Here is a 144,179-nt window from a genome sequence, read left to right as displayed (position 1 = left end):
ACAGCTTCCTTTCCATTCAAAAAAAAATGTTTCCTGTGTATTTTAATACTTTTTAGGTATTTAAGAGTCTGCTTCATAACCCTATCCAGCTCTCTCTTTACAGATTCTGAGTCACGAGATGCCAGTGAGCAGGTTGTGGCTCTGGCCCTGCATCTGCACCCATTCAGGCTACTTTGGGGATGGAGGAGAAGGAGCAGCATGGCAGCCTTTTGCAGCAGAGTCCGGGCTCCATGCAGGCTCTCAGGAAATTTCAGCAGGGATGTGCAGCCCCAAAATTTTTTTGTTTTGTTTTGTTTTTCATTTCAGGGAGGGGTTTTTTTTTTTGATTGTTTTAATTCAGTTTAATTTTTTTTGGTTGGTTGGTTGCCAACCCCCCCCCCCCCCAAAAAAAAATAAATTAAAACAAAAAAACTGAACTGATTAAAGGCCTTCCTGACACCAAGGCCTATCCCCAGGTCTGGCGGCCTTCCTGCTTTGTAACTGTCAGAGCTGGGTGAGCTCCCCCATTCCAGCCCCCACTTATTGCCCTCCTGCATCCAGTCCAAATGGATAGGAGAGAAGCCCAGTCACTTCTGCCCAGGACCTGGCACTTTAAAAATGGCACCATCCCCCTGGAGGACGGCACCGAAGTAACATCACATTAGGGAGAGCGCTGGTCTTCTAAACCAGGGGTCATGTGTTCCATTCTCATCAGCGCCTCCAACTGTCCATATGCAAGTCCAAAAAAAAAAAAAAAGACAGCTGGTTGTCTTCCTAATGTTCTCTCTGCTTCCACAGCAAGGGTTAAGGGAAATTGGATTCAAACAGCATTCGAGGGCCCTGACTTTTATGGTCTGGGAAACTGAGAAGCATGGGGGGTGACCTGCACAGTGCAGCAGATACTGGCAATAAGCATAAGCTTGCTGGGCAGATCATTTGGTCCTTTTCTGCCATCGTTTCTATGGTGCCATTTTGTTGTGCAGCCACAGAAGTGTACGAACCTGCTGCTCCCGATGCTGTCTTAGGATCCTGCAAAGCGTTGGATAGCAGAGTCTCCATCAGTTTTCCTTTCACCAAGGTAAGGCTAACCAGCCTGTAGTTTCCAAGCTCATCACAGTTACTGCTTTTGTGAAGAGGGATCACAGCCACCCTTCTCCTATCTCCAAGGCTGTATTGAACAGGCCCTTTACAAACTCTCAGAGCTTCCTTAGTTTTCTGGGATGTACCTCATGCAGCTCTAATTCTGTTTGCATCTGATTTCACAGTGTTTGCTCCCATTTGTATTCTCCTTATTGTTTACAAGATTATATGCCTTCCTGCTAACCTGAAAACTAGAGGACCTTCTTCACATGCATGCACACTCCCTGCCCCCCTCAAAATGTACCAAGAGGAGCAATTTCACTTTGTAAAAAACAAAACAAAAAAAAAAAAAAAACGACAACAGAAAGACTTACATATTTCCAGCCTAGCGTGGTTTTGCAATTTTCACAGTAAATGTCCGCAACTGCATGAAGCCCCGTTAGTAATACGCGCTCTTCTGCCGGACCACAGCCCACGTTCACACTGCAAGAGGAGGAGGAGAAGTGGAAGGGTTAGGCACACATTACGCGGGATGGGTGGCTCTTGTGCCGAGATGGAGCAGCAGAGCTCGCACTACTACGGGGGGGGGGGGGGGGGGAGCTCGCTTAGGCAAGCGCCGGTTCTGGGGAGGCGGCATTCTGGTATCTGCCGTTCTGCTTTTCCCCCGACTCCAGGTGGGGGACAGAGGAGGGAATAAGCAGAACCACAATCCCAGAATGCAACACATATGAAGAGGATGAAAGCAGATTCCCGATTGACCTCTCTTGTCCTGAAGCTATGAGTACCGCCATTCAGGAGTTGTTGACGTACAAACTAGGAATACTAAGCCACAAACTGAATACTGGGTCTAAACGTACGTACTCATGAAGCCAAAATAAGATGAATGGAATTAGATGTACATTCCTAGTAATGAATCTTGATCTCTCTCTATAAAAATGGCGAAGAAAGCAAGATACTGTTCTAATACATCAAAGCCACCCTCTTACGATACAATACGAGTAACAGGAAGCAACCAAATTTTAAGACAGGTACTTTTTTCTTTTTAAAGCATATAATGGATTGCTTTTCTATCATGTAACTACTTTGCCATGAAATATACCTTCGGTTACTTTTCGGGTAGGCACAAAACAAAAAATTCCTTTGCGACATTGTGCCTTCACTATTTGTAGAAACAAAGACACTCTTTTTTTTTTTTTTTTTTACAAGTTAGTATTTGCACTTTTTAAGCACCATTTTAAAATCCACAAAGTGTTTGTAAATGAAACTTTCACTATTTTCATACATTTATTTTAATGTATTTGTGCAGTTCTGTAGCACTCTTGATCAAAGTGGTGTTTCTACAATCCTCAAAGTATCAACATAAAAAGCTCATTCAGGGAAAGGTAACAAGGACCCAGGGGACGGCGGCTACACGGATCTCTCTCATTTGCAGTGTCCAAAACAAATAATTTTTTTCCTTTATATTTATACCTAGGATAAAAACAACACTGATGGCTTCACATGTGCTAAACAGATCATGGCTTGGCTAATCGATTTCTTTGCTTTTGGGATACATTTTGTGAAAATAACTAGATCTAGTAACCAGTTAGTTGTATGAAGTAACTACCATAATCCAAAAGGCCCCATTAATACCTCTTAAACTCTTGCATCACTGAATTATTGTTGGCAAACACTAGTTCAGGGGTGACCAACTGTAAACCACACTGTGCAACAGGATAAACATCTTAAATTAAAAATCTCTCCGCATAGGGCACCTTTTGGGAAAAGGACAAGAACCAAGGCAATAATTTCACAGTGTTCACTTAAAAGCTACCTCCACATTTAATCCAGCTACTGTCTGGAATGAAATGTTGGTGCTTTCTACTGTTGATCAAGTAGTAGCCAAGCTCTGTGCTCCACTCTCCCTGCTGTCTGCATGCAGCAGGACATTTGGAGGGGGGGGGGGGGGGGACCAGGCACGAGATATCACTTAGATTGTAAGCTCTTTGGGGGGAGGGGGACTTATTCTACTTTAAAAATAAAAAAAATGTTGTAAGCCACCTTGAGCTAAAATTGGAAAAAGTGGTCTAATAAAAGAAACTTAAATAACTTCTCATACAGCGTACAAATTAGTTTTTTGAGCTGTCATCTCTATCAAACAAACATTCCTACCAGCTGTAAGCCCGGTCCATGCCAGAGAATGGAACATGCAACAGAGGGGAAAAAATTGCCCTTTTCCTCCCCAGAGGTGAAGCTATGAGACGCATGTATGGAAAAACCGAAAAAGGGCCAAAAGCCTACTCTATTATTGTATTCAGCAAGAGCATGCTTTCATGCCAGAGACGGAAAATAAAAGTTCACTGGTATTTTGGAAGAAACACTCACACTGAATTGAAGAGGTATGCTCGTCCTTGGCTTCCTTGAAAGGACTGTAAGGCAAGAAAACAAATCAATGGATTGATACAAAACTAACCTGCTGATAATTATGACATGAGGGACCCGATTCATCAAGGTCTTTTCCTGTAGACACAAACAAGATGGAAGAAAAGCCTTAGTGAGTTAGGCCCCAAATATCAAATCAGAAATCCCTTATTTCAGAGCTACTCCAAAAGCAATTCAACTCTCCAGGAAACAAAATTTGCACAATACTCTTAATAGCAAAGGGCAGTGCCAGATGAAGTCTCCTGTTCAACAAATGGAACAGCCTGAAGGCTCTTTATAAGTTATTGCTGTGTAGGTCAATGACATACAAACAACAACTTACAAGAATTCAGCTTGAGAGATGTTTTTTTGTTTTTTTTTGGAGGATCTGTGCCAGAAAAATGCTCCATGGGGCCCAGCTGGCTGTCCATTTCAGCTGTATTCCTCTTCTTTCTCTGGTATTATTAGCAGGGGATGGCTGAACCGTAACACAGCACTACAAAAAGATGCAGGGTGCAAGCCTTCTGGTGTTTAAACAATGCCACCTACATTTTTAATGTTCTTTCACAACTACCTGCTGAATTAAACATCCTGAAGGTCTAAACAGAAGTGAGGTTCAGTACTCCTGAGAGCTATGAAAATCAGTTATGTGCTTTCTGAAAAACCACGTAAGAGGTTGGATGGAGTCAGTGCGCAGGTATAATCATACAAAAATTATAGATTTTAAAGTGCACCGGGGGCATTCTATTGGCTCCCCCATTCCCCCTGCCCTCCCCAGATTCAGAAATGAAACTGGTCATATTGGTGGCTTCAGGACTGGTGTGTGGGATTTTCCTCAGTCAAGAAAATCTATTTCTTTGCATAATGAGACAGCTGGAAGATGGATTCCTTCCTTCTAGTAATTTATCTATCTGTGGAAACAAGCAGTGTTTCAGGGTTTGGGAGCGGTACTATTTGGGTTATATTTCTGCAGGTCTCAAAGGGTTCCACAACCAGGACTCATAGTTCTTTGGAGAACCTGGATACAGAGTAATGGGTGCTGCAGACTGGAAGAAAACGGGCTGGCACTATGAGGAATGCTCATTTGACTGCAGTTTTAAAAGCCCACCAAGGGAAGCCAGCAGTGAGCTGAATTTCACGAGTGCAAGCCACGAGTGAAGACAAAGTGGTCCACATGATGAATGACTAGAAAAAAAAAAAAAAAAAGCCAGCAGCAAGCCATAAAGGAGATGAAAAGAAGCTGAAAAAAAAAAAAAAGAAAAAGAAAAAACCCTACACAGAATAGAACTGGAATTTTGGTTCACCTAAGTCAATTTTCCCACCAGTATGGATGAAAACCCAGTGGGTGTACGTATAAAAGTCCTGTTTCAGAGCACAGTCTCTAGAGAAATTCTCGCGTCAAGTAAAAATGTATGTAGTTGCACAGGGAGTACAACAAAAGCCCTTTCTGTAACTGCCATAAAGCTGCTTCTGTTCCCTACAAACATTCTTCTGAGGGAGGGGCAATGATTTGCTGCTGCTCAGCCCATCAGTTGTATTATTAATGGCTTTACTAGGCTACATACAGCACTTGAGATAATTACTGTCACAGTGTGCTGAATATAGACTACTGAAAAAAAACAAAAATAATTAGAGGGATTTATAAAAAAGAGCTATACTTGCCAGCAGGTCTCTCTGGTCTAGGACATGACTAGCTAGGCAGGTGGCAAATACGGCCAGGGAAGGAAGGGGGGGGGGGGAGGGGGCATCCTCGGTTAGGTTGGTTTAACATTAGCTGTTCCCAACCTGCTGCGCCTTTCAGAGGAAGGGAACAATGACCACTGCACAGACAGATTAAATGAGGAAGGTCTGAGATGGTGAGAGTGCGAGTGGAAAACCCAGAGGTGCTATTAGAAGGAAGGCAGAGTGCACCAGCATTAAAAAGGGGGGCTGGCCCAGTGGCAGTGCTGAGCATGGTCACGCAAAGGGACCCAACTGCGAGCCCTGCCGTGGGGCAGTGGTCGGGGACAGTGCGGAGGAAGGGGAGGGCGTCAGCCATTGTGCAAAGGCAGCACCTAGCGTGTGGCACCTCTCCCCCAACTCATCCCAGCCCAAGGACGGTCACGGCATTGACTGGGCTAGGAGAGTAGGGAGGGGGATATAAATAGGAGAGGAATCCCCAGACAGTTGTGAATGAAGGCTCCTGGTGCCACATTCTCAGCCCTGTTTCCGACTGAGCTGAAGGTCACACACACTCACACACACACACACCTCTAATGAATTAACCCTAAATATGTGCACATTATCAAAAAAAACGGGGCTATGGAATGTCATGTGCTAACTTATTTCAGCAATGCACCCTGCTGGACAAGGGCAATTAGTGAGCAAATCCTCTCTGAAGAAGGGCCTGTAACCATGGCAGTACGCAATAAACCAGCCCAGGATTCCCCAGCCTCACAAACAAGGATCAGGCGGCCTCTGGCATTACATTTTCTCATCCTGCAATTATTCTCATTAGCTGGGGGAATATTCTACCCCTTCTCATGGAGGTTTATGTCCAGGAATATATTTTTTCATACCTCAGAATTTCATGGAATAAAGGGAGGATCTGTGCCTTGGAGATTTAAATGCATTTTGCTGGGGTCGTCTCTTCATGATATAATTTTTAAAGAAGCATAAGAGAAACCTTTAGTTCCAACTACTCAGACTGGTTGAAAACCTGCTTAATATTCTACAGGCAGAATCTCAGACTTTTGGGATTCATTTTGCTTGCTTAATTTTTTGGTGCTGCTGGTTCTCTGATTTGGGCTAGCATTTTCTGACAGCAAATAAAATCAAGGATCTCATTGCTATTATGGAGCATGCTTTGTAATACAAGTTGTGACAAGATAAAGAGGGACCCTGTCAATGCACCATACAGGGGTCCAAAGTAATAAGACCTGCGGTGACATCGGTGCTAGTTGTCTGAGTATATATAAATATATATATATATATATATATATATATATATATAAATATATATATAAATATATATATTTTTTTTAGTGTACACGGCAAAGCAGGCGCCTCCGCGGGATGTAATAAAGGTCGAGGATGCAAATGAGATGCACGCAGAAAATCCACGTAGAAGTAAAACCTGCGCAAATACACGCGATCATGGCCCTATGTAATAGGCCGCACAGAAACCCGCACTAATAGGGTGACCCGCCAGAGATTCTCAGGGCAAAAGCCTTCCCCTTTCATAAAATACTGAAGTAGTCTCTGGTCCGGGAGCAGGACGGAAGGTGGGTAGAGCAATCTCTTAACTCCTTCGTCTCCGACCACGCGGCAGCTGCACCGGCAGATGCCAGCAGCACAGATTTCTACAGCCCAACCCACAAAAATGTTCCAAACGTCCAGAGAAAATGAAAGTAATCCATGATTTCCTCCAGACATGCGCTTTAACTTAACTCCTGCCCTGACCCAGACGCTAAAAAAAACCCAAAAACCCCAGGTACCAAAACCTGCACTAACTCATGCGTGGCTCCTTGTATAGGCCGTGAATAGTTGATTGCCTCCTTTGCATGCAATTTCCATTCACTCGTGCAAAAAAAAACAAACCAAAAAAACAGCCGTGGGTTTATAAGCGGTTTTATGTCCGTGTTTTTCCCGCGCTGAACACGTAAGACTAGTGCGGGGAAAAACGCGCACAATAACCCAAGCAAGTATGCGCAGAAACCCGCGGCAGCATTTTAGAACAGCCCCAAGATAATTAATCGGTCTATTGAGGCAGCAAACCAGACCAGAAGGCTACAGTGTAATATTACTGCCTCATGGAAAATTATATGTAAGTAATCTGCTAGAGTAAGCCTTGGAGGAGGGGAAAAAAAAAAAAAGTCTAGGTGTACTCCAGAGGCAATCCAAAAGCAAGCTATGAAGGAACAAGGAGGATGTGGTCGTAGGAGGAAAGAGAAAGAAACAGCAGGAGAGCAAAACATTTCACCCATTTCCGAACAGGAGTCAAAACGACAAAGCCACAGAAAAAGTCCCCGGGCAAGCCTGACAACATGCTTTTGAGAAACTATCCTTGGCCAAGAGAGAGCAGCCTCTTCATTAAAACCCAGAACCATGACATCTGGAGATGCAGGTTCCAATCCCACCATAGTAAGGGGCCCAATGAAATAAGCCTAGCACAGCTCATCACACTTTACTACTTCTGTGGGATTAAAATGACTTCCTGAAGTAATAATGGTTTACGCACACAAAGAAAACATGCACTAAACAGGAAGTGAAACGGATGAGCTAATTTTAGCATACTTTACCATGCTGATAACCTGCATATAAAATGATTTCCAGTGCAGGAAAGTGTGCTAATAATTCCTGCATTTAACTTTTCTTTTAGAACCTAAACTTTGAAACTTTACCTCAGGGACCGAAGTAAATGCATGTTAAATCAGCCACCAATAGATCTAGGCTGGCCAAGCTGGGGACCCCAGGATGCCAATTCAGAGACCCTGCACCCAGGTAGCCCCACAGTGGGACCCTCTAACCCAACCCCCACTATGCCCCTCCATCCACTAAACTCATCCACACAATCACCCCGTGAACCTATCCCCATGCCAGAGGCTGGGGTAGGGGGAGGCATTTAAGTGCAATTCACTGGTCCTGGGGTGGAATCCCTCTGCCTCAGGTTTCCCAGGTCACTCGGAACTGGACCAGAGAGCTTCCAGTTTGTTTTACTTCAACAATTAGAGGTGCGAGTTTTAAACTTGCGCCTCTAATCGATAAAGAGAAAAGAAAGAAAGTTAACTTTACATGTATTTTAACACACTTTTTTTCCCTTTACATGTCATCATTTGTTTCTTACATTGCAAGTAAACATTTACCACAGTAGTAAAAATAAATTCAGTGCTAAACCTAGCTCTGATTTTTACCATGGTCTTATAACACCAGTCCCTAAGTGAAATAAAACCAGGATTCATTTTATATTCTGTTATTTCAGCACTTCACAGTGGGATCACATTCAGGTACTATAGGTATTTCTTTTATCTCCAAAGGGTTCACAATTTAAGCCTGATTTACTAAGCCTTTTCTCTCATTCTGGGTTTATGGGGAAAATACTTAGTAAGTGAAATTCTTAAGACTGCACAGGAGGCAGTGGAGGGTGAAGTGTCTTGCCCTAGGTCACAAGGAGTGGCAGAAGGATTTGAACTCTGGTCTCCTTGATTCATTGCCCACTGCTCTAACCACTAGGCCGCTACTCCACTTCCCATAGGGTTTAACCACACCAAAGTAGTCCAAAAAAAGACTGCAATGCTATCTAAGGACACAGAGGGATACGTCCCCAACGAGGAAAAACACTTTTTAAATGAACTCTAGATCTTGTGCGTTGAGAGCTCTTTGCCCTCCATGTCTAAGTTACACCTCATCAGGATGTCGCCTGCTACAAACCTCTTCAGTCAGCTAGCTGGAAGCGTTTGTCAGCTCTCTCTTCTCCCCACTGTTAGTTCTTTAAGGCAGGGATCCTCAAACTCTGTCAGTCATCTTGGACAGAGGTATGCAGCATACTGCCAATGCTTTTGAATTTGTGAGTTTTTTGTGTTTTGTTTTTTTAAATCAACAAGCAAACCAAGAGAACCTAAGTGATGGGGGAAGGATGGTGGACAAGAAGACCACAGATCAAGCAAGACCTGTGATAGACTGGGAAAGGGCAAGTCGTCCTTCCCCCCACTACATCCCACCATTATCTGCGTATGTGTATCTTGTAGATTTTATAAAAATCGGCCTAGGGGGAGAAACAAAATATTCTGTGTACAACTGTGTCCAAGCAGGAGCCCAAACCTCCCTCCCATACACTTCTGCGGAGCTGAAAGCTAGGAATATTTTCCTAGATTGGTGTGATTAAACATGGCGGAAGGATTCTGTACTTTCTACAGAAAAAAATGTATTCATTTGGAGAACTGGAATTCTTGCAACCTGAGCTCCAAGCCAAAGTTGAAGGGAACTGGTTACTGGAGAAGGATGTATGAAGCACTCCAGAAGGCCCTGTAACAGGAGCTGCCATCCAGAAAAGTAGGTATGGGATGGGTAGGGGGTTCAGACCGGGGCAGCCAAGGGTCCTAGGAAATATGAAAGGACCAACCCCCCAGAGGAACAGTAGAGAGTCCCTAGGAACGTAGAAATAGGACAGGAAGAGAGTAGGTGGCATTATTTGGTGTGGGGTTAAGCTCACAGAAATCTTATCCACCACACCTAAAACTCAAGACCTCAGGGACTGCAGGTGGGGAGCAGAGGGGGAGGGAGTTGTCGTGGCAGCAGGCAGCACATCGCTAGCGCAAGAATGGGTGCAACTTGAAGAGTTATGTTCAGGCACCGCTGGCTAGAGGGTTGCCTAGACCTGTTCTAGCCATGGCCACTTTACCATCCATCCCAGGTTGCCGATAGAAGATGGGGGTCTGAGCAGTTATCAACGATTAGATTCTAAGCGTTTTACTCAGATCATGTAGGGGTGGTCTGGGGAAGGCTGTAAAGAGTGAGGCAGAGGCAAACCACGGAGAGGCCTTTAGCTCATGCCCTCAGAGGCAGCATTCATGGAACAGGATGCTGCTGGGCAACTGCGTTACTAGTTGAGGGATTAGTTAAGAAGATTCAAGGCGCACAGGATACGTTTCCACCCTTTTGCTGGTAGGGGTGAAGGGTTAGAGCATGTTATTATGCTCATTACGATCTGACATTTACATTTGTATTTCATGTGTGTTTGAATAAAGCTGCTGTGGCCGTTTTATCCACGAAATAAGGAAGCGCACAGGCATTAAGGAATAAAGGGGTTCATCTGACATCCTGGGCAGATGGTACTGCATGTCCAGTCAAAAGGCAATTTAGTAAGCTGCTCCCCTAGACCCTCTGTATTCTGAAATAAACAAAGCAAAAACAAGGCTCTTCTGAAAAACGTGCTTATTCGAATGCCTTAATCCCGGTTAACAGTCCAAAGCTTGGTTTGGTTAGGCTAGGCTAGGCTAGGCTAGGCTTTCCCCCCAGATCCCATACTTGGTCTTTTGTCCCGCTAGGACAAAAACGTCCTCTGTCACTGGCTACCTGGACTCAACAATGAGGCTGCTGACACTCCCTGTGACCTAGAGCAAGTAATTTCATCCTTCACTGCCTCAGGTACAAACTGAGGGGTAGATAAGGGTATAACACACAATATTTATTTGATTTATAGTCCTGCTTTTTTGGCATTTCAAACCGGATTACATTTAGACACTGTAGGGATTTCTCTGTTCCCAGAGTGCTCACAGTCTAAGGGCCAGATTCATTTTCTTCCCTTTTGTGTCTATGGGGAAACAAATCAGGTACCAAGTTTGTATCTGAGGCAACAGAGGGTGAAGTGGTTTGGCCAAGGTCATAAGGAGCAGCAGTGGGATTTGAACGCTGGTTTCTCTGATTCGTAGCCCGCTGCACTAACCACTAGGCTACTCCTCCACTCTTATATAGAGCAAGATCATGCTTTTTTTTTTTTTGCCAAAAAAATCTGCCCCTATTTAAATTAACTACTTTGCATGCATACATTTTTCAAATGCATGCAAAGCTGCTAATGCATAGCTAATCCTATGCTAATAAAACAACGCGGCTTGCCAAAAATAAGGGAAGCCACATTATTTTAATGAAAATTGAGATGTAGTAGATATTTTCCCATGGGACCATTTTCATGCAAGTGCACGTCCTGATGCTCCTGTGGTAATGTTTAAAAGGCCATGCAGCTGAAACCCACCCAAAGTGAAAAAAATAGCCCCCCCATGGGGGGGGTCTAGGAAGATCCTTGCTGCCACTAGAAGCAGCCCACAGGGGCAAAAGTAAAAAAAAAAAAAAGAGGAATTTGAAGTTGTGTAGCAATGCCCCACCCCTTCTCAAACCCTTTCTATTTCCATAAAAATCACCCCCTTCTCCACTTCCATAGAAATCCATGGTTTCTAGTGGGCACGCCCCCCCCCCTTAACCAATCCCACTGGACCTCTCCCCCACCCCTTACATTGAAAACTTCCCTGGTTCCCTCCCAGCTGGTTGACACCAATCTTTCAAAATAGCGCCAAGCGGCCTTTGCCCCCATCATGTGATTTCCTGGATTTCACCTATGGAAGTAGAGGGATTTGGGGGGGAGGGTTAGAACCAGGGAGAGGTTTGGGAAGGTGGGACAGGGCATCACCGTGTGACTTTTGTTTTTTTTAAACTGTTGCCCCTGCTGGGTTGTCTGTAGAGGTGGCGCGGGGATGAGTGGGGGAGGGAGTTTTTCACTTTGGTGGGGATGGCCCTGTAACTATGGCAGCTCCGGGTGAAGTGGGGCGCCATCGTCCGTTCCCCCCCCCCCCGTTTTGCAGGGATATTGTTTTATTGTGGGGGTTTTTCTGTGATAAAAACCAAAATCACTGGAAAAGCACTCTGTTAGTTTACAACGGGGAAGGGCGAAATGTCAGGCAAACACCCCACACCCCTGTGATGATATTTCACTTCTCTCACGGGCCCCTTAGATTGTGAGCTCTCTACAGTCGGAACCTGCCTATAGTCCCTGAATGTAATTGCTTTGAAGCGTCATGAAAGAGAGAATATAGATAAATTATTATTACAGTATACAAAAAAACCCTAAATTAAATCATCTTCACTGGCCACTAAGTATAGAACGTCTGAAGTGGGGGCAAAGTTTCAGAACAATTTGTCCTCATCCGTGAAGGAAGAGGAGGATGCTGAATAGGCTTCTTCTCTCTGCTGTAGGAGCTATGTTTTGCGCTTTGCATTCCCTTCCCCGCAAACTCTTTGGTCCTGAATTTCAGTTGAGATGCAGGGAGGAAAATGAATGCCCCCCCCCACTCCATCTCTGGTGCACCCAGGCCAGTCCACCAATCATTTCTCATGCAAAAGTTATATAAAGTTTGACAGCACCTGCAGCCACCTCTAGAGCAGACGGCCTGGCAGGAGAATTCTGGCCACCTACACCACCCTGACCAGCTTCCAAGGAGGAAGAGTGGGAGAAAGAACATTATTATTACTATTACCTAATTATAGCTCAGCAATTAGAAGCAGAACATAAAGACTGGAGAGAGCAGAAGAGCGGGCATTCAAACACTTCCTGTTCTGCAATGAGAATACCCAGCTGCACCCTGCTCTTCCTATTTTTAAAACTGTTTTTTTTGGTGCAACCAGCTTAGCCTGAGGCCCTTTCCCAGCAAAAGAGCCCTTCATATTCCCCCGCCTGTTCTGCTTAACGTTTTGGCATCCTACTTTTTACCCTATCCTGGCACCACAGTTCCCGGCCTTCATGTGAAAAGCGGTGTTTGATTTTATCACGGAGTGTGCAAAATGCTTAACTGGGCTATAGCTCTAGAAAACACCATCTCTTGTTTTCGGCAGGAAGCTGAGTTGCGAGCTGTGTAAGTGGGGCTGTATCCACCAAGTTTCACTCTTTCTGGACAAAAAGGAAGGTGAAACTTGTGAGCAATAGTGCCAATTGTCAAGGATTCTTCCCGGCCAGTTTCCTTGAGGTAGACTCCATGACCATCAGTCAATTGCCTGCGATATACGACTGTACAAATTATGTAGGAAATAAAATGAAAAAAGGGGGACACAGCTTGATCCCGTGTTGCACTCACGATGGACTTGGCACAGGTGAGTGCCTTTACCGTGCACTGTCCCATTTTTGGTATTTATTAGCCCCTGCGAGAAGCAGTGCAAGCCTCTGAAGGACTAAACAAGTTGTATTAGATGCCATTAGATAGATTGGGAAAAGCTGGCTCAGGCTGCAGAGCTATCCGTTCTCCTTTCTGATTTACAGACAGGTGTGCACACGGGCTGCACAAGTTTATAACACAGGCAGGTACAGGTAATCAGCTTTGCTTTGGGGCTGTTAATCTGTTGGTGGTGAGAGGGAAAGCACTCCGTGGAACCTGAACAGACTGGGATTATGGGGAAAGCTGAGACAAGAGGCTGGCTGTGAAGAGCTGGGCTCATTTTGTGTGGAGACTTGGGCGAGGGTTAGGGTAATTGGTTAAGCTGACACTGGTCAGCAAACCTGGCCAGGATAGCCAGCTCAGGAGGGAAAACTTTCACCTGGAGGAAACCATGAGGTTTTAAACTGGCAGACAGGGGCGGGTAAGAACCCATCCTCCAGAAAGTGCAGCTGCGGAGAACCTTGTGCCGGCAGTCTAGGAGAGGTTATTAGCGACAAACACATAGGGCAGGCTTCTCCAATGAGCAAAGCTGTTGTCTTTACATTGGCAAACCAGGTCATTTCGGAGGGCAGTGTCCTAAATGATACTTATGTTTGTTATACCATTCATTCATATATATATATATATATATATATATATATATATATATATATATATATATATATATATATACATACATACTCCAGTTCATCTTTGAGCAATGAACAGATAGCAAGACAGGTATGAAAAGCTAACAAATACTATTAAAAAGATTCACTGCCTCTGCTTTGAAGCCTGAAGGAAAACAGGTTTGGTCTTTCAGAAGGCCAAGTCTTTATGGTCTTGCATAGTGCTAACAAATTTTGAACGTTTCCTTGCAATATAGCATGGAGAACTCCGATTATATTGCAGAGGATATGAAGTGCGACTTTCCTGTGTAATTGTGACTCATTTAATGAAACAATGTCCAGACAAGAGAAAGCAGGAGGCAGCTAGAACAGAAGTGTGGCTGAGAATGCAGTGTAAAACGGGAAGTTACAGCTGAAGGCCATGAACCTAGGTCAGGAAATGATCCTAGGGCTGACTCTGAAGCAGGAAGCGTAACAGAGTGCAGTGAAACAAAAAACCTTAATGTCTCGACCAGACACAATACAAACAATACAAGGCAAATGCTTTTTATATGGTAATAAAGGCCGCAGCTTTATTATATAATTAATAACCTTGAGATGCACGAGTCTCTCATCATATCAGTATCTAACCGACAGTCCAGGGTGCCACCCGCCGTGTCTCCAAGCAAGATGGCCCCTTCCACCGGCCCCCCCTCCCCCCACCATGCTCATCCTAGCAAAGGGATCCCTTCCCCGGCCTACCAAATTTGGCCCCAACTTGTGCACCCACCACCAGCATGAGGTAGTAGCAATTGCCTCATGCCCCCCCAAAAGCTGCAGCCTTTTCAACCTAAGAATAGTTCAATGGCTTTCTGGATGGAATTGTTGAACAGATCAATGCCAATATCTGATAGGTGTATATTATCAGACCTGTATAAACCTTCGCATGTGCCTTCTGCCCATTCATGGCATATGTGTCACCCTCGCAGCCTGGTGGTCCAATGTCTAACCTGTTGGTTAACCTTTTTTCGACCTCTTTTCCACAACCTGCTATCGCGCCATTTCAGTCGCAGTATAATATCTGACCATATCATGCAGGAATTAGGAAAATTGGCAATCAATTTGCTCCAATCTTGTTTAATGCATTTTATTAATTCTATGCATGATATAGTTCCCAGGTCATTGCCGCAGAGGTGAATGACCACAGCATCTAGTTGAGCGAACCTGTCTTTACTGTGTTGCATTCTCTGGAGAAGCTGATCCCAGGTCATTCTTTTATGACCCATCCATATGATGCCCACGTTTCTTGGCACTAGACCCAAGTGAGTCCCATAAGAGCAAAACTGCACCCTCTTGGCTGCCCAGTGAACAAAGGAGTGTCCGATAATCCAGACAGACCTTTGCCATTGTGGTGTCTCTGCAAAAAAAAAAAAAAAAAAGGGTTCGCAAATGAAGTTGTGTGGTCACAGTACACTTGGCCTGATATAAGTGTAGACAGCATCCGACTTCCACCTTCCAATTTTTTGGATTATGGCAATGTTTAGCGCGGCTTGTGCGGTGCTGGTGGCCGCGCCTATCCTGAACGAGTGGGTCCCAAACTCTTTAGGGTTATGCCCTATTTGTTGGATTGCCAATCTGAGGACTGCCGCGAACTGGTATCTTGTGAGTGGGGTATGATCATTATGGATCAGCAATTGTGTACCGCCTGCTGGGTGAGCTGATAGGTATGTCTTAAGATTTTTAACGGGGTATGTGGACACATTCTCGATGGTCCTTCAATACAATTTGACTCCTCTAGCAGCTTGGTCTATTTTTGACCTCTGTATTATTATCTGGACAACGTGTTTGGTTAGTGTGATGTTCTGCAATAATATACCTCCAAGACCCACTTAACGTTTTGACATGGCCACCATCTCGCCGATTCGCATTGCTCAAAAAAGAGACACTGAAAAGGCAGTTCTAAATAATTTAACCTCGAAAAGTGATACGCATACCATTGGTAACGCCACCCACAGCTGCAAAAGCAAATCGTGAGTGATAGGCTTACGTGTATCAATGACAGGTCCTGATTTTTTAGACCATCCTGCCATTAATTTCTTAACTAGGAAATTCTTTGATGGGTTACCCCAATCTCTTGCCTTTGAGAAAAAGGCAAAGCCAGCTAGCTGACTCATCACTACACCTCTTAATATACCGCTCTGTTTTGAGGTCATAAATTTGACCATTAGATCTTGTTGAACTGGTCCTGCATTCCAACCTCTCTCTTTTAGGAATTCGGATATAGTGTCGTAGGCTCTGCTGTATGCTCTCCATGTGAAGGGGGCAACAGATCTCTTCAGGAGGTCTCTCGTGGCGTTGTCCCAATGTTCCACAATTTCTTGGGTACCGCTGTGCCTTCCTTGTTGGCTCCGGGAACCTGTTTGTGAAACAAATCCCATTTAGCTCTGGATAATGCATCAGCAACACTATTAAGGACACCCATGACAAGATGTGCTCTTATGGTCATGTTTAAAGGTAAACTGGTTAGTATCAACTCTCGAAGTGACTCAACCACTCTTGGACATTTGGCTGATTGTTTATTGAGAACTTGCACTACAGACATATTGTCACACCAAAAAATAATGTACTTATTCCGTAGTTTGTGACCCCTTATGACAAGAGCCACCAGAATGGGAAACAGCTCAAGGAAAGTGATGTTACGCTATAAACCATTCTGAACCCACTCCTACGGCCATTGCTCAGCAGCCCAGGAGCCCTGCCAGTATACTCCAAAACCCCATCCTCCGGATGCATCTGAATATATACACAGAGGTCTCTGTTTGATATAGGAGAGTCTTGCCAAATGGATGTTCCATTGAATTTGTTGAGGAAGGATGACCATAAGTACAAATCATCCTTCATCGCCTGATTGACTCTGATGTGATGTTTTGGGCATGAAACTCCGATCGTGCTTATGATTAACCTCCTCAGGAAAACTCTCCCCATTGGTATAACGTGAAATTCAAGCTGCCTATTAGTGACTGCATCTCGACCAACATCATCTTTTTGGCTGTCATCACTTGCTTCAGCCTGTTGTGAATGTCTCAGAATAACCTGAACTCCATCTTGTTGGAGTCTAATTCTATTCCCAGAAATTTGATTGAAGTGGTGGACCCTTTGGTCTTGTCATGTGCTATTGGGAATCCAAAGTCAGATGCAATTGTATAGAATGTTCTTAGCAGTCTTGAGCAGGCAGTAGTGTTTTTGGGTCCACTGAAAAGGAAATAATCAAGATAATGCACGATGTTGTTCGTTCCTGCTTGTTGCGCTGTTACCCAATGGAGGAGTGAACTGAATGCCTCGAAGGTAACACATGACACTGCGCACCCCATAGGCATACATTTGTCATAGTAATACACTCCTTTGAAGCAAAATCCGAGCAATGGGAAACTGCTGGGGTGCATCGGGAGAAGCCGGAAAGCCAATTAAATGTCCGTTTTTGCAAAGAGCGCTTCCCTCCCACATCTACATAATATATCTATGGCGTTGTCGAAGGAAGCATACTGTACTGTGCATTATTTGGCTGGTAAGTGGTCGTTAACCGAGGCACTGTGTGGATATGAAAGGTTTTGAATCAGCCTATATTTTCCTGGCTCCTTTTTTGGGATCCACAAAGCAGAACTGTAGATGGTCTAGAGTAGCCATGGATGTGAAAAAAACAAAGCAAGACCGGTGCCTTGGAAAGAGAATTTATTCAATTGATCAGAACCAGCCCGACTCTGGCCGAGTTTCGCCTTTATGGCTGCATCAGGGGCTCTTGAGATTAGATAAAATATAGGGTATATGTTCAGGCACCATATATGATTATGGGACGTATCCACTGGTTCAAATCACTTTTGGTATGAATATAGAAACGACTTTAAGATCATATCTTGGAGACTAGTCCTTCAAGTTTTGCTTAAAAGCCTGACAACGATATCCTCCAATCAATAAAAGTAAGTAGAAAGCCTTCACTGCTGCAGAAAAGGGGCAATGGCAGCGGCAAGGCAGTCCGATGACATCGTGGGCACGTCGGGTGGGGGGGGGGGCGCTCTCGTGAGAGGCCCGCACCGACCTGCCCAGGAAGACCAGCGCAGTGCCAGAGGACGCCCTAGTATTTAAAGCAAGTCCCATGCTACTGAAATAACTGCTAAAAGATTTACCAAATTCCCAATAAAGAAGAAAATACAGTACCCTACACCGATACAGAGAAAAGACCTGAGCAATTTGGCAAATCTGAAAACCTGGGGCTGATGCAATACCATGCGCTGCGGCTAGCACACAGCTTAACATGCGACTGGACGTGCATTCGGACGAGCGTCCATAACCCCTGATGCAATTTGGGGATTAGCGCATCCAAACCACTATGTAGCTAACAACGCTCATCACATAAATTCCATGTAGATGAGGCTGTTAGCTAATACCCACGCTACAAAATCATTTCCTGCGCGGCCAATGTGCCCATTGCAATACGCCAGCTTGGAGCTGGCGTAAAGGTATGCCATGCTCAAGGGATCATTGATAAAAAAAATCCTGCTTTCTGTGATTCCTCCTATTAGTATTGTTGCAATACTAATTAGAAGGAACCACAGAAAGCAGATTCCGGTCAAAAAAAAAAAATAATAATTTTGGGTACCCAATATGAACGCACGGTCCAGGCCATGTATCTTGTGCCGTTAGAGGATAAAGCAGACGCTCGTATTGAGCGTTCATTTTCCCAATCCGCACTGACTGCCACCTGTGTGTGTCCAATGCCGAGGAGGCACTAGGGATGCACAATGTTCCTTAGCGCCTCCTTTAAATATTGCATTGCGCGCCCAGGAGAGGTGGCTGGGAGTGTGTTAGGAAAACAGGCACCCAATGTTGAGCGCCTGTTTTCTACACACAAATACTGCAATGGTCCCCCCCATGTGAGGAAGCAAGCACCACAACCGATAACACCTCTGAAAACATGGAGGAGGTTTTTGAGTGTCCTGAACTGCTGTGTCCTCAGTCTCAGCAAATTGTTAGCTCGGGTTTTTCTGCAGCTCCGACTCTCAGAGGGGCCGATGCAATAAATATGCGCAGAAAGCGGGTGCTGAACAGTCAGCACCCGCTTTCTTAACGCGCCCGAGGTGCCCCCCTTGGGGGCACCATGCAATATTTAAATTAGGGGGTCACATTAGCAAGGAGGCACTAGGGTCGTTGCGTGCCCCCAGCACCTCCTTGCTAACGAGAACCTAATCGGCGTCGGCCCTCCGGCGGTTAGGAAAACTGACACCGAGTTTATCAGTGTAGGTTTTCCTAAACACCGCACAGCCAGGGGGTTCAGGAAATGGATGCTTGTCAGTTCAGCGTCTGTTTCCTGCACCCGACTGCTGGTGTTTTGTTTTGTTTTTCCTCCTACTTAATATCGCAATGATATTAAAGTAGGAGGAAATGATATTAAGTAGGAGGCAGTACAGAAAAAGCACCCGACTGCTGGTGTTTTGTTTTGTTTTTTCCTCCTACTTAATATCGCAACGATATTAAAGTAGGAGGAAATGATATTAAGTAGGAGGCAGAAAAAGCACTTTTTTTTTTTTGCATCGGGCGTGAATGCCTAATAGCCTCATTCACATGCATTTGCATATGATGAGTGCTATTAGATTCACTCCGCATTGGACGTGCATTGTAGAAGTGCTATTTCTCTTGCTGTGTAAGAGTATAAGTTAGCACCTATACAACCCGCGTCCAACAGCGGGTTATGCAGTGCGCTCGACTGAGCGCACTATATTGCATCGGCCCCAGAGTGAGCTGGAGTCTGAAAGTGATGAGGATGTCACAGATTCCCGGAGCTGTGATCTACCTGCTGGGCAGTGCCTTGAAGGGGCTGTATTCACTAAAAAGCAATAACAAATTTCTCAGTGAGACCAAGGGGAGCATGACAAGAGAACAATAAAATGACTTTCCCGGATCTGAATTTCTTTCCAATTTCTGCACATCATATTTTAAGCTAAACATCAAATGCCTGTTTTGTAAATAAGTGGTAACAGACGAAAAAAAAAAGTTAAATTTGCAAATCCTTAAAAGGTAACAATGATGGGGGGATCAATAAGCAGATAACTTTTCTATTTGCTATGAATTTTTTTTTTATGCTTTGTGCAGTAATTACTTTCATATACAATGTGTAATAAACTAACCTGTACAATCCTGAATGTTAAAAACCAAGAAAGGTGACATCAAAAAAAGACCATATGGTCTATCTAGCCTGCCCATCCACACCTACTAATTCAGCTTATAATTCCTAGCACTCTTCAGAGAGCCCTATATTGTTAATGTAGAGACAAAGACAAACCACTGGTTTGGAATATCTAGTACAAAAGAAAATTAATTTTTCTTGTTACAAGGAATGCAGACTGATGATGAATCATGGCTATAATACAGGTGCAGGGGGACACTGCAATGAGAACTTGAAACCTAACTGAATTTTACTAGATTAAGTTATTAAAAGGAAGATTACTAAAGATTCAAGCAAAATTTAGTCACAGTCATATCTGTATAATAAATATTTATTCACCTGTTTTTGTAAAGGAAAGGTTTTTTTGAGCAGTTTAATTTAAAGAAAACAAACTGCGGTTCTGACAATATTTTTATTCTTGCAGGAGATTAAATTGTACAACTGATGAAAGTAATGATAGGAATCACAGATGTATGGAGGGGCTGCAATCCAAAGATTAAACATAATACATAGTTGAGCACCAGCACCAGCCACCTATCCTTAGCAAGACTGGACAGAGTTTATATTTTAAGAAATTCAATCTAATTTATTGGCTGGCGGTCAAATTATTCCTCCTGCGTTTTCTGATCATAGTGTGGTTGTTTTTTTACGTTGCTTTACCCCCCTTACACTATCAAAGCTACTACTGACACTAATACTCATCAGTTATGAGAATTACATTTTATAGATTGCTTTACATTTTATGGGGGTATGACTAGTCAAAAACAAAAGAAACTTTTGATCTTCAAGGAAAGATCTAAATCAAATTGCTCTGTCAACAATATATAGAGCAGGTGACACTGAGCCCAAGTCAAAGCATGAAGGAAGAAACAGGTGAAATTAAAAAAATCCCTTCAAAATAAAGCACAATGTCCGGCTGTATAGGACCTGAATTGTTTAGTAGAGTCGAAAGTATATTTTTCAGAGAAAAAGGTTCCCAGATTTTTCTGCTCTTGTAGTATCACCCAGGATAGAGCAGGCAGCTATTAAACCTGCTCATTTACTAGGTTTCAAAAGAGATGTTTTAAAGTTTTCTTTTGAAATACTAGGGGAAAAAAAAAAAGTCTATGTGCTTACTGTATCAACAGCTAAGAATATCCCAGATACCATTTGAGGAGACAAGCTAAGGGCAGATGTATCTAGATAGTCTCCAGTTCGGAAACTTTTGTTGATCTCCAGTGGTGAGCCCCGCATGGACTCATCCCTGCCACCCTGTTAGTGAAGCATTTAAATGCCGAGATGTCAGACATTTACCTACCTGCCCTTTCAACTCAAACGAGGAAACTGTCTTCCACATATTCCTGCAGTATCCTAGGTTAAAATGTCTTTTTTTTTAATTTCAAGAAGAACCTTTTTTCCTTATTTGCTATCGATTTCTCTACTGCTTTTATATTTGGGATTGATTAATTGATTTCTAAAGAGAAGTTGCGCCTTGCAAACTTTCTACTGGGACAATGTAAACTGCAGAAAAAAAAAACCAACACAAAATCTTTGGCTCAGGGCTGGAGAATGCTGACACTGTTTTCCATTACTTCATGATTTCAAGAATTAAATTACAATACAAGTATTATAAAAGAATTAATGTCACCCAAATTTAAAGCAAAATGGGCTGTAATAATGTATTTTGTAAAATAGTGGACTGCAATTTTTTTTGGAATTTCTAAATATTTGTTTTAATACTTATGGAAATCTATAAGTAATATCTTTTTTTTTATTGCTTTGCTTTTGCATTGAAATAAGAGCGTTTTAAAGTTTCTCTCTCTCTCATATATATATATATAATACGAGAGAGAGAGAGTGAGAAACGTTAAAATGCTTTAGATGATAGATATATATATATTCCATGTGCTCATCTTTTCAAAGTATTCACTTCTACAGTCTACCCTGCCACACTACATCTGAGTACACAGAGATTTATTTATATTCTTCCTTTCACCACTTCAAAGTAGACTACATTTAGGTACTGTAGGTTAAGGCACTATCAAGGCCACAAGGAGAATGGTAGCATTAATAAGACTAGAACGGGGCCCATTAGATTTTACTGCTGTGCATATGGACTACTAAACTGCCCTGCCATCTGTAGACTACCAGCAGTGAAACACAGGGGTGAAATAAAAAAAAAAAAAATAGGGGGGGGGGGGGGGGGGGGGGGGGAAGAAAGAGGGGATTGAGAGCAGGGAAGAAAATACTCCCGAGACCTTGTTACTTGGCATTTTATTAAGGTGACCCTAACCCGGCCAGCTTGGTGGCTCCATGCATTCAGTTCCCAAGCCCAGTTTCTGCTCCTCTTGTCAGCTAGGAAGGGGGAGGCTACAGAGCAGACGGCAGTGTTCACAGTCACTGCTGAGGAGGGAGCTCGAGCCATTACACAACGTACCTAGCTAGACTCAGGATGCATATACACTGCAGGAAGCTGCTGGTCTCCGAAACCCTTGGCTAGGATTCTCACTATAATGGCTGAACTAGATGGGGGGGGGGGGGGGGGACCCTCAGGTAACTGTGAATAAAGACTCATTAGTGCCACAATCTAGGCTTCTTCCCAACTGAACTGGAAGCCCAAAAATAAATAAATAAATAAATAAATAAAATAGCAGGAGTAAACTGCGGGGTTCACAGTCACAAGGGAAAACAAAATGCAGCTTAGTTTCCCATAGCATCATATGAGGAAGAAAGCTGCATTAATACAAAGCAGAGCTCTCACCAACGCGCGACCGAGACATTAATGCAGGCAGGGCAAGGAAGAAGTGAGAGAACTTCCATTCCTGAAACAGATCACTCTCCATGTTAAAAACAATACACTACAATATACAAAAAGTCATATGGAACCTGTGAGGAGTCTGCGGCATAAGGGATCTGGGTTCAAATCCTCCGCCCAGAAGAGCTGGCTGGGCCTGGCTGTGCTCTAGAGTTGGCATGTTCAGGCTCATTGAGGGAATACAGCTGTGGCCTCTATAGGCTAATCTGAGATGCCAAAATTTGACCTCCAGCTCTGGAGCCAGTAAGGGAGTTAATGACCATTATGGCGAGACTGCAGAGGGAGGGGCAGCAAAAACTACCGAGGGTGCAAGGGGTTAAAACAAAAAGGCATATAGCTTGCTGGATGACAAAGCTTTTGTAGACTCCCTGATGGGGGACATCAAGGAGTATCTGGATATTAACCACACTGGGGAGGTCACCCCGGGCCCCATCTGGGACGGTTTAAAAGCAGTAGCTGGGGGTAAGATTATACAGCTAGAGTCAGTTTTCTCAAAGAAAGGAGCGCCAAGAGGATGTGCGTTTTGCAACGTATCGACAGATTAGCCCTAAGCCACAAACCCACCCTAGACCCAGGGAGGCTAGCAGAAGTAGAGACTGCGACGAGGGAACTCCAGGCATTAGATATGGCTCAGCTAGCGTTTCAATGAGATCTGTTGAAACGACGACAATTTGAATTTGGTGATAAAGCTGGTAGGATGCTCGCCAGAAGGTTGAAGGAGAGAGCTGCACAGTCCCACATTACCGAAATTAAAGATCCGTCAGGGGCATTCTTGTATGAGTCAGGGGACATCAGCACTCGTTTCTCTAGCTTCCATGAGGAGCTTTATGCATGCAGCTGATGTCACTGTGGGTGAACAGGACACCGACCTTTACAAGGTGTAGACTTACCCTCTCTACCAGATGGAGCCCGCGAGTTCCTAAAATACTGAGATCACTCAAAGTGAGGTTTGTCAAAACAATTCAGGGCCTGAAGCAGGGGAAATCTCCGTGCTTGGATGGGTTCACGGCTACGTTTTATAGAGAGTGTCCATCGGTGGCGATTCTGCCTTTGGTGGAAATGTTTAATGCCCTCAGGACTGTGGGGGGGGGGGGGGGGGGGGGGGGGGGGCGGCTCAATTTCCTCAGAGTCCAACCTGGCTGGGATAACAATACTGGCCAAGAGTGGGAGAGATCCTACGCTTTGTGGGTCCTAACGCCCCATTTCCTTGATTAATATTGATTTAAAGATTCTGGCCAAGATTTTGGCAACTAGATTGGGGAAGGTAGCTCCTCTTACTATTCATGAGGACCAGTCCGGGTTTCTTCCAGGGAGCTTGGCTTCCGATAATGTGGAGGAGAGTTTTGGAATTGATCTGAAGGGTATAGCATGATAACATCTCTTTGGCACTATTGGCGGTGGATGCCAAGAAGGCATTTGACAGGGTTCATTGGCTGTACCTGTTCAAAAGTACTAGAGAAGATGAACCTGAGCTCTGGCTTTATCGGGTGGATCCAGTGCTTATATGAGAACCCTAGGGGTTGCTTAAAAATAAATGGGAAATACACTGCACCATTCAAAGTAGAGAGAGGGGCACCAGACAGGGTTGCCCTCTATCACTCCCAAATTCTGAGGCTGCAGGTAGGTTCACATAATTATAAACTCTCCATGTTCGCGGATAATCTTTTATTTATAGGGGCCTATCCGGAATTCTCCTTCCAGGCTTTGTTGAAGGCTATGATAGCATTTGGTAAAGATTCTGGTTTTAAAAGTTAATGAGGATAAATCAGAGCTTTTGAATATCTCTGTGGCAAGTGACCACTTTGATTGCGTGAGGGCTAATCTCCCTTTTCGTGCAGCTGAGGGGTGGGTGAAAATTGGTCTGAGATGAAGGATTGGGTTGGTCTTAATCAAACCCCTTTACTAGCCAGTATACAAAAAGACTTAGACAGATGGGATGGGGGGATTTTCCTGGTTGGGGAGAACAGCGATTGTCAAGATGAACGGGTCACTCTGTTTTTGTTATTTTTTCCCCAGACTTGGCCGGCGTTGGTGCCTGACTGACATTTTGGCAGTGAAAGCTCCTCCGATTCATCTGGAAACGAAGGCCGCCTACAGTCGTTAGGTCAGTTCTCTATCAGGAAAAACTGAGGGGGGGGGGGGGGGGGGGGGGTTTGCAGGTTCTGCATTTTCCGCATTTGACGTGGTATTTTGCTGCGTTGCAACTAAGTGCGTTTATACATTGGCATGAAGAGGGGGAACTGAAGCCCTGGGCTCGCACTGCTACACAGGGTGTGGGTGACCCCCCCCCCCCTTACATATCAGGGCTTGGCAAAAAGGGGGAGCTACTCTTCCTGGTCTTTCGCCTTTCTCAAGATTGATTTTGAAGGTATGGGGGGGAAATGGAGGTTTAGGTTAGTGGGTGATGACCAGGCCTACCCCCTGACATCTTTCCTCTTTGATAGATACTTCCCCCCCAGAACCACTCCGAGGGGGACTGATCGCAGGAGGGGGAAAGCTTTGTATAAATGGGAACATTTGTGGGATGGCCTTTACCAAATTGTAACACTTATACCAGTTTCCTGACATTGACCTTTTTGCCTATAACCAGGTCCTTCATTTTTCTCCTCCTCGAGAGTTGGGGCCGGAGCTTAAAAAGCACAGATCCCTTTTTGAAAGCTATTGCGCCCAAGCCGATAAGCTTATGAAACCCATCACTAAGATTACTGCTTTGCTAAACAGAGAGCTTCAGGGGAAGATGACTTTCCAAATCGCCTGGGAGCAGGATTTAGAGAGCACATTCGAGGACGGAGAATGGCATCAATCTTTTCTTGCCATCAGAAGATGCTCCGTTTCCTCCACTATAGAAGAAAAAGGGTATAAGGTACTATATAAGTGGAATCCTACCCATTAGACTGAGTAAGATGTATAAGGGTTCAAGTGATCTTTGCTGGAAGGGATGTGGAGCTAAACGTACCTTTCTGTACTTATGGTGGCAATGTCCGAGGATCGGGAAGTTATGGGAGGCTGTGCTTGATTTTATTTGGTTATTAGGACGTATTTGAGTGCCCAATGATCCCAAGGTTTGCCTTTTATGTGTCCCACCTGCTGTGGGGTCTATGTCTTTTCAGCAGTGGGTCCAGCAAGTGGTATTAGCCGCCAAATGTGAAATTGCTTTTCGGTGGCGTAGGTCCCCTCCTTATCTGGTGTGCGATCTAGATTGGATAGAGTGTAATATTTGGGTAAATTGATGGCTATATGTAATAAACGGGTTGCCAGTTTTGAAAAACATCTGGCTTCCGTTCGTACGTTGGAAATCGAGGTGCCTTATGTGGGCATTAAGTGCGTTTGAGGTTCCTGCAGGGGAGGATAATTGGGTAACGTTACTTCAGTACTTATGTCTCTGTTGGGCAGCTTCCGAGCCTCAATCATGGCTTCTCTGTCGTACACTCTATTTGCGGATTGTCTACGTAATCTTCTGGTTCCTGCATTCTCTTTCAACGTGGTCTTTAGTGCACATATTGCTCCCTTACTCACTTATGCTGGCTTATCTAGGTCTCTGTACTTTTCACCAATTGCTAGCTCGGGAGGGGAGGCAGGGTTTAGGAGTTGGGGTATAAAATGAAAATGTTCACACAGGTCTTGCAAACCTTTTTAATGCTGAACCTTTTGGGTATGGTTACATTGCCTTGTTGCAGAGAGGCTTTTTACATTGTTGTATTTTGGTTTCTCTGTTGTGACTAATAAACTTTAAATTTAAAAAAAAAAAAAAAAAAAAAACAAGAAGGCATCAGAAATCAGGAAAAGACGACAAAATATGAAAATCAAAACAAAAAAAATAAAATTCCAATTATTATTATTATTTTTTTTGTACTATTTGTTAGCATTTATTTACTGGCTCCATTTTTTCAGAACTGCTCCATTCAGTCCTGGGTTTATCCCTAGTGCATGCAGGGGATTTGTACCTCATATTTCCCTAAGAAATTCAATCTGTACACGTGGATTAATGTAGAAGTTTCTGAAATGATTTGCGATATCTATATCCAATGACCCTGAATACAAATTTTATTTAGGGACTTAAAAGCTCTTACATTCCACATTACACAGTAAAAAAAACTTGTTCTAAGTGTATAGTTAACAAAAAAAAAAAAAGGAGGGGGGACTCAGAATACAATTCCACATATGTACTGGGAGTAAAACCAGAGCCAGCTGGCAACCCTGATGTTTGCGAAAACGATTTTTTGCATCCTCAAGCAAGAATTACGCATTTACAGTACAGAATAGGTCACGGAACCTACTCGTACTCAAAGGATGAATGACCACAGCATGGTCCTTCCACCCTGAAAAGCTGGGAAGAGCTTCCTGCAACACATGAAGCCCTTTTATTGGAAGAGGCTTAGTCCTAGAGCAGGGCTTGAGTGCTGTGACAGAGGATCCTCCTAATTTCACTACTCCAAGAAATCAAAGCTTCCAGGTTCCACTGAACTGCAAATACAGCCAGCTACTTCCAGAGGGGGATAAAAGAACGGCAGTCCACTATGTCCCTTTCTTGAGTTGTGTCAGGATTTCCATTCCACATCACTCGCTCCATCAAACGTGTCTGCACAAAAGCCAAGGATTTATTTTTACATCTGCACAAAGATATCCCAGTTCTAAATACTGCAGCGCTAAAAGCATCCCATTACCCACTTCTCCAGGCACTGGCACAAGCAGCACCATCGTACTTATTTGAGATTATTGACCGCGCACTCCAAAAGATCTGGGCAGCTTGCAGAACCTAAGAAAATACATAAAATTAGAAACTAGAAACACTAAAACAATCATAAAAAAAAAAAAAAAATCAGGCAAGGAGAACAGAGCACAAAAATAGATAAATACACCCTCACAAATACTGATCTTATTGCCAGTGTCATACATGAGAAATGAGCACATTAAACATTAATGCTAAAAGCTTTCTAAAAGTATTGGTGTTTGACATAGTTCTTAACTGTTTAGGCATCAAGTTCCAAAGTGTAGGGCCAGCGACAGAAAAAGCCACGCTCCCTGGTTTCCACTAGAAGTGCCTGATGGATAGCTGGCATGCGGCTGTAAATGCAACATTTTCAAATGAGCCTTAGAAAAAAAGATTTTCTGTGCTAGTGCTTCCAGTGAAGTGTTCCTGCAGGCTACCATGAACGTACGTGCTTGAGACAGAAGGGAAGCAGAGAAACTCAATACAAGCAGCAATGCCTTTGGGTGACCTATAGCAGAACGCTGGCTGTCTGCAACAAATCCATTGCAAACTAAAGTTCCACTTTATAAAAGTTTTACTTTTTAATGCATGGCATCATCTTAAAACGGGAGGCTCTCAAAATACCTGCCAAACTGCGATCTGTATCATTTCTTTACGGAAAAATATAATAAAAACCAGAAAAGTTACTTGTGGAGGCAGTTGCCAGAGCCCCCAGGGAGGGAGGGAAGAGGGATATCCAGCTATTGCCTGGCAGCAACCGCAGGCAACTGGCGCATGAGCACACCTGTATCACATTTTGGCATTAAAAAAAAAAACTGTAGCTTGCACCTATCGGCCAGGACGGGCGACTTCAATGGCTGGGCATGGATAAGAGGAGGAAAGGGGGACCCCGGGAGGCTGTGAATGAAGGCTGACAGCGCAGTAGCCCAAACTAGAGGTAGAGTGCAAATTAAAACGGAAGCCCAAAAGCAGCAGAAGGAAGGAAGCTACTAGATCAAACAGGTTCCCCCCCCCCCCCCCCTCCAGCTACCACAAAAAAAACAAACAAAAAAACTACTCTGACAACATTCATGTCTCTGGGTTTACAGAAACTACCCGGTCAATAAGCCTGCGCCTCTTACGCTCCTGCCATTGCTCTCCATCCCGCTCCCAGCACACACTATTGATTTTCTTTTCTTAGAATTTGTATCATCAAAAGAAAAAAAAATAATGCTGTGCTTGATTTTACAGGTTAGCATTCCCTCGCTCTCCCCTCCCCAGCCCCCACGCTGACCCCCAGGAACCCAAACTCTGAGAAGGGAGAGGTTTTGACTTCCTTTCGCACAGAGGTTTCCCCTCCCGCTCTCTGGGGCTTCCAGCTCCATCGGAACCGGCCACCGTAGGGCGAGGGTAAAGCCCCACGGCTCTTTCCCTTTTATATTTTTTCCCTTCCTCTCGTCACTGCAGCGACAGTCCTCTAACCAGGGGCTGCTCGTACCCAGGGCACCTTCTGTAACCCCTGCGATCGTGGACCCTAAACCTAGCCATCGGCGATGACTGGTCCACCCTTCACAGCATCCCCAGCCCTGCTCAGCCTGGGGAGCTTGAACACAGAGCGCTGCCACGGGAGCTGACGCTCAGAAGTTAGCTAAGAGGAGACATCCAGCCGAGTCAGGAAGAAAAACTAAAACAAAAAAAACAAAAAAAAGCAAAAACAACCAACTGTACCAAGAAAAAAGAAACTTTCCTCTTCCAAAAAAAAAATAAAAAAAAAAAAATCAGACCAAGAGATACTGGGAATCCATCCCAGTCTACACAGCAGCCAAGACTAAATGACCAATTCTGATTTCTGAATGCATCCAGATTCAAGCCTGGCTGAAGGCTACTCAGATGAGACCAGGCAAGGAAAATCAGAAGCAGGATTACTAAAATTACAGCTTTAAAATGCCTTAAAAGTTATTCTGACTGTTCACATCCCATTATGGAAAGTTATGTGCATTTTCTCCAGTCATCGGTCAAGCATTTTCCGGCAGACTATGATCAAGCGCCCCATTTATATTCTAAAAATCCAAAACATGCCATGCTGGGCTGGGTCCGAGCAGGGGGGTCCTACCGAGACCAGCATCCCATTGCCAACAGTGGCCAATCCAGGTCACTTGGACATGCCGAGGTCGCTTCCTGGAAGTAAGGAGGTGGTGATCCCTTGTCTCTGCCTGGCTAATACATATTAATGGACATTCTCTCCAGAAAACTTGTCCAAACCTCTATTAAACCCGGCTGGGCCATTAACATTGACCACATCCTCCAAATTCTGCAGCTTAATTGTGCGCCAACTGAAAAAAAATATATATATATTTTCTCAAATATATGTTTTAAATTTGCTCTTTCCTCCTAGCTTATTTTAGTTCAGTCATTGTGGTGACTGTCCTGGCCTAGGACCATGCACTAGTGTTCCTCCTGGAACCCTGCAATCGCAAGCTCTGAATCCGGCCACTAGGTGTCACCATTATGGAATGACTGGGGTGCTCCTCTGCTCTCCCCTTCCCCAAGAGGCTGTGAACAACTTGTCTGATTCGGAGTTTACAAGTTTATTTTCTGAATGCTCCTTTGGGTCTCTGAATGCCTCTGCAATAAGAAAAAGGTTCTGTGGTTTTTTGTTTTTTTTTTGGAAATAACAGGATCAGTTTTGACAAAAACAGAAAAGGACAGATCAGCTCAGTGGCCACTGGGCAGCACTTAAACATGTGCCCGGTTTCCCACGTAGAAAGTCAAACTCCTAGAAAGCTACTGCATGGAGGAATCATCTCAGCCGGGACAAGAAACAGCAACCTTTTTGGTCTGGAACCAAAGCTCTCCAATCAGCCAAAAGGAAGCCCTCCTACTGGTCAAACTGTAGCACATCCGTTATCTTTCCTCCGCTGTAGTTTTCCATTCAAATGCAATTTGATGGCAAGAGATGACTCCTTTAAGACGAGGAAGAGGTGGGGGGCAAGGAAGAGAGCGTGCAGCCTCACTGTGTCAACCACGCAAGAGGAGAACCTCAGGAACGGCTGATGCCAACGCTCCAGGGGAACATGTGCCTTTGGCACAGGTCATGCTGGTTTATACTCTAAACACTGGAGTGTCAAGGGAGGCACAGGCATGGCCAGCACTTAGGAGATGCCAACTCACCCCATTCAGCCCAAAGAGGATTAGCCAATTGTGGCCTTAGCGCACTGCATTCATGGAGAGGCTGTTCAGAGTTCTTTAAAAAAAAAAAAAAAAAGGAAAGTCCACATCCCCATGCATGCATTAGGGCGAAACCAGGAATAGATCAATCCCCCTGGTCTGAACAGGTAACCTTAGTACCAAGAGCACCCAAGGGGAGCAAAGATGTGGTCTGTGCTAGAAAGAAGCTCGAGATGGGAGGAGGAGGAGGATAAATCTGTTAGATACTGTACGTTACATTACTTTGGGTCAGGTAGGAGAGGCAAATGCTGGAGGGCGTATTTAAAAAAAAAAAAAAACAAAAAAACAAAAAAACTTTCCCCACCTTTGAAAATGTTCCCTACATTTGAGAGAAAACTTCCAGAAAATAAAATGGTTTCCCATCTTGGCTCCTCTGCTGAAAGAGGAATACCTGGTACCGCAAGGCAAGGGCCATTCCAGTTGAGATCCCGAGTGGCAGTACACATGTCAACATCTGCAACCCCAGAGAGAGATCTGGGCTGCAAGGAGACAGATGTTTTAATCCTCCAACAGATGCACTCAAGGAAGAGGAGTTCTCCGAAAGACAGGAACACCCCCCCCCCCCCCCACACACACACACACACTAATATTTGGCTAAGAAGGAGTGTACTGGAGAAAGCGAGAGATCAATGCTGTATGTCAAGTAAGTGATACTCTCTTGCTGGAAACGCCGTGCCATAAACATCAAAATTCCTCCAATTCTTTACATACTCACAGATGTTACAAACTAAATGAAGACCTAATTAGAGTTCGATTAGCATCACACTTCTATGCCTTTTCACTTAATTAATCCAGGTCTTGTTGCTGCATGCCAACATTTGAAAAAAAAAACAAACTGTTGAGCCTGCACATGCCTGGAAAGGAAAAAAAAAATGGAAATATTTTAAAGGTGGTAGATGCCAATCCTGTGACAGAACTGAAGCATGCTTGGGATAGATACAAAGGACGGTAGCAAGAAAAGGCTTGAAAAACTGTGAGCGAAAGACATTGGTAAAGGGGGGGGGGGGGGGGGGGGAGGCGGGCTCCGAGTGCTGGTTTAAGTACGGGAACTTATAAGTTACCACTGACCCAGAAAGCTAGATGGCCAAAGAAGGAAACAAAAATGGACTCTCAAAAGGAGCGATATTATCCTGCAGGTGATCAAGCTTGTATGGACGACAGCTGGGAGATATTCTGAGCTACAGCAGCAAAACTTGGTGGGGCAATTAATCTTTATATGCCATCATTTGCTATGTTACTATCTATCATATATGGCATCAGGGAAGAGAGAGAAAGCGATGCATTTTGTGGCTAAATAAGCGACACTAGCTCTAAGGATGGACAGTTAGCAATTTAAACAGAAGATATTTATTGGCAGATACACATCACAGAGCTCCCAACATGGACATAATTAACATGACAGTTCATCCCAGAGTTGCAGCTAGGAATAGCTATAGATTTCAATGACTAAATGATTAAACTCTCTATATAAACCAAGTCTTTCTGCAATCATATTATACTTAAAATCTTGAATTCCATCTTACTCTAAGTAAAGCTTTGACCTGGTAGCATCTTTCACGTTCTCTTGGGTGGCCACTACGTAAGAAGCAAGATGGTCAGACAGCACCAGATCACCCTGCCTCTGTGTAAGTGCGCTGCTTTGAGCAGCTGGTCTGTTTCCATGGCCTTAAAATCCCATGCTTCAGTTTGTTTGTTTGGTTTTTTTTTTTTTTCCTCTCTATGCTCAGTCGATTAAATCACTCCCGGTGTTGTCTGAGCTAACGAAATCTTTCTGGGATGAGTAAATCTAATGGGATATTTTACTGCCAGTACAGACATTAGAAAACATACTGCAATGCCAGCTGGGACAAGAACTGAGCACTCTCCAGCAAGACAGCCTCTGCGTCTGTCTCTCAGCAAGACCCCACTCGCTGATCTAGCAATGCTCCATCAGCAGAAGGCTGGAGCAAACATTACTGCCCCGCTACTCACTGGATTCGGTGAGGTTTTAAAAATGATGCGGTGTAACACAGAGCCACAGACACTGCATCTCGTTGCTTTACAGCCTATCACACTCCAGGTACCTTTCCCAAGTTCACTGTTTGATTGCTTCTGAGACTGCACTGCCCTTGGGCTGTACTTATGCATGTATAAGGCACACAAACTATCATGAACTTTCATAATTCAGTTACCTTAAAAACAAAAAAACCCCCACACACAAAACCACTACAAACCCCTCCAAATCCAAGATCAATCTTTCCTTCACTTGCCTCAAAATTGGTTAATAAGAGCATGACCCAAGCATGAGGCAAGTGAAGGAAAGATTGACTTTTGATAGATGTGTTTATTTTTGTGCTTTAAAAGGTAACTGAATTATGCTCCTGAGAAGGTATGAATGGACAGTAGCTTGGGTTGAAACCTTGAAGGCTGACAGTACTGCTGACAAGGGCGAGACTTGTGCTAATTCAGCCCATGTGCATAGGTACATACATTAAAAAGCAAAAAACCTTTGGCTCCTCATCACACACACAGGTAGCCTCAAAATTAGCCACTGCCTACAATATAAAAAGTGGTGGACCCAAAAAACAAATCGGTAGCCGATCCAGTGAGCTGTATAGCAGTGACGACAATAGGAATCGGATAAAACAAGCCCTTTATTGAAACGCCCGACTCTGGCCGAGTTTCGCTCTTTGCACAGAGCTGCCTCAGGGGCAATTAATAAATCCAGGACTTGGGATTGTCAATGTAGAAAGTAGCATATTAGTTGTCAGCATGGATGAATTCATGCGAAAACAATTAGATTTTTCTTATCCACATAGCGGGGCTATGAATAACAACTGTAATGTCAAACACATTCGATGTGTATAAGAGCCAAACTGACGAGCAAAGTCACGAATTGTCAAGCTTGTGGATAAGAAAAATCTAATTGTTTTCGCATGAATTCATCCATGCTGACAACTAATATGCTACTTTCTACATTGACAATCCCAAGTCCTGGATTTATTAATTGCCCCTGAGGCAGCTCTGTGCAAAGAGCGAAACTCGGCCAGAGTCGGGCGTTTCAATAAAGGGCTTGTTTTATCCGATTCCTATTGTCGTCACTGCTATACAATATAAAAAGTGCACATTTCTTAAATTTATTTATACAAAAAAAGTGAGATAGAGGAAGGAAGAGGAAATGCCTAATACCAGGACCTTCTAACCACAGAACACCACAGGGCATAGTCTCATAGCTTGCAATATAAAAGTTTCCATTTCCAAAACAACTTCATAAGACCACTGAACAAAACCTTTCACATGTGTCATGATATTAATCTCCTTCAGGCTCACCTTTCATACTATCAAAATCATCATGAAAATAAAGATAATTTATGCTATATTGCACAAATGGCAGATCAGATCTTCTTCCTCAAGGAGTCCCCCTGGCACAAGATTCCTCAGTCTATGACCCCCAAATAATCTTCTTTTCATGGCATTTTAAGCCATCATCAACCCTTTGAGTTTGGAACCGCTCACTCTATGGCCATAAAACTAAGTGAATCCACTATTACCGCTTCTATTTTTCTTTATACCGTCTTTCTAAAGCATTCCCCTGGTTTTCGTTTCTGAAGTGTTCAAAAACCGCTCAGAGGTGAGGGCCTGGACTTATGGCCGCTCTTCGGTGGTCTGGGAAGGATAGAGAGAGGCTTGACTTGGGTTGCTATCAGGCAGCGCCCCCCCCCCCCCCCCCAGACCCAGCCCACATGCTCACACACACCTTCGAAATCAGCTCGTCGTGGTTGGCGAGGTGAGCTCTGCAGTGGATACAGCTGTAGGTTCTGTGGCAGGAGGGCAGGTAAGCCTGGAAAGTCTTGGACCTCGTCATCTTCACCATCGGAGCCACCGAACGCTGCGTGAACTCGGGGGTGGCCCAGGAGGCGCTCCCACAGGAAGGGTCGCACGGGAAACAGCGGAAGACGCAGGTGAAGGCCGTGGTTCTGCAGGTGGAGTGTGTGGGAGCAGGGGCTCCACACGCTACTGGGCACGGCTGTCTTCAGAGGCAGAGCTTTTCTCTCACTCTCTTCTGCTGTGGGGGGGACTTTTTTTTACAACCTGCGTTTAAATAGGAATAAGACAAACATTAAAAAAAATATATATATATTCAAACAGAACTTCAGATTTAAACCCTATAAGTCTGACCATCATCCCAAACACACACACTGTCCCTGAGCTTCTCTAAAGCATGTCACGCCTATAGCGAGAGTCTGAGGAGCACATCGTTACTTAAGCCTCGGTTATGGGTGTCACGTGCAGCTCTTAAATATACTGTCAGAATAGCTCTTTTTACCTGAAAATCATCAATCAGAATGCAGAACACGTGTATTAAAAGAGAGGCATCAGTTCACTCAGAACATCAGCTAGATTTTTATGCTGCTTGAGCATACAGTGCTATACACCATCAGAGAGGGAAAACACAGGCAAAACGGGATAATTGAGAATAAAACAAACCTCAGATTACAAATTCTTCAGCAAACCTAGTTGTCTACATTTTCTGAAGTGCTCTGCCTTAAACAGAACAGATTAAACTCCCAGTGGGGTGACCTACTGAGCTAATGAACCAAAGCAACACGTCTCAGCAAATTCCTTCGGATTGCTTACAGATTGGGAGCGTGAGGGCAGTTTACTGTAATCTTCTACCCCCACTGGGTGGGCAGAGCAAACAACACACTCGCTCTCACGGCTCTCTGGTTTCATAAAAGAATATTTTTGGAAGACAATAAATATAAGGATCAGCTCTGATTTTTGACCAGCACCACAAGCCTCTGGGTTCTTGCACTGCACAGCTCTTCTCCCGTCTGGCATGCTGGAGATATCACAAAGGAAGGTAGATGGGAGGCTGGGGAACCTCAGGATGCAGCCAGCAGAGGAACAGTGCAGAACCAGAGAAGAGGCCCAGCAGCACTGGCCCCAAGCCAGGCAGATTAGGAAGACAATGGCCGTAGTATAGGGGAAAAGGTCCGGAGTCTAAAATGTCAAACTGGAGGAGGTAGGGGGGTGATGTACTAAGCGGTGAAGTTGCTTGCCAAAAGGAACCAACTATTGCGAGAAGATTCTTGTGCTACCAGCTCATTTAAACATTATGCAAATAGTTTGGATGCAATTTTTTTTGTGCAATGAAATCCACAAGAAATCAAGGACTCTCACAAAAAAACCCACACCCCTTAACTGCACCACACTGAGATGCAGTTAAATTTTGTGGAAAACTGACACATGGCACAATTCTTCACATGTAATTTTGCTATGCAAAAATTGCTAATGAGCTTATTTGCATGATTCTTCAGCTATTTTGCAGAATTTGAAGATTTTACAGAAAATTAAAGGCAACAAAACAGTAAATAATGTCCATAAAGCAAACGTCATCGATTACATGCATTGCTGGACACATTTGAACGCAATACTGCATTCGTGAAGGCATTTGCACCTCAGTGTCTATAAACGCTATATACAAAGGATCTTGTTTTGGCACATCTCAGCTGTAGGTTAGCTGCTCAGTGATGTGCTGCAGGGCAATCCCTGCGTGCATGCAGTCACCGAGCCTCTAGAACTGGAAAATGTCTTATCAGACCGCTGGAGGCAAATAAGGTGCTCTTTCCAAGTTTTGTCAGCGTGCAAGGATTTGTAGAGCTCCCTACTCCTTTCATGGCCTGGCCTGTTCTGCACAACCATTTCCTCAGAATTCATAACATCTTAAAAAGGAGATTTAAGAAGTTTGAAAAGGCCGTCTACCGGGAAAGACAAATGTTTTAAACAGAAAGACAACCACCAGAAAAAGAAATGCTTTTTCTCTAAATCTGGCTCCTGCATTACTTTTCAAGAGAAAGCAGAAAATATGCTATTTACAGTTGTTGAAATATCCAGCTGCCCCCCTTGACGAGCCATTTTTCTGCACTGAAAGATTTGTTATACGAGAGGTCTGGTTTCAAGGAGGTCCATATTCATTGAACCGGCGAGCGGACAAGACAGCCGGACTACTTGTGCCAGATATCTAGCAGGATAAAACATCTGCTGAATACCCTCCCCCAAAGTTATCTGGCTACCTTTAGCTGGCTACCTTTAAACCTAACCAGCCAGCTTTTGAATAGGACCCAGGAGGCATCTAGCTAGCTATTTCTTAAGATGTCCTGTTAAGCAGCACTCTCTGACTTTGATTTAAAATAAATAAATAAATAAACAAACAAACAAACTGCGAGCCTCCTGGCCCAATTCCCACCCCACAAAAGTCCAAACCCATGTGCTGGCCAGGACCTCCCCACCACCCCTGCCCAACCCCCTCCAAATGTAAAAATAAAGCAGATATCGAAGTTCTTTGGCCCTCCTCTTCACTAAAATACACACAATAAAATGTTACCTCCTCACCCCCACAGTACCTGAATTGTGGCCTCCTTTTTATACCCAGGGTCACAGTGCTCTACAATCTCGGGCATGCCCAGCGTTCCTCTAACGGTGCTGGACGCTTTTGCTGTCTGTGTAAAATATTTTATCCTGGCAGATATCCGGGCGAAACGTTTGCACGGACAGTGAACGCTTCCCGCGCTATTACTGGAATAATCCTGGAAGCACCCAGGATTGTGACACGTGTTGTGCTCCCAGGTATTAAAAAAAGGTGCCACGATTCAGGTACAGGGTAGCTGGCAGGGCAGTGATGGTGGTGGTGGGGGGGGGGGGGGGGGGGAGGGAAGGCTGACGAGGCACATCTTTTTTACATTACAGTAAGCCGATACAGTAAGGAGCGGTAGGAAGAGCTGCGTTAGTGCCGGGCGCTCCCGCGTTTGCCGCACGCACAGTCCGGCTCACCTACCGCTGCGTCCAAGAATCATCCGTGAAGCGTTAGGCCTGCGCAACCCATTTTACTGTATAGAGCGCTATACAGTATCCTGGGTGCGCTGGCCTAACGCTTCACGGACACGCTGGTATCTGTCATTTCAAATGACATTTGAAATGACAGGTACCAGGAAGTGGATGTTCTCCTACGCTCGGGATTGCCAGTCCTCTCTCGCCAAACGTCGTGACGTCACGCCTTGAGCAGCCAAATTGCACGCACAGGGGCCGCTTTCGCCCGTGCAGGCATCCTTCGCCGGCAGCTGCCTCCGGGAGGCAGGGGAGCCGCGGTCCGTCTCCGGAGGATCCGTGATCGCTGGAGACTCGTTGATTTTTTTTTTTTCGATTTTTCCGCCGGCGGGGGACTCGATTTTTTTTTTTCCCTTTTTCGGGAGGCAGGGGAGCCGCGGTCCGTCTCCGGAGGAGGGCTGCAAGAAAAGTAAGTCTCCGGAGGATCCGTGATCCCTGGAGACTCAATTTTTTTTTTCGTTTTCCGCTTTTCGTTGCTTCGGGAGGAGGGTAGAGAGGACTGGGGCTGCCCCGGAGACCGGCACCCATGGACGCGGCCAGGGCAGGTGAGCAGGGGCTGGGGGAAAGTTTGCCACCTACCCTTACCCCTGCCTCTAACGCAGGGGTAAGGGTAGGCGGTAAGTTAGCAGGTTAAACGCGCGGCAAAACAGCAGGGTAAAAAAGCGATAGTTGGGGCGCGCGTTACTGTATGGGAGGGAATAGCTAATTCAATAGTTTACATCTAATATACATGCCGCGGGCGGAAGGGGTTACCCGGTGATTTAAAGAGGAGTAAGAATGGGTTAAAGGGGATAGTGTATCGCGGGTTGGACTAACGCGGCCGAAAAGTGAGTAGAAAGCGGGTTAGGAGCAGGATAACCGCGGCCGCACTTTACTGTATTGACCTGTTAGTGGGGGGAGAGAGAGGGCCGGGCCCGGACAGTGCCGATATCTACTTTGTTGTTACATTTGGAGGGGTTGGGGAGGGGTCCTGACCACCGGGTGGGTTTAAACATTTATGGTGAAGGGGGGTGAGAAATCAAAGGGTGCTACTTAACTGGATATCTTTTGAAGATATCTGATTACCCAAACACGCATGGCCGGATAATTTAAAGGCCTCCTCTGAAGCAGGCTTAAAGCTACCCAGCTAATTTAGCTGGATATAACTGAAATTCGGCTAAGTTAGCTGAATAATATTGCAAAACTTGCCATTTGGACGGATAGCTTATGAGTTAGCCACCTAAATGGCTTTGAATATTGACCTCTTAAGCGTATATGCAAGGAAGGTTGTGTAGATTGTACTTTCTCATTCCTTTGCCAGAAATCAAGGTGACCAGAAGTTACAAATCTGTGGGAATCTGACAAGGGTCACGATGTAAGCACTTCCGCTATGGCCCTTCCCCCACCCCTGGAACTGAATTGACATCACCTCCCATTTCACACGGGGCACATTTTAAGTCCTTAGATTTGAAAGGCTCTGTGACAATTCATTTGAATTATCCAGTCCTCTGGATCCTCACTTACCCTGTAATCTTAATGGTCACTGGGGTGTTGGTTTTACCCCTGCACACCTACCCCACAGGGGAAAAAGGACCAGAAAAATGAATCCTATCAGTGTGATAGTATCAAAAATGAATAACTACCAATTCTATTGGTGGGGCATAAGCATTAATGATTGCTGTGTACTCCGATAAAAGTCAAATAAAGATATTGTGAAAAAAAAAACCCCCAAAACAAAACCCTACCACCTATGCATCATTTTGTTTTGTGGGGCTGCTTTTATTCTTTGCTGTCAGATAAACAGCAGATTCTAATCCCAAACAGCAATTGTCAACAATCCAATAGTTGAAATGCTATGCAGGAGGCTTGAGCTCGATTCCCAAACTAGATGGGACCCCGGATGGGGGCAGCCGAACTGAGCGCTGCTCTTAAAATAATCCTAAATACTCACCAGTCAAAGCCTGCAACAATAAGAGTAACTTTGAAGGGGGCCCGCCGCCTGCTTCTCTCACCACAGTAGGTTTGGCTTCAGCACTTGCCTGATACAGAGAAGCAGCCGTACCCGGGAGCCACATCCGACGGTTCAAAAAAAGTGAGGCCATGCCTGATGGCTCGCTGACAAAAGCCAGATAGAGAAAGGAGGAGGAAGATCACCTCCACCCTCAAAGGCATGTTTTTACTCCCCCCCCCCCCCAATCCTTCTGAAAACCAAGCCACAAATAAACCAGAGTGCAGACTGCCCTTGCATTTGCTCAATACATCTCCTATCCAACCTCAGTTCAAAGAGACATGAATCAAGTAACCATCCTCATCAGCAGAGTCTATAAAAATAAAGCAAGCAAGCAGGCAAGGAGCCACGGCTGATTTACCAGGTTCACGAAGTTAAATTATGCATGGAACAGAAACCACAAGCATCTATCCATTGTATAAGGAAAAAATATAGGGGGGGCTATGTGAATTGGTTTCTCCTTTACCTTACTAGCTACAATATCCTGGGCCCATGTGTTCTGTACTTGGCTGTTACCAATCTCCACCAAAAACTGGTTAATCTTCAGCAAAACCCCAGAAATCTACAGCAAAGTCTAACTCTTTTGGAACTGCACTCACCCCATGCCAACAACTCTGTTCACCCAGGTGCATGGGATGGTAAGTGGAAAACAACTCTCTTCCAGGTGGCTAAGAGCATGTCCCAGCTTCCATGGTGCATGTACTTTGCGCTAACTCAGAGACACATGCGGCAGAAGCACTTGTGCACTATTCACTACAGCAACAAGGCCCCTCCCCCCCCCCCAAGACTGACATCACAGGGTGTGTAAAATGTATCAGCAGCTCCCCTCTGCCGAGCAAAATCAAACCTCCTGCACCAAGCAGCAGCAGCCTGGCCGGTCAGTGCAATACGGTATGTGGCTGCTGTTCTCTGCATATCATCACAGCTAGTCCACTCTTCGCAGCTGTGAATGGCCTTCTGAACAGGATTACTAAAATAAGAGGCCGGCCTGCTTGTGCAGCTCCTAAGTGCTGGGTCAGGTCTTCCACATCCTGGGGCAGCCAGGGCTGGGGATGTTGCAGCGCCAGGGTTGTTGCTCAAGGGCGACACCTAGTGGTGGGATTTATGGCCCATGACTGCAGGGTTCTGGAAGGAGCCCTGGTGCATGGCCACTGGCCGAGGAGTGTCACCACAATGACTAAAATCTAATTCTAAGCTGGGATGAGGATACAAAGCAGAGAGCTGCAAACGCTCCTGGTGCCACATTCTGGCCCTGATTCTGACTGAGCTGGAACAGGATGAAACAGCCGTTTAAAAAAAAAAAAAAAAAAAATTGATTGCAAAATTTTCTGCATTATTTATTTTTCTTATGCTGAAATTTTGAAGTTGTTGGCTCACACCACACATGAACCAGTTGGCTGAGAGATTAAAAACAGTAACATCAAAATTGGGATTGCCTTCTGAATGTCAACACGCATGAGCTCTGGATATTCATATAGCCATTGCTACTCAATGCCAAGTAAATGCTCACATGGGCAACGAGGAAATAACAGACGGGGTACCCGCTATAGTCTCCCTCACAAGAGAATGCCCCCGTTAAATAATAAAAAAAAATAAATAATTGAAGATAGTTGCTCTTAAGTTCATGGGGTCGGTTCACCTACTCCTTGCATTTTCAGGAGACAGTGATGGCAGTAATATCTTCCTTCATCACAGCACTCAAGACGTTTGAGGCAGGGACTTCCAAAATCTGTTGTGTGACCTGCACTGTTGAAACACACAGTGCCACTTCTCTGCGCGGTTATATAATTTAAAATTCCACGTCTTTCAAGTATTCCTGCTTTACACCCCCTACTAGTTGTTGCCGATGAGTAGTGCTTTATCTAATGCCTCAAGACAGGGAACGGACTGCCAGTAATAAACAGGGATGACAAACTACAAGCCTCATGCAAGTGCCCTACAATGCAGAGTCAAAAATTTGATTGGCTGGTGTCCAACACCCTGCTTCCTTCAATGGTCCTTAATCTTCTGCTCAGGGCCTCAGAAGTGGAAAAAGGTTTCCATGACACTTCCGGACACAATTTAAAACATTTTCTTTAACCTTGTTTTAGGTTTAAAATGTAGAAAGGTTTAACACTAAATTATGCCCTCCAGGCTCTCATATTTCTTGTTGTAAATGCCCCTGAGCTTTCATTTTGCCATTGCCACACCTAATTTCAAGAAAGTGGCACTCATTTCCACTGCACAAACCACGTGGGAACCAACAGGTGTAAAAAGATGCATCAGGATGGGCCGGCTTGGTGTCTGTGGCCAGACTTACAGCCCATTACACAGCATTCAAGGAGGAGCTCTGGTGCTCTGCTCCCAACCTCAGGAATGTTGCTGCAATGACCAGACTAATAGCAATAGGAGGGAGGGAGGGACTGTTAGAAATAAATAGGTGGAAACCCCGCGTGGGGTGTTGTGAACGAAGGCTTCTGGCACCAACATCCTAGCACCATATGCATCAGGGAAATTAAATCACATCCCAAAAGCCTACTGAACATTCAGAGTACGTCCGATACTCACAGATGCCCAAAAGTAGGAAATGCAACTCTCATATTGATCACCTGCTGCTAAAACCCACAGAAACTGTTAACATTTTGTTCATGCTCATGAGCAGGAAAAACTGCAGAATGGCCTCTGCTCACTTTCATCAATTATATATCTATTTTATGAATTAGCAAACCTCAAATATCTAACTTAATTATCTAATAGGGACATCCATCAAAATGCGTTATGGTGTTATCACAGGCGTTAACACCATAACGCATGTGATAGTAATGGTATCGCATTGCGGGAATGCAAATATTTCATAGGGGCGGGATTAATTAAAATGAATAGCATTTTCACGCTGCGTGATAGCGCAACGCACACTCTCGCATGCTTGCATTTCAGTCATTTCTGGGCTTGGAGCGTGGGAACAAGAGCGAGAGCAAGCTTCTGGTGAGGACATCACAGTATTCAATTATCTATAACACTATAGGAGAGCCAGCTAATAACTCGAGGTGAGGTTTTGGTGGTGGCTTAGGGTTTTGGAGCCAGTTTGACATGCAGAGTGAGACGAATGAACAGCACAGTACACCTCAGTGAAGATTTGACGTCATTTGGAGTGAGGAAAGTCTCACAAAAGATGAGATTTCTACAATGTTCTCTCACCCTAGTCTAGACTATCAAGTTAGGGCAAGAGAATATTGTTGTGAAAACTTGTTGTGTACTCTGATAAAAAAGTCAAAACTTGTGAAAACTTTAACGCACCCCACGATACCATAGCACGTGTGGCGGCAATTCTAAAATGATCATAAACACGCCCCTTTTTCTTATCATGGGCGTTATCCATGTGAAATTGTAGCATTTTGATGAATCTAGGGGAAAAATTGGTTTTAGCTAGGCCACCAAAGTCCCACTTTTTTGCTATCCACCCTGTTACCAATCGGCTGCTTTTTCAAGGCTTTCAGTTGATGCATGGATAACCGACACGACGAAAACATTGCATTGAGATAAGGTAGAAAAGGCAGATAAAGAAAGCATATAAAACCTATACTGAATTGTAATCGGCTAGTATAATTTTCTGGGTTTGTCCTGGCTCGTTAGCTCATCTCTACCCCGGAGGGTAAAGCACTAGGGGTAACCTACACAAAGCCATGGTTATGACCCAAAGCTGCAGTGACATGACTCATTTAATTGAATTATTTATATTTGGCTGATCACAAATCTCAGCAGATTACAAATGAAAAACGCAAAAATTTTTACTGACAGCAATAATACATCATGAAACAGCAAATGATTACAAAACAAACAATAAAACAGAATGAGAAGAAAAACAAATATTAATTAACCAGCAGTTCTGTCAGGAAAAACTAGAGAGAAAAAAATATGTTTTTAGCTGCTTTCTGAACCAAAACAGGTCATTCTCTGCTCTGATTTCACCTGGGACACTGTTCCAAAATACAGGCCTAGCTTATACTGAAAGCCTGTTTCCGGGATATGAACAGATGAGAGAGAGGGTATTTAGACAACTGCATCAAACGTCCAAGAAGGCACTGGGGTGACCTCCCCACACTGGCAGGGACAACTAAGAGCAGTGGTACAGCTGCATTGAGGTGACCTGCTTGGAGGCAGCATGGTTAAAACAAACTCAGAGAACAAGGAGAATCTCACTAATTCTCACTGGCTGTGGGGATTACTACAAAACCTGACAATAAGAACAGAAGAGGTCCAGGTTTGCTGGATTACAAATTGGTCTTGTAATCAAAGCTGAAAAATGACAAGGCCTGAAATGGCCTCCCAGTAGAAGTGGTGAACAGCAGCACAAATTCTGGGCATGGTTGAGATGGAAATGGAGAACAGTAGTAGGCTTTACTACAGTAGCATGGCTTTACCCAGGGCAAGTCTTGCCTCACAAATCTGCTTCACTTTTTTGAAGGAGTTAATAAACATGTGGATAAAGGTGAACCGGTAGATGTAGTGTACTTGGATTTTCAGAAGGCGTTTGACAAAGTTCCTCATGAGAGGCTTCTAGGAAAAGTAAAAAGTCATGGGATAGGTGGTGATGTCCTTTTGTGGATTGCAAACTGGCTAAAAGACATGAAACAGAGAGCAGGATTAAATGGACAATTTTCTTAGTGGAAGGGAGTGGACAGTGGAGTGCCTCAGGGATCTGTATTGGGACCCTTACTTTTCAATATATTTATAAATGATCTGGAAAGAAATACGATGAGTGAGGTAATCAAATTTGCAGATGACACAAAATTGTTCAGCGTAGTTAAATCACAAGCAGATTGTGATAAATTGCAGGAAGACCTTGTAAGACTGGAAAATTGGGCATCAAAATGGCAGATGAAATTTAATGTGGATAAGTGCAAGGTGATGTATATAGGGAAAAATAACCCATGCTATAGTTACACAATGTTAGGTTCTATATTAGGTGCTACAACTCAAGAAAGAGCTCTAGGCGTCATAGTGGATAACACATTGAAATCATCGGTTCAGTTTGCTGCGGCAGTCAAAAAAGCAAACAGAATGTTGGGAATTATTAGAAAGGGAATGGTGAATAAAACGGCAAATGTCATAATGCCTCTGTATCGCTCCATGGTGAGACCGCACCTTGAATACTGTGTACAATTCTGGTCGCCGCATCTCAAAAAAGATATAATTGCGATGGAGAAGGTACAGAGAAGGGCTACCAAAATGATAAGGGGAATGGAACAGCTCCCCTATGAGGAAAAACTAAAGAGGTTAGGACTTTTCAGCTTGCTGAAGAGACGGCTGAGGGGGGATATGATAGAGATGTTTAAAATCATGAGAGGTCTAGAACGGGTAGATGTCAATCAGTTATTTACTCTTTCAGATAATAGAAAGACTAGGGGGCACTCCATGAAGTTAGCATGTGGCACATTTAAAACTAATCGGAGAAAGTTCTTTTTTACTCAACACACAATTAAACTCTGGAATTTGTTGCCAGAGGATGTGGTTAGTGCAGTTAGTATAGCTGTGTTTAAAAAAGGATTGGATAAGTTCTTGCAGAAGTCCATTACCTGCTATTAACTAAGTTGACTTAGAAAATAGCCACTGCTATTACTAGCAACGGTAACATGGAATAGAATTAGCTTTTGGGTACTTGCCAGGTTCTTATGGCTTGGATTGGCCACTATTGGAAACAGGATGCTGGGCTTGATGGACCCTTGGTCTGACCCAGTATGGCATGTTCTTATGTTCTTAAAAAGGTTGAGAGATTAGGTAAAAGACATTAGTAGGGAAGGAAGGGTGGCTATGGAGAGCTGGTGTAGGATTACATATGGGAATTAATATGCCCATCTGCCTAATTGAGAATTTTCTTCTTTGGGTAGTCAGGATAGGCCAATTTGCTCTTTATCTGCCGTCATGTTCCTGTGTAACATACACTCTAAAGCAAAATTAGAACAAAATCCTATTTTGCTTTATTGGTCACAAATATATTGTGCAGAAGCTCCTCCTGATTATTTCTGTATTTACACTGTGACTCTGTCCTTGTCCCTCATTTATCTACAAAGCAGCAGATTTTAAACTGGAATCCCAGACATGCAGACAAGTCTGCACCGCTGCTGCTGCTGCTGCTGTGTGACCCACAGGGACAGGTGTCGCCTTGCAGTTATAGGTTGCCCTCGGCTCCAGATTCCAAGGGCCACCTGCCTGGTATCAGAATCTGCGACAGAACCTCAAGCCTGGTAGCACTGAACAGCAATGCAGTTTGCATCAAGGTGAGGTGTGCTTCCAAAAAAATAAAGCGGCAATAATAAGAATTTTTAAAAAATGGTTAGAATGCAGGGTTCTGTAAACCTTGAAACGCTCCTACCTCTGCTAGAATATAAAGTTGTGCTTCAGTTTTATTGATGGTTTCATTAGTGTAAGGGTTTATTTCCCCCTCCCCCCCCAATTGCTTACTGTATTGCTTTTATCCTGGTTTATTTATATTATTTTTATATTTGTTGTATGTTGTGCTTTGCTGCAACTCACCTTGGGCAGTCATGGGAAAGGCAAGCAACAAATGGGGGAACAAATAGTGAAAGCTGGAAGAAAATGGCACCCTGCTGCTTTACAGACCATTTCAACCAAGGACCACTTTCACTTCTGGGGAAGGCCACGCCCCTCCCCCTCCTTGTGATGGAGAAGAGGTGCCTGGGTCCAAAATGCAACTTTTGAAGCAAAAGAAAAAAGATCCCTAAAGCAGAGTTCTTCCCCGGGCACCTAGCTAGTGCAAAGGCCTCAATGTATCAAAATTAAATCCTCTGGACAAATGGAAAAACAAAACAAAAAAAAAAAATGGAGATTTTTTTTTATTTTTATGTTCCCTGGGTTTCTGCTATGCTTTACTTTTCAATTCAGCTGGAGACTGGAAGGAGCTGATGAGGATGCATGGCATTTATATTCATGTGATCTCTTTTTATATTCCAGCTGTAAAATAAAGCTATTCTACAACTATCAGGGAGCTATAGGGAAACTGTTGAAAACGTGACCAGTTGGGGGAAGGACTGGAATTTAATGTCCCACTTCCAGCCCCGGGGGGATAAGGCCCTATTACACACACCAGTTTCAGCTGAATTCAAATCTTAGCCAAGTGAACAAAACAACAAAATGTTGCACAGCTTCGCCCTCTCAACCTTTCCCTCATCTTAATGCTCAATAACTCAGCAAACAGAAATATCTTTTCTTACAATTTAAAGAAACACGTTTAAGACCAAAGGAAAAAGAGAGATGGGAGGGAAGATTCTCTTTACAACGGCCATCAGAGACTGCTAGCCTAATTAGCGGCAAGTCAATCTCTCTACCATGACACACAAGTCCGGCACACTGGCATGTTCTAGTACGCTTATTTATTTAGTTACTTAGATTTGATTTTTCATCCAGAGTAAATTATAAAACACATATTTGCAAAGGATATATATATACACACACACACAAACATTATGATTTAAAATAACAAACAAATCTTCATCCTAAAGACTGAACCCAGTCCCACCCCCAGTTTGACAATTAGCCATAACCACTCAACAATTAAATCCATCAAACACCGAAAGCTTCCATACAAAGCCATAACTTCAGTTTGATCTTTGCAAGGCTGGAAAAGAAAGCTGCTCGTTGGGCTAGAGACTCAGACACATGGGATGGACAAACATATATATTTACCATTCTTTTATTTTATTTTTTTTTAACCAAACTAAGGGACTACTTCCCCTCCCCCAGAATAGGACAAAAGGCTTAGTGAATCAGGCACTAAAGCAATACATGCTGCTGCTTTTACTCTTCCCCCACCCAAACAGCTTTCAGCACACACCCTCCTAGGTCACATGTGTTCTAAATTAATTTGACCATAGTTTGCAGCAAAAATAGTATTTGTCAATATCCCTATCCTACAATCTAAACAGGAATACATATGGGGCAGGTGACCGGTGAAGGTCATGCAGTGAGTAATGAAGATGAGAACAGAGGCAAGGTTTCCCTGGTCTCAGCCTGAAGTTGTGACACAATATCAGGTTGCCCTGTGCTTCTCTCTAGTTGTCAGTCATCTTCTATAACAGAGGGTTGCATGAACCAGCTGGAGCACAGAAACATACAAGATACTGCATTTTGCAGGCAGTGATGCATTTATTGGCTCTGCACAGGAATATGCCTAAGATGTTAGGAGACCACAAGCACATGTACATCATCTTAGGATAAATCTTCATGTTGGTTCAATTCAATACAAACGGGCTCCACAACCTGCAGAGAATCCAGGAATCTCTAGGTCCAACGAGACCTGCCTGGCACACTGCACTCCTTCACACAGTGTGACTCCAAACACATTTCATTCTTTCAGTGAATTTACTCACTCAAAACTGCAAACATCAGAAGTGCCATTCTGGGTCAGATCAAAGGTCCATCAAGCCCAGCATCCTGTATCTGCTAGTGGCCTGTCCAGATCACCAAAAATCAGATGACCGATCCATTCCTTGTTGCTCACCCCCAAGGATAATCAGTGGCTCCCCCTCCCAGCTCAAATCTACCTGGCTAATCATTCTTTATGGACTTTTCTTCCAGTAACTTGTCCAAACCCCTTTGAAACCCAGCTGCGCTACAAGCCTTGACAATATCTTCCGGCAACAAATTCCTCAGCTTGAGTGTGCTCAGAGTGGGTGGGGAAGCCAACTTTTCTTCAATTTTGCTCTAAACCTGCTAGGGAGTATTCTTGTTCTCTATTTACCCGTTCCCTCCATTTGTGACTTTATAAACCTCTATCATATTTCCTCTTCTCCAGGCCGAAGAGCCTTTGCTCATAGGGAAGCCATTCCATCCTCTTTTATCAAGTTTGGTTGCCTCTCTCTGTACCTTTTCTAGTTGCGCTGTATCTTTTTTGAGATGGGGGTGACCAGAACTAAAACGCAGTAGGGGTTAGTTGCAGCATGGATCAATACAGAGTTATGATATGCTCAGGGTTTTTTTTTTCCCTCTATTCCTTTCTGAATAAGCCCTAACATGCTAGTGAGAAGTATGACTTACACAACAGACCAGATCTGCTAAGGGGTAGGCCAATTTGCTCTTTATCTGCTGTCATGTTCCTGTGTAACATACACTCTAAAGCAAAATTAGAACAAAATCCTATTTTGTCTTAATGGTTACAAATATATTGTGCAGAGGCTTCCCCTGATTATTACTGTAATTATACTGACTCCATCCTGGTCCTTGCTATTCACTGTACTTCAAAAGGCTGAGCTTGGATTGAATTCCATCACATTTGTGTATTTTGGATCAGGAGTGTTTCCTTCACAACATACCAGATCTAAGGGGTTTTCCCATTTTGTGTCTATGGGAAAAGCACTTGGCACATTTGTCCCACTGACAGTGGCTGTGCTGAAAACGGGAATGAAACCACAGTAAGCTGTCCAGTGCTGAAGGCCAGCCAGGACACTAAAACAACAAGGAAACATGAAGTCTGATTAAGACCTCAAAAGAATAAAAAAAACCCCAAAACACTTTACTTCCACCATCCCCCACTCTTCCTTTTATTCAAGTTCTTAATTTGACTTATCATTCTTTCCTACATCTTAATTTATCTTGTGTTCAGCACTCTACCCATAAAACAGAGGACATTGCCCCATTCCAGCCTTCAGGTGGAACCAGCCAGCACCTTAGAACCAGAGAACCCTTTTTTTGTGAAGGGAGTGAAACAAATATTTGTGCATTCTTTGCGTTTCCTTGACACGATTCTGCATCGGGGACCCAGCTTTGTACAGTGATTCAGCAGAGGAGAGACAGCACGGCACTGCAAGAACAGGATAAGAGACCTCCCTCCTCCCATTTCAGTCTGTTAGTAAATAAGGGCAGTCACATGGCATTTAAGGTCAGGCTAAGAGCAGGAGCCTGAATATTTCTCGATTTAGCAAGCCTGAAATAGCTCAGGTAGGGTACGGTATGGATTTCCAGGTCTCCCCTCCCCCTCCAGCTGTCTGAGCTGATATGCTGGAAATAGATTAACAAGGGTCATCTGGTTCCTCTTAGCTCCATTTTCAATTATAGCCACTCACTGTACTTCAAAAGGCAGAGCTTGGATTTCACTCCATCACATTTGTGTATTTTGGATCAGGAGTGTTTCCTTTTGCCTTACAGTAGAGCATAACTGCAGTTCTACCAAAAACACCCTACGTAGCCAAAGTCCCTCCATGCTACATAAGAGAGTCAATTTAAAAAAAAAAAAAGCCATTCCATTGCAAATACAAGCATTTCAGTTCAAATTTACTTCTAGACATTTGCGTTACCTTGAATTTGAAACAAATGCAGAGAAGGATCAACCAAGCATCTTTTTCAACAGTTATTCTGACTTAAAGAAACATTTTTACAACTGTAAAAAAAATAAATCCAAGAAGATAATGCAACGTTATAGAAGTACAGTACAGCAGAACAGCCAAACCTTGAATCCTATATCCCTGACTGGTCCAGTTCAGAATTACACGATATAATCCGGCGTGTTATCTTTATAGCAGTCACTCTGAATTAGGAGGCCACCACAAGCATTTTAACAGCCCACACAATGCAGGCGGGCAATGAATGCCCTTATAGAGCCAGCCCGTCACTTCTTGTACTCGAGCAAGACTCAAACGCCACAACACCGATTAGGAGCAGCAGCAGCTAACTTCATGCTGAGATGCTCTCTCTCTCTAGCAAAATAAAGTGCGTGGAAACTGTGCTCGAAATTACCACTCGCTCTCGGAAAACGCAGCTAGTTTGGCTTCCTAATGTACAAGCCCAGAGAAATATTCCACCGTCTGCAAAGAGATATCATAGAAACATAAACATGTTTCTGGTGCTTGCTGTTGCACTTCTCCCCGAATAAGCCCGAGCCGAAGCTTCGTCCGTGCGCAGCGGCAGAAGGGGGCGGGGCGGCCTCACCGGTGAGCCCTGGGCGGGCGCTGACAGCTCTGCGCTTAATCCGAGAGCCGCTCGCGCTTTGCTCCTTGTCGTCGCGCGACGCGATTACAATGTAGCAGCAGCGGCGGCTTCCGTCCTCGGCACGAGCCGGAGCCGCTCACGCGCAGACACGCACATCACCCACTCTCCCATCCCAAGGTTGTTGGTTTTTTTTTTCTCTCTCTCTCTCTTCTAAAGACCTTAGCCAGCTGTGCAGGACAATGCCACGCCCCCTCCCTGTGCCCGCCTTTCAATAGTCGCGCAGCCGAACCTGCTGGCGGCCGAGTGACACCTGCCCGCACCTATAACCTCTCCGATGGCGCGTAGCAACATCCACCCGGTTGGTCGCTGGCGGCCGCAGCCCAGATTTTCTTTTTTGTTTTTTTCTGACCAATCCGCGGGCTTGAAACCGCCCGGGGGAATTCCAGTCGCCTGGATTAGGTTGCGGCAGGAAGACAACAGCTGTGGAGCAGGCAGCCAATGAGAGGCGCGTTCGCGCCGCCAGCATGGGAACCGGGCTAAGCGAAAAAATAAACAGAACTGTTTCCTCTTAAAGGGGCAGCGCCATCCTAGGTGCTTAACCTTCCATGTCATAAAATACGGTTACTATCAATTACTGTTGTTCTATTCATTTAGCCGAGCACGAATTAAAATACAGTAAATGTATGGGATAGAGTGAAATCTGCCAATTATAGAAACAATAGGAGCTAAAGTAGATTCTTCAAAATATTATTTTGCCGCTTTCTTGGCCCTATTGCATCTTTTCATGCTCCCTTCCTAGATTTCCTTGCATTTCTCTTTTTTAATGACCTTGAAGCCTTTTTTTTTTTTTTAAATTAAGTTTCTTTTCAGATTCTGCTGAAAGGAAATCCTACTTTTATGGGATTCCAGTAACAATCAGCAGTTTCCTGAGCAGGTGGAGCTGTCCACTACTTTCAAACATTTACATCTCCTCAAAAGTGAAACAAAATCAGGATGCTTGTAATTATGTAATACACTGAGATCTGCGGATCAACGGACTATAAATTTGATAAATACATAAATAAATGAGAAACCGGAGCTCTTGATGAGTGCGCCTGTCTTGGCTGCAGAAATAACGGTCAACAATGAAGATGTAGGTGATAGCTGCTGCCCTAAAGTCATTTAGTAGAAATTAATGCAGCCAGGTTACAGTAGCTGCTTATGTGACTGCTTATAAATCGCTTTGTTCTACACATGTGCAATTACTGAGTTTCGGCCGGGCTGACGTCATCACAGTTGTTCTCCTGCCCTGTGGCGACACAGATCCTTAAGGGGTTTCCCCGCTGTGATTTTTCCAGGAGAAGGTTGCTGGCTCTCTGGAGTTTCGCGATAGAGCAATCTGTGAAGTGGCTGCTGCGCTATCCCCTTCACAATCAGATGTGCCCATCATTTTTCGCGTAGAGACAAGGGAGAGTAGTGCTGAAGGATTAGCTCATGGGAAATGGTCCTCGAGGCCAGTGAGAGTTTCCCGGGCTTGGATGTGCTAGACGTTGGGGGTCTTGCATGATAGGAATGCATTCAGAGAAATGCTCTGTCCTCTTTATTAACTATAGCTCTATTGCACAGAGCTAGCACCCAGGCTTCATGTGTGCTGCTAAATAATTTGGTAACTCCAGTGCTGGAGCAGCCATGTAGCTTTTCTTCACAGATGGTCTGGGGAGCAACAGATTTCACCCTGGTTACTGTAAATTAATGCTGTTTACCAATAAATGGGCAACTTTTCTATGCAAAAGTGATGTTTTTTCTATCGTCCAGGTCCAGACTGGCATTTACTGTGCCCCATCGTCTCACATGGGGGGGAATTGTGATTGTGTTTGTGTAAGATGGGGAAAATTATTCCAAATGAATAATGGGAGCTACCGAATAAAGAGGATTCCTTGCTAAAGCTGTTGTTATCAGAACTCATCAGTCATCAAACACCAAATATTTCATTACCCCATTTCTGCAGTTAGGTCAAGGCAGCTTTCCGAAGAATGGTGTTAGTCACTGGTTAAATAGGTTAGGAAATTACTAACATCATTCTTTGCCCGTGCTAATGGCACTCCGCCGGGTTTGCTATTGTGAGAGGAGCCACGGTTTTATGAAGCGTTGCAGCCCCACAGCCGCTGTTTGTCCATGACACCTATTTCTGGAATGACACCCACGCACCATTTCTGTCAGATGTTTTGTTTTGTTTTGTTTTGCTCTTGCACCATCCAGGACTCATCTAGTCCTTACACAACGGAAAGAAACAATAGATTCCAAGGGGCCTTGAATCTTTGTTTTGTTTTTGAAAATTGAAATCAGATTATTTACATTTACTATAAAATACAAGGCTAAAATAGCATATCATCATACAGTCTGTCTACTATTGTGCTAAAAGGGCATTGCTGGTCTCAGAGCTTACACGTTTCAATAATTGTTTTGATGCTGTTTTTTCTCAGAAGGAAAATATGTTTCTAAACCGGCAGAGCCGGACACACAAACACATTTCGTATTCCAGCCACCAACACAAGCGCGTGGGGCCTCTGGTGGCCAGAATACACAACTGCAAGACTGGAACCGCGATGCAAAGCAGCTAGAGAGAAACTCGTAAATTTTGCTTTGAACAAACGGGGATGCAGAAGGAAAACATTCATTGATAGGTCTCCGTTTACTGTCACCTTCCTTTGGCTTTGAGGTCATCTTCAGGCATCTTGCTTTAGCGATCCCCCTCTCCCCTGTAGACCTGCTGCCGGGGCAAGGGTGCAATCCAGAGGGGCACCCTTGCTTTCTAATTCTTCTCTGCATTGCGGGTTCTTCTAGTAAAGGAGGACCAGTGGGATCCGTAGGAAGATTTCACGAACTCTCGAAAGCAAAGAGCACTCTCGTGGCTCCCCCTGCCGGTAGATGTTTGTATTGCGGAGAGATTTCAGAAGCGCGACCTGGACGTGCCGCGTCTATTCCTCTGCTGAGAATTTACAAAACCCGTCGCCACAGAATATCTAGCAAAACAGGAACATTTCATATTTTAGAACAAAGAAAACGATTTTAATTGGGACGATCACCTGTCAAACTATTTGGAGGATATTTTAGGACCTGTGTGTGCACGGTGGGCATGGGGGAAAACCACTGAGCCAGCGCTGATGCTGTATGCCTCCATTGTATGCAACTTTAGCCTATGCATATTTATTATGGATCTCATGAAAACAAGGCCTCTTTCTTGCTCTTCAGGTCTGGAGTTGGCCAACCCCTGAGCTACTACATTCAGAGTTTGAAAAGCAGGCTAACCTGAAAGTGTGCACAGAAAAAAATGCTTAGCACATATAAAGTACAATCTATAAAACATATTCTGTGCACAGAAGTAGTGTTCTGCACATAAAACAGTACTTATAAGCACAAAATAATTTGTGGGCATAAAAAGGTGTATGCAAAGCATATTCTTTGCACATAAAACATACATTGTGTGCAGAAAACAATTTGCATACAAAGTATTTTATGCACAAAAAATCCACGTACAGGATCCCTACACCACGAACTTCAGCTTCAGCCCAATAGACAGAGGCAACTCTGGTCCTGGAGTGCCACACATAGGTCAGGTTTTCAGGATATCCACACTAAATATGCCTGAGACAAATTTGCATACACTAGTGCCTATTCATTGTGGTTATCCTGAACACCTAATTGTGGCACTCCAGGACCAGAGTTGGCTAACCCTGCTACAGACTAACATTATCCCGAATAACTTAACTCCACTTCTGACCAGATGCCAAATTTCCAGCATTAAGAAACTGTGAGTTAAGACTGTGCACCTCTCTCCATCAGGGAGTAACAGCCAATGTCTTCACTAACCTGAAATTTAAGTAGAGGAGTGCTAATTTGTGGGCACAGTCTTATGCTGATTTGTGCACAAAAGTCCTCGTTGCATTGAAAGTAAAGTCTGTCCACAAACCAGCATAAAACTGTGCTCACAGCCCTGGGGGCTTAAAAGGACAAACAAGAGAGTAAAGGCTGCAGAGAACCCACTAGTCTGGCACATCAGAAAGAGTTCTAAAGTAAGAAGGGACCAAGAAGGCTGCTGAAAACCCACTTGGAGGAAATGCTAAGCACTACTTTCATGTAACAAATAATTGTATTTTTTGTCAGTGCTACTGCTTGATTGTGGGAATTCTGCATTTCTAAGGGCTGTCATACCAGTCCTTTCCAGCAGAGTGCCACCATTTTTATGCACAAGCTCTATTGTACTACTCATAATAAAAGCCTGTCCAAGGACGAGGACTACTGTGAGGTGTAGGAGGTGTGTAATTGAGATGCATGGCAGTAGAGATTGCAAACAGAGCTCAGGTGTAATGTGATAGTAAAGACGGTATTGGACAATTCAGAGAGATAGGGGGACAGAGCTGGAGAGTACAGGAAGGGAGAGAGGAGCTCAATTTGCTTCGGGCAGGCATAAAACTTGAGTTAAAAAGTGCACCTCAGGTGCATGGGGATTTTTTGCATCGTGGGATAATAGCTAATTGCCTCATCTACATGGAATGTACATTTTATTAGCGCTATTCGCTAGACACTGATCCCCTTATTTCATCAAGGGTTGAGGCGCATCCAAGTGCTTGTTAACCTGTGCATTAGAGACAGCGCACAATATTGCATCGGCCCCAATGGTTGTGCAAAGGGAGAGAAGTTTAAAATGTTAGAGTGAGAAGTCAGTGTCAGAGAAGCACTACACTTATAGCTGGCAGGGAATTAACCCTCCCCTGGCTCTGCTAAGTCTTTTTATTCAAGCTCTGAAGTATCTGATCTTTTCATTTCTAAATGGCTTAGTATTCTGGCTTATTCTGAATTTTCCTTTTCATGTTCTAATCCTAAAGGTCATTGTGCTGAAAGATGTTGCTTCATGGAGGTGTTACTTTGCTTTACTTTGTTACCAATCTAAATTTAATCTTGTTTTTTAGCTTCTGACAGGTGGGACATAAGGCAGCAATGGGCAGCTTTGTGGGCATGGATCATCATCCAGGTGAATACGGAGTAGACCTTGGACATACAGCAGATCATTGAATAGGGAAGAGAATCTGCAAAGGTTTGAAACATAGAAATGGCAGAAAATGACTGATAGTCCAGCCAGTCTGCCAGCAAGCTTCCCATGGTAGTATTTGGCACACCATGCAGGTTACGCCCATGTATACCTCAGCATTGCTTGAAGTGCTTTGCTTTATGGACTTGGCTGTAGAAGCAGTCCTGTGTTTTTTCCTTAATGAGCATCAGTACCCCAGCCTATAAAGAAGTCATGGCTCACCTGGGTTGTTTCTGAATCCAAAACTTCTCTTTCATTTCAGCCCCCATCCCTCTCCTTCAAAGCAGAGAGCAATGTTGCAGTGGCAACTGGCACGTATTAACACCAGGGTTATCATTTTAACCCTTGCTACTGTCCGGTTACCTGCATGGTATCTCCACTATCTCACTCAAAAGGTACAATAGATGGAAGTGGAAGCAAAAGAGACAAACACTTAAAATGCTATCATCTTACTTTAAATGTCAAATCCTGCCTGCTTCTTCTGCTGCACAATTAGATTCTCTCTTTTCCCATCAGTGTCTTCCAGGAATAGCACAAAGGATGCTCTCAGGACTGGTAAAGGGAGCATCTGAAAACTTTTCAAAGCTAAGTCAAGCCCTTGGTTGCCACCTCCTGTACTTAGTTATGCTTTACCTTGGTCTTAGCTGCTCCGTCTCTAAACCTTTTTTATCCAGAACATGAAAGCCTTATGGTCACCCCATTTATGGTGGGTACATGCTGCCCCGTAGCCCCTGGCATTTGTCTACACTGCTGAGGCTGCTGCAACAGGACAGTTTTGCAAATGAAAGCCAGAGAGAGCTGGGATCATGGGGCAACCCAGCTCTACCACTGCAGCTTGTTTGTACAATAACTCTCAAAAGGAGAAAAAGCAAATGTTGCTTACCTGTAACAGGTGTTCTCACAGGACAGCAGGATGTTAGTCCTCACATATGGGTGACATCACAGGATGGAGCCCAATCACGGAAAACTTCTGTCAAAGTTTCCAGAACTTTGACTGGCACCTACTGGGCATGCCCAGCATGGCACTAACCCCGCAGCCAGCAGAGGTCCCCCTTCAGTCTTGTTTAAAAGCTTCAGGCAGTGCCGAAAAATAAAACAAGAAAACATAATGAACCCAACACCGTGGGGCGGCAGGCGGGTTTCGTGAGGACTAACATCCTGCTGTCCTGTGAGAACACCTGTTACAGGTAAGCAACATTTGCTTTCTCACAGGACAAGCAGGATGGTAGTCCTCACATATGGGCGAGTACCGAGCTGAGGATGTCCGAGAAATGCACCAAATGTATCCAGGTGTGCAAGGCACTAGGACTAGGATAAAATTTGGCCGAGGGCATCCTGAACCCTAACGGGCAGGCAGAAGGGTGTTAGTACGTCACATTGTAAACAGGTTACGAAGGACAGACTGGCCGAAGATGGAATCATGTCTTCCGGCTTTGTCCAAGCAAATGTGGGCTGCAAAGGTGTGGAGAGAACTCCAGGTGGCAGCCCTGCAAATGGCAGAAAGCGGCACCGATCGTAGGTGTGCTACTGAAGTCGCCATGGCCCTCAGAGTGTGCTTTAACACAGTCTTGAAATGGAATGCCTGCTTGCTGATAGCAGACTGCATATCCTTTTGCTAACGAGGAGGAGAGAGCCTGCTTACGCACAGGCTGCCCTAATTTGTTAGGATGGAAAGAGACAAACAATTGAATGCTTTTCCTATGGGCAGCTGTACAGTCAAGGGTATGCAGAGCCTGCTCTCCTGGGTTGGAATGGGGCCTGGGAAAAAAGGTAGGTAGTATGATGGATTGATTTAGATGAAAACCCGAAACTACCATGGGTAAAAATTTAGGGTGAGTTCGGAGTACTGCCCGGTCCTGCAGAAGTTTAGTGTAAGGCAGATAGGTAACTAGGGCCTGTAATTCACTAACTCTGCGAGCAGATGTGATTGCCAAAAGGAAAATCACTTTCCATGTGAGATATCGAAGTTCACAGGAGTGCAGAGGCTCAAATGGTGGTTTCATGAGCTGACCCAAAACCAGGTTAAGGTCCCAAGAAGGGGCCGGAGGACACAGTGGAGGCTTGAGGTGAAGCAAGGGGTTATAGTGATATAGGAACATCCCCGATACCTTTATGGAAGGCAGCTACCGCACTCACATGCATTCTGATGGAAGAAGTTTTTAGACCTGACTCTGATAAATGCCAGAGATAGTCCAAAAATTTCATGATTTGACAGGTAAAGGGGTCAAGGGACTGAGAAGAGCACCATGACGTGAACCTGTTCCATTTGTAAAAGTAAGCTTTTCACGTAGAAGGCTTCCGTGACGCAATCAAGACACGGGAAACTGGTTCAGAAAGGTTAAGTGGCTGAAGGATTAACCTTTCAACATCCATCCCGTCAGGGACAAGGTGTGAAGATTGGTATGGTGGAGGTACCCGTCGTTTTGAGTAATCAGAAGCAGGTCCTTTCCCAAGGGAATTTGCCTGCGAATGGAGAGATCCTGCAGTATTGGAAATCACACTTGCCATGGCTAGTGAGGTGCTACCAGGATCATGGTTCCCTTGTCCTGACATAACTTCACGAGAGTCTTCGAGAGAAGAGTAAGTGGAGGGAATGCATAGAGTAGACCGGTTGCCATGAGAGGGAGAATGCAGCTCTGGGCTGAGTGTTTGCTGCGAATGAGAGAGCAGAAGTTCTCTACTTTGCAGTTTTGAGGAGACGCAAAGAGGTCTATCTGAGGATATCCCCATTGTTGGAAGATGGAGTTCACTACCAAGGAGTTGAGAGACCACTCATGTGGTTGAAAGATGTGGCTCAGCTTGTCTGCTAACACATTGTCCTGGCAAGTAGGTGGCCCTGAGGTACATCAAATTAGGAGAGAGCTTCCGCCCATATCTGTGCAGCTTCCTGACACAGAAGGAAGGAGCCCATGCCTCCCTGTTTGTTGATGTACCACATGGCCACCTGGTTGTCCGTCTGGATTAAGATAACTTGATTTGAGAGGCAATCCTGAAATGCCCTGAGAGTATATCTGATTGCTTGAAGCTCCAGGAAATTTATTTGGTGTTTGGCTTCCTCTGGAGACCAAGAGCCTTGTGTCTGCAGATTGGCCACATGGGCTCCTCATCCGAGGTTGGAAGCATCAGTGGTGAGAATTAATTGAGGGTCTGGAGCCTGAAAGGGCAAGCCATGGAGGAGATTGATCTGATTTTTCCACCAGGCTAGAGACTGACGGAGTAAGTCAGTTACGTGGACAATGGTCGACAGGGGCTGAATGCTTCGAGTCCAATGAGACCGTAGAGTCCACTGCATGACTCTCATGGCCAAACGGGCCATTGGTGTGACCTGAACTGAGGACACCATGTGTTCCAGGAGGATGAGAAAGTGGCATGCAGTCACAGAGTGCTGAGACTGCAGCTGGTGTGCAAGAGGCACGAGAGTGAGGACTCGCTGTTGAGGCAGAAAAGCCTTTGCCTGCAAGGTGTCCAAGTCTGCCCCAATGTACGACAAGGTTTGAGATGGGATTAAGTAGGATTTGTCATAGTTTACAAGAAATCCTATTGAAATTAGAGTGTGTAAAGTTAGATTGAGTGATGACAGAGCAGCTTGCTGAGTGGGAGCCCTGATTAACCAGTCGTCTAGATAGGGGTAGATATGAACACCTTGGGTCCTGAGGAAGGCTGCAACTACTACGAGGCATTTTGTGAAGACTCGTGGCACAGAATCTAGGCCGAATGGAAGCACTCGGTATTGATAGTGCTTGGGGCCTACTGGAAACCTCAGGTATTTGCGATGAGATGGAGTTATCGCAATATGAGTGTATGCGTCCTGGAGGTCCAGAGAGCAGAGCCAGTTTCCTCTTTGTAGAAGAGGAAGAAGCGAGCTTAAGCATACCATCCTGAACTTCTCTTGCTGGAGGTACTTGTTGAGGGTCCGTAGGTCCAGAATAGGACGAATGCCTCCCGATTTTTTGGGGATTAGAAAGTACCGGGAATAGAATCTAGGCCATGCTGAGAGTAGGGTATGGGTTCTATTGCCTTGGACTGGAGGAGGGAGACCTCGTGATCGGATGCCCTCCATGTAGGTAGAGGTGGGGAGTCCGGTGGCACGGTGACAAAGGTCAGAGAGAAAGGTCAGATGGTAACCCTGAGCAATTATTGCCAGTACCCATTGGTCTGAGGTGATTAAGTGCCATATGTTATGGAAGTGGCACAATCAACCTCCCACTGGTATGTGAGGCATTGGAAGCTGGCTGCTGCTCTCTAGGTGGAAGTAAAAAACCTGAAGCAGGCCCTGTGCTTTTTGAAAAGGTCTCGTGGCACGGGATCTGGTTGGTGGCGGGTAGGACTTCTTCGGGCGGAAGAATGACTTTTTAGAGTCCTTTCTGAAGGGCTGTTTAGAAGAATATTTTATTTATTTATTTATTTACAGATTTTTATATACCGGGATACATAAGTAACATCACCTCGGTTTACATTCAAACAATAATTCAGCATTGCGCTTTACAATATAACATAATAACTGAACGAATACAATACCATGTATAACTTTGTATTAATAGAATATAATCAATATATGAGAGACTGTAGAAATTGTGAAGAATAGTAGAGGACTCAGATCTTTAATAGTTAGAAGGCATCAGAGAGAGCTGTCTTAGGATATCATGATGGACCTTAAGTTCCACCACCATCCTTTGAATCTGTTCACCAAACAGATTATCTCCTACACAGGGCAGGTCGGATAACCTGTCTTGTACCTCAGGGCGAAGGGCAGAAGACTTAAGCCAGGCCCACCTTCTCGCCAAAATAGCAGCTGCAGATACCCTTGTAGCAGTATCAAAGATATCATAAGATGATCTGATCTCATGCTTGCCTGCCTCAAAACCCTTGTTTACTAGGGTTTGGAGCGGATCTTGAAATTGCTGAGGCAGGGAGTCTGTTAAGTCTTGTATCTGCTTAAAAATGACCCTGTTATATTGGGTCATATAGAGCTGATAAGCAGCAATTCGGGAGATGAGCATTGATCCTTGGAAGACTCTGCGACCAATGGCATCTAGAAACTGCTGTTCCTTGCCAGGGGGAAAAGAAGTGAGGTTTTGACCTCTTTGCTCTCTTTTGTGCCGATTCTACCACTACAGATTGGTGATCCAATTGTGGTTTCTGAAAGCCCGGAGCTGACTGCACCAAATAGGTAGTGTCAGCTTTTCTGTGGACTAGAGCAATGGAGCCAGGATGTTCCCAGTTCTTCTTTAGGAGATCCAGAAGAACCTGGTGGATAGGGATGGAGGTTATTACGTTGGGGGGCATCCAGGAATTGGAGCAACTCCATCATCTGATGCCTATCATCCTGCTCAGTCTGTAATTAGAAGGGAACCAATTCAGACATTTCCTTCACAAAATTTATAAAGGAAAGGTCCTCTTCTGGAGAACGCTTTCTACTTTCAGTGGGTGAAGGCAAATCATCGGTGTGTGGTGAGGAATCATCAGTCCAGGTATCATAGGGATCAGCCCCTGCCCCTCTAGGATGTAGAGGGGGACGGGATTGTGGGATACCTGAAGGTCCTAGTCTAGGCTCCGAAGGAATGATTGGAGGTACCGATGAAGGCATAGAGGGCATCTATGGATGGCTCAGTGGCGCCGACGAGCGTTTCGGCACCGATGGTGATGGACGTATCGGCATCGATGGCTGAGGCAGAACTCCCGAAGGAGGGATGCAAAATAGTGTTTCTCCTCCCAATGATAGAGTAAGCGGGGAGGGCACCGGCGCTGGTGACCCAGGGTCCATCGGTGGAAAAGCGGCAATGAGCGCTTCCATCCTGGAGAGCAGCGGTGCCAATGCTGCTGGAATCGGGTCGGTGATCGGTACCAGTGTCGGTGCTGGAGGAACCTGAAGTCGTTACATCGCCTTGTCGATGGCCTCCTGAACCATCCGGTCCAGTTCTTCTTGGAGACCTGGAGCAAGCAGCCCCGGCTCCGGAACAGAAGAAGGAGGCAGAGGCATAGCTGGAGGGACCACCATTAAAGGCGGAGTCGCAGCTCCCGATGCCCTTTCGGGGGAGGGCTGCCTCTGTGACCGGTCGCCAAAAAGGTCGGTGCCTTTTCTGGACGAGGTTTCTTCGATGGCGGCTTTGACGATGGCGAGGTCGATGATTTTGCTCCCTCGATGGTCTGAGACTTTCTATGCCGGTGGCGGTTTATCTCTACGATCCCCTCGGTTCTGAGGGGGAGTAGAGGGTGTCGAAGGCCGAGATGTCAGTGATGCGAGGCGGTCACCGGCCGGTGCTGATGCGAAGTTGACTGTGCCGGTTCTGATGACGTCGATGCAATGGACGGAGTCGGGATTTGAGCACAGAAGAGAAGTTCCATCTTCTCCATTCTGACCTTGCGACCTTTTGGTATCATAAGGGCACATTTGGTGCAGGTCAAGACATCGTGCTCTCGTCCAAGACACATTACACAGACTTTATGGGGGTCTTTGATGGACATGGTGTGATTACAGTCCAGGCACCAACAGAACCCAGACGCCATGGAAAGAAAATTGCAGCCAGTAGGCTGTGAGGGCCAAACTCGACGGTAATCGACAGAAACACGGGTAAAAACTTACCAGAGTACTGCGGCTTGAAAAAGTTAGAGGGGGGACCCCTGTGGGGCAAATTAACTTTTAGTAATTCCGTGAGGAAAATTCCTGTCAGGAATCTCTGCAGAGCTCCTTAACCGCGAGGTTACTGCTGCGCGAAAAAAAAGAAGACTGAAGGGGAACCCCTGCTGGCTGCAGGGTTAGTGCCATGCTGGGCATGCCCAGTAGGGGCCAGTCAAAGATCTGGAAACTTTGACAGAAGTTTTCCGTGATTGGGCTCCATCCTGTGATGTCACCCATATTTATTTATTTAACAGTTTTATAAACAGACCCCTTCATAGTAAATAACCATATCGGATCGGTTTACAATTAACAAGAATAAAACTGGGGTAACTATTCAAGTAAACGAAAGATAAACAGTAGGTAGGAATGAGTCAAAGTTACAATCAACAGGGAAGAGAACTTGGAAGCTTGCAACAAGCTGGAAAGAAGATAAGGCAGGAAATAAATATGAAGCGAGGACTAACATCCTGCTTGTCCTGTGAGAAATCCAGGTGTGCCAACTTTTGGCAAGTTGATGAAACATCAATAAAATGGAGGGGTTGTTCCATAATAGTGGCACGCTGGACAATCTCTCCCCCTTTTTTTTTTTGCATTGTCCTGGAACCATAATGCAGGACAGGGCCAGCTATGCCCATTTCTTCCAATTCTTTGCTTGTGGTTTTTTTAATTTGCTGGAGTTCCAATATCTTCCCCTTTTCCCTCTAATGTTGGTGATTCTCAAATTCCAATTTTGAGCATCTTTCAAACAAAGACAAAAGCTGTAAAGAATCCATGAACCCGAGAGGCCCTTGAAGACTTTTTCTGTCTGACTAAAAGGGACAGAATTGGATTACAGCTTTTTGTGTTTCGAATTACACAAGATCAGACTTCTCAAGGGGATCAACGCCTAGTTCATCCCATGGTTAACCAGTTTTACTAGACAGCCATTTTAACTTTCAAAAAAAAAAAAAAAAAAAAGAAAAAATAAAGAAAAGGGCGTCAGGCAACAATAGCTTCTTCTCTCCCCTCTTCCCATCATGAGTTGGCATGCGTGGGATCATCAGGTGATCCTGTAAAGTGCTCATGCTGAATGAGAAATTTAAGTTCTCTGGCCCTCAACTCCACAAAAAAAAAAAAAAAGAAAATGGCATGGATAAACTGGTTCAGCGAATGCTGCAGTGAAACTTTAATAGTGTTAACACAGAATTAAATGGCACTGGGCAGCATATAACTGAAAGGAGCTTGTCACTGCAACCTGCAGAGAATTTTGTGACCCAAGCACAGGTGAAAATGTGACATTCATGGCTAGCACCTGCAGCCTGCCCGGTCACTGTAGCACAGCACTGAGCAGGACACTGGCATGCTAGTTTATACACTGCCTGCACTTTCTGGTCTCTTTCAGCACTTGCACAATACAGAGCAGAGTTAGTGGGCTGGAGAGGCTGGTGCCTTTGGCATAAATAAGCCAATATGGAGCACAGACGTGGAAATATATCACCCGGTGTAGTCTAATATTTCTGTCTGGATTGGGGTCAAGGAATTTATATTTTGGCAGGCAATAAAATTAATCATATGATCTTTCATGAAAGGTTGTAAATATTTTTCTGGAGGTAGCTATAGTGCCGTGTACGGATAGCACTGAAATAAGAGTTAGGTCCCCGGCAGTGAATACATGGACGAGGCCTTGTGCCATGCCACATGGTAATAAGTAGAGGGAAGTCTTGAATCAGGGCCAGGCCCTGTGCTCAAAGACCATCTCTAATAATGAGGCAAAGCTACTCACTGGGTATGCCAAAGGCTTGTAAACAGGCCCACTGGAGACCCCACACCTGTTGCCAGAACCACAGCCGAGTGCACTGTATAACCCACACTCCGACCTGGGTTAAATAGGCGCTAATCCACCCCCTAATGCAATAGGGGGATTAACACCTATTTAACCTGCAGACAAGGAGTGAATGAGATAACGCTCATCACATGCAAATGCATGTAAATGAGCCTATTACTCATTCACTCCACATGCAAAAAAATAAACGTGCATCTTAGATGCACATTTATCGCTCAACTATTAATGCCTGCCTGGAGCAGGCGTTAATAGCTGAGCGCAGGTAAAAAGTACAGAAAAGCAGAAAAAAAACTGCTTTTCTGTACTTTTTTTTTTAAGTAAAAAAAAGAAATAAATAAAATAACTCGGCAGACCACCGAGTTATGATGACCAACGCCGGTAAACTCAGCGTGTTTTTCATAACCGGCCATACATTTTCATTACTGGCAGACGGCCGGTTATGAAAACAGACGCTGAGTTTACCGACCCTAGCGCGAGCCCCTGAGTTGAGTATTGCATGGTGTCCCCCTTAGGGGCGCCATGTGCGCATTAGGAAAGCGGGCGCTGACTTTTCAGCGCTTTATATTGCATCGGCCTCAATGGGTACTACATGAATCTCTTTAAGAAATCTACAAGTGTAAGCACAAGTTCTCAATGGTTCACCTCAAGTTTGCCTACAGAACAGTTGCTCAGGGTAAAAGTCAACAAGATGGTGTCTGCAAATTTAATTTTCACAGTGCAGCTTAATAAAGCAAGTCCACGCAGCCATTTTAAAACATGAAAAATACTTGCACCTCAGAAGCAAAGGCATTCCCCATTAGAAGATTGCATGAACTCCATAAGTTACTTTTATCAATGACTGAAGCATTGCCTGCTAGCAGTATCCCTGAAGGAGCGCGCACACATAACTCCGACCGGATTCTGTAAGCCAGGTGGGTGCAAGTAATTTACTGAGGGAACTGCTCAAGTGTTCTCTGGCATCAAAACCATCACATCGCTGTGCAGTTTCCAAATTAGCTTTATTTGAACCTTTTTACACAGCATCATTGTATATACATTTGTCAGCCAATCTCTGAAGTTTCAAGGACTTTTTAAAGATGGCATTAAGCAGTTAAAAACAGCATAACAAGTATTCAAGATCATTCCCTAACAGTAAAATGACAGTACACTGCGATTCTTTGCATCAGGGTTAACATCCCATATTTAATTTTACAGGGAGCGTCCAAGAATGATATGTACAGCCAGAAAAGCAGACAACATCATGGAGTCGATTTAAAGGAACATTCAACCCGCCTGCCGTCACCAATGATACACAGCAGTAATTATTAAAAATCCTTTTCAATAAATACATCTAAAAAAAAAAAAAAGTTAAACTTGAGAGGTTTGTTTCCTGCCTCTGCAACACTCATTCCCCCCCTCCCTCCTTCCTTGCCGTTTAGGCTTCCAGCGTAATTGAACCTGCTAAAACCAGGAGATATGGTACCAGGAGTCTTCATTTACAGCTACCCGGGTTTTCTCCTCTCCCTTCCTCCCCCACCCAGCCCCTGCAGTGACCTTTCTCCTGCCAAGAGGCACAGACCACAGTGCAAATGCCACCCTTGAAATGCCCCCACAGCATCCCTAGTCCAAGGAATAGGAGCTGGATCCGGATCTCCCGTAGGGCAGCACAGTCTCTTGGCCATTTGCTGTTATTCTGGATCCCTCCTCAAGATGGTATAAAAATGCAGCCTAAATGAAATTAGTACCCCATTGTTTTTTTTTTTTTATTCGCAATTATTCTTTTCTATGCAAAGCGAGAAAAAAAAAAGTCCCTTTGTAGCCCCCCCCCCCCCCTACGTTTGATCAGTGAAGGGAGCCACACTAAGAGGTTTTTCTCTGTTTTGTGTCTATAAGAACAGTGCTCAGTACATGAAACCCTATGTCTGTTTAAAAAACATGTAGGACCGATATATTTACAGTTTTAATAAAACCTGGAATACTGATGGTTTGTCGCAGAGGAAGCACAGCATTTGAACACAACTCTCGGCAGAGAGATTTCATTTGAAAGATGTATTTATAGCCTAATGAGCTAGAACATGCCTCAAAGGAAATGCTTAGCTCACCGTATCTGCAGTGATGTGTCTCTCTGCACCCCTCGAATGTATTGTTTCAAACTAAATTGTGCTTTTTCCTACAGTTTAGAGCATAAGAGGTGCTATGCTGAGTCAGACCAAGGTCCATGGAGCCCAGCATCCTGTCTCCAACAGTGGCCAATCCAGGTCACAAGAACCCAGCCGATCTCAAAGTAGATCTAATTCCTGGTACTCAATCCCAGAGATAGCCAGGGCTTTCTTTAGTCTACCAGGCTAATGTATTGTAAGCATTTTTTTCTAGGAACTTGTCCAAACCTCTTAAAAACATAAGCTTCAAATTTCTTGATGCAATTGCTTCAACAGGAGGGTACAAAGCTATTTTTTTTAAACAGTTGTCTTCCCTTGTACTGCCCCCCCCCCCCCCAAAAAAAAAACAAAACAAACAAACACAATAGAAGACCTCCAGTGCAAGTCTTCAATAACCAATCATTCACCTGCCTTCTGCAAGTCTGGATTAGTTCATCTCAGTTCCAACCACAAATAACTTGCACTGATGATGAAGCAGAATTGTAGATTATTAGAAAACTCCATGCAGCAGGCACAGCACATATACCCCCTCCTCCCGTGGCTGGGAGGGTACGGGATTCCCAGCCATGGTGCAGCTCAGGGTGCAGTCTGTGGTTCTAGCGAGCGCTGTCTTTCTGAAAGCTGGGCTGGAGGAGGAGGAGGAGAGGAAGGGATCAAAGTATGGAAACCCCTTGGGTAGCTGTGCATGAAGGCTCATAGGACTGTAGTCCCAGCAGGGCACGGTTTCTACTGATCTGAAAGCCCAAAAGGAAGAGGAAGCGTGGAATTCTCTCTCTCTCTATAAATATAATCCATTTACATTTATAAACAGTTAATTATTTGTAAACGTAAACCTTGCTCTCTATTGCTGCTAATTTAAGAGACTGCACGTAGCTGTGCGAACATTGCACCAGGTAAAAACACACATTTTCACGTTAACGGTGCTTTGCCACTGATCCGAAGCAGATCTCCTAGATTAGAGAATCTGAAACTACTATATATATCAAATACCTAAACTCCAAAGCCTGCCGACCAGTGCTATCAGTGTCAGAGGAACTTTGTTTTTCAGGCTGCAGCTTGACTTTTACATATTTGAACTGTGCAGTAGAGAAAAATCTAAATTTAATGTAGTTTGCTGCATGCTGCCTGGAGAGGCGAGACTGGGTTTAACGAACATACAAGGATGGTGCATGCTATACTGTTTTCCCTTTTTGGATCTTTCTACCACAGTACTAAATCTAATTTAGTGGAAATTCCTATCTACAGGGCTATAGTCAAGTTATGCTCAACTGAAGCACAGCCATTGCGCTTTATTGTATTAGAAAGCACCGTGCTGCAGCCCGATGTACAGAAAACATGCACGCACACAGAAAAAGTCTGAATGCATTTCTTGGAGGATGATATACTGTGTGTTTCACCTCTGATGCAAGCCTAAAAGTCCATAAAACAGCTGCCAACTAATGATCTGTAATTTTAGTTAATTAGCCAAAAAAAACCCAAACAAACCCCACAATCCCATTCCACATATTATACATTTTCTGGACAAATGAAGTCATTCCTCCACACTGGGAGGCAGCAAGTCCTCGAAGGTGTAAATGCATCACTGCGATGTTACAGCCGCACACGGCACAGAGCGCCCGTCACTTAAGCTTAATCCTTCTGATGCCCCCAACTGCAGAATTTTCACGCTTCTAAAAATACAGCAGAATAAGCCCACGCCAAAATCCATACATGATAAAAATATAAAGACCACGCGTTGCGGTGGGGATATATGTTGGAACAACAAGACTCGTACAGATTCGCCCGGTTCTGAAACCTCCTGCTGGATTCTCTTTACTGCCATCGGAATCCTTTGCTGGTTGCACGGACCTGTAATACGTTCTTACACCTCCGATTCTGACAGCAGCTGCATATGCGTCTGTGGGAAAGAGGCACAGCATGACAACCTTTTGCTGCTATTCCTTTGAAACTAAAACTAGGAATCATTTGCTCTGACCAGTCTAAGGACAGGCCAAGTTTTGTCTGCAAGATGCTCACCAAAGTAACCGGGCATGCTAAAGAACTGAGCTTGGAGCATTGATAAGGGGGATTACATTTTCTCGGATGACAGTGGCATTTTAGGATAATTTTAGAAGATCTTTATATAAAATAAAAATCATACTATTATATAGCTACTCCTCCCCCATCAGCAGGTTATCCACAATGAATATACACAACACACTGGATGTCCAGGTTGTGCAAATATGCACAGGCAGACTGGTTAGGCCATTTGATTCTTTCTTGCTGTCACATTTCTACGCGTATTCATAGACACAAGACACAGGCAGTCCAGATATAAGCAACCAAATGGTGTGGGGTCTGTATCGGAAGACTTATAGGAAAGGCTGAAGGATATAAATATATATATATATATATTCCCTGAAAGAGAGACGGTGTGGGGGAGCTATGGTCAGACCCTTCAGATGCCTGAAAGGTTTTACTGATACAAAAATGTCAAACCTTTTCCATTGGAAAGGAAACTGTAGAACTAGGGGGGTTCGCATAATGAAATTCCAGGGGGAGGACAACTCAGAACCAACATCAGAAAATATTTCTTCACAGAGAGGGTGGTGGAGGCCTGGAATGCCCTTCCAGAGGAGGTGGTGAGGATGAAAACAGTAAACGAATTCAAAAGGGCAAAGGATAAACACTGTGGATCCCTAAAGGCTGGAGGTAGAAATGAAGAAAAGGATGTATGGGGGTAACTCCCCACCTTATCGCTCCCTGCCTATTACTCAATATACATCCTCACATATACCCCCCCCCCCCCCCCAGGACAGGAAAAATAAATGATGCAGCTTCTCAATTCACCTCCTGTACACACCCCTCAAAATCTCATACCTTACACAACTCCTCTTACATACACACCACCCTGTCACACAGTATCCCTACATACATCCATTAAACCCCTCCACATATACATACACAACCATAATCCCAGACAGCCCCTCCATGCACGCACAGCCCTCCCACAAATACCATACACACCTCCTTTGCTACCTATACCCAGCCATACCCCTCCTACACGCAACTCCCTACCCAAAAATATACACCCCACACATTCTGCTCTCCCAGATCCATCCTCACTACACACAGCTCTTTACTCTCTCCCCTCCCCCCCCCCCCCCCCCACACACAATACAATCCTTATGCCTCTAAAGCCACACCCACATCCCTTCTACAAATCTACATTGGAAAGCAATCACAGACAGACCTCTGCATGCTATCCCTGCTTGTTTTTAACAGCATCTTGATCATAAAAAAAAAAGTAAACAGTGTGGATGAGATAAACATCTGAGTAATTACTGACAAAAGAAAAAGGAGAAAATAGGAGAACATTAGATTCCTCAAAGCACAGGTCATAGAAACCGTACGCACAGGCCTGCAGACCTGGTGACACAGACAGAGCAGAGCAATCCCTAGCAAGCATCCATCAAACAAGCCGTAAACTGCATTATTTCTCTAGAGCAACTTCCTGCGAGCTATAGAATTTCCTATTCACAGTGCAGAACAGATACAAATGAAACATGCACCACTGTTCTCAAAGACTATTACAGGGTCCTGCTGAGCAGGGCAGACTCACATATGTTTGATGCACGCTGGGCCCAGAACCCATAAGCATAACGGAATTATGCGCCTTCAGGATACACAAAACCCTTTTTCTCCTGGCCCTGGTACCCTGTTACCAGCCACATGGCAAAGCTATAAATGCCTGCACCAGCTAGGTCAGGCTTTCAAAGGCCTCTTAAACCGTGAAGCTCAGGCACGGTGACATACTGTATAATTTAACATGTCCCATGTGAACACGAGCTCAGGGCTTAGAGGACTGAGTGGAGAAGGACATGAAAGCAGTTCAGGTGGAGCGTAACCTCTTTTGTTGCTCACCAAGGACCTGATTTCCTAAAGCTTTCCTCCCACTCTGTGTCAATGGGGAAAATGCTGAGTAAACGAGGCCCCTAAGTCTTTTCCTGCAGAAGAATTCTGAGGAGAACTTTGAGCATCAGGAGATCGTGCTACATGGTAGCACAAGATAGCTTTACTGTAGACAAACAAAAAAAAAAAAAGCTGCCTATTGCTAAATTATACCTCAAAGAATTGCTACTCTCCAGAGTCCATCATCAAATTAGGATTTTACACAGGAAAAAACCCCCAAAAAACCCAGTAGTATTACAGCCCGGCTAATGCATGAACAATGAACTTTTTTTTTTTACATTTTTCAATCTTTCATTGACCTTAAAAATGTGAACGTGCTTGGTTAGATTCAAGAGAGCACGATTTTATGCATGCACCCTAAGCTAATGGAGGAAGGAACTGTATTAGTAAGTGGAGTTTTATCATGTGCTATAGACAGCACAATTACAGGTGGCTTTCATTTTCAGAGATAAAACCAAACTTGGCTTACAGATTTAACGGGATAAAAACTACTGCTTTTATTATCTAGCTATACTGGGTTAAAGTCACATTTCTAGTTTCAGAGGAGTCTATCTGCGTGATCCCAGAAACAGGCAACTACTTCCAAAAAAAAAAAAAAAAAATGTAAAAATGGTTCCTGATCCAAGTACTACTGGGACTTTCTTACTGATTCTGTTTGTGCCTCACTGAAATGATTTACACTAATGATAATGAGAAGCAGCAGGAAAGCTAAAAATACTGCATAGGACCTGCAGTGATTCTGACCTATGTTCTGCTTGTTATCCAACAAAACTTAAACACCACGAATAGGTCCAGAATATCCAATAATTCAAGCAAGATCAAGTACTAAGAACCACTTCAACCAAAGATATCTTATTTAACAAGAGATTGCAGCCTCTCACACAACAACAGTGTGTGCACTGTGGGGCAACACGGTCATCACAGGTCTCTTGTTTCGTCATTTTTTTTTTTTTTTGCATTTTAAAAGAATAAATTTAAAAGTCCATTTTTATATTATCTTCCAAAATCGCACATATCTTATAGTCGAAGAGTGGGGGCATGTATAACCGGTCAACCCGGCACTGAACAGTGTTTCAAAAGTGCAGAATGCTTGACACTCTGCCTCCACTTAGAAAAGGGTCCTTTGGTCTGTAATGGAAACTGTGTTTAAAAACGTGTCACTGGATTAACAAAGCAATCCACCAATCAGCAGCAGCCAGGAAGCTGGTCATAGATATTCACTCTTCACCTATAAGTGCGATTTTGGAAGACAATATAAAAATGGACTTTTGAACATTTTTAAATGCAAAAGAAAAAAAAGACGACAAAAACAAGCAACCTGTGATGACAGTGTTTCCCCCCTGCACACATGCTGTTGAGGTGTAATAGTTTGACGTCTCTTGTTAAATAAGAGATATCTTTTGGTTAAAAGTGGTGGTCCTTAGTACTTAAGTCTTGCTTTAATTACTGCTTGTTATCTATACATCACAGCTCTTGCATCTTTTTCTAACCCAACTATTTACAGAAATAAAATATACAATATTTAAATACCTATACTTCTATTGTGTGTGTATACACGCATATATACACACACATATGTAGATGTATGCATGTATACACCTATGGGAATATTAGGACATTGTTTTACCAACGCAATGAGGTAATAAAACCAAAACCGGTTGCATCTTTTACTGTAAGATGATGATAGAATTCTATGGCAAGGAGCCTAAATTTCAGAGCAACAAGCTCCACTGTTCCAGCTCTTGTTGGGAGTGGTAGTGTTAAGCTGAATACTTTTCCAAAAACCCTTTGAGCTTTGTGGGATAGTCCGTCATCACCCCGGTGGCTCCAAGGTCAAACGCCCTTTTGTATTCTTCTTCTTCGTTTAGAACCCAGATGTAGACCTGCAAAAACAGAGGTTTGCAGCATCAGCAAAGCCCAGCAATGCTCTCTGCCCAGGCAGTGTAAGCCAGCTAAGCAAAGACGCAGGTGCCCAATACAAACGAGGCCTCATATGATAATTTCTGTGGTGTCAGATGCGCGAGCTGCACGGCTCACTAACTCAATGGTTCCCAACCCTGTCCTGGGGACATCCCAGCCAGTCGGGTTTTCAGGATATCCACAATGAACATGCATGAGAGAGAAAATGTGTATGCACTGCCTCCATTACATGCAAATTTTCTCTCATGCATATTCATTGTGGTTATCCTGAAAACCCGACTGGCTGGAGGGTCCCCAGGACAGGGTTGGGAACCACTGCTCTAACTAATGTTCGTCCCAACTGATAAAAGTATGCAATGGGGACAAATGTTTAAAGGGGCCTAGTCATTTAGCTTTGGGAGTTAGTGCAGGTGGCTAGATCAGCCCCTCTGGAGACGGTCTCAGGCTTGAGCTATATTCTAACTGTGGGCAGCACCAGAGGTTGAGGTTTGGTGGGGAGTGGGAATTAGATACCTTACTCAGATGCCGCTATAGCAGACTAAAATCTAGTTGCTCGGATGTGGGGCTGCTAGATTGAAGCTCATTCTCCGCCATAGACCTAGCTTTGACTGAAAATGATTTTAACTTAAGCCACTGAAAACCCGGAGTGGTTACATCAGGTGCTCAGCTGCAGACTAAGTATCATCTCCAATATATAAAAAAAAATTCAGGATTGGCAGGAGAAGAAAAGATTGGATGGCCAAGATGCCTGATATAGCCACTGGTTCACTCAGGAACATACATTCATACATCCAAAATAATAGGGAGGAAAGGGGGGGGGGGGGGGTGAAATAGTATTGTAAATGATGGACTGGCAAACTGTACTTTGTTGAGTTAATTAGTTGCACTTCTTTAACCATGTCTGTTCAATACCGTGTTATATACTTGTTTATTACAATAAAAATGTAAAGAAAAAAAAATATAGAGATGCTCCCAAAATAAATCCAATTTTATGGATCAAAGTGACTAAAATGCCAGGGATGTCCTAGCATTTTAGTCACTCATCCATAAGGAAAATAATGCCATGCTTGCACATGTTGGATCAATTATCCCATTACATACTTGCAGAACTGCTTAGACTTCCATTAAAATGATTTTATACAGTAAGAATCACATACACTACACATCCTTTAAAACTATCAGAGCGCTGCATGATTGGCACTGGATCCAAAATAGTAAATATTCACAAGGTCTTGGAAAACTTGCGGATCCAGTACTCTGTTTCCCACGTGCAGGGAGCAGAGCTACGCGTTAGAAATGAATGAACCAGCCAATCTGACAGAACAAGCTGTCTTTCCTCCAGCACTGGTCCAACATCCCTGCAGCAGACGGATGTCTAAGAATCAGTTCCAAGATATCTTGCCTTATGGACTTCAGAAATTTTTTTTACAAACCACACAGCCATGTGCTCTTCCCTTTGCCCAGCCACACCCCCCCACCCCCTCATACTGTACCTGAATGCCTCGGGCTGTCAGGTGATCAAATAACGCTTTCCTCATTAGCAATCTGAAACAGAAACATACAAACTCCAGTTCTTACCATCTTAAACCACACAATAGTTTTGGCACATGCATTTAATAGCATCTGGGGTGTGGGAAATTATGTATGACCTTTGACATGTGGGAACTTGAAGGACGAAAACCCGTGTGTGTAATTGCTGGTTTCAATTCATCAATTCTGGTTACTCCCTTGGACAGCTGTAACCCTTCACGAGTGCACCACAGTGGGAAGTGCATCAGCTAAGAAACGCAATTTGCACAGCTGCTGCCAAGCTGCTACAAGGATAAGACTCCCCGTTTGCAAACTCAGGTACTGAATGAAAACTGGAGAGCTAATCAAGTCTTTATGGTTGCCACGTCCCACCTAGTCACTGGGTTTCTGCCATGCTGATGTAGCAGAGCCAACGGGCTCCATTTTTGTAGGACAGGTTAAACCAGCTGGCAAGCCCTATGAGGATATGCTGTCAAATAAGGTCACCACTGGCCTACACATTTTTAATCTTTATGGAGATGTAGCCACTTTTCATACCTACATATGTGTATGTATGAAAAGAGGAACGATAACTTTTAAAAAGGCACACGTGCACACATTTGTTGGCCTGCACCCAGGGTATGCGGCTATTTTATAACATAAGGGCATACATGTATGCGTGTTACAAAATATGCCTGAATGCACGCGTGTGAGCGCAATTTTAAGTGAATGCGCGCAAGTGCCACTTCTACCACGTAACTGGAGGGATTTTAAAACACACGTGCACCCAATGCCGTTACCAGTTTTCCCAGTTTATTCAGGGATAGGACTTCCAAACCTCCCTAGCTTAATAAGCTTCCTTTCTCCCCTGCTAGCCCCCAACCCTCAAAACCCCGCTGAGCTATTTAATCTTTATTTTACAGCTTACACTCCATCTCATAGCAGAAGTCAAGTTATGTGGCAGGGGACCCCTGCACATGCCAGTGCACACAAGCATTTAGGTGCAAATTTCAAGGGGAAACCCAGGACCTCCCACATCCTGCCCCTTTTCCGGAACTTTTAATTTGTGCACGAGGCAGGAGATAGGTGCACACTCAGGCAGCTTTTAAAATCCACTCGGTGCGTGCGGGGCCCAACATATTCGCGCTATCTCCCGATTTTGGCCTGCGTCGAGCTTTTAAAATTTGCCTTTGACCGTGTGTTGCAAACCAGTTTGGAATATACACACAGCCTTAGTAACCGAGCAATCCTAATCAAACACTTTCAACAGATACAAAATCTCAGGACATTTTCACACAAGTGGTCCTCATGCCCTGGGAACCCAAGGGCCCAGCATTAAATTGATCGACATTCCAGGATCCATAGCTGCCCATTTCTCTCTAGAGTTCAGCCGTTGACCGTCTACGTCATCCTGATTATGTCCGCAGGTGTTACTGCAGAATAATGACCAAATGCCCTTCCCCCTCTTCCACCCCAGGGTCCGTGAGGCTGGCCACAGACAACTGTTGCCTGAACGCTGGGCTGTCAAATCACCGTCGTCGTCGTCCCCCCCCAGCTCCACGTGGATATATATATATATATATATATATATATATATATATACATATATATACACACACATACATATACACAAACACATATATACACACACATAAAAGCCAGCATGCAATGGCTTGAACAAGCAAGAGCATTCCTCCTATGGCCTGGAACAGAATCGGTGCTGCAGACCCAGCTGATCTGAAATACATTCAGGGGGCCAGATGTTTACAGTGACTATGCTCAGGAATGCAAAAATCGAAGCGCTTGAATCTGGGCCGCCCTATTCGCTTGTCTAGCTTCATCTGTTCAACTTGAGCCCTCTTCCGGCCCTGCCCACTTTTTAAGCACACAAACCGGGAGGAATTTCAAATTTGCCAGATCTAGGTGCCGAACTCCTTTAAGCCTGGGCGTCTAGACCTTTTGAATACCCACTTCTCATTTGCAACTGGGGAGGAAAACAGTAGAAACAACAAAATGTGTTTTCTTACGTATCTGCAAGCCAGATGACAAATTTTTGGCTTCTGGAAATTTTCTCTGGTTCCTTAAGTCTATTAAAAAAAAAAAAAAAAGTACATTCTAGGTTATTCACCATATTTTCACCAATGTTTTTGTTTTTTGCTGTACAAACCAGCAAGCAAAAGAAGGCTCCCCTCAAAGATACACAGAGAATGAACAATGGGCCAAATCTCTCATAACAGACACTGTTTTCGTCTGCATAGGAGTTTCTATGGGGGGGGGGGGGGGTGAAGTCAAATGTACTGTCCTACACCTTAGTTTGGACAGCTTTAATTGAGTAAGAGCTAATGCCCTGCAACTTGTTATATTTTGCCTGGCTGTGCCTTAAATGGGCAGCACTTCAGGTCCCTCGGCACAACGCAATACATTTTCCCATTTTGTGCCCATGGAAAAACACCGATTGAACAAGGCTGGATGCATAATTAGGGTTTCGCTCATACCACCTTGTACCATAGCGGGTGAGATGGATATTAGTGATCATAAGGCCCATCCCTATCCAGCTCTCTAAGGAAAACCTTCTTCCTCATATGCGAGGTAACTGCTTGTTTTTCACGAACTAAGGAAAGCAATTTAAGCCAAGAAATGAGGTTTTTGGCTTCCTAATTACATAAAAAAGAAAAATATGACAGTTTTTGAGGGGCAACAGACAGACAGTACGTGAATATTTTTGTCCTTTTACATCCCACTGCAAAACTTTAAGGGATGGAAGGAAACTATGTACAAACATTTACATGCACACATTCAGAATTATGTAATTAAAAAAAAACAAACACACACACACACACAACCCTGGTCATTATTATTAACTCTTTTCTGATCTTGGCGGCAAAAGGCCAGACTTGTTTGCAGATCACAAGAAGAATAGCCCAAAGACGACAAGCATGCGGCTTCAAGACCACCTCTAAAAGGAGGAACCTCCAAGGGCCCGAAATCTCATGCCCATTGTCGTCTTTGAATATGGCCAAGACCACAGGTGGGGAAACTCTGCATTGGTAGGTGGCCAAGGATCAACTGCACTCTGCTTTACTTCATTATGATCAGAGGCATGGGGATCTCCAGAAACTGCTCTCGTAAGGGGATGAACGGCAGGAGGCCCGTGTAAAACAGCCCGACAAGAAGCAGGACCCGCTGCAAGCAGAAGAGAAGGGGAATTTCCATGTTCTGTAAAGAAAACGAAAAGGAAAGAGGGGTTTTGTTTCTTGTTTGCTTTTGTAGTTTAGGAGGTAGGCTGGCTTGAACAGCAAAAGCAAAATACATCTGGGAAGCTACACAATCGCCATGGGTGGACCCGCATGCCTGAATCTGTATCACAGTTGGTGGCATTCGCTGTAAATGCTCACCGGGGCATTTTTCCTGCATGCTCTCATGGGTTATTACGTAGAATATTGCCTTTGCAAGAGCATATTATGGGTTGTAACTGATCTAATACTTATGTTCACATTATTGCCTCTTTCCTATTTCAAAAGAAAACCATGAAGATGTAAAAAAAAAAAAAAAAAAAAAAAAGAGAAAGAAAGAAAGAAAACACTGCAGATTAAATGCAACATGCACCCCAAGCACTTTCTTGACGTGATTGCTTGAACCACTTTAGAGAGCAGGTCAGTTGATAAGAACCACTTAAAATACATTTTGGACTGCTGGACTGGATAACATGCATGCACAGCGAGAGCCTGAACCTTTCATCTCGGTCTGGATGTAACTGACTGGCCCTATCCGGTAGAATGTGGCTATGCTTCTATCTTGAGGGCATGACCTTGGAGAAGTGAGGCTTTTGCTAATGCACATGGCTCGTCTGCCTTCTCTACATACAGCGACACAGTCTCCAAGTGCACGCGACTGCCAAGGAGCAGAAAAGGCCCTGGGACAAACAGCAGCACAACTTTGGAAATCTCCGGTGGTTGCTCACCTCTCTGTGGCACTTCTCCACAATCTCTTGGTTGGCACTGCCCCACACAGTTAAGTGCTCTCTCTTATACTCTCTCACCAGCTCAGAGACCTGCAAGTGAACAACAGTAGCAGTGTCTTACACTTCAACACACCCTTTCAGAGACAGAATCAAGTTGTTGCACTGGAAAAAAATGTCTTTTCTCCTTTTAAAGTTTTTTTTTGTGCCTGTGTGCATTTTCCTAAGAGATTTAGTCTCAAAGATTAAAAAAAAAAAAAAAAAAGAACCAAACAAAAAAAAAAATGCAGCCCCCATATACGGTGCAATATTTCACAAGTAAATAGCCTGTTTTACACAAGTAAATAGCCTGTTACCTTTCAAGACCTCATATACAGACTCTTGTAAATAGCCTGTTAACAGTTCAAATCTAATGCTTGTAATTTTCAATGCTCTCTGCACTATGTATTTACACTCTCCCGTTTCCCCTCCCTGTTGATTGTATTTTCAGCCTTTTAGTTGCAATGTGAACCGGTATGATGTTTGCATACTAATGCCTGTATATAAAAGTTTCAAATAAAAAATAAAAAAAGTACATGTGACAAATAGTAATCCTCGATCTGTATTGCTTAAAAGTGAATTTTGTGAAATTATGATGTTCCTTGCACCACTGGGAGCAATCACATTTGGAAGAGAGGCTCCTGGACACGCGGGTAAGTGACCCAGCCTAGGCCAATCAGATCAGCAGGTGGGAGATCACTTTTCACGCACACTATTTGATCACTTTAAGCAGGCTGCTGCTGAATTGCTGTAGTGAGCAAGCTTTTCTTTTACAACTCATCTGATTAGATTCAGTCCATCTTGCCAGCTCCCCTAGAGTGGTTTTGCTCATGAGTGGCTCTTTAGTTTCCAGTCCGAGCTGAACATTCACTGTATGCAAAGAAAGTCATTTTCCTGACCCACCCAGGCCTGAAAATGAATGGCTCGGTACCTTGCTGCCAATTTGGACCCAAATATACAGGTGCAAACAGGGAGCTTTGCTTTCTCCAACTATGCTCCAATTTGCTGAGAGCAATCTTAAAAAAAAAAAAAAAAAACCAAAACCAAAGACAGGAGCACAACTATTTCACTTTGTAGTGAGCAGACTGGGGCTTGACAAGATGCAGAATTTGATTGTGCTGACAGCAAACACATCTGCATGTCTCAACTTACTCCAGAAGGCACGATTCCACCTTGATTTCCTATGAAAAGGGCCACTTGCAGGTCTAGTGACTCCGCTGCTTTACCTTTTTGATCAGGATGTCATTGTTCACTTTGATGTCGATGTTGATAGGGGTGCTCGGAAACGCCTCAAACACCTCCCTAAGCAGCGGAATGCGCTTGTCCTCGCCGCCTTCACAGCTGCATTCTAGGGGAAACGGCAACACCCGACAGTCAACAGCTGGCCTTGCAACTGAAATGGCACCCACATGCTAACCCCCTGCCTGCACCGAACCAGGACCTGCTGGGCCACCGGATGAGACTATGTTACATTACTCTGGGTTGCTTGTATTTCATTTCAGCAAAATAAAAACAAAAAAAAAAAAAAACAACCTAAAACTTAGAACACATGTTTTTTTGGTTTCCTGAGGAGGGAAGGAACATGGGAATGTGGTTTTGTTTATGGACGTTCAGTACAATGGGTCTCAGTAAGTCACAACCACCTCCCAGAAATGACAGAAGCTCCCGATAACACTTTGCTTTTCTGCTTCCCTCAGGGACCTTGGATGGTGATCACTGTAGCCAAACCATGTTCATAACCATGTCATGCAGGTTACCAAAATGCACGAAGGAGGCGTCCATTTCAGCATCGCTGAGACTACAGCTGTATTTACTGAATTATTAACACTAAGACAGCTGTGTATAACACATACTTATCAAAAAATCAAACAAACAAACATCGCTCACAAAACATGGCAACAAACAGTTAACTTCAAAGACTACAAGATGAATCAAATACAAAATGTTTTAATTTTTATTACATGTGGGAAAATAGATCTTTGAATTCTTTTTAAACTAAGTCAGACTTCAATGGCTAATTTTTATGTATTTAATTCAGCATTTCTTTGGTTCCCTGCTGAGGGTGCCTCACACTCATGCTAAGAGGCCCCAGTACTGGTGTGTGCAACTGTAAGGAACTGGTCAGAGCAGAGGTAAACAGAGATTGCTCGGCTGGCCCGATCAGCCACGGAGAGTGCTGCACGCTGCCATGCGGAGGTCCAGCTCTGGTTTCCGAGTGGGGTTGGGGGTGCTGCCAAGGTGAAGTGATGAATTCTACCCTGAACTGGGATAGCAGGAGGAGGTATGGACCCTGGCTGAGCACAGTCACTCTGAAGGCTGGGCTAGTTGGGATTTGGGGGGGGGGGGGGGTGAATGAAGGCTCAGAGCTTGCTGTTGCCTTCACAGGCAGCTGGTTCCCAAAGAACGAGGAGGAAAATGCTGACTATAAAAAATGAAATAATGGAAATTATTGTAATACGGGTTTCCCAGGGAAGGTGACATGGACCAGTCCATATACTGCTATTTCTAGCCACATCTTACAGAGACAAAAGCTGCAAACTAATATTCACTAAATTGAAAGGATGCTCCTGAGTGAATGCAGAAACATTGTCATATTCCTTTAGGTAAAGGTTACCTAGAGCTCACCTCTTTATTAAATATGGCAGAGCAATCAAGGGAGCAAAGCAAAGGATGTTAAAATGAAGAATGAACTCAAGTCCTGCATACCCTCTACTGGACCTCCTTCTCCTCGTATTTTTACCTTTTGGAGGTTTTCTTTTTTGACCATGTCAGTCAGAACCTGGCACAGCTACAGTGTTTCTCCGAAAATAAGACAGGTCTTATATTCTTTTTTAGCTCCGAAAAAATGGGTAGGGCTTATTTTCAGGGGATGTCTTTTTTTTCCCCATGATTGGTGAATGAGGACAAGGCTAAGCCCACCTCCTCTTTCATTCACCAATCAGATTCAATTTTCGGCTGAACATTTTGGTTTGGCCTTCATTATCGGCTCACCGTGGGAAATTTTGTTTTCTCGTGGTTCGGGCCGATTTTATTTCATCTGCCCCCTCCCCCCCCCCGAAACGAAGCCTGAAAACCCAGTGGGGGGCAGATAGGGGGGGGGTTTGTAAAAAAAAACAAACAAAAAAAACAAAAAACAAACCCAAAAAAAAAACAAACAAACCCTTCAAATTTAATTCATTGCAACAGCCTCACCCTCCCAAAACTTGCTGAAATTCCCTGGTGGTCCAGCGGGGGTCCCGGGAGCGATCTCCTGCTCTCGGGTCGTCGGCTGCCAGTAATCAAAATGGCGCCGATGGCCCTTTGCCCTTACCATGTGGCACCGATAGCCTGTCACATGGTAAGGGCCATCGGCACCATTTTGATTACTGGCAGCCGACGGCCCGAGAGCGGGAGATTGCTCCTGAGACCCCCACTGGACCACCAGGGAATTTCAGCAAGTTTTGGGAGGGTGGGAGGTTGCAATGAATTAAATTTGAAGGGTTTGGGGTTTTGTTTTGTTTTTTTTACAACCCCTCCGTCTGCCCCCCCCCCCAAGAGACTTTAGGTTAAGTCTTGGGGGGGGGGGGGGGGAGGGCAAGTCTTGGGGTGCAACTGCTCGTCCACCTATAACTAGGGCTTATATTTCAAGCCCTATTCCAAAAATCCTGAAAATCAAGCTAGGGCTTATTATCGGGGAAACACGGTGAGTCTGTGGCACCAGAAGCCTTCATTCACAAATATTCTGTTTTTCTGTTCTTTCATTTTACTTCCTTTTCCTCCCTCTCTTTAGAGACTGTGCTGATCAGACCTTGGCTCTCGTCAGGACCTGGTACACAGACTCCCACCAGTAGGTGTCGCTGTAGCGTGATCAGCGGGGCTCATCTGCATCAGGTGCTGTTTCTGCTGCCCCTGTATCATCCCTGTTCCTGACTGACTTAAGAAACAGGAGCAGAGTTTTTTTGTATCTCAGATCTCCCACAAGACCATTGGGCAGGGCCTTCCTAAAATAACAGAAGTCATCACCCAAGCAACCCCTCTGTTCAGAGCAAGTGCATCAGCTTTTATACGTATGTAGTGCTGCCCCCCCTGTAGCATCTGAAGCAGAACAGCAGCAACCAGAAATACACATCCCTTTAGAAAGCCCTTAGATTCTGCAAAAAAAAAAAAAAAAAATCAAACAAATTTACCTTTTTCAAAAGTGACATCCAATTTACATAAATAAGGGGGCAGATCCTGCAAAACATGACAGAAAAAAACAAACAAAATTTAGTTTAGTTCAGACATAGTCATTTTGCTTTCGAAGTCCAGAAATACTTTAGGCAGCCAACACTGTACTTCATGCATCCCATGAAGGCCGACTGGCTGCAGGGGCAAGTTGATGCAGTTACCTGCTGCAAGCAAACTTCCCGCGTTGTCCTCCAACAGCTCTGCAATACACTTCCAGCCAAGGCCAAATTTTCAACACAGCTTGCTCTTTTTTTTTTTTTTTTTTAAATAAAAAACAGAAACAACTAGTCTGTTTAAACACACATCTGGGGTATAACTGATTACCCAATATTGCATTTTATTATTGGTCATTTTCGAGAGGCTTTAGTGTATATACTTTGTGAGAGGCCCTGAAGTGTGGAATTCTTTCCTGTTGGATGTTAGTTCGACTCCAGCCTATTTGGCCTTTAGGAAAAAGGGAAAAAATCTGATTACTCCGGGGTGGGGGTGGGGGGGTAAACTTTAGGTGATAACAGGCAGGTCTTGACTGTCCTTTGATTTTAAATTGGATAAAGTGCAGCGGTTGTATTTTTTATTTGGGGGGGGGGGGGTTATGTGTGTTATATTTTATGGTTTTTAATGATGTTTTTATTGTATTTGTGTACCATTCCAGTCAGCTTTTGCTGAGTATACAGTATATAAAAGTTGGAAAATAAATAAATAGAATACTTTATTTGGATAGGTTTTATGTACTGTACTAGCCCTGTTTAAGTTTGATTTATGGGATTTTGTATTGAGAAGTTTGGTTAAATTTTGCACCACACATGGAGATTTATTTTAAGCCTGTAATAAATGCATTGGTTGACTTCAAGAATAAAATGACTGTTTTTCCTCTACTGAATTTAACTTCTGTCCTCTACAAGCTTGGTAAGGACAAACGTTACATGTTTACGATGTTTGCATCATAGCTGACCTTCCTTTTACCTTATCTCCTGAAATGACAAAAGCTAATTAGTGCAGGGTTCCCAGCTCTTAATGCCCTTTCTTCATGCAACAAGATAAGGAGGACTTGACTGTATTGCAACTTTGTGAAGCAAATCGATTTAAACATTTGTCATGTTTTTTAATCTAATGAAGGAATTACCTTTTTAAATGTAAAGGGATAATCTTACACACACACACAAAAAAAAAAGTTTAAATTTCACATCTAATAATTCAACAATAGTCCCTGTGGCAGGGGAAACCACCCACACCTCCAGTCAGATGTCCCGAGACAAAGACCAAGGGCATCCTCATGGGCAAAAAAAGCCATCTACCAGGAGAGCAGCTGCTTGCAGTATATGGAAGGTGATCCCCACTCCCACCTCCACCACAGGTTTTAGAAAATAAACATTAAGAACAGTTTCATCTTTCTCTCATTTTCTACATCAGCTATGAAGCCTTGTAGAGAATGCTCTGGAACTTGCGGCTGATTAAACAATGTAAAACAAAATATTAAATGCAACCACAAGTTACCCAAAACTTCACTTTACTCTGCCGCCGTCATACGACAAATATTGTCAATATGCACGTTGACTAGGGATGTGCTGTCACTTTTAAACGACAGGGAAATCACAACATTTGTTGTTTCATCCTGTCCAAAACACAAAAAAAAAAAAACCCCCAAAATGAAACAAAGCAGAAAGCAAAATGTTCTCTCATGCACACTCCAAATGTTGACAAGCACAGTGCATTGGAGGAAAGCAAACATTCTCCATCCCAAACCTATCCTGACTCCCCAGCCGGTTGGGTTCTCAGGATATCCACAATGAACCCTGCAGAATATAAACATATAAATAAATATTTGCATATTCTGAAGACCATACATGTTCATTGTGGATATCCCTAGAACAGACAGGCCATGGTTTAGGAAGTCCCGCATTATACATTAATTAAAACCGTAGCAGACAAGGTCATAGTTACACATTCCCATCCTGGCACGGCGTCATCCGATAATCCTTGTAAACCAGAATGAAAGACAGCGGCAGTTCTGCGTCCTTTCCTGACACTGGGACAAGTATCTACACTGAGCATCTTCTGCTTTTTTCATCTCATGTGCCATGCCCTGGATTTGCTTGTACAGTGCCAATGCTTCGCACAGTGCCCAGGTTATCGTCTACTTACACTGTATATGAGGTCGGAAATGTTAACATTGATCCCTGTTGACCTCCTCAGGTTCCCGTCATGCGACACAACAACCTGTTCATCTTTCGTCAAGTGGCAGTCGAGCTCCAGCATGTCTGTCCCGATGTTAACTGCACTAGAGAGCAAGAGAAACACTGCTTGTGAGAATATTTTGGAGTGTGCCCCATGAAGAAATACTGAATGGTCTCTGTAAAATGGTAACTGATGCAGATGGTAGTAAGTTTTCAAAAGCTGATAGGACCTTAAAAAAAAAAAGTTATACAAATAGATTGACTGAATGTGTTTTCAGTCACTAAAACCAAGAGGTCCATAGGGCTAACTCAGAAATTAGCTAATGGGTCATTTACCAAAAGCTTATCGCACGCGATATGGCAGTTTTGGGGGGGTGTAATTAGGAAGAATTAAGTTAGGTTGTTAAGTCTGGTTGGGTCAAAGAGCTGTCCTAAAGTTAGCCAACTATAATTAGCCGGTTAACTAATTAACGGCTTGATTTACTAAGGCTTCTTCTCTCTCATTCTGTGTCTATGAGAACAAAGGTTAGTATATTCAGTAGTGTGGATGAACTACTGAATATGCCTCCAAAGTTATCCGGCTGACTTAGCTATCCGGGTTGTATCTGAATGTGGAATTTTCAAAATTTTACTTTCATAAAAATTAGCATATAAGCATGCAAGTGGCCTCTACTTGCGTAGTCCTTATTTTATAAAAGTTAAAACTACACATATATTTTATCTTTCATGCGCACATCTACGAGAGATGGGTCAACGTATTCTGGAGTGGGCCAACACTTAAGTGCATACATTGTGCACCTGCTCAATATAAGTGATATTATACGTGTTTATTGTGCAGTACTGCTGGGTGGGAGGTCTGGGTGAAATGGGGAGAGTCCAAGCTGAAGAACCAGGAAGGTACTGATGATCTGGAGAAGGAATGGGTGAACTGATGAACTGATTGGTAAGCTGGTTAATTTCATTTAGGCACGTATGTCCCTAAAATATATGCACATATATTTTTAAAACAGGTAGGAAAACAGGTAGGAAAAGTATTCGATGCACTGATATACATGGTTTCAATATATTACATGTATCTGCGCATAAGCATATACGAGTGCGTATGTTGCAGGGTAAAAATAAGTGGATTTTATAATATAAGCACGTACGTGATAGATGCAGGTTATAACATACCATGGTAAAAGGCTGCTCTGCCATATACATGCATATGCGCTGCAGGGAGGATAACTTTCAAGACTGCTCGCATGCGCCCATTTATGCGTGTATACAGGTGCACATAAAGGGCTGGATTTTAAATGCCCTGCGCTCGTAAATCCGGCCGGATTTTCGCACTCCAGTACGCCTATTTTGCATAGGCCGCCAGTGCGCGCACAGCCCCGGGACGTGTGTAAGTCCCGGGGCGTGGCACCGGCCCGGGGGCGTGGTCGAGGCCTCCGGACCAGCCCCTGGGTCGGGTGATGGTGCGCCAGCAGCCCGCTAGCGGGCGCAGATTTACGTCTGCTTTCAGCAGGAGTAAATCTGCCAACAAAAGGTAGGGGTGGTTTAGATAGGGCCGGGGGGGGGTGGAAAGAAAGTTCCCTCCGAGGCCGCTCCGATTTCGGAGCGGCCTCGGAGGGAACAGGCAGCTTGCGCCGCCGGGCTCGGTGCGCGCAGGTTGCACAAACGTGCACCCCCTTGCGTGCGCAGACCCCGGATTTTATAAGATACGTGCGTATCTTATAAAATCCAGCGTACTTTTGTTTGCGCCTGGTATGCGAACAAAAGTACGCGCTTGCGCAAAATTATAAATCTACCCCAAAGTTATTACTGTAATTAATAGCCTTAATTTTATGTATGTATCTTTTCCTTCTCAAAAACCTGTTATTGTTTTATTTTTATTGTAAACCGCTTTGACCCAATTTTTTATTGTAAAAACGGTATATAAATATTTTAAACAAACCATGTTTGGACTTAGCTGGAAAAGCAGCGGCACTTAGCCGGATAAGTTTGAAAAGCGCTGTTTATTCATCTAAGTAGCACTTTTCGGACTTATCTGGGCATGTAAGATAGTGCCTTTGCTTTAGACTTATCCAGCTATTTATCCAGGTAAGTTCAAATTTGTCTGCGTGAGTAGCAGCAAAGACACTACTTAGCTGGACAAGTCGGAATTTAGCCAGATAAGTGTGCACAAATGGTATACGTGCATATTTGCATCTTGAATTTTTAAGAGATATGCAAATAGATTTTACCTGCATTACTTACATACATTTACCCCCCCTCCTATGTCAGGGGATTTTATAACATGCATGCAGAAATGAAATAACTTGATTTGTCTACCGGTTCACCCAGTCCATCTGCAGCTCGTGCAGACCCTCCTGGCTCTTCAGCCTGAAGTGCCCCCGTTTCACCCAGGACCCCTCACCCAGTCATTCTTTCACTTTTAAGATGTTTACGATCACAGCAGATATTGAGCAGGAGGAAATATACGTAAATAAAAAAAAGACTTACAAGCGTCACACTTTGGCATGCTGGAAAATAGCAACTTACGCATATAAAATGCTGGCCCCTCCCTGAAACATCCCTGGCCTAGCACTTATTTACTATGTATTTCCTGACTTTGGTTCAGAGTCACCTCCCCTGGAGTTTCATTTCATGACCCCTAACTCTACCGATTTCGTTCATTTGAATGCTTACCGCATTGGGGGTGTTACTGTGAAACGTGGTTAAAGTAACAAAACTCAGAATGGGGTTTAAAGGAACAGGGAGGTAAATCAGAGGTGCTGTATCGAACAGCCTTTTAGCACAGAGTACACACCACCATACAGCAGCACAACAAACCCAAGACAGGGTGCTTTAAGATTCTGGAGATAGTTTAAACATCTGCCGTTGCTCAGTTGTGCTGTAAACATGGGGTCCTGGGTTTTGAGACATGCTGAAGGGAACTTTTTTTTTTTTTTTTTTTAAACAAAACAAAAAAAAAAAGATCTGCAGGATTTCACAAAGCTGGAAGCGCCAGTCTGATACCAATAGCTTCTGTGCATCTGGTTTGTGAATGAGAAACCAGGGCGCCGAGACACCAGTGTGCTCTGATCAGCCTTCTCTGTACAATACCATTACACCCCGAGCTATCACAACCACCATGTGAGAGGATTACCCCAAGCCCAGCACAAAAGCTGAATAAAACAGGGAAAGAGAAAAAACCAAACAGTTCTTTACAGTCAACCGCCTGGAAAATCTGCCAAGCTGTTACCATGGGCAGCCCTCATCACAATCTAGCACCTCCCTGCTGCTCAGGGTCTACTGCCAAAAAAAAAAGCCAGAACACTTTCTTAAAGCAGGCAGAAAACTCAGCAAGGTTTTAGAAATCAGGGTGTCTAACAGCTTGTATGGCTATAGTCGGTATCTTGCCAATTCATCCCTCTTCCCCACTCCTGCTGTGTTGCCCAATTAATATTTTGCACACCTGGATTGGTTTTTTTTTTGGGGGGGGGGGGGGGAGGGAGTTATTCCTTTATGACTAAAAATCAAAAGCATATAAAACAAATTAAAATCAAACATTTTCTGGTTCTTCATCAAGACTGTGCTAAAATTTAAGGATTTAAAGAAGCAATGTTTCTAACTTGCTGCAGAAACTGCATTTACAGCAAAGAGGCGGCAGAGGAGGAGCGACCACATCCAGAAGATCACGGCAGCTAACTCAGACTTGCACTAACCAGCCTATGTGTCTTTTGCTTTTCTTCCTAGTGAACTGGGAAGTCACAAAAAGTGCTGGATTTATTGTATTTATTTAAAACATTTATCCCCTGCCTATCCATGTTCCTAGGCGGGCTACAGAATCACAGGTCATAAGAACATAAGAAAATGCCATACTGGATCAGACCAAGGGTCCATCAAGCCCAGCATCCTGTTTCCAACAGTGGCCAATCCAGGCCATAAGAACCTGGCAAGTACCCAAAAACTAAATCTATTCCATGTTACCATTGCTAATGGCAATGGCTATTCTCCAAGTCAACTTAATAGCAGGTAATGGACTTCTCCTCCAAGAACTTATCCAATCCTTTTTTAAACACAGCTATACTAACTGCACTAACCACATCCTCTGGCAACAAATTCCAGAGTTTAATTGTGCGTTGAGTAAAAAAGAACTTTCTCCGATTAGTTTTAAATGTGCCCCATGCTAACTTCATGGAATGCTCCCTAGTCTTTCTATTATCCAAAAGAGCAAATAACCGATTCACATCTACCCGTTCTAGACCTCTCATAATTTTAAACATCTCTATCATATCCCCCCCTCAACCGTCTCTTCTCCAAGCTGAAAAGTCCTAACCTCTTTAGTCTTTCCTCATAGGGGAGTTGTTCCATTCCCCTTATCATTTTGGTAGCCCTTCTCTGTACCTTCTCCATCGCAATTATATCTTTTTTGAGATGCGGCGACCAGAATTGTACACAGTATTCAAGGTGCGGTCTCTCCACGGAGCGATACAGAGGCATTATGACATTTTCCATTTTATTCACCATTCCCTTTCTAATAATTCCCAACATTCTGTTTGCTTTTTTGACTGCCGCAGCACACTGAACTGACGATTTCAATGTGTTATCCACTATGACACCTAGATCTCTTTCTTGGGTTGTAGCACCTAATATGGAACCCAACATTGTATAATTATAGCATGGGTTATTTTTCCCTATATGCATCACCTTGCACTTATCCACATTAAATTTCATCTGCCATTTGGATGCCCAATTTTCCAGTCTCACAAGGTCTTCCTGCAATTTATCACAATCTGCTTGTGATTTAAACTACTCTGAACAATTTTGTATCATCTGCAAATTTGATTACCTCACTCGTCGAATTTCTTTCCAGATCCATTTATAAATATATTGAAAAGTAAGGGTCCCAATACAGATCCCTGAGGCACTCCACTGTCCACTCCCTTCCACTGAGAAAATTGTCCATTTAATCCTACTCTGTTTCCTGTCTTTTAGCCAGTTTGCAATCCATGAAAAGACATCGCCACCTCTCCCATGACTTTTTACTTTTCCTAGAAGCCTCTCATAAGGAACTTTGTCAAACGCCTTCTGAAAATCCAAGTATACTATATCTACCGGTTCACCTTTATCCACATGTTTATTAGGTTCTTGACAGCACTTGAACAGTAAGTCCCTCATTTATCCACAGAACAGTTTATCATGGGAAGCGGTGGTTCACACCTCTTCCTTGCACCTGTACTTCAATACTGGACTGGCAAGACACAAGGGGTGAAAGAATAATTCAGTCTCCAGTTAAGCCTTGGTTTCTTTGAGTGAGCTGATAAGGGTGCCGGTTCGGGTTAGTGGTTCTGTGGTGAGGTAGCCATCAGGACCTGGACTAAAGTCACCAACTTGCTTCACACAAGCCATTAAGGAGCTTGTAAATGACAATAATGAGCTGGAGGTGAGGGGGGGGGGGGGGTCTGTCTCCCAGTGTTAATCCACGGAGCCATCCATTTCTCCCATCTGTCTCACCACTGACAGGGAACAGCTCACGCATCGGTTTCCAGTCTATGCTACAGTCTGAGCTTGGGTTTTCATATTGATGCAGAAAGTGCCATTTTGCCTCTTCTATTCATGTTACTTTAGCATGTTGTGTGAGATACTGCTCCTTTAATATTTTAGATATCAGTATTGCCTCCCCCTACCCTTCTTAAAACTGAGGAATCTAAGTTTATATGTCTTCTAGTTTTGGAATTTGCTGTGTTTCTTTTTTTTTTTTTTTTTTAACATAAGAACATGCCATGCTGGGTCAGACCAAGGGTCCATCAAGCCCAGCATCCTGTTTCCAACAGTGGCCAATCCAGGCCATAAGAACCTGGCAAGTACTCAAAAACTAAGTCTATCCCATGTTACCATTGCTAATGGCAGTGGCTATTTTCTAAGTCAACTTAATTAATAGCAGGTAATGGACTTCTCCTCCAAGAACGTATCCAATCCTTTTTTAAACACAGCTATACTAACTGCACTAACCACATCCTCTGGCAACAAATTCCAGAGTTTAATTGTGCGATGAGTGAAAAAGAACTTTTTCAGATTAGTTTTAAAATGTGCCACATGCTAACTTCATGGAGTGCCCCCTAGTCTATTATCTGAAAGAGTAAAAAACTGATTCACATCTACCCGTTCTAGACCTCTCATGATTTTAAACACCTCTATCATATCCCCCCTCAGCCGACTCTTCTCCAAGCTGAAAAGTCCTAACCTCTTTAGTCTTTCCTCATAGGGGAGCTGTTCCATTCCCCTTATTTTGGTTGCCCTTCTCTGTACCTTCTCCACCACAATTATATCTTTTTTGAGATGCGGCGACCAGAATTGTACACAGTATTCAAGGTGCGGTCTCACCATGGAGCGATACAGAGGCATTATGACATTTTCCGTTTTATTCACCATTCCCTAATGATGCCCAACATCCTGTTTGCTTTTTTGACTGCTGCAGCACACTGGCTGTGCTCACAGTGCTGTGCTGAACAAATCACTAGGCTATTAGGACTCTGCCACAGGGACCTCACAATCTAATTTCTAAGCCCTGGAGGTCTCTCTACTCTGAACACTTATATTATCTTGCAAATTGTATAGCAATACCCAAACAGGGAAAGAAATGTTTAAAGCCAGTGACAGAAAATACAGAAACCCTATGAGAGATGAGAGATGCTACCGCTCGTGCTCATTAACATTGCAAGGTCAGGTATCCAGATCACCTATAAGTTCAGCCAATGAGAGAAAAAAGGGAGAACTCAGGCTGCTCAGCCATGCTGGTTGCTCGAGTTCCAGTTAAGTGTTTGGGTCAGTGTTTGAAGGTGCCGGGGTGTGACCTCAGCTTTCTTCTTCTAGATGCATCCATCATTCTTGGCAAGTTTGTTTTTCCCCCTTCCTAGCCTTTCACAGCCCAGTGGAAGAATGAAAAGACCAGGGACCGTACAAGTACTTTCAATACTAGGACACTGCTTGAATAGCCTCAAACAGAACACATTATTATGACTAGCTACGCTCGGCAACAGTGAAATTCACAAAAACACCAAAGAAAATTATTTCTTCCTGAATGCTGTAAAAAGCTTTCCTTAAGAGAGTCCTGATGATTACACTAAACATAAGAAGCAGACTCCCCGTCGAGTTACATTAAAAGCACCGTTTCTTAAAACTTCCTGCAGCAAATAGCAATTTCTTCCAAAAGGTACCATTTATAGTTATGAATGTTATCTGTCTGCACAAAACATACAGAGACATCTTAAGTTACAGCTGAAGTCAGCAAAATCAATGCACCAGAGAACCAAACAAAGCATTTCTGTCTGCCCAGCATGCGATTCCAAAACCTCAGGATTTCCTTTGTGGCTGTGTGCAGGGAGGAAGGAGTGGGGGTGGGGGATGGATGAATGCACTAAAGAACTATCATCTGATGACATCACACAGCAGTATGTTTTGATTGCCATTCAGAAGGAATTAAAGAATTGTCCAATCAATGGGGGAATTTCAGCTGTCCATGAGCTCCCACCTTCTAGTATAAGACTGTGAAATTCGTCATGCCAATAAAGTTTCTTGAATCTGAATCAGAAGGCAAAGCAGTGTTTTGCTCTCTGTAAGTTGGCAGTTTCTTTAATACATTTTCCATGACAATTTTTTTTATTACAATGTTCTTACTTTGAAGCTCTCGGGATCAATGTTTAGTTGGTCTTTGTGGTTGCTCCTTTTCAGCTTATGCAAGATCACTTTTATAGGCCAGGCCACCAAACAGGCGTTAATGAACCAATAACTACTTGCTAGCTTAGCCTATAAACCAGAGCTTTCCAAACTTTTCATGTTGGTGACACACTTTTTAGACAAACATAATTTCACGACACGGTAATTCAGTCTACTAGTAAACCAGAGGTTAAAGGTTAAACGAACGAAACCTATTTCGACAATTTATGTATGTTTCCTTAAATATATACATAAATAAAATGTTTCACGACACAACCTATCTCATGAAAACCTTAAATTTATATTAAAAATATATATTCCAAGATTCATGTTATTGTTATAATTTATGAGAAACAATAATAAAATAAATTGTCTGTCCCCCACACACTCATCTCTCTCCTCCCCCCAGCACATGTCTGGCCCCCACACACTCATATCTCTCCCCCTCAAGCACATGTCTGTCCCCCCAGCACGTTTGCCCCCCACTCACTCATCTCTCTCCCCCCAGCACATGTCTGGCCCCCACACTCATGTACTTCGTCTTTTGATTGTTGCCAGTTAAGTGCTTCACTCCCTTCCATGATCAGACACTGCTGCTTGCAGTCAGCACTCCTCATGGCCAGGCCTCATCGGCAGCAGCAGCCAATGCAAGGATGGCTGGGCTCGTTCCACCCACCAAGCCCCCCAAAAAAACGCGATTGACAGCAAAAATCACCCAATAATAAGCAACCCATAAACTGAAAAAAAAAAGTGAATCTCTAGAAAAAAAAAAAAGCCCAAACTCGCATCAGAGTTGACCTGGCTTGCGCGACACACCTGCACACTGCAGGCGACACACTAATGTGTCCCGACACACAGTTTGGAAAGCTCTGCTATAAACCATCACGGAAGCAGTAGAGGATGAGATACCTATAAAACTTTAGCCCATCTAGTCTGCCCAATATCATACCTGGTGGAATAATTGAGACCCCCAGCTAACCTCACACTTTGCCCTCATGTCTTCAGAACTAAGGATCCCTCTAGACGTATCTCATGCTTTCTTCAATTCTATTACCAGTTTATCTCCACTGGGAGACCAGTGCAGGAAGAAGTAAGCCTGCCTCCTCATACCATCATCTCTTGTTAGAGCAGTCTCTCTTCTGTGCATGATTTATACCTTTATTGTATTTGAATGTCTCTACCCCCTCATTATCCCTCTCTTCTTTGGTCTCATTGCTTTTCATGTAGGTCTGTGGTAGCCACCTTCTGGATCACCTGCAGACTGTCTCTATCCTTTAGGAGGTCTGGGCTCCTGAACTTAACACAATATTCTAAGTGAGGTCTCACCAACCTCCTGTACAGAGAGGCATAATTGCCTCAGTTTCTCTGCTGGTTATGCCTTCCCCTACGTATCCTAGCATCCCTCTGGCTCTGGTCCCCCATCTCAGTTTTGCTACCTTGAGATCAAACATGCTCCCCCCCCCACTGAGGTCTCTCTCCTGGGTCAATGAAAGTCTGTATCTGAACCCATGTACCATTCTCTCCGATTTCTACAGTCCACATGCATGACTCAACCTTAATTTCCGAGCATTCGCCCTTTCTTAGACAATTTCTCATTCTGTTGCAGAGGTTAGTGACATCTTCAAAAAAGTAAACAGGTCCTTCTGCCCTTCTGCATTAAGGCTCAAAGATATTGCACAGAACAGACCCCTGAAGCACTCCACTGATTGCCCTACCTTCAGCGCTGTTTTTAATCTTGACAGTTTATTTCAATTTATAACCAGACTTTCCAAAAAAAAAAAAAACACGCTCAAAAATAAGGTACAGCAGTTAGAAGCACTGTGCCAGTAAATGTGTGCTTTGGATATGAGAGAAATTAAAGTTTGTTTGCTACAGAAGAATTTAAATTACCAAAGCTGCCTTACATTTGGTCCTCCCTAAGAATCTCTCTCATATAAATATATACATTTGGCATTTATTTTATAATGCGTCTAAACAAATTGCATGCTTGTTAAGCACCTGAAACATTTCTTTTATGTACACAGATTTTTTTGCCGTATCAGACAAGAAAAAAAAAACCCACCCCACAATACGGTTAATAGCAGCTAAACAAGAGATCAACAAAAGCATCTGCTACTTCTGTACTCACTGCTGAAAGGCTGCCATTGTATTTTCCAAATTCTCTCCTGCACCTGCAAAGTTGAAAAGAAAATGGTAACACAGACAGGATCTAAAGGCCTGGGTATATTCTCTCTTTCCCACGCTGCCTGAATCTAGCTTGTTCTTCTCCTAATTGTGACCCAGATTCAGTGGGAGATACCTGCTCACACCTGAAAAACCAAAAAGTTGACACAACAATGAATTTTCTTCATGGAAACTAGGAATTAAGAAAGAAAGAAATATATATAAAACATAGCCAAGTATCCTGCATGTCTCAAAAGTTCATCTCCGAATCGGGACTGTATGATAGCAGCATAAGATTTTTGCAATTAAGACTCCCTTAGATGTAGAATACTGTCATTTCAGTTTGCACATAAAAAAACAAGCCAATCTTTAATTCTTTCCCGTTTCACGATATGAAAAGCTTTAGAATTTTACACGGTTTAGAAAGCATAGCATTTGTAGACAAATCTGAAAGCTGAGTCTGAGAGAAGGTAGGCCCGACATTACAGGTATTCAGGCAAGCAAATCTGTACCGATGCACATTACCTGAGCGAGTTGCTGCTTCCTGGATCTTAACCTGATTAGCTCTGTCGAGTCATGGTGAGGAGCATGGCCCTGGCTGCACCCTGTCCTGTTTCATCATTGCTTTTACACAAGGATTATACAGCCTAATTTGTACATACATGCACTAAGCAAGTTGACCTTAGAACAATAATGAATACAATGCATAGTCCAAATCACCTTTACCAGAGAAACAAATAGATATAAACATAGTTATGGGTTAATAATGAAGTATCCAACAGCAGTCATTTATTTCTCCATCTGGACTTGCAGATATATTATAAGTCGCCACCAAAAAAAAGGGATCTTGGAATCACTGCAGACGCTGAATTCCTCAGCTCAGTGTGTGATGGCAGACAAAAATAAGCAAACGGAATGCTAGGAATTATTCAAAAAGGAATGTAAGGTAAAAATGGAAAATATGTCTCTGTATACATCAATAGTGCAACCGCACTATTATGTGCAGCTCTGGTTGCCTATCTCAAAAAAAAAAAAAAAAAAGAGATTGCAGAACTAGAAAAGGTACAGAGAAGGGTGACAAACGTTATAAAGGGGATGGAATGGATCCCTTATGAAGAAAAGTTAAACAGATTGTGTCTCTTCAGCTTGGAAAAGAGAGATGACTGAGAAAGGATACGAGTAGGATAGAACAGGTTAATGGAGGTGGTCATTTACCCTTTTGAACAGTGCTAAGGGACACTCCATGAAACTAACCGGTAGCAAACTGAAACAAATCAAGAGAAAGCAAATGTTGCTTACCTGATGTAACAGGTGTTCTCACAGGACAGCAGGATGTTAGTCCTCACAAATGGGTGAACTCGAGGATGGAGCCCAACCACGGAAAACTTCTGTCAAAGTTTCTGGAACTTTGACTGGCCCCTACTGGGCATGCCAGGCACGGCACCAACCCTGCAGCCAGCAGGGGTCCCCCTTCAGTCTTGTTTCAAAGCTACAGGCAGTGCCGAAAAATAAAATAAGAAAAACGAACCCAACACCGCGGGGTGGCGGGTGGGTTTCGTGAGGACTAACATCCTGCTGTCCTGTGAGAACACCTGTTACATCAGGTAAGCAACATTTGCTTTCTCACGCAACATTTGCTTTCTCACAGGACAAGCAGGATGGTTGTCCTCACAAATGGGTGAGTACCAAGCTGAGGATGTCCGAACGTGCACCAAAAATACCCAATGGCGTGCAGGCAGCACAACAACTGGGGTGAAGTTTGGTAGAGGACATACGCACCCCACCGGGTAGGCGGAAGGGTGTTGGTACGTCAAGTTGGAAAAAGGTTACGCAAGACAGATTGGCCGAAGATGGAATCCTGTCTTCCAGCTTTGTCCAAACAGTAGTGGGCTGCAAAGGTATGGAGAGAACTCCAGGTGGCAGCCCTGCAGATGTCAGGAAGCGGCACCGATCGAAGGTGTGCTACTGAAGTCGCCATGGCCCTCACAGAGTGTGCTTTAACACGGTCTTGAAAGAGAATGCCAACTTGCTGATAGCAGAAAGAGATGCAGTCCGCCAACCAGGAGGAAAGAGCCTGTTTACCCACCGGTTGCCCTAACTTGTTAGGATGGAAAGAGACGAATAATTGAGTGCTCTTCCTGTGGGCAACTGTACAGTCTAGATAGAAAGCTAGAGCTCGTTTACAGTCAAGGGTATGCAGAGTCTGTTCCCTGGAGTTGGAGTGGGGCCTGGGAAAGAAAATAGGTAGTATGATGAATTGATTAATATGAAACTCCAAAACTACCTTAGGTAAGAATTTAGGGTGAGTGCGGAGTACCGTCCGGTCCTGCAGGAGTTTAGTGTAAGGCGGATAGGTAACTAGGGCCTGTAACTCACTAACCCTCGAGCTGAAGTGATAGCCAAAAGGAAAATCACTTTCCATGTGAGATATTTAAGGTCACAGGAGTGAAGAGGTTCGAAGGGTGGTTTCATAAGGCGACCAAGAACCAGATTAAGGTCCCAAGATGGGGCCGGAGGACGTAAAGGTGGTTTCAAATGGAGCAAGCCTTTAAGAAAACATGTTACAAGGGGTTGTACTGAAATAGGGACACCCCCGATACCTTTATGGAAGGCGGCTACCGCACTGACATGCATTCTAATAGAAGAGGTCTTTAGACCTGATTCTGACAAATGCCAAAGATAGTCCAAAAATTTAGGAATTGGACAGGAAAAGGGATCAAGGGACTGAGAAGTGCACCATGATGTATACCGTTTCCATTTATAGGAGTAAGATTTTCTTGTGGAAGGCTTTCATGAAGCGATGAGGACATGAGAAACTGAATCCGATAGGTTAAGTGGTTGAAGGACTAACCCTTCAACATCCATGCCGTCAGGGACAAGGCTTGGAGATTGGGATGGAGGAGGCATCCGTTGTTTTGAGTGATCAGATGCGGGTCCTTTCCCAAGGGAATGTGTCTGCGGATGGAGAGATCCTGGAGTATGGGAAACCACACTTGGCGTGGCCAATGCGGTGCTATCAGGATCATGGTTCCCTTGTCCTGACGTAGCTTCACAAGAGTCTTCGACAGAAGAGGAAGTGAAGGGAATGCATAAAGCAGACCGGTTGTCCACGGGAGGGAGAATGCATCCCTGGGCCGAGAGTGCTGAGTCCGAATGAGAGAGCAGTAATTGGCCACTTTGTGGTTCGGAGGGGACGCAAAGAGGTCTGTGTGGGGATAACCCCATTTCTGGAAAAGAGAGGTCGCTACCAAGGGATTGAGTGACCACTCGTGCGGTTGGAAGACACAGCTCAGCCGGTCTGCCAAGACATTTTCTACCCCCAGCAAGTAGGTGGCCCTGAGGTACATGGAACGGGAGAGGGCTTCTGCCCAAATCTGCGCAGTTTCCTGACAGAGAAGGAAGGAGCCTGTGCCTCCCTGCTTGTTGATGTACCACATGGCCACCTGGTTGTCTGTCTGAATCAAGATTATGTGATTCGATAGGCAATCTTGAAAGGCTCTGAGAGCATATCGGATTGCTCGAAGCTCCAGGAAATTTATCTGGTGTTTGGCTTCCTCTGGAGACCAGAATCCTTGAGTTTGTAGACCGTTTACATGGGCTCCCCAGCCGACATTGGAAGCGTCGGTGGTGAGAATTATTTGAGGATCTGGTGGGTGAAAGGGCAAGCCCTGTAGGAGGTTGGCTTGATTTTTCCACCAGGCAAGAGACAGACGGAGTGCGTCAGTGACGCGGACAATGGTCGACAGAGGCTGAGTGGCTTGAATCCATTGTGATTTCAGAGTCCATTGCATGACTCTCATGGCTAGACGGGCCATTGGAGTCACAAACTGAGGAGGCCATGTGTCCCAGCAGAATGAAGAATTGGCGAGCTGTTGCTGTGGGTTGAGACTGCAACTGGCAAGCTAGGGACACAAGGGTTTGAACCCGTTGATGAGGAAGGAAGGCTTTTGCCTGTAAAGTGTCCAAGTCTGCTCCAATGAAGGAGAAGGTTTGAGATGGGAGTAAGTAGGATTTCTCGTAGTTGACAAGAAATCCTAGGGAAATTAGAGTTCGAATTGTTAGGGTCAGGGAAGACCGAGCGATTTGCTGGGTTGTGGCCCTGATCAACCAATCGTCCAAGTAGGGGTAGACATGGACGCCTTCCATCCTGAGGAACACTGCAACCACTGCGAGACATTTGGTGAAGACTCGCGGTGCGGGTGCTAGACCAAATGGGAGCACTCGGTATTGATAGTGGTTTTGGCCTACTAGAAAACGGAGGTATTTGCGATGAGACTGAGTTATCGCAACGTGGGTGTAAGCGTCTTTGAGGTCTAGAGATCAGAGCCAGTCCTCTCTTTGCAGCAGAGGGAGAAGCGAGCCCAGGGTTACCATCTTGAACTTCTCTCTGTGAAGGTACTTGTTGAGGGCCCGTAGGTCCAGGATTGGTCGAAGTCCTCCTGACTTTTTTGGGATCAGAAAGTACCTGGAATAGAACCCTAGTCCTTGTTGCGAGAGAGGAACGGATTCTATAGCATTGGACTGGAGGAGAAGAGAAACTTCCTGCTCTAGAAGAACAGAGTGGTCGGTAAGTCTCCACGCTTGCAGAGGTGGAGAGTCCGCAGGAAGAGTTAGGAAGTTGAGATGGTAACCTTGTGCAATTATCGCTAACACCCATTGATCTGTGGTGATGCGATGCCATTTTTCTGTAAAGTGGCTTAGTCGACCTCCTACTGGTATGTTTGGTAGAGGGATTAGGCATCTGCTCTCTAAGTGAAAGTCAAAACCCTGACGCAGGGCCTGGTTGAGGAGCTGTTGTGGGCTTTTGCTTTCGAGGTTGGCGAGGCTGAGGCTTTTGATACAGCCTCGTTGACCTGGACTTGGTGTGTGGGGGATAATACTTCCGTGGATGGAAGAATGACTTTTTAGGTTCCCTCAAATGGTTGTTTAGAAGGGAAGTCAGAAGGAATCGATGAGAGCTGTTTAAGGGTCTCATGATGATCCTTTAATTCAGCAACTATTTGGTGAATTTGCTCACCAAACAAATTATCCCCTAAACAGGGCAGGTCGGAGAGCCTGTCCTGAACCTCCGGGCAAAGGTCGGAAGACTTAAGCCAAGCCCAGCATCTTGCTGAGATGGCTGTAGCAGATAGTCTAGTGGAAGCATCGAAGATGTCATAAGATGTTCTTATCTCATGCTTTCCAGCTTCAAATCCTTTAAGTACGAGGTTTTGAAGGTGTTGTTGGAATTGTTCTGGTAAAGTATTTGAAAATTCTTGTAGCTGCTTAAAAATGACCCTGTTGTATTGGGTCATATACAGCTGGTAAGAAGCTATCCTGGAAATGAGCATGGCCCCTTGGTAAACTTTTCTGCCTATACTATCTAAGAACTTGTTCTCCTTAGTAGGAGGTATGGATGAGTATGGCTTTGTTCTTTTAGCTTTCTTTTGAGCTGACTCCACCACGACAGTGGTGGTCTAGCTGAGGTTTTTGAAAGCCAGGTGCTGACTGTACAAGGTAAAGTCAGCTTTTTTGTTTACTGGGGCAACAGATCCAGGAGTTTCCCAATTCTTTTTAAGAAGGTCCAGAAAAACCTGATGAATTGGAATGGAAGTGATGATTTTTGGGGCATCCAGAAATTGGAGTAACTCCATCATCTGGTGTCTGTCATCTTGCTCAGACTGAAGCTGAAAAGGGACTAATTCCAACATTTCCTTCACAAAGTTAGTGAAAGAGAGGTCCTCGGGGGGAGAACGCTTTCTGCTTTCAGCAGGAGAGGGTGGTGAAGGTAAATCATCGGTATCTGTAGAAGTATCATCACCCCAGGTGTCATAAGGGTCAGGTTGCTGACCTGTAGGACCATGAGGGGGTTGGATACCTGAAGGTCCCGGTTGAGGCTCGGAGAAACCCGAAGGAATCACCGGGGGCATCGAAAATACACTTGGAGGCATCGGTGACCAGCATCGAAGGCATCGATGGAGCCGATGTGCGTATCGCCCCGGAGGAATGTATCAGTGGCGAGGGACGGCATGGCATCAATGGAACCACTCCCGAAGGAGGAATTCGATTCGGTGTTTCTGCACCCGATGAATTTGGCATCGGGGAGCGCACTGGTGCTGTCGGTGACCCGGGTATCATCGGTGGAAGGGCGGTCATGAGCGCTTCCATCCGGGCAAGCAGCGGTGCCAGCGCTGCTGGAATCAGGTCGGTGACTGGTTCCACTCTCGGCGGCGGAGTCAGTGCCGAAGGAGTCTGGAACCGTTGCATCGCTTTGTCGATGGTCTCCCGGAGACCTGGGGTAACAATACCCGGCTCCGGGAAAGAGGGAGGCTGAGGCTGAGCCTGAGCCGGAGGGACCACCGTCACCGGTGGAATCGCGGCTCCCAAACCCCGATGGGGTGAGGGTTGCCTCAATGTCTCAGAAACAGAAGTGGACGGTGCCGCTTCTGATCGAGACTTCTTTGGTGGAGGCTCGGACGGTACCGAGGTCGATGACTTCGATTCCTCGATGGTCCGAGACTTGCGATGTCGATGACGATGCTTTTTCCTCCGATCCCCACGATCCTCGGGGGAAGGGAAGGGAGTCTATGGCCGTGGAGACATCGATGGCAGACGGTCACCGGGAGGTTGCCGACGATGGAAGGACTTCGACGGTGCCAGTTCCGAGGACGTCGATGCGATGGACGGCGGAGAGTGAGCATGGAATAGGAGTCCCATCTTCTCCATTCTGGCTTTGCGACCTTTTGGTGTCATAAGAGCACATTTGGTGCAAGTCAGGACATCATGCTCACTCCCTAAACATAATACACAGACTCTATGAGGGTCTGTGATAGACATGGTGTGCGTACAATCTGGGCACCGACGGAACCCCGACGCCATGGCCATTGATCAAAAATTTAGCCGTGGGACGGTCGACAGCCAGCAGGCCACAAGGGCCGAACTCGATGGTAACCAGCGAAAAACGGCAAAAAAAAAAAAAAAAACTTACCGAAGTACCGCAGGCTAAATTTAGATAGAGGGGGGACCCCTGTGGGGCGAATATTACTTCAAAGAAGTTCAAGAAGAAATTCCTATCAGGAATGTGGTGAGAGCTCCTTAACCGCGTGGCTACTGCTGCGTGGAAAAAAGAAGACTGAAGGGGGACCCCTGCTGGCTGCAGGGTTGGTGCCATGCTGGGCATGCCCAGTAGGGGCCAGTCAAAGTTCCAGAAACTTTGACAGAAGTTTTCCGTGGTTGGGCTCCATCCGCGATGTCACCCATTTGTGAGGACAACCATCCTGCTTGTCCTGTGAGAAATTCCATTTTCTCTCAACACACAATCGTGCTGTGTGAATTTGTTGCTGGAGGATGCGGTCAAGGCATCTAGCATAGCTGGATGTAAAAAGGGCTTGGACAAGTTCCTGGAAGAGATGTCCATAAAGCATTAATGGCCTGGTAGATTTGGGAAAGCTATAGCTTATCACTGGGAATGAACAAAGAATTGGATCTACTCCTTGGAATCTACTGGATGCTTTCTACTGAATTGATCACTGTTGGAGACAGGATACTGGTGTAGATGGACTTTTGGTTTAATCCAGTATGGTACATCTTATGTTCTGTTACTTTAGACTTGTAGACTGCCTTCCTTAAACAAAAAAATTCAACCCAAAGCAGTTACAATTAAGAAAAAAAAAAAAAAAAAGAATAGCTTGTGGACAATTGCTTTTACAAACTGGGGGTATTTGTACAGAGCCACACATTGGGTTCTATAAGAGATTTAAAGATTTTTTAATCCAACCTCTTTTGATGCTATTTAGTTCCCTACTACAGGAATCTAAATTGCCATTCTCAATGAATTCAGCTGGAATTACTATTCTTCTCAAGCCAGGCAGGATTCTAACTCTTTGTAGCTCTTATCGGCTTATCTTCCTTTAAAAATATTAGCTAAAGTTATGACAGCCCAGCTGAATTGGGTGCTTCCTGCCCTAGTAGCAGAAGATCAGGTTTTATACCTGGGAGACAGGCAGCAGATATCATCAGGAAGATACTGAATTTAATCAGACAAGCGCGAAAGGAGAGATTTCCTGCTGTTTTGATCGCCGCCAGAAAGGCTTTTTGTTCAAGTGCACCGGGCATCTTGCAAACAATAGAGATAGGTCCACATTTTTTTTAACCTGGCTACAAGGGTTATATTCATGTCCAGAGGCCTATATCAAAGTTAAAGGAAAGTACCTTGAGATCCTTCGGGCAGTGGTGTCTCCTCTCTCCTTTCTTGTTCACCCTGGCCTTGGAACCCTTAGTAGAGAGAGTGCCACAACTGGGCAACGTATAGGGAAGAGTGATGGCCCAGTCTACATTTAAAAATTCCCCTTTTCGATGATGACACTTTGTTCACCTTGACTAAGTGAATATGGGAAAACCTGAATTGCTGAATATAAATCTCACTGAAGAACAATTTCTTGGGATACGGGACAGCTTTCCTTTTAGATGCGGTCAAGAGAGTACAGGTTACAGAGGAGTTCACATAGGAGGCGACTGGCAGAAACTATTTCATTTGAATTATGCGCTCCTCTGAATGATCATACGTCTAAAGATTTCAACATATAGTCTCATCTTAATTTTTCTTGGATGGGGCATATTGCAGCTGTCAAAATGAGTTATTTTTCCCCCCCCCAAACTTTGCCTATTGCAGTACCTGATTCATTTTTTCAAAATGATTACAAAAACGGGTAGTTCCAGTTTTATTTGGGAGCTCAGGCCACCACTTGTAACTGGGCAGGGGAAGGTGTTATTCCAGAAGAAAGATTAGAGGGTGGAAGGGTATGGCTTGCAGTCCTAAAGTTTAGGAAGCACTGGGGGCTGGCTACCCTCTCCTAATCTTAAACAATGGAGTATCTTGGAACAGGGCTACTTTTATGTATTCTTTAGCCTGGTCCCAACAAAGCTTCGGCCATTTCAGACAGCTGATCAATGCTTTTACAGCTCTGGCCTGGATTGGCCACTGTTGGAAACAGAATACTGGGCTCAATGGACCCTTGGTCTGACCCAGTTTGGCAAGTTCTTAACTGTGGGAAAAGCACAGGGTGGTGTTAACTGGGCATAAAGCTTATTCACCACTGATGCCTATAAGAATTAGAGGAGCCCCAGACACAGGATGGCTCCTTTTCAATGTTTCATAGGTGGGAACACTTGGGTTTGAGTTTGTGGACAATTTTTTTATGATAATATAATACTGAGCTTTGATGATGAGGGATAAATTTGGGATAAAGACAGATTCGGGTATATCCAGATTCGATAGGTTTTGACTCAGCAATCCGTTGGGAGAGAGATTTCTCAAAAGTGAACTTCCTTTGAAATGCTCTGCTCCAAATGGATGGTAGTGAAGGGGCTTATATCTAAGCTTTTATACTCTCTTGCCCCTCCGATGACTGGTAAAGCAAAGCACAAAATGGCTTGGGAGAAAGATCTAGGAAATGAGCTGTAGGAACATTTATGGGATAAATGTTTTGGTGGGCTGCTTTCTCCACTTTAATAGTGGAAAAATAGTTATAAAAATCTATACAGATGGTATCGCATCCCTATTAGAATGCATAAGATATCTGGCATCTATATAAATCAGAAGTTGTAAATGTAGGGAGAAAAGGGACTTTTTCCCCACACATCTGGTGGGTGTGTGCAAAGATCCAGACCTTTTGGAGGGTGGTGTTGCATTTGGTTTCATTAATCATAAACAAATACTACTCCGGGATTCTAAAGTCCTTTTATCATTTTTATTTCTGGATGATTGGCCAATAAAGAAGATAAAAGTTCAAAGCACAAATAGCTTTTGCAGTAAGGTGTGAAATAGCAACCCACTGGAGGAGAGTACTTGCTATCTTTGGCCTCTCTTATTCAGCATTTATAGAATGTATCTTGAGTGAGCTGATCGCTGTACAGAATGACCCTCTCTCTTTATATGCCTGTTTGGGAACCTTTCCTGGAATGGTATAATGCCACCAGCTAGATGCTCCTATTTTGATTTCAGTTAGTTTATGCCTCAGACTACATAAGGTTTTCTACTTTATTTGTGGGGAAAAAATGGGGGAGGGGGTTTCAATGGCAGGGGTGATATTGAAAAAATCTTTTGAATGCTATGTTTCTTGCCATGCTTTGAGCAATCTTTGACTCCTTTTGATGATGGCTCAATAAAAAGTTAAATTGAAAAAAAAAAATCCAAAAAACTCACATCAGACAAGCAAGATGCCATACGTGATCTTCTGAGTCAGAAAGGAAACTTAGAATACTTGCGTGTCACAGTTCATGCATTGCAATTTACATATGGCTAGATTACTATCAATGCAATACTAGAATAGCTGCAAATAATTAATGTTGGTATATATGAAGACCTGGTGTAAGTTAAGACTCTAAAGTGCGACTAATACACCAAGGATGAAGAGTGGCCCATGAACAAGGGTTCAAATCCTACTTCTCCCACTGATGCTCCTTGCAACTTTAGGCAGATCACTTCCTCCTCAATCGCCTGAGGTTCAAACCTAGGGCCTTAATTTTTCCCATAGACAGAATGGGAGAAAAGCTTCTGTAAATCAGGCCCTTAGGATTGTATACCTACAGTATTTGAGCTACGACTGAAAAGGTGTGAGCGAAATCCAAAGTAAAATGGCCACTTTTCAACAACTGGGGTTCAGTCAGTTGTGGTATGAGATTAAAATAAGGACTGGAGCAGCTTCGTCACCTTGTTTCTGAATTTGTTACTGTACTTGTACACTATCAGAGGCCAGGTTGGGAACTAAGGGAAAACTGGAAAAATATAAAATCATCATTGGGAGGGTCGTTCTTTAACAGCCCACTTAGGGGTGAATTTTGCATGTAGAAAGTACATGATGACTTCAGCTCAAATTTTCAAAGCATGTAAATCCGCTCTAAAAATTAGTAGGAATGCAAACCCCTGCGTGGTGTACATGCACTTGACTCCCTATTCGGTCTCCCTGGAATGCCTCTTTTTAGCATGCAGAAAAAATGCATGCATGCAATTGCTGTTTTGATGAGATGGGCTTTTTAAAGTTGAGAAGAACAGAGTGTTCTGTATAGAGAATTACTTTGGAAAGAATCATTTTGTGGTGGCTGTTTGGCATTACCCACACAAAATAAGTTACGGCATTATCATTACTAAATTTGAAAAACCTACATTAATTTGATATTTTTCAAGTGCATAACAAAAAGAAATGGGACATTCTAGTAGACCTATGATTATACATAAGGCTGAACACAATTAAAGTGCTTAATTACATTTTTCTGTTGACACCTAGTATGATGGTCTATAATATAATAGCACAGTCATTTATGAGGTGGAGTATTGTGGTTTACTGTATACTTTTAACGTATGAGATTTTCAAAGGTTGATTTAGGCACATAAAAATGTCCATTTCTGAAGAGGTTTGGCTAGTCTGGTGGATTACTGAAAACTGAAGTCCAGTTTCAACATCAGCACAATTACAATGATTTGAACGACTCCCTAGGTCTAGCTTGTACCCAGATATGACTACAACAAACACACAGATCATTTCTTTGCAAGGATAAGGATAGTATTCATTGCCAGCTGGCAGCATTGGTAAGGTCTTTGGACTTCTATATACTTAGAATTAGAGATTATGCAAGATAAAAATATTTTAAAAAATAGATATAGCATATGGTATAGCTAAGAATAAAAAAGTTCCCTCTTGTTCTCTACTGTTGAAAAACCATCAACCACAAATATGCTGTCCCTTAGAAAATAAACAAAGTGCTTCTCATTTTTAAAGAAAAATAGATTTAAAGAAAATCAGAAGCTTTCGGAGGATATATCAAAGTATAAATTCAAATTAAGAGCTCCTAAGCAATAATTTCAAAACAGACCTTCACGAATGGAGGGGAAAATAGGAAAAGAGAGGTTCATTTCAGAAGGTCCAGGAACATCTGCAAGTGGATCTCCTTCTTCCTTAGGCTCCCCTGCACTGCAGGGCTGCTTAGGCAGAATTTATACCACTAATCAAACACAAGGTTAAAAATATTTAAATAGTTGATATACAGTGCTACAGTTGTATAGTACAACTTGCTCAGCACTGCAGTTGTGGTACATACCATAATCACACTGCAGGTGTGCTATAGCACATTATACACTATTCTGCACTGTAGCCATAGTATAAGATACAGTACATAGCATTCTGCATTGCAGATGTGGTATAAATACTGTTCTACACTCACTACAGCTATGGGACAGTATAAAGTGTATAACATGATTTTGCACTGCAGCTGTAGAAAAAAAAAATATATATATATGCACGTACATACATACATACAATGCCCTACACTCACTGCAGTTCTTACTTCTATCACACCAGCTCGTCAGTGCACCGCAAGCTTCAGCACTCCTCATTCACCGGAGTCTCTTCCTTACCGTTCCGCATAACCCAGGATATCAACTACTCCCATCCCTTTTTTCCCCGGCTAAGCTTCTCAACCCGGTACTCACCCCCGCGGTGGGAGATGTGCTTGCACCTGAAGCGCTGCTGCTTCTTCCTGTGCAGCAGGGTCGGGCACTTGAGGAGCAGTGCCGAGGTCATCACGTAGCCGCCCAGCGTGGAGAGCAGGTACAGCGCCGCCGACATGCCGCCCGCCTCGCATTAGTCACCTCCGAAGCGAAAGCCGCAGGCGGAAAACCGGAGACCCGCGCTGTGCCGCCGCCGCCGCCGCTCAGCCCGGCACTTCGTCGTCACCCGGCTACGGCGCAGACGCAACAAAGAAAACGTCCTCGGCCCCCCCCTCCCCCACGCCAAGAACCAGAGCGCATGTGCGCCGCGCAGCCTGCGTGTGCCAGGTGCGTCATCTGCTCCCATAGGGTACGGCTGTGTGCCCCGTCGTACGGGCAGGTTCCTTGTCATCCACAGCTTAAAATTCAACCTATCAAAACATTGCAGTTATCGTTTGCATACTATGTTTAGCTGGGATTTCTTTTCGCATCTTTTGTGAATTTTCATTTCTGTAAAGTATTAAGAATGTTTACAAATTAACATACGGGCCGATACGGAGCCCACTGTTAGCCCGCATTTGGCCACGCGTTGTCGACGTGTTATTTTTACCCCTTATGCACGGGCCAATACAGTAAAACCCGCGGGAGAGCCAGTGCTCCGAGGTGAGCGCCCGCTTTCCCAATGCGCGCCCAGGCCACTCTCCTGGGCGCGCGATCAAGTATTTAAATGAGGGCCTGCGGTAAAAGGAGGCGCTAGGGACACTTTTTGACAGAAGCAGCAGCTGTCAGCGGGTTTGATAGCCGTTCCGGCGTCGGTCCTTCAGCCCGCTGACAGTCACGGGTTCGGAAAACGGACGCCGGTATAATTGAGCGTCCATCTTCCGACCCACGGGTCGCGGGCACATTTTACTTTTTTTTTTTTTTTAATTTGTGTTTATTTTTGGGGCCTCCGACTTAATATAGCTATGATATTAAGTTGGAGGGTGTACAGAAAAGCAGTTTTTTCTGCTTTTCTGTACACTTCCCCGGTGCCAGCTGAAATTAGCGCCTGATAATGTGCTTTGCTGCACATTTTGCTTTCTGTATCGCGCGGGAATGTCTAATAGGCCCATCAACATGCATTTGCATGTTGCGGGCGCTATTAGTTTCGGGGAAGTTGGCTGCGCGTTTTCGACGCACTATTATCCCTTACTGTATAAGGGGTAAAGCTAGCGTGTCGAAAATGCACGTCGAAACCCGGGCTAACAGTGCACTCCACCGGAGTGCACTTTACTGTATCGGCCCAACAGTAAGGGGTAATAGCGCTTCAAAAACACGCAGCCAACTCCCCTGAAACTAATAGTGCCCACAACATGCAAATGCATGTTGATGGGCCTATTAGTTATTCCCGCGCGATACAGAAAGTAACACCAAAGGCAGGAGTTAATTTTGGCCGGCACCAGGGAAGTGTACAGAAAAGCAGAAAAAACTGCTTTTCTGTACACCCTCCGACTTAATATCATAGAGATATCATAGAGATATTAAGTCAGAGGCCCCAAAAATAAAAAAAAATTAAAAATCTGCCTGTGGCCCGCAGGTTGGAAGACGGACGCTCAATTTTGCTGGCATTCATTTTCCGAACCCATGGCTGTCAGTGGGTTCGAGAACCGACGCCAGTAAAATTGAGCGTCGACTGTCAAACCCGCTGACAGCCGCTGCTTCTGTCAAAAATGAGGCGCTAGGGACGTGCTAATGTCCCTAGTGCCTCCTTTTACCATGGGCCCTCATTTGCATGTGGGCCGATACTGAATCGCGCATCCAGGACACTGGCCTGTGTGTGCGTCAAGAGAGTGGGCGCTCGCCGGCTCTCCCGTGCTTCTTTCTGTATCGGCCCGATAGTAACTAGGCAAAACGCATAGGGGTAACCTGCAGGATGCGGCACTACCCTAAGTGACATGCTAGGCAGATGGATGGACCATTTGATCTTTATCTGCTATCGTTACCATACCTGGGAACTTTTGATTTCCTGTCATGAGATTGTCGCACGGGGGGGGGGAGGGGTTCCTCTAATGCTAGATTTAGGAGGTCTGCAAACCACGGACACTGTGGCCACTCGGGAGCCACCAGAATGGCCTCCGTTGGGTGACGCTCTATTCGGCGAAGGACCTTGCCGATCAGAGGCCAGGGGGGAAAAACAGAGAGGGATCGACGTCTGCCCCCAGTTCCCTGTGCCGGGCAAAGAAGCGTGGAGCCTTGGCATTATGAAAGGTCGCCATCAGATCCATGGCCGGCTGTCCCCATCTGTCGCAGATTAGCTGGAAGGCCCTGTCCGCCAGCTCCCACTCTCCAGGGTTGAGCTGATGCCGACTCAGGAAGTCTGCGTGAATGTTGTCTACCCTCCGCCCACTGCATCAACAGGCGAGCTTCCGCCATTGGGCGACTCCGAGTCCCCCCCCTGATGGTTGATGTAGGCTACCGTTTTCGCATTGTTGGACAAGACCCTGACCGACTTTCCTTGAATGAGTGGCAGAAATGCCCGGAATGCCAATCGCACCGCCCTGGTTTCCAAGTGATTGATCGACCAGCGAGACTCGAGCGCAGACCAGAGCCCCTGTACCGACTTCCGCAGACACACTGCGCCCCAACCGGTGAGGCTCACATCCGTGGTGACCACCGCCCACTCCAGTGCCATGATCGACACCCCCCGGAGGAGATTGTCCAAACACAACTACCATCCCAGGCTGGCACGTGCCAAGTCCGTCAGCAGTAATGGGAGATGGAATTGTTCGGACACCAGACTCCAGCGGGAAAGCAACGCCGACTGTAAGGGTCGCATGTGCGCAAAGGCCCCCGGCACCAATTCCAAATTCGATGCCATGGAACCTACCAACTGCAGGTAGTCCCAAACTGTCGGCATCTGATTCTGAAGTAAGGCCCTGACCTAGTGTTGTAATTTGTGACAGTGCTCGACAGAAAAAAAAACCTTGCCTTGCCGAGTATCGAATAGAGCTCCCAAAAACTCCAGTGACTGAGAGGGAGTGAGGTGACTCTTGGATATATTGACCACCCAACCAAGGGAGTGTAATAACTGTAGAACCCGCTGAATCGCCAAACGACAAAGCACCTCGGACTTTGCCCGAATCAACCAGTCGTCCAGATAAGGATGAGCTAATAGCCCCTCCCAGCGCAACTGCGCTGCCACCACCACCACCATGATCTTGGTGAAGGTTCTGGGGGCCGTCGCGAGACCGAACGGTAACGCTTGAAACTGGTAATGCTTCCCCAAGGCATAGAACCCGAGGTACCTCTGATGGTCCTTCCTGATTCTGATGTGTAGGTACGCCTCCGTGAGATCCAGCGAAGCCAGAAACTCTCCCGGCCTTACTGAAGCAATCACGGACCTCAGGGTCTCCATACGAAAGCGTGGTATTCGAAGACATCTGTTGACGTCCTTTAGATCTAGGATGGGCCAGAAGGCGCCCTCTTTCTTTGTAACGACGAAGTATATGGAGTAGTGTCCTCTTCGTTGCTCCAAGGCGGGAACTGGAACAATTGCCCCCAGGTCCACCAACCAAAGCAAAGTCTGTTGGACTGCTTGACGCTTCTCCATGTGACTGCACGAGGATGGAAAAAATCTCGGATAGAGGAGGCGAGCAAAATCTAAGGCGTAGCCACGTTTTATCACAGAAAGTACCCACTGGTCCGTCGTGATTGTGGTCCATACCTCGTAAAAGAGAGACAGTCTGCCGCCTACCTTCGGAACGGAGGGATGGACTGGTGGGACATCATTGGAACGACTTACCCCTGGGAGCCGAAGATGTGGAAGCGGGTCTACCAAAGCGTCTTCCTCGAAAGGACTGGGACTGCTGACTACCCCCTCCAGCTCAAAAGGAGGATGAAGGAGCTCTAGAGCGAGGGGTACGAGACTTACAGTTTCCTCGAAACCTGGATCTGGAAGAGAAGGACCCCTTGGTAAGCGACCTGTCCTCCGGGAGTTGGTACCTTTTGTTTTCGCCCAACAACTGGATCATGTCTTCCAATTCCTTACCGAACAGAAGCTTGCCCTTAAACGGTAAGGACCCCAGACGGACTTGGAGGCTCCGTCCGCAGACCAGTTCCGCAACCACAACAGCCGTCTGGCAGAGACGGCCGAAACCATGGAGCGAACTGAAGTTCTAAGGAGGTCATGCAGTGCATCCGCACTATAAGCCACGACCGCTTCTAGACAATCCGCTTGTCTGGCTTCTTCCTCCGGCCCTTCGTTGGTGAGCAGTTGTTGCACCCAACGAAGACCGGCCCGTAACGCAAAGTTACTACAAATTGCCGCTCGGGCCCCCAGAGCGGAGACCTCAAAAATCTTCTTCAGCTGAATCTCCAATTTGCAATCCTGAAGATCCTTCAATGCCGTGGCTCCGGTGACCGGGATGGTCGTCCTCTTTGTGACCGCGAGACTGTGGCATCCACCTTCGGTACCCACAGGACCTCCAGAGCGTCGTCTGGCAAGGGATAAAGCTTATCCATAGCCTAAGTGACCTTCAGGCCCAAGTCCGGGGTATCCCATTCCCGGAAGAGAACGTCCGTCGCAGAGAAGTGAAAGGGAAATGTTGTAGGAGAGCCACTCAGATCCAACAACACCAGATCCATGGAGCCCAGCCGAGACTCCTCAGGTGGCGTGGCGATCCCCGGCCCCTCCAGAATGGCGGGAATCAGTGGAGCCAGCTCATCCCTTCTGAAAAGGCGGATCACCCTCGGGTCATCTCCTTCCGAGACCTGGCTCTGCCTCGCCGCTCCCTGCGGCGGTGCGCCATCTCCCTCAGCTCCCCTCGGAGGCGGGGAGGGCTCCTCATGAATCTCCGGCTCCAACGATTCGGAGGTGGAATCCACGTCCTCTCGAGGTGGTAAAGCCCGCAACGGGCGTTTGGCTTTGGACTGCCCCTCCGAACTCCCTGACCGAGGACGAGGCTGGTCCGTGGGGGACGGCCCCTCAGGGCCCCCCGACTGGGCAGCATGCCGTTTGTGGGCCTTGCGGGCCTTAAAGGCCCTATGCATGGCCAGAATAAACCCGGAGGAAAAAGAAGCGTCAGACCCTTCAGAGTCCGTGTCTGTGGCCCCCCTGTCCTCCCCCCACCGCCCCCGCCGGAGAAACAGGCCGCAGAACCGGCCGCTGGGGGGAGAGGGGAGGTGGGGAATCCCTGAGGCCCACCGCGATTGGGGCCGCGATTGGAGCCGGTGCCAAGATGGCCGACTTCCCACGATTTTCACGAGGGGAACCGGCTGTAAAATGGCGGACTTACCCGCGATTTTCTGCAATTGCTTGGGGAGGGCCACCGGACGCTCCCCGACCATGAGGGCGAAAGTCTGTCGCCGCACAACGACCCCCCGAAGCGTGACCGAAGGACCCTCCCTTCCCGGGACGCAGGCTGAACACAGCCTGTCCCGAGAGAGGTGCGCAGCACTCGAGCCGCAAGCCAAGCATGCCGAGCCACATGGCATGCTCGGCGCTAGTGAAAAAAAGGAAACAAGAAAACTGAAAAGGAAAAAAAAGGAAGAAGAAGAGAAGGGAAACGCCAAAACGGCCGCCGCAGCTGAACTAACCCCGGAGAGTCGCCGCCCGCACGAACTAAAGAAACCGCTCCGTTTTTTTATTTTACCTGGAGCTGTCCCTCGCCGTGGTTCTGAAGCTGTCCGGCTGGGGTGAGTGAGCCGGGCTCCCCGGTATCACCCCGGCTGGGCTAACACTAAACCCAGGGTCCTCGACCCTTAGCCCCAGCAAGTGCTTGACCAGGGAGGATGGTCCCCTCAGGACTGACAACCCCCTGGGAGCGAAGGACCGGTTCGACAAGCAGCTTCTTCCTCTTTTTCCCTTTTTTTTTTTTTAAACTTAAATGAGGAAAGAAAGCCACACACCAGAATAACCTGACTACACTCAGCACCCTTCCCCCTTGTCTTTTTTTTTTAAATCAAATCCGACTGTGGGAGAAGCACCCGACCATCTGCTGGAGCAGAGTAACACTGGCAGGCTGTGGGTGGCACCCTGGTATTTATGACAGAGCCTGACAAGTTTTGCTCTGTCTCCATCTGCTGGTGCAGAGGCAAAACCCAGGAGTCTGGACTGATCCTTGGTACTACAGGAACGAAAATTATCGAAGGTAAGACCTAATTTTCTTTTACTACCCTCAACAGAAACATGGGAATAACTTGCACAGAGCAGCAGTTACTACCCTCAATAGAAACATGGGAGTAACTTGCACAGAGCAGCAGTTACTACCCTCAACAGAAACATGGGAATAACTTGCACAGAGCAGCAGTTACTACCATAAGAAACTTGCTGGGCAGACTGGATGCACCATTTGGTCTTTTTCTGCCATCATTACTATATTACAGTAGGACACTGCCTCCTATTCATTGACTTTTTAATTTTCTGAGGAGCTTTTCATGGGGATTTTGTCAAATATCTTCTGAAAATCTAAATATACTACATAAGAATATAAGATATGTCATACTGGGTCAGACTAAGGGCCTCATTTTCCAAGCACTTTACCGCGTGCGATAAATTCGCAAATCGCGTTAACAGCTGTTAACGCGATTGCAAATTAGTCATTTGGTATTCAGGGGGCGGAGTTGGGGCAGAGCATATGTAAAGCGGGAACCTGTGTATCGTGTGCGGCGAAACAGCCGCAGTGTTAGCGCGGCTGCTAATAACTACAACTCCAACCTCGCGTTATGGACTGCGTTACGGGCCTGAAAAGGATTACCGCCATCCACGATAGTCCCAGACAGCCTGTTTCAGGCTCAGAGAGAGAGAGAGAGAGAGAGAGAGAGAGAGAGAGAGAGAGAGAGAGAGAGAGAGAGAGAGAGAGAGAGAGAGAGAGAGAGAGAGACTGACTTACTATAGTGCCTATGCCCTACATAGGTATTTTAACCCCTATGGGAGGGCCACCTACTAACTCGGGGTGGGGATTAGGTATGAGCGTCGGGGGTTGGGGGCCACTTTCGCATTCCACATGAGACCTACGGACTGAACAGTGGTCTCTAGTGCAGATTTGCTGGCCGTCGGAGTGAGGACGCTCACTCCAAGCGGAGATTTGGCCAACATTCTCTCCACCTAGCATGTTGTTGCCCAGGTAGAGTGTCCATCAAGCTAGGTAGAGAGAACGTTGCCCAAACCACTTCTTGGAGTGAGCGTCCTCACTCTGACAGCCAGCAAATCTGCACTAGAGACCACTGTTCTGTCCGTAGGTCTCATGTGGAATGCGAAAGTGGCCCCCAACCCCCGACGCTCATACCTAATCCCCACCCCTAGTTAGTAGGTGGCCCTCCCATAGGGGTTAAAATACCTATGTAGGGCATAGGCACTATAGTAAGGCGCTCTCTCTCTCTCTCTCTCTCTCTCTCTCTCTCTCTCTCTCTCTCTCTCTCTCTCTCTCTCTCTCTCTCTCTCTCTCTCTCTCTCTCTCTCCTGAAACAGGCTGTCTGGGACTATCGTGCACTGCGATAAAAAACTGAAAGAATCATCGTGCACTGGGAGAATATCGCGTGCGGTGCTAATGTTTTCGTGAATGGCGAAAACATCGCCGCACGCGATTTTTCCCCACTGCACAAAAGAAGCCTCATTTGCATTGGTAACGCCCCCTAATGCGTTACCAATGCGATATTGGAAAATAAGGCCCTAAGGGTCCATCAAGCACAGCATCCTGCTTCCAACAGTGGCCAATCCAGGCCATAAGAACCTGGCAAGTACCCAAACATTAAATAGATCTCAAGCTACTATTGTTTATTAATGAACAGAAGTCCTTCTATTATCTCAGAGAGTAAATAACCGATTTACATTAACCTGTTCAAGTCCTTTTATGATTTTGTAGACCTCTGTCATATCCCCCCCTCAGTCGTCTCTTCTCAAAACTGAACAGCTCTAACTTCTTTAGCCTTTCATCATAGGGCAGCCGTCTATGCCCCTTATCATTTTGGTCGCCCTTCTCTCACTTTCTCCAGTGAACTATATCTTTTTTGAGATGCAGTGACCAGAACTGCACACAGTATTTAAGATGTGGTCTCACTATGGAGCAATACAGAGGCTTTATGACATCCATCATTTTATTTGCTTTTCCCTTCTTAATAATTCCTAGCATTCGGTTTTCTTTTTTGATCGCCACAGCACACTGAGCCGATGATTTCAATGTATTATCTGCTCTGACGCCTAGATCTCTTTCCTGGATGGTAACTCCTAAAACAGATCCTAACATCATGAAACTGCAGCAAGGGTTATTTTTACCTATATGCATCACCTTGCACTTGTCCACATTAAATTTCATCTGCCATATGAAGCCCAATCTTCCAGTCTTACAAGGTCCTCCTGCAATTTATCACAATCCGCTTGAGATTTAACTACTCTACATAATTTTGTGTCATCCGCAAATTTGATCATGACACTCGTCGTACCCCTTTCCAGATCATTTATACATATATATATATATATATATATATATATATATAAAAAAGCACTGGTCCAAGTACAGATCCCTGAGGCACTCCACTATTTACCTTTTTCCACTGTGAAAACAGACCATTTAATCCTACTCTGTTTCCTGTCTTTTAACCAGTTTGCAATCCACAAAAGGACATCGCCTCCTATCCCATGACTTTTTAGTTTTCTTAGAAACCTCTCATGAGGGACTTTGTCAAACACCTTCTGAAAATCCAAATACACCACATCTACCTGTTCACCTTTGTCTACATGTTTAGTCACCCTTTCAAAAAAATGTGGATTTGTGAGGCAAGACTTTCCTTGGGTAAATCCATGTTGGCTGTGTCCCATTAAACCATGTCTATCTAAATGTTTTGTGATTTTATTCTTTATAACAGTTTCCCAGCACTGAAGTCAAGCTCACTGGTCTATAGTTTCCTGGATCACCCCTGGAGCCCTTTTTAAATATCGGGGTTACATTGGCCATCTTCCAATCTTCAGGTACATTGGATGATTTTAATGATAGTTTACCAATTAATTGAAACAGGTCTGAAATTTCATTTTTTAGTTCTTTTAGAACCCTGGGGTGTATACCATCCGGTCCAGGCAATCTACTTCTCTTCAATTTGTCAGTCTGGCCTACTACATCTTCCAGATTCACCATGATTTGGTTCAGTTCATCTGAATCGTCACCCTTGAAAACTGTTTACGGAATGTGTATCTCCTCAACATCCTCTTCAGTAAACCCTGAAGCAAAGATTTTGCTTAGTCTTTCCATGATGACCTTATCTTCCCTAAGTGCCCCTTTAATTCCTCGTTCATCCAGCGGTCCAACTGACTCCCTCTGAGGTTTTCTGCTTCGGATATATTTTTTAAAGCTTTTATTATTAGTTTTTGTCTCTATAGCCAAATTCTTTTCAAATTCTCTCTTAGCCTGTCTTATCAATGTCTTACATTTAATTTGCCAATGCTTACTTTTATCCTATTTTCTTCTGTTGGATCCTTCTTCCAGTTTTTGAATGAAGGTCTTTTGGCTAAAATAGGCTCTTTCACCTCACTTTTTAGCCATGCCGGTAATCGTTTGACCTTCCTTCCACCTTTCTTAGGGGCCGATGTAATAAGACCCATGGCAAAACAGGCGCTAGTTATGAGCGCGGGTTTTGATCACTGCGCACGTCTGAAGTTGGCGCTTCCGCGGGATGTAAAAAAAATAAATTATGCATATGATTTGCACACAGAAATCCGCACATATACAGGAAATTTTGCATACCTAAGGGCCTATGTAATAAGTGGCCACAAAAACCCATGCCTATCATCCATGCATAAAAGTGAGCGAGCGAACAGGTCTCCCTATTAAGTGAAAGTATGACTCTGCAAAGTATTTTTAATATTTCAAAATAACTGTGCTGCAGAAACATAGCAAATATTTTCATGGATGCTAATTCACACTGGCAAAGCAGCGAGATTGGTGCCCAACTGAGCACCTATCTGAATGCTCGGGTGCTAACACATGCATTCAGCCGGGAGCAAATATGTGAATATGGATGCTCTGGTGCCCAGAAAGGCGCCTAGCAAATGTTGCCACTCAGACACTGAACTGGATGCTTACTTGATCGCGAATCTATATGTCGGTTGTCCAGAAAGGCGCCTAGCTAATCTTGCCGCTCAGGTACTGAGCTAGGTGCTTACTTGGTCGCGAATCTATACAATCGGGCACCCAAAAAAACGCCTAGCTAAGCTGGCCACACGGATGCCAAGATAGGTGTTCTCTTGCACTGAGGACAAGACTCCCAGGGCTACTGATCAGGAGGGGTTAGGCTGGCCATCAAAGTTGGTGATTCAATTATTAGAAATGTAGATACCAGGGTGGCTGGTGGACGTGAGGACTGGCTGGTAACTTGCCTGCCTGGTGCGAAGGTGGCAGATCTCACGCGGAAGGCCTCACGGGGAAGACTCATCTGCATACTGCTCCCAGCAGTATGCAGATGAGTTAGGGTTAGGCTGGCCATCAAAGTTGATGATTCAGTTATTAGAAATGTAGATACCAGGGTGGCTGGTGGACGTGAGGACCGCCTGGTAATTTGCCTGCCTGGTGCGAAGGTGGCAGACCTCACGCGGAAGGCTCATCTGCATACTGCTCCCGGCATCCCCCGGGAGAGGAGTCCAGAGGTCACCGCGAGCGATCCAGGGATTGACTTCCACAGCCCAGCTTCCAGAGGCCCCGCAAGGTTTGCAGTAGAGGAGGACCGGAAGGCTCATCTGCATACTGCTCCCGGCATCCCCCGGGAGGGGAGTCCAGATGTCACCGCGAGCGATCCAGGGATTGACTTCCACAGCCCAGCTTCCAGAGGCCCCACAAGGTTTGCAGTAGAGGAGGACCGGAAGGCTCATCTGCATACTGCTCCCGGCATCCCCCAGGAGGGGAGTCCAGAGGTCACCGCGAGCGATCTAGGGATTGACTTCCACAGCCCAGCTTCCAGAGGCCCCGCAAGGTTTGCAGTAGAGGAGGACCGGAAGGCTCATCTGCATACTGCTCCCGGCATCCCCCGGGAGAGGAGTCCAGAGGTCACCGCGAGCGATCCAGGGATTGACTTCCACAGGGAGTAGATGTGACTCGGTTATTTTCACTTTCGAATAATAGAAGGACTAGGGGGCATTCCATGAAGTTAGCTAGTAGCACATTTAAGACTGATCGGAGAAAATTCTTTTTCACTCAACGCACAATAAAGCTCTGGAATTTGTTGCCAGAGGATGTGGTTAGTGCAGTTAGTGTAGCTGGGTTCAAAAAAGGTTTGGATAAGTTCTTGGAGGAGAAGTCCATTAATGGCTATTAATCAATTTTACTTAGGGAATAGCCACTGCTATTAATTGCATCAGTAGCATGGGATCTTCTTAGTATTTGGGTAATTGCCAGGTTCTTGTGGCCTGGTTTTGGCCTCTATTGGAAACAGGATGCTGGGCTTGATGGACCCTTGGTCTGACCCAGCATGGCAATTTCTTATGTTCTTATGTCACCTAGATAGGATTATAGACAGTGATGGGGAGGAGCCGGCTGTCGTGGTACATGAGGGCACCAACGAAAATGGAAAATGTGGGAGAGAGTTTCTGGAAGCCAAATTTAGTATTTTAGGTAGAAAGCTGAAATCCAGAACCTCCAGGGTGGCATTCTCTGAAATGCTTCCTGTTCCACTTGCAGGTCCCCAGAGGCAGGCAGAGCTCCAGAGTTTCAATGTGTGGCTGAGACGATGATGCAGGGAAGAGGGATTCAGTTTTGTATGGAACTGGGAGGAAGGGGGAGACTTTTCTGAAAGGATGGGATTCTCCTTAACCAGAGTGGAACCAAGCTGCTGGCACTAACTTTTAAAAAGGAGATAGAGCAGCTTTTAAACTAGAACAAGGGGAAAGCCGACAATCACTCAGCAGTGCATGGTTCGGAGGAATGTATCCTAGAAGGATACTAGTGAAACAGGAGAGTTAGGGCATCCCAACAGAGAGGTTCCAATAAAAGCAAATGTAGTCCATCTGGCTATATGTAAAAAAATCACCTGAGTTAAAGATTTCCAAATTATCCCTATCAGCTGAAAAAAGGTTGTTAATACAAACAAAAAACATACTTCGAAATGTCTGTATGCCAATGCCAGAAGTCTAAAAAGTAAGATAGGAGAGTTAGTGTGTTGTTACGCCCGTCAGTCGTAGACGGCTGTGACCACTTCTGCTCACCTCTTTCTTCACTTCCCTGACTCCATGGGGTAGATTGGCAGCCTCTGCTAGCTACCTACGACCTGCTTACCGCTTCCAAGCCTCCCGGGTCGGCACAAACACCGCCAACCGCCATCTTGCCATCAGGCCTATCTAGGCGCACGCGCGCGCACACAGGCCGGTCTTATCCACATCATAGCGGGAACCTCGAGTGCGTCCCCTCCCGATGACATCAGGATCTGTGGATATTTAAACCTGCTGGCCCTCTCTGAAGACGATTTGGCAAAGAGTCTCATCCTTGCTATTTCCGCCTCGCTTCCTGAGGACCCCACGTTCCAGATTCCAGTTCCGACGTGGACGACTCAGGTACCCGCTCCTCGAGGGCCTCTCTCTCGTCCTGGCTATCTGCTCTTCAGAGGGCCTGATGCCTGGAACTCCGTCTGCTCCGTTCCCCAGGGCTTCCTGGAACCAACTTGCTCTTTTGTGAGTACTCCGCTCTGCGGATCACTTCCTACCTACCAAGTGCCTATCGGGTATACCCCGTGCTGCGGGCCATTACCACTTCCACCTTGGGCCTCGCCGGTGCTCCTCGCTCTGCGGGCCGCTGTCAAATCTTCTGAGGACTTCATCTGCATATTCTACCCTGCGGGCGTTTACCATCTCTACCGAGGACATCATTGGTGTACCCCACCCGCGGGCCACTACCATCTCTATCAAGACCTCTTCGGTGTACCCCGCTTCATGGGCCATTACCATCGCTACCAGAGAGATCTCCGTTGTACCCGCTTCACGGACTACTACCAGCGCTATGGAGGTATTCCCTCAGGGCACTACCTATCCCATCGACCCTGTGTGACCATCTCTCTCTGGCACCCCCTGCTCCACGGGTAGTGCTTCTATCTCTTTAATAAAGACTCTATTCATGCTGTGCCTTCCTTAGCTGGACCTAGCCTCCCGACAGTGAGGCTCACGGGGCTCCTCCCCGTGGGCGGTAACACCTCTCACTTCAGCCCAGGGTTCACACGCCATCTGATATCTCAGAATCCTAACAAGTATATAGCAGTAAATGATGAGATTGACATAATTGGTATCACAGAGACCTGGTGGAAGGAGGATAACCAATGGGACAGTGATATATCAGGGTACAAATTGTATCGCAATGATAGGGAATATCATCTTGGTAGGAGTATGGCACTTTATGTCCAGGAGGGTATCAGTAGAATCTATATGGATAGAAATCCCATGTGTATTGGGTAAGAGTATAGTGATAGGAGTATACTACCGTCCATCTGGACAAAATGGTCAGACAGATGATGAATTGCTAAGAGAAATCAAGGAAGCTAACCACTTTGGCAGTGCAGTAATAAGGGGAGATTTCAATTACCTCAATATTGACTGGGTAATTGTAACATCAGGACATGCTAGAGACATAAAGTTCCTGGATGTAATAAATGACTGCTTCATTTATTTATTTTATTTATTTATTTAGAGGTTTCTTATATACCGAGGCACGTTTGCAAAACATCACCTCGGTTCACAATGTAACATAAATTAGCAACAGGCTTTACAATAATAACATTAACAGGTAGGGATTAACAAGGGCAGGGGAGAATAATACGAGAAATATATACAAATGTACAAGTTGATATTAACAAGTAGGTTAAATAAGCAATAAGGATGATTGGGGGGGAAGAAGAGGAGGGAACCTAGAGTAAAGATGGGGGGGAAGGAGAGGGGTGGGGGGTGTAGAATGGGCGAGGGTCAGAAGGGTGGGGAGAGGGTCAGATGGGGTAGGGAGAGAAAAAAAGAAGGTGAGAGGGTCAAATGAGCGGTCGGTAGGTGGTCAAATGGACGGTGATGTCGAATCTATGTGGGGAGTCAGTTTATTAGTCAGGATACGCTAGTTTGAACAGCCATGTTTTAAGATTGTGCTTAAATGTTTTGTGGCAAGGTTCCTGGCGTAGTTGGGAAGGCATTTTGTTCCAGTGGGAGGTTCCAGGAACCAACAAGAGAGGGAACTTTTTTAGATTTAATTATTAGTGGAATGCAGGATTTGGTGAGAGAGGTAACGGTGGTGGGGGCACTTGGCAATAGTGATCATAACATGATCAAATTTAAACTAATAACTGGAAGGGGACAATAAGTAAATCTACAGCTCTAACACTACATTTTCAAAAGGGAAACTGATAAAATGAGGAAAATAGAAAAAAACTGAAAGGTGCAGGCATGGACATTGTTTAAAAATACAATCCTAGACGTGCAGTCCAGATGGATTCCATGCATTAAGAAAGGTGGAAGGAAGGCAAAATGATTACCGGCATGGTTAAAAGGTGAGGTGAAAGAGGCTATTTTAGCCAAAAAAACATCCTTCAAAAATTTGAAGGATCCATCTCAAGAAAATAGGAAAAAGCATAAGTATTGTCAAGTAAAGTGTAAAACATTGATAAGAGAGGCAAAGAGAGAATTTGAAATGAAGTTGGCCGTAGAGGCAAGAACTCATAATAAAAACTTTAAAAAATATATCCGAAGCAAGAAACCTGTAAGGGAGTCGGTTGGACTGTTAGATGACCGAGGGGTTAAAGGGGCTCTTAGGGAAGATAAGGCCATTGCAGAAAGGCTAAATGAATTATTTGCTTCTGTGTTTACTAATGAGGATGATGGGGAGATACGAGTTCCGGAGATGGTTTTCAAGGGTGATGAGTCAGATGAACTGAACCAAATCACTGTGAACCTGGAAGATGTAGTAGCCACAATTAAGCTCTGGAATTTGTTGCCAGAGGATGTGGTTAGTGCATTTAGTGTAGCTGGGTTTAAAAAAGGTTTGGATAAGTTCTTGGAGGAGAAGTCCATTAACTGCTACTAATCAAGTTGACTTAGGGAATGGCCTCTGCTATTACTGGCATCAGTAGCATGGAATCTTCTTAGTGTTTGGGTACTTGCCAGGTTCTTATGGCCTGGATTGGCCACTGTTGGAAGCAGGATGCTGGGCTTGATGCACCCTTGGTCTGACCCAGTATGGCATATTCTTGTTTTTATCTTCTTATAGGTGCTCAGCTAGGTGGTTTTCAGGATGCTCGGATGACGACACAGGCCCCCCTGAGTCGGCGCTGACACTTGTACCCTGACCATGGCGGTAAAAAACCTACATTAAAAAGCCCGCACTAGCATTTCACAGCTCCCTGCATTGCCTATAATTAGCTAATCGCCTCCTTTGCATGCCTTTAGCATGAATTCGCCCAGGAAAAACCATGGGTCTGTAAGCATGATCGTAAGCGCTGTTTTTCCCGCACACAAAACCCTTATTACATCCCCATGTAGGACTTTGTGCGGGAAAATGCGCATATAAATGCACGTACATCCGCGCACAAACCCACGGCAGCTTCAGCACACCTTATTCCATCAGCCCCTTAATGCATGTAATACATCTGGTCTCTGCTTCTAAGATGATACTTTTTTTAACAATGTCCATGCCTGTTGCACACTCAATCTTTGTAGCAGCACCTTTCAGTTTTTTTGTTTTTTAACTATTTTTCTCATTTTATCAAAGTTTCCCTTTTGGAAATTTAGTGCTAGAGCCATAGATTTACTTTCTGTCTCCCTTCCAGTCATTAATTCAAATTTGATCATATTATGATCACTATTGCCAAGCAGCCCCACCACCGTTACCTCTCTCATCGAATCCTGTGCTCCACTGAGAATTAGATCTAAAATTGCTCCCTCACTTGTCAGTTCCTGAATCAATTGCTCGATAAAACTGTCATTTATTCCATCCAGGAACTTTATCTCTTAGCATGTCTTGATGTTTCACTTACCTATCAACTGACTCACCTTCATCTACAAGTTTATTTATACCTTCAATAAAATTGAATAGATTTGTACGGCAAGACTTTGCTTTGCTAAAACCATGTTGATTCTTCACCATTATGTCATATCTATCTATATAGCCAGTAATTTTGTTATTAAGAATAGGTTCTACCATTTTGCCTGGTATTGACATCAGACTCTCCAGTCTATTATTTTCCAGCTCATTCCTGGAGCCCTTTTTAAAAATTAACATCACATTGGCCACTTTCCAGTTTTTAGGTATTGTGGCTGTTTAAAATAATAATTTATAGATTGCTAGTAAAAGACTGCAATTTCATGTTTCAGTTCTTTCAGGACACTGGATACATGTTGCGGCGACCAGCCACAGGTTCCGTGGCCGGCTGCCCTCATCTTCTCACCGCGGCCCTGTTGGCTTTCCTTGGCTGCGCAGCACTGCAGGGACGCCGTCGCCCACCTCCAGGCCCTATCTTGCGGCCCATTCAACGCCGTCGATTCCTCTCCTTGTCGGGGACTTCCCTAGCACGCGTGCCTCTCCCAAGATTTAAAGGGGTCGCAGCACGCTAGGACTGCCGGGCCTCCTCGGATGATGTCATCCTCTCAGCCCTATTTAAGGCAAGCTCTGACAGCCAGAGCTTGCCTTTGCAACTGGTTCCCTCCTTAGTTGTCTTGGCTCTTTCAAGCTGTTTCCAGTGACTATTTCCTCGCCTGACTGCTGCCCGAACCTGAACTCTGCCTGTTCAACGACCATGCCTAACTGCTGCCCGAACCTGAACTCTGCCTGTTCAACGACCACACCTGATCGCCACCTGGTACCTGACCTCTGCCTTTTTGACTATCCACGGACTGACCACTGATAGTGACCCCTGCTTTGGCTGACACTGACCTTGAGCCTCACACTACATTCAGAGACTCTGTTCTGGTCTTCTCTGGTTCCAGACTATCGAACCTGAACAGCGACCACACACCTTGATCGTGGTGGGCACACCTCTGAATTTTCTCTCAAGGAGATCCTGCAAGACCTACCTAAGACCAGGCGGCCTGGGTAACCAAGGGCTCAACCCGAAGGAACTCCAGGTTGCTAGTGATGAAGCTCCAGTTAACCTCTGTCTCCTCTTGTGCTCCGTTTCCTGGTGGTAATTAATCTAGAAGGTTGGAGTTCCTATTGAACTATACTCGACATTTAAATTTCCAATTCCTGATTTCCGCAAGGTTGTAGGGGAAGACTCCTATCGAACCTTAAAGAAATATTTTCTTGAAATATTACAGTTTGAGGCAGGAAAAATTCCCTCTATAAATAAGATGTTTCTTCTATATGTTGCTAATAAAGAGAGAATATCTCAAGTCCAACGCCCTGAAGCTATTGCTAATTTAACTCAATTCCTTGAGGTTTCCACTGCAGAGATTTACGATCACTTGACTCTTCTTGTTTCTTTCATCTCAGAACAAGAACTTAGGGACGTAATGAAGAGATACTTTTAAAAATATTTCTGTACCTTTTTATGGGCAGATTATATGTATCTTTCCAAAACAAAGATGTAAATTCCTTATTCTCCGACTTCAGATTACTTCCTTAGGGTTTTTCTTTGTATTAAGGTACCCTTATAAATGTATAATTCATTCCCAGAATGGATGTTTTGTATTCTTTCTTCCTGAGCAACTTAAATCCTTTATTAACTCCTGGAGAATATTGTTTTCCTCTCCTGGGAAAAGTTAGCTCCAGTGTAGATCCATGATACAAGGTAGCCGATCACACGTTAAGCCTGTTTCTTTGTATTTTTGATTCCTCTAATCTCCCATTATTAGGACCCCTACATGTGAATTGAATTTCCTCTTGGAAAAATGACTTATTAATAGGCCTTCATTTTCCTGTAATGTTTTTCAATTTTCTTTTTCTGATAAGTCATTTTTGTTTTGTGGAAGTAAGGTAATGTCCTGCTTTAATTGTTGAAACTAATAAAAAGAAAAGAAAAGCCATTTGTTAAATTATTTTAGAAATTCAGAGTGCCTCACTTAAGAGCAGCAGTGCTGGTGAGATCTCCTTGGTAAGAAATGGAGAGAACACTACTAGACACAGTAGGAAGATAAATTCGCAGTCTGGAAAATATAAACCCTCCCTTTCAAAATTATCACCAAATGTACTACAATTGTTCTGTTCTTAACTATCAAATTCATATTTGCTGCAAGTGGCAAGACGGCTTCTGCTATAATAAGGATACTGATCTATGGGAGTATTTTCCAAAACTGTCCCAGTTTTATTTAAAAAAAACAAAACAAAACATAGATATTGGAGTTTGAAGTAGAATCCAAGAAAATGGAGGTCAGATCCAAGTCCTCATGTTCTCTTTTCTTCATTTTTTTCCCCTTGAAATCAACAATTGTTTAGTTATCCGGACATATTGATGGAAAGAAAGGCTGTTAATTTAGGAAGTACGTATTTCCAACTTTATTTGAGGGCACTGATGTTCCTTACGTGTTGCTTTCATTTATGTGGACAGAAGGTGCTCGTCTATGGTTCGTCTTGCTTTTTGTGTGCGCTGGCTCCTTGGGCATGATCGTTTCTTTCGGGTGTTCGTGCCAGTCCAGTGCAGATGACATCTTTCTCTTCCACTTGAGTGTACATGTGAAATACTGCATGATATGGGAAGCATAGAACTGTCTTAACAAATAAAGGATGCAGAAAATTTTTAAAGACCATTTAAACATGCATGTAGAAAAAAAAAAATACCCACACCCAAAAACAGCATGCGGCAGAAAACGTCTTCACGCACAGAACAGGCAGAGATGGTCTGAGTGATAGTCAATTAAGTTAAAAGGACTCCTGTGATTACTGAAAACAGAGAAACACTTCCCCTGAGGAAGCCAGTCAAGCAAAATAAATGCCAGCTGATGAGGAAAAAATAATCCCTTCAGAAGCTAGGGACCTCCAGCTCCAACAATCCTGATTACCTGCACAGGGACCAGGAGCTGCAGCGAACTCCCCTCTGGCTCTGCATTTCAAAACCAAACGAGCCCAAAGGGCAAGGACAGGAGCACATCAGCAAACTACAGGAAATCCCCTACCTGCTAATACATGTAAAGCTGCGGTTAATCTCCCACTATCCAGATTCAGGGACACCCTATTGCTAAATAGAGCTTTACTGTTGTGATGAGAACTCGCAGCCTTGGTCATAGGCCCTGTTATACCGGAGAGGCACAGATTCCACCCTTGTCGGGCCACATCTCAGCTATTTCTTAGTAAAGCAACAATAAAGGAAGGTTGGAAACCCAATTACTCTGTTTAGGGTTCAGCAACGCTCTACCTCCACCTATGGGTTTCTCATGTCCTAGCACCAGAAACAGGACAAGATGACACATAAGGACTGTAAAGAATGCGCAGTCTACCCAGAATCATTCCTGGTGCCTACTGTTTAGATCTCAGTTGATCGCTGGTTTTCCTTTCACTTACTCACAACTAGGATACTCTGTGGTTACCCCAACTTTTCTTGGACTCTGTTTTTGCTTTTGTGTCCAAAACAAATAGAAGGTTAGGAATTATTTGGAACGTAATAGAGAACAAAACTGGGAATATAATAATGCCTTTGTATCAATCCATGATGCAGCCACACCTTGAGTACTGAGTGCAATTATGGTCACTGCACCTCAAACATTCAGAGCAGAACTAAAAAAATGTTCAGAGAAAGGCAACCAAAATGATGAGGATGGATTTGCTCCTTTATGAAGGAAGGCTAAAACGAGTTAGGGCTCTTTAGCTTTGAGAAGTGGGGATATTGTAGACAGGCCTGGTGTGACTGGGTGTGCATACCGTGCATTTGCATGGAGCGACACACCCGGGGAGGCAGTGGGCCAGTGGCAGCAGGAGAGACTGCGGGCCGCTGACGGAGCCTAACCAGCTGGCAGCCGAAGGAGAGGCCCCTCTTCCTATGCATCACATATAGACTCTCACAGGCGCTCACACACACACACAATGTATCTGTGAGAATAAGGGAAAGACAGCCCGTGTATGTTAGAGAGGGAGTGTGAGAGAATGAATGTGTTATTGTGTGTGTGCATGAGAGTAGAAAACATTTGTGTGGCCCTCCCTCCTCCAATTCATGACAATCTCAGGGTGACTGGAAATCAGATTCCAGGTATGGAGAGCAGATTTTTTAATCCTTATTAGTTTTAATTATTGGGTGTCATTTGATGATTCTGCTCTTTTGAAATATTTATTTTCTTGGGGGGGGGGCGGGCGGATGAATAGAACATTTTTAATTGGATTTTTTATTCATCAGATTTTTGAAATTTTTTTTTGGTGTTGGAGAAATTTTCGATATTCTATTAATTAACTGGTTTGAAATATTATTTTTATGAATATGACATAAAACAATCATACAATCATAATAGTATAATTTCTTGATTTTATTTAAGGTTTTATGAAGAATGGTAATGTTTCTGTTTTTCCATTGTTGCTCTGCAGGTAGAGACTGGCTTGTTGTGGGTTTCAGTTCAGGTCTTCTCAGCACAGTTTCTGTTTATTCTTTCTGATCTCTTTATTCTGTATTTGGTGAGGGTCTCTCTGTGTTCTGCATGTGTGACCGAGGTGAGCTATTTTGCTGGCAAATAATTTCTGTGTAGGGATCTATAGCAGCCCAGTTTCCTAATAAGAATTTTATTGGTGTTCTAGGGCCTGGTGTAATATGTGCAGGGTTGTCTTTTCATAGATAAGGTTGTTTTGGTATGGAAGGTTTACTATGTTGTAAGGGGTAATTCTGTTTGTTCATGGCTTTCTGAGGGCCAAGCTCACACCCAGCACGCATTACAAAAAGTCTAATTCCATAGGAGCTCCAAGTGTCTTTTTTGCAGAGTTTTCTGGTTGGCATCACAGGAGTGCATGTGTTGTGTCGGAGGTGGACCCTTGGGCCGAGGTGGGGTTGTCGCAACCCATAGGTAAGGGCCTACGGGACCCCACCGTCGGTAGGTGGAGTGGGCTGAAAGACAGAGGCCGCTGGAGCTTCACCTATACCATCCCTCGTTCCCTGCGGGTTGAGCCTTTGGGTGCCGGGGCCGGCAAGTCTTAGGTGGGCCTCTGTGGATAGTTGCAGGAGAAGTGGGTTCAGCCCAGAGACAGCAGGCGAGGGATGGTACAGTTCTACTTTGGACTGGATAATGTCCTGGAAACTCAGGCGCCAATGGAACAAAGGCAGACAGAGGGCACTCGAGCAAAGGTAGGCTGAAGCCTGATGAATCCATGTCCAGGAAGTAGACAGAAGAGGCGCCCAATGGTAGGTTTGAGTCAGGGCTGGCGGCAATCCAGAGGCAATGGCAAGCAAGGCAGAGGTCTGATCACAGAGATAGTCAATAGCGTAGTCGGATGAGGCAAGGCTCTGGGCTGGAGATAGGCTGTAGCGTGGTCGGGCAAAGCAGAGGTCTGGGTCTGGAGATAGGATGTAGTGTGGTCGGGCGAAGCAGAGGTCTGAGTCTGGAGATAGGCTGTAGCAAAGTCCCACAAAGCAGAGGTTTGGGTCTGGAGATAAGCTGTAGCGTGGTCAGGCGATGAGGAGGTCTGGGTCTGGAGATAGGCTGGAACGTAGTCAGGCGAAGCAGAGGTCTGGGACTGGAGACAGGCTGGAGCGTAGTCAGGTGAAGCAACGTCAAAGTCCGTGTAGTCAATCCGAAGCATAAGCAGAACAGGAGCGCAGGGAAGAGACAAATCTCTTAGTAGCAACGAGTACTCGACCAGCGAGGAGACCTGTTGCAAAGGCAAAGCTAGGGAGCGGAGCCTTAGCTTAAATACTATGAATAGTCTGACGTCATCATCCGCGGCCTCAGCTAGGCTCCTGCTGCGGTCCCTACATAAGGATCAGCGATGCGCGCGCGCGCCTAGGGAGGGGTGCGGCGCGAGTGGTGGTGTCTCTCCGCGGACCACGTGGAGAGGCCCTTGTAGTGGTATCAGGACCAGGAACGCTGGAGACTCTAGCAGGGCCGGAGGCACCAGGGAAGGCTAGAGGACGGAGCTGGTGGCCCACCACCGCCAGCGAGGAGGAACCAGAGGCTGGAGTCCTTGTGGAAAGGTGAGAGGGCCGTGCCACGGGTCTTCCACGGACGTCATGCGTAACAGCATGTAAATATAATATGCATGTTGTGATATTTTTGCCTTAGAAGACTGTACTCTCGAATGTTCTTTTTCATGTAAAATTTGTTATAAATGCATAATTTAAGTGTGTGTGTCTGTAAAGGGTATGGGAGTGTGTGTGTGTGTGTGTGTGTGTGTGTGTGTGTGTGTTGGGGGCTGGCGTGTGTGCAAGGCTGTAAGGTTTGCCTAGGGTACCTAATACACTTCCTTATCCATGGGTTCTGGGTGGGGGGGCATGTCAGTTTTTAAAAATATAGATTGCAGGACGGAGCTGGGCTTTATTTGATAGGCCCGGGACAGGCACTGAATGAATCGGGGTGGGGGGAGGCAGCACAGTAATTTTTCACACAGGGCAGCAAAAAAACTAGAACCTGCCCTAATTATAGAGTTTAGTAAAAAGTGCCTGGCATTGCTCAGGTTGTCTGGTCCATAACATAAAAATTTTAAAAGTGAATAAAGGAACATAAAAATTTTAAAAGTGAATAAAAGTGACAACAATGCATTTATTTAGCTTTTTTCTTATAGTCTGCAACCTCCACAGTATGCTCAGTGTGGAGTACATTATATAACACACACAATTTTAATTCAACAAACTTACTGCATTAAAACATCATATGTATAAAATCATTCAGATTTACAACTTAAATGCATCTACTTAAAAGCAATAGAAAAATAAAAAGCTTTAATGTGCTTTCTGAAAGTTTTGATATCTTTGATACACTGAATATCTGTTAGTAGAGCATTCCACAAAGCAGGAGCCAGATAAGTAAATACTCTGTTGTGAATTGTTGGGAATCTATAACTTTTTACGACAGGCAACATTATAAATTAAGATCCTATGATCTCAATTAAGCTCTGGAATTCATTGCCAGAGGATGTGGTTAAGGCAACCAGTGTAGCTGGGTTTAAAAAAAGGATTGGATAAAGGCCTTCTTGAAGGTAAATTTGGGAATGATACCCCGAAGTCGCTTATTGATACTTGGAGTGCAGACTTGAACACTACCTTAACCACATGCGACTGGAAATGTATATGGAGGGCCGCACACCATAGTTCAATATGAGTTAAGTGTGTTGCATTGAGGAGTCGGCTTTTGCACAGAACGTACAGAATTTTGCACAGAACGTACAGAATTTTGCAAATGTTTTCCCAGATACAAGTAAAGCCTGTTGGAGGGATTGAGGCGAGGTGGGAACTTTTTTTTACATATGTGGTGGGAATGTCAAAGTGTTCATCCTTTTTGGTCAGGGTTAACACAAGAGATTGCTGCCATCTTGGGGGCTGTTGTATTTATCAGCCCTGAAGCTGGGTTCTTGGGAAGATGGATGGGGTCTGGGATACCAGTGAAAAAACAAAAACTTGTGGGGCACTTGTTTTTAGCAGCCAGATTCACTATAACCACTTTCTGGAAAACTAACCCCTCTTTAGAGCACTGGCAAGTGAGGGATATTGCTGACATCAAACTGCTTAGGTATGATCTGCAGAATATGAATACAAATGTGTGTTGGTGTGAGGCCCATATTTGGATTATATGACTTGATTCCATACGAGGGAATATCGATGTCTCTGCCTTTTATTAAGTAATTAACAGAAAGCATACAGAAACTTTAGAGGACCTCTCTATATACTACTCTGACAGACTTCTCCCGATACCGGCCGCCACAGGACTCTATCCAGCAGCGGTGAGCAGGCCTGCAGGATGACTGCCACAGATCCCATCCCTCACAGACCAAAGCGGAGGACTGCCATGGGTCCCCGTGTGTAATGGAATTATTTCTGACTATTCTGGCTGAGGATGCGTTTAGGAGGTTAGGCCATAAGGATTCAGGGTCTCACACAGACACAGTCTAGTTTGAAGGCCATAGGCCAACCACCGAGTGAACTCATTTACAGTTTTGCACTTTGAAATGCTTACGAACAGGCAAGAACTTGCTTATCGTAGTTATTCCAGTAGTTCTATGGTGAGAAAGTAAGCAATTAACTGATATTAAAGCCTGAAAGAGTGAAGGCCACACAGCTGCAGCTGAAATTGGTAAGAGCACACAGGCCGATGCAATAGCGGCTCGCATAAAACGGGTGTTCATGATTGAGCACTCACTCTCCTAATGCTTGCCCAGCAACCTCTCCTAGGCACGTGAGGGGTCACACTAAAAATGAGGCGCCAGGAAAAACTGCGTCTCTAGTGCCTCCTTGACATCAGGCGCACAGGAGAGGTGGCTGTCAGTGTGGGCTGGGAAAATGGATGCTCAATACAAGCGTCCGTTTTCCCCCACCACCAGTACAAGATACACAACCTGGACTGTCTATCTTGGGTACCCAGAATTTATTTTTTTTTCAAGACTTTTTTTTTTTTTCTTCAATCTGATTTCTATAGTTTCTTTCTACATAGTATCGTGACGATATTAAGTGGAGGAATCACAGAAAGTAGGAATTTTTCTTTTCAGTGAGCTCCGAGCCGACGTAAAATTTGCCGCATTGCAATGGACGCATTGGCCACACGGGAAATTATTTTGAATCGCGGGGATTAGCTAATACCCTCATCTACATGGAATTTAAATGTGATGAGCGCTATTAGCTATGTGCTTGATTGGACGCACACTTTGGACGCGCCGATTCCCATATTCTGAATAGTGAAATCACAAGTAGATTGTGAGAAACTGTAGAAAGACCAGCGAGACTGGGAAATTTGGCATCCAAATGGCGGATGAAAGTGATGCACATAGGGTAAAGTAATCCACACTGTAATTACCTGATGTTAGGTTCCATATTAGGAGCTACCTAATGGCAGTCAAAAAAAGAAGACTACTATGAAGGTTGACAGCATGAAAGAATAAGATAAGTGCAGATTTTTGGCACATATATAAATTTTAATTGAAGTATTTTAAGTGCAAAAAAAACTTTTTTGAAAAAAATGGAATAATTTTCTCAAATAAGAACTGAAATGACCACATAATTAAATATAAGGCAGAGTTGAGATATGCGTGAGCTAAAACGATGATGCCTGTTATGACGGTCATAAATATATAGTAGTCGAATATCATCTATAATCAGTGCATCTACAATTTCTGGGCATTTCTGAATTTGTGTTGGCTACATTAAATATAACATAAGAGTTGCCGATACAGTCAAGCATACAAGAGTTATTATTCTCACTCTGTTTTTTGGTTGAGTCAAAAAAAGCAAACAATGTTAGTCTCCATCCCTTTCCTAATGACTCCTATCAATAGTACTTCTGTATCGCTCCATGGTGAGACTACTCCTAGAGTACTGCGCTCAGTTCTAGTCGCCGCATCTCAAAAAAAGATATAGCAGAACTGGAAAAGATACAGAGAACGGCAACCAAAATGATAAAGGGGATGGAACAGCTCCCCTATGAGGAAAGGCTAAAGAGGTTAGGGCTGAGGAGGGAGAGGATAGAGGTCTGTAAAATCATGAGTGGAGTAGAACAGGTAAATGTGAATCGGTTATTTAATCTTTCAAATAATACAAAAAATAGGGGACCCTCATCAAGTTAGTAAGTAGCACATTTAAAAGAAATAGAAGAAACATTTTTTCACACTCAAGGTTGCAATAAAGGCAGTTAGTGTAGCTGGGTTTTAAAAAGGTTTGGACAAGTTCCTGGAGGAGAAGTCCATAAATTGTTATTAACCATATAGCCTTAGATAAAGACACTACTTATCCTTGGGCATTAGCAGCATGGGATCTATCTACTATTTGGGATCCTGTCAGGTACTTGAGACCTGAACTGGCCACTTTTGGAAACAGGATACTGGCTTTGATGGACCCTCGGTCTTATTCAGTATGGAAATTCTTATGTTCGAAGATCCTTCATATCTTTTTTTGTTTTAAACTCTTTGGTTTTTTTTATCAGACATAAATCAAAATAAAACAATGCAGGAATCAAGGGAAATGCAAAACTATAGGATTATGACGTGTGCTGAAAAGTGCCATATGTAATGTAAATTCTCTTTATCAACAGATCCAATATCTAGTCCAGTAAGGACCCCTCATTACATCCTATGAATGTAGGTCACCACGTTAAGCAAGTGAATCCCTTCAATAGGCAAAAGCTCATCCATCTATTGTTTCCAAGCACTATGGTTAGGTATTGTTTCCCAAAATTGAGCAATTGAAAATATGAGCGTATGTAGATTCTGCAAGATCAGATTTTTAAAAACACATGGGATCGAAGCATTATCTCATCACCCTAGAAGGCAGCGTGCTGGTAATAAAGAAACATGACTGAAGAAATTTCAGCCTCCATCATATACCGAAACCCTTGCGTAGAGCCACATGAATGCCCCCTGTCTAATTGCAACGCCACTGCTCCCCATCTCCCTGTACTCTTGACTACACATTGGACTAGCAGACAGCCAAAACTAAGCAAAATCTGTGGGATAGGTACAGTGCATTCAGAAAGTATTCAGACCTCTTCACTTTTTCCACATTTTGTTACGTTACAGCCTTATTCTACACACAATACCCCATAATTTCAAAGCAAAATTGAAGAAATTTGTGCAAATTAATTTAAAAACTGAAATATCAAATTTACATAAATATTCAGTACTTTGCAGAGGCACCTTTTGCAGCGATTACAGCTTCACGTCTTCTTGGGTATGACACTGCAATCTTGGCACATTTGGTTCTGAGGATTTTCTCCCATTCTTCTCTGCAAATCCTTTCAAACTCTGTCAAGTTAGCTGATACACAGCTATTTTCAGTTCTCTCCAGAGATGTTCGATTGGGTTCAAGTCCAGGGTCTAGTTGGGCCACTCAAGGACATTCACAGATTTGTCCCAAAGCAATTCCTTCATTGTCTTGGCTGTGTGCTTAGGGTTGTTGTCCTGTTGGAAGGGTCAATCATCGCCCCAATCTGAGGCCCAGAGCACTCTGGAGCAGGTTTTCATCAAGGATTTCTCTGTACTTTGCTCCGTTCATTTTTCCCCTCGATCCTGAGTAGTCTCCCAGTTCCTGTAACTGAAGAACATCCGCACAGCATAATGCTGCCACCACCATGCTTCACTGTACGTATGGTATTTGCTAGGAGATGAGTGGTGCCTGGTTTCCTCTGGACAAGACACTTAGCATCAGGCCAGAGTTCAATCTTGGTTTAATCAGACCAGAGAAGCTGGTTTCACATGCTCTGAGAGTAAGTTCCTTTTGCCAATCTCCTAGTGGGCTGTCTTGTGTTTTTTTTTTACTGAGGAGTGGCTTCGTCTGGTCACTCAACCATAAAGGCCTGATTGGTGGAGTGCTACAAAGAAGGTTGTCCTTCTGTAAATTTCTCCCATCTCCACAGCAAAACTCTGGAGCTCTGTCAGAGTGACCATTAGGTTCTTGGTCACTTCCCTGACCAAGGCCCTTCTCCCCGACTGCTCAGTTTGGGCAGGCTGCCAGCTCTAGGAAGAGTGCTGGTGGTTCCAAATTTCTTCCATTTATAAATAATGGAGGCCATTGTGCTTTTTGGGACCTTCAATGTTGCAGCAATTTTTTTGTACCCTTCCCCAGATCTGTGCGACACAATCCTATCCCGGAGGTCTATAGACAATTGCTTCAACTTCATGGCTTTGATTTTGCTCTAACAAATAAACCCGCAAAATGCTGTCCTTAAATATGATATGTCAAAGGCCTGGATTTATCAAAAAGCATGTGATAGGAAAAGGGGCGTGTTTTATGGTAAGAGGCAGTTTATCGCAATTTGCACTAATACCTATGTGAAGCGCTAAGTTACCGCTCCCGGAGAGCCAGCCTAGCTGTCAGGGCCTTTCTACAACCACGGGGGTGCGGGGGGAGAGAGAGAGAAGCTAGCCATAATGCCCTCATCCTAGGTAGGTATTTATTTCTCTATAGGAGGCCCACCTAGTAACTCTAGGTGAGGTTTAGGTATTAGTGTAGGGGTTAGGGGCCACTTTGACATTCAAAATGAGATGTACGAACAGAACAGTGCTCCCTTGTAAAGATTTGATGACCTTTGGAGTGAGGAAACTCACCCAAAGATGAGATTTGTGCAATGTTCTCTCAACCTAGCTTGATGGACTCTCTAATATGCGTTAAAGCCGTGCGATACAGCTTCGCAAAATTGTGAACCCAGCCACTCGGTCATAAATCATGCCCCAAACTCCTCCCTTTTTTTCTGATTTGCATCGCACCATGCGTTATGGTGCTTTCATAGGCTTTTTCGCAAGCGTTAAGCCATTTTCGCATGCGTTAAAGGGGCTTACCGCATGCGAAAACGCCTTATAGCAATTTGATAAATGACCCTGATAATTAGGAACAGTCAAAGCACAGTAAATCATGGCAAAAAGTATAATAAGATATTCTATATGAGGGGTGTCAGCAAGCTGGGCGAATGTGTAAGACCACCTACAAGGTGATAGCCCCGACCTCTCTATCATTCACCCACATATACGTTATATTGTGATGTTATCGGTGTTATCCATTTGTTTAAGCCTTTTTTTTTAGGCACATAAAACATGTCTTTAAGCAATTTCTCAGGAAAATCAGCATGATATGAGCACAAAACCCCGATGTCAAATGGCGTTTCAGATCTCCTGCATCAGGGGGACTTATCTTAAGCAAGAATCTCCTCTTTGTAATGAGGCACTCTGTCTGGATCCGTCTATTTCAAATCAAGTAAAAAGAAAGGCATACCGACCCAAGCGATACTGACTTTTAAAGATGAATGTACATCAAGTGGTGACATGTTACAAGTCTGATGTCACTATCTAGAATAAGTAAAACTATTAGCGTACTTGCAAATTTGTATTCACAAAGCATGAATATAATAAAAATATGCAAATGCCAAAAATAAATCGCAAATTAAAGAAACAGTCAAATGTAACTCAGAATTAATTCCCACAGGCATCAGAGTGATTAAGCGATGAATCTACATTTGTTCCATTTGCAGTAAGCGGTTGGAGAAATCCCCGCCCCCCCCCCCCCCCCCCGCGAGCCAATTCTGAAAGATTATATCTAATACTCAAAACTGTAGTTCTTCAAATGTATGCCCCAATTCCAGGCCATGTTCCATTAGATGAGCAGACAAACGGTTGTTTTTCAGGCAACTCCAGTACTCAATCATGCGGGTACAAATAGTCCGGGAAGTTTTGCCAATGTAAAATTTGTTACACAGAGATTTGTTGGTATATATTACCCATTTAGTCTGACAAGTAGAGGAGTGACGGAGTTGAATCACAAGATCTACAGCGGGAAGCTCAATCACATTTGTACACATGGATACTGCACAAACAGAGCAATGGCCACAAGGAACATGACCTGTTGTTAAGAGAGCATGTCTCAGAGTGTACAAATCTATCTCGCAAATTAGTCCCACATGAAAACGCAAACCGCAGAAGATCTTGAAAGGCGGGATGTAATTGTAGAAGATGCCAGTAGATCAATGATCGAGCCCCACATTTTTAATTTACCGCTATCATTCACGAGTATAAAATATCTTTTTTGGACATCATTATTAAAACCCCAAGAGGATTCCAGACAACTCTATATAGGAAACCAATGAATACCAATTCATATTTACATTTCACCAGTGCTCATCCACCAAGCCTGAAGAGAAACTTACCTGTGGGACAATTCTTTCAACTCAGATGAATTTGCACTAGCTTGGAGGACTTTAAAACACAAGCTGCTACATTGTCAGCACGTTTTGTCACTTGGGGCTATCCAAAGACCTACATTAGAAGAGCATATTTGCATGCAAGATTTTCATACAGAGAATGGTTGTGGACCCCATGTCAGAATACTTATGAAAATTGGTTCTTACCTGCTAATTTTCGTTCCTGTAATACCACAAATCAGTCCAGAGAAGTGGGTTGTGTATCCCTACGAGCAGATGGAGTCAGAGAGCAAAACTTTGGGCACTGCCATATATACAAAAGTGCCACCTGCAGTCCCTCAGTATTGGCCTGTACCCACACCCACACTAATATCACTAACAAACCTACGAGGTTGAACCCAAATCAACTGCCAACCTCGTTGCCTACATTAACAATTCGAACCCGAATCAACCATAACAAAACCTGCTCTATCGAGCATATCTGCAAAAATGAAGCTCCATGCAAAAACACCAGCAAACTTCAAGCAAAAGGCAGTCTTTCGGTATCTGAAGAAAGGGGTGGGCCTCTGGACTGATCTGTGGTATTACAGGAATGAAAATTAGCAGGTAAGAACCAATTTTCATTTCCTGAACATACCTAGATCAGTCCAGAGAAGTGGGATGTACCCAAGCTACCCTACACTGGGTGGGAACCCGAAAGACCCGCGCGCAGAACACTCTCACCAAAGGATGGCTCCCTAGACGTGTTAACATCCAGTCGATAATGTTTTGTGCAAGTGTGTAGTGAGGACCACACTGCAGCCTTACAGATCTCTTGGGGCGACAGTAGCTGACACTCCGCCCAAGAAGTAGCCTGGGCCTGGGTGGAATGAGCTCTGAGACCCGAAGGCACTTGTCGCCCCTGGGCTATGTAAGCCGAACTGATTGCCTCCTTAATCCAGCGCGAAATGGTCGCCTTAGAAGCCTTGTCCCCCTTTTTTGGACCCCCAAAGAGGATGAACAAATGATCCGAACGACGGAAGTCATTGGTAACCTCCAGATCGCGTAATAAAGCTTGCCTCACATCCAAAAGATGCAGGTCCCTGTCCTGAGAGGAGCCCCTAGACCACTGAGGGAAACCCGGAAGCTCTACTGCCTGATTGACATGAAAGGCCGAGACAACTTTGGGAACGAAAGAAGGAACTGTGCACAACGAAACCTTATCGTTGGAAATCCGCAGAAAGGGGTCACGACAAGACAACGCCTGTAATTCTGAGATCCGACAGGCTGAACAAATAGCCACCAAAAATACCACCTTTAAGGTCAGATCTTTCAGTGACACCCTCCAGATAGGCTCAAAGGGAGGTTCGCAGAGAACCAGAAGCACGAGGTTCAAACTCCAATCTGGACACAGAGGACGGACTGGAGGACGAAGATGTTTGACCCCCTTGAGAAAACGAGCAATATCCGGATGAACAGCCAGGGAAACACCATTAAACTGTCCCCGCAAGGCTTCCAGAGCCGCTACTTGCGCCCAAAGGGAATTGAACACTAAACCTTTAGCAAGTCCCTGTTGCAGAAATTCAAGCACCCAGGGGACATCCACAGTTAACGGATCGCAGGAATGTTGATGACACCACATCTCAAACCAACACCAGACTCTAACATAGGCCATAGAAGTGGCCAGGCGCCTCGCCTGAAGGAGAGTGGAGATGACTTGTTCAGAATACCCCTTCAAGCGCCTCTCAAAAGCCAAGCCGCGGCTGCTGATTACCTGAACAGAGTCTGGTGAATTTCTTTTTGCTTCCTGGCTGCTGCGAGGTTTGGACGTCGGGGGAGGAGCCGTGAGACGCCTACAAGAGCGGCGTCCCGCTTCACCCACCCGCTGCTGATTACCTAAACTGAGTCTGGTGAATTTCTTTTTGCTTCCTGGCTGCTGCGAGGTTTGGACATCGGGGGAGGAGCCGTGAGACGCCTACAAAACCAGCGTCCTACCGGCGCCGCGGCGCACTGCCAAAGCCGCGCGCGCCTAAGGGGCACGCGTGGCTTTGCTTGGCTTAGCTTGGCAAGATTGGCTTTTGGCAGGAGCTATGATTTAAAATTGTTTCAGCAGCCACGAGATTATGGAGAAGAAATAAAGCAATCAAGTTTCAGTTTGTCAACGTTAAATAATCCCGGTAAGACTTAGTTTCTTTGGTTATAATTTACCTGAAAATATTATTGGGTCCGACTGAGCCTCCTCTTTGAAATGCCACATACAAAGAGGAAGGCAAAGTTGAGGGACACGTCATCTACACCTGTGTCCAATAATCAGCCCAAAATAGTGGATTGTTTTGCAAAAGCCCATATAGATACACCGGGTGGAGGAGTCGCAGTGGGATCAATTCAGGAGCAGGAGATGGCCCTACAGACTCATGAGACATCTTTAACCCCCGGTGCACCACTGACACCTGAGCCACCAGTCGGGACTAGAGAAGGGACTCCCTTTGTGGAAGATCCTAAGCTCAAATTGGATTTTTCGTTATTGCAAGATCAAAGAGAAGCAGATAGTTCAATCTGCTCCTCGGGGAGCTCACATTTGGGCTCTAAGGAACAACATGGTAATTTACCTATACAGTATATACCCGATCAGGCCCCAATAGAGGGAGGAAAAGATGTTATCCATGATGGTTCTTTAACTGGGATGACTAATTACTCCGAGGAATTTTACCCTCGAAGAGATTGGGGCTATGTTGGTTACAATGCAAAGGTCAATAAATAACATTGCTAATACAATGCAGGAGGTATTGCATAAAAATGTGGTTTTACAAACTAAAATTGACAAAGTAGAAAGCTCAGTGAATTCCTTGGAGGTAAAAGTGAAAGAATTGGATAAAATACAAATGAATTTAATCAGGTCTGAGAAAATTCATTTTGATAAATTGGAAATTTTAGAAAATCAAATTAGAAAAAATAATCTAAGGATATTGAATTTTCCTAAAACACATTTGTTATCCCCTTTAGACTTATTTAAGAGCTACTTAATAAATGTATTAAAGTATACTAATGAAGCTATACCAGCAATAGCTAGAATTTATTATTATATGCCTCAAAATCAGGGGAGAGAAGAACAAGAACAAAAACAAGAAAATCAGTCTGATTTGAACCTATCTGACTTGTTGGAAAAATCATTTGATTATGATATAAGTAATAGAGCAACCCTCATTGTGCAATTTTCATTCTTATCTGAAAGAGACTCATTATTGAGACTATATTTTAAAAATCAAAATGTGAAGTTTCATGGTCAAACTATAAGGGTTTTTCCTGATATTTCACGGGAATCACAGATTAGAAGAAGAGAATTTATATCAATGAGGGAGGAAGCAATACAAAAAGGAGTCAAGTTAGTATTGAGATTTCCATGTCGTTGTATTGTAACAAATCAAGGAAAAAAGTTTGTTTTTAACCAATCTTCTCAGTTGAGATCATACCTGGATACCCTATCCTAAAAACCTCTATTGTGCTGGTAATGAAGTAGATGGGTGTAAAGTTGACATAATTTGTGTTTAATAGTATTGCTTATTATTGGGCTGCTCTTTGTGCTGTATGTTCTTCTCTATACTCTCATTTTTTTTCTTTATGATTGATTTTTCAAGAAATTTTCACAGATATATAAGATAAGAGTCTTATTTTGAGGATGTTCTATATTGTGAAATATATCTTATTTGTATGAAAAAATTCTTAATAAATAAAAAAAAACTAAAAAAAAAAAAGCCAAGCCGCGAGAGAGAAGTGATCCTCCCAATCCGAAAAGATGGGTCCCTGTAGCAGGAGATGCGGTAGATGAGCCAGCTGTAAAGCACCCTCCAGAGACATGCGAACCAGATCCTCAAACCATGGATGACATGGCCATTCTGGTGCCACTAGCACCACTCTGCCCGGATGGAGTTCTATGCGACGGAGAATCCGGCCGATGAGCGGCCAGGGAGGAAATGCATAAAGAAGGATTCCCGTGGTCCAAGGGCACATCAGTGCGTCGAGACCCACCGAGCCCTGCTCTCGCCAATGACTGAAGAAGTGTTGAATCTTCAAATTCGCCCTGGTCGCCATCAGATCCAATTGAGATACGCTCCATCTGGCGCAGATGAGATTCCACGTTTCGAGAGACAGCTCCCACTCTCCTGGATCGAGCTGCTGTCGGCTTAGAAAGTCCGCCTGCGCGTTCTCCACTTCCGCTACATGGGAAGCTGCAATGCCCTTGAGATGGCGTTCCGCCCAGGCGAAGAAAAGTCGCACATCGAGTGCCACCGCGAGACTTCTTGTCCCTCCTTGTCAGTTAATGTTAGCCACCATCGTCGCATTTCTGAGAACACTCAGACCATTCTGCCTTGGATCCAGAGTAGGAATGCTTGTAGAGCAAGGTGAACCGCTCTGGTCTCGAGACGATTGATGGACCAGGACCCCTCCGATGGGGACCAAAGCCCTTGGGTGGGTTTGTCTGCACATACTGCCCCCCATCCAGACAGGCTGGCATCGGTGGAGATTATCATCCAATCCGGATTGTCCAGGTCCACCCCCTGGCCTAGACTGTTGCACGACAGACTGACTCTGGACTTGGGAAGCAGCAGCATAGGGCTATGGAACTGTTCCGACACCGGTTTCCTTAGTGACAAAAGCGCACATTGTAAGGGACGTAAGTGAGCGACTGCCCAGGGGACCAAGGCCAAGGTGGAAGCCATGGATCCCAGGACCTGCAGATGGTGCCACACTGTGGGATTCTCCATCAGCATCAAAGCTTGGACCTGACCTTGTAACTTCGTCATACGATCCTCCACCAGGAACACCTTGCCGTGTAAGCGCTCCCAAGTATACCAGTTTCTGGGTGGGTTCTGCAAGTTGATGACCCACCCGAGCGACTGTAAGGTGAACCTCACCGTCCATACCGATCTTCCACAATCCTCCCGGGACTTGGCTCGAATCAACCAGTCGTCCAGATACGGATGGACCAAGATCCCCTCCTTGCGAAGAAAGTCGGCAACTACCACCATCACCTTGGTGAAAGTCCGAGGTGCTGTGGCGAGACCAAATGGGAGGGCTCGAAACTGGAAATGCTGACCCAAAACCTTGAAGCGCAAAAACTTCTGGTGATTCAGTCGGATTGGAATATGAAGGTACGCCTCAGTGAGATCCAGGGATGCCAGAAACTCCCCTTTTCGCACCACAGCCATTACTGTCCTCAGGGTTTCCAAGCAAAAATGAGGGACCCGGAGACAATGGTTGACCTTCTGAAGATCGAGGACGGATGAAAGATACCCTCCTTTTTGGGGACCACAAAGTAAACTGAATACCATCCCCGTTCCTGCGGAACCGGGATGATGGCTCTGAGCTCAAGAAGGCATTGTAGAGTATCCCAAACCGCCTCGCATTTGCTGTGAGAGACCACGCTGGACTACATGAACACCTCCTGAACCGGCAGCACGAACTTCAGGGCGTAACCATCTCTGATTACTTCCAAGACCCATCGGTCCGAGGTAATTCTTGCCCATTCCATGTAAAAGTTGGACAATCTGCCTCCGACAGCTTCGACAACGGAATGGGTGCTCGTGGCTTCATTGGGCAGGCTTACTGGTTCCCGCACTGAGGTGTCCAGAGTCCCTACTGGAGCGGCGGCCACCGCGAAAGGACTGCTCGAGTCCCTGAGTCTGCTTAGAACCAGATGGAGTGGAATATCTGGTAGATCGAAACCGGCGAGAATCTCAAAAACGAGCCCTAAGGGGAAAAACCTTCTTGGAAGATCGCCTATCCTCTAGCAATCGATTACCCTTGGATTCCCCAAGTAGCTTCACCAGCTGATCCACTCCTCCCCGAAAAGGAGTTTGCCCTTGAAGGGAAGGTTACAAAGCTGAGATTTGGAAGATAAGTCCACAGCCCAATTCCGCAACCAGAGAAGCCGACGAGCTGCCACCACGGACACCATGGACCGAGCCAATGAGATCATACAGCGCATCCGCCCCATACGCAATGCCTGCTTCCAACCGGGCCAACTGTAGCATCCCCTCACCACCACAGCTGGCGCTCAAGCCCGCCTCCTGAACCCAGCACAGGCATGCCCTCTGCATAAGACTAGCGCAGACTGCCGCACGAAGACCCAAAGCGGCCACCTCAAAGACCCTTTTTAACTGAATCTCCAGTTTACGGTCTTGCATGTCCTTTAACGCAGCAGAGCCCGCTACGGGTATCGTGGTCTTCTTTGTGACCGCCGAGACAGCTGTGTCCACCTTCAGAGTCTTCAGGAGATCCAACACCTCTGGTGATAGGGGTTAGAGCTTCGCCATTGCCCTTCCAACCTTCAAACACGCATCCGGAGTATCCCACTCCCGGTTCACAAGCTTGCGGATTTTCTTAGGCAGAGGGAACGAGGTTGTTGGTCCCCATATTCCATCAAGGACTGGATTAACCCCTTCACTATTGGATTCCTCCTGGGTAACCTTAAGGCCCAGGATGTCCAACACCTGGGGAATCAGCGGACGCAGCTCATCACGTTTGAAAAGACGAACAACACTGCGATCATCCCCTTCCGCCGGCGGGAGGTCGTCCCCATCCGCATTGTCGTGGTCCGTGTCCCCCAGATCAGGATTCGGGTCTGGATCTGTCCCAGGCGCTGGGACGGATCCAGACCCGGCGCCCGGGTCTGGATCCGGGTTATCAGGAACCGGACGGGTTATCAGGAACCAGACGGATCCAGGTCTGGTTCCTGATAACCCCAGATGATGTCATCTACCTGACGAGGGCGCTCTGTAGGACGAGGCGGAGCATCTACAGACCTTCCCTTCTTCCGGGGCGGCTCAGCGGAATCCTCCACCTGTCCGGGTCTTTTCGCTGCTGTTTGTCTGCTTGCTAAGAAAGCCTGATGCATGATTAGAACAAACTCCAGGCAAAAAGCCTCCAGGACCGTGTCCCCCCCCCCATCCGGGGGCCCCAGTGGCGCCAGTTCCCCAGCCCCCAGAACAGGATCCTCACTAATGGGGCCCAAAATGGGAAGGGATTCCTCCCCCCGCGAACCGTGATGAGATTCACCCCTCCCCCCCTGCGAGGGGGGGGCCTGACTCTGAGGAGCCTGCTAACTCGGAGGAGCAAGAGGAACAAAGGGATGCTGCGTTTAAGGCCTGCCCGCATGCTCCACACTCGCAGCAGGAAGCCGATTTAGTTCGCGGTGCCATGCCAGGCCGCGCAGCCACACAGTCTCAAGAAACTGCGGAGGAGAGGCCTAGTCCGGACCACCGCGCGCGCTGTCTGTAAACAGACGAAAAGGCCCCGAGGCAGCACCCGCGCTGTTCCACCCGTTGGTGCTGAAAACGCGGTCCGGGCATGGCAAACTTACCTCCTCACTTCACCAACACCCCAGGAGTGGAAGAACCGAAGCTCCAACCCCGACCGGCTGCCCCAGCCGACTCCTTACCTCAGCTGGAAGACACCTGCAAGATTCACACTGTTTTTTGTTTTTTTTTAAACTGAACTTTATGGAGCCAGCTCAAGCAGAGATCGAGGGAGCAGCTTCAGGGGTAGGAAGACTAAGAGCCCCTAGTCTTTACTCCCCAAGTCGAATCGGGCAAAACTCAGTCAGGGGTTCCCAACCCCTCGGACGCCCGGCTTCCACCAAGGGACGGCCCACGAAGGTGCCTAACACCTCAGGAAGCAACAAGAGGGAAAAAGAAGAAAGAAAAAAAATCAAAATTTCTAACTACACTGAAAACAACAAATATAACTAAGACTGCCGGTAGTGCACCTCTACCAACTGCTGGAGTCAGAGAAATACTGAGGGACTGCGGGTAGCACTCTTGTATATATGGCAGTGCTCAATCTTTTGCTCTCTGATTCCATCTGCTGGTAGGGATATACAACCCACTTCTCTGGACTGATCTGGGTATGTTCAGGAACTTCAGATCTCCTGACTTGGGTACTTCCGTATTTTCTGGGAATTGAGGCTACTTGTCAATTGCCTCAGGTACAAACTTAGATTGTAAGCCCTCTGGGGATAGGGAAATACCTACAGTACCTGAATATAAACCGATGTGATATGTTAGATTGAATGTCGGTATATAAAAATAAATAAATAAATAAGTGATCCAGAAACATTGGCATCTTCTACAAATATATCCCACAAATCAGTGTTGAGACTCTGAAGGTTGAAATTGAAGAAGCATCCAGACAGGTCCAATCTAGCTATACCGCCGAAGTTTTTTCTGAACATCAAATATTGATCAACAATTTGAATCAAATTGGCCAAATTCCAACATGATGAAGTGATTACCTTTGTAGTTCAGTCTAGCTGTGGACAGCATCAAACTCAGGTGGTGTAAAGAAAAAACAGGTTAAATTTGATTTCTCTGGAGAAGATTCTTCAGGAGAAGATGAGGCTCATTTGCCAG

At 44.7% G+C, this 144,179-nt stretch overlaps 2 protein-coding genes across 9 annotated transcripts in view; both read right to left on the bottom strand.

The window, feature by feature from the left end:
• The window catches only part of YPEL2 (yippee like 2), a 59,186-nt gene extending 5,947 nt beyond the window's left edge, over positions 1 to 53,239 (bottom strand). Inside the window, exons 1-4 of one of the 7 annotated variants that reach the window (XM_029612729.1) lie at positions 53,108 to 53,239; positions 34,389 to 34,723; positions 3,512 to 3,558; positions 1,434 to 1,542 (exon numbers count right to left, since the gene is read on the bottom strand). In XM_029612729.1, the coding sequence (XP_029468589.1) occupies positions 1,434 to 1,542; positions 3,512 to 3,558; positions 34,389 to 34,505 (273 nt within the window). In that variant the 5' untranslated portion in view covers positions 34,506 to 34,723; positions 53,108 to 53,239. Of the gene's footprint in view, positions 1 to 1,433; positions 1,543 to 3,423; positions 3,468 to 3,511; positions 3,559 to 34,388; positions 34,724 to 47,872; positions 49,774 to 49,795; positions 50,732 to 53,107 lie in introns of those variants that run through there. The other 6 variants (XM_029612725.1, XM_029612726.1, XM_029612727.1 and 3 more) reach the window with 6 other exon arrangements.
• An 11,675-nt stretch (positions 53,240 to 64,914) lies between these two features.
• GDPD1 (glycerophosphodiester phosphodiesterase domain containing 1) lies at positions 64,915 to 106,408 on the bottom strand. Of its 2 annotated transcripts, none has more exons than XM_029612414.1 (11): positions 106,146 to 106,408; positions 93,645 to 93,687; positions 83,799 to 83,934; positions 81,617 to 81,662; positions 78,677 to 78,798; positions 77,415 to 77,504; positions 76,536 to 76,669; positions 75,481 to 75,540; positions 73,438 to 73,489; positions 71,798 to 71,907; positions 64,915 to 67,970 (listed from the first exon to the last, which is right to left on the bottom strand). In XM_029612414.1, the coding sequence occupies exons 1-11, from the start codon at positions 106,279 to 106,281 to the stop codon at positions 67,886 to 67,888; spliced, it is 1,014 nt and encodes a 337-aa protein (XP_029468274.1). In that variant the 5' UTR covers positions 106,282 to 106,408; the 3' UTR covers positions 64,915 to 67,885. The 2 variants fall into 2 exon arrangements, with proteins under 2 accessions (XP_029468274.1, XP_029468275.1); XM_029612415.1 differs by having other exon boundaries at positions 83,799 to 83,929; positions 106,146 to 106,243.
• Positions 106,409 to 144,179: the final 37,771 nt, after the last annotated feature.

The sequence above is a fragment of the Rhinatrema bivittatum genome, chromosome 8 (genome assembly GCF_901001135.1).
Source record: "Rhinatrema bivittatum chromosome 8, aRhiBiv1.1, whole genome shotgun sequence".
NCBI lineage: Eukaryota > Metazoa > Chordata > Amphibia > Gymnophiona > Rhinatrematidae > Rhinatrema > Rhinatrema bivittatum.
This window is presented reverse-complemented; position numbering and strand designations above follow the sequence as displayed.

What these genes read in the sequence shown, in the direction of transcription:
- GDPD1 (XM_029612414.1), bottom strand. Translation starts at nt 106,281, where the DNA reads ATGTCGGCGGCGCTGTACCTGCTCTCCACGCTGGGCGGCTACGTGATG. An exon ending in ACAATGGCAGCCTTTCAGCA is followed by an intron (nt 83,935 to 93,644) that starts GTGAGTACAGAA and finishes CTTGCTCTCTAG; the next exon opens with TGCAGTTAACATCGGGACAG. An exon ending in TGACAGCCCGAGGCATTCAG is followed by an intron (nt 71,908 to 73,437) that starts GTACAGTATGAG and finishes CTGTTTTTGCAG; the next exon opens with GTCTACATCTGGGTTCTAAA.